This window comes from Musca vetustissima, unplaced genomic scaffold, assembly GCF_032173495.1.
Source record: "Musca vetustissima isolate MV318-11 ecotype Yass unplaced genomic scaffold, APGP_CSIRO_Mvet_v1 utg10180, whole genome shotgun sequence".
In the NCBI taxonomy this organism is placed as follows: domain Eukaryota; kingdom Metazoa; phylum Arthropoda; class Insecta; order Diptera; family Muscidae; genus Musca; species Musca vetustissima.
Window position 1 is genome coordinate 917 of NW_026889504.1, and position 130737 is coordinate 131653.

A 130737-nucleotide genomic window follows, 5' to 3' on the forward strand; every position below is an offset into this window, starting at 1 on the left:
TATATTTTTATAGATTTTATAACGTTTTTTTCTTCTCCTTTAAAATTAGTAAAAGTGTAGTTACGTCCGTCTATATTTATATTGACGATATGCTCAATAAAGCTTATAATAGTTATGTGTGTGTAAAAAATCAGTAAGTGTGGCAAGGTGGAAATAGAAAATCGTATTCGTATAAGCATTTCTGTGATCGTATTCAATTTTTTTTTTGCTTTAAATTAAATGGTAAACTCCAAATAATCATCGGGATCTCTAAGAAAGGTGCAACGTCGAATGGGCCATCTATGTGATATCCAACACGATTTTGCGTATACACAAAATGTGCATGCATTCAATCGAGTGTTTTGTACATCATTTTTATGAAGTGGAAGAAGTCATACCAGTCATATCAATTCGGTGTTCGCAATTTCATCTTAATCGTACAAACTTTATGTGTCTTATGGCCCAATTACCTCAAATCAGTCGATAATACATATATATGGAAGCAATATCCAAATCTTAACCGATTCCCAAACCAGTGAACGGAGCAGTATAGTCGGACGGGGCCGACCATACGATACCCTACACAACTACCACTGAACTCAAATTTTCTACGGATGTGTATTCCGAGCCTGGGCAATATTTCGTGATATTTGCACACTCTTGCCCGATCAGAGGTAAACACCTCTTCCTCACACTGACATATTTTCCGAATATTACGAGTATTCAGTACAGTTATTGTCCAGATTCCCTTCACCGTGGGTTGTGTTGTTGTAGATCGACTCGAAAATAACACAAAAAAATTAAGTTTTCGGTCCACTTCATTCCAAAATTATTATCTGATCATCACCGAAAATTAAAGGCGTTGTCCTTGACCATAACTGGAACCTCATGAAACATTTCAAAGCGATCAGCGCTATGTTCGGCTCTCTAGAGTGATAATGGGTTACTAAATAACATACAAATACGGAGATACCTGTAAATATTTAGGTGTAACTCCCACATCAGAGCACATGCGACAATATAATTGGTCTTAATTTAAAGGCCAACCACTCCTCTTGGATATAATATCAATTTTTCGGGTCTATGTCCTTCAGGGGTAAATATATACGCTATAGAATACAAATTTTGTCATTTTTCACACAAAAGTCAGGGTCCATTTGACCCGCTAAATATTGACCGATCTTTATCAAAACAGGCATGCTTATTCTTTGGCCCGACCCCCTTCTCCATGCAAAATTTCACGATGTTCGGGTCATTATTGCGGCCTGTGGAGCGACCAGAAAAACCGACAAAAATTTAGTATTTGGTCCATTTCATACCCTAAATATTAACCGATCTTTCCCAAAAACAATAGGGGTCTTCATTGACCAGAACCCATCCTACATGCAAAATTTCGTGAAGATTGGTCCATAACTGTGGCCTGTATCGTGTTTACAAATTATAATGGACAGACGGACGGACGGACGGAGATATGACGATCGGTATACTTAAAGGTGGGTCTAGGACCAATATTTCGCGGCGTTACAAACTTTTGGGGCTGCACAAAGCTATAATACCCTGACAACATAGTTGTGTAGGGTATAAAAATTCCGTAGACCATTGATTCAATTTCGGGTTCTGAGACATTTTTTATGGGCCTAGGTGCAATACCCTGATTATACATATGATCACTTCAAAATCAATATTCGTCAGGTTATGACTGACGAAAAGTGGTCGAAAATTACCTCGTATAAAGATCATTTAAACCAGTGAGCGGAGCAGTATAGTCGGACGGGGCCGACCATGCGATACCCTACACAACTACCACGAACTCTAACTTTCTGAGGATGTTTATTCCGAGTCTGAGTAATATTTCGTGATATTTGCCCCCTCTTGTCCGATTAGAGGTTAACAACACCTCTTCCTTACTTTTTTCGAATATTCAGTACATTCCTTCTAATTACTTGTCCAGATTACCTTCACGGTGGGTTGTGTTGTGATTTTCGGATTATACTCTACTCGAAAACACACAAAAAATTATGTTTTTGGTCCATTTCATCCCAAAATTTTAATCTGATCATCACCGAAAATTTTACGCTTTGTTCTTGACCATAACTGGAACTTCATTAAAAATTTCAAAGCCATCAGCGCGATATTTCTCCCTCTAATGTGGTAATGGGTTACTAAATAATATCTGAATACGTAAGCACCTGTAAATATTTGACTGTAACTCCCACATCTGAGTAGATACATCACTATATTTGGTATCAATTTAAAGGCCAACCACTCCTCTTGGATATGCTATCAACTCCTGGGGTCTACATCCTCCAGGAGTAAACATGTATGACATAGAATACAAATTTTGTCATTTTTCACACAAAAGTCAGGGTCCATTTGACCCGCTAAATATTGACCGATCTTTATCAAAACATGCATGCTTATTCTCTGACCCGATCCCCTTCTCCATGCAAAAATTCGCGGTGTTTGGGCCATATTTGCGGCCTCTGGAGCGACCAGAAAAACCGACAAAAATTTAGTATTTGGTCCATTTCATCCCCTAAATATTAACCGATCTTTTCCAAAAACAATAGGGGTCTTCATTGGCCAGAACCCATCCTACATGCAAAATTTCGTGAAGATTGGTCCATAACTGCGGCATGTATCGTGTTTACAAATTATAATGGACACACATGTCTAGATCGACTCAGCTAGTCGAGATATGACGATCGGTATACTTAAAGGTGGGTCTAGGACCAATATTTCGCGGCGTTACAAACATTTGGGGCTGCACAAAGCTATAATACCCTGACAACATAGTTGTGTAGGGTATAATTATGTAATCCTTATTTTTACGATTTCCTTTTTAACTGTAATGTATATATTTATTTGATATATTCACTCTATTCTCCACTAAACAAACACTTTGGTAACTTACTTCAGACGATAGATTTTGTTATTATTTATTTTACTTCACAGCTAAATTCATGCAATATTTACTGGGCAGTGACGGAGGCTGTGGCCAAATAAAGACTAATGGCCCCGAAATGGGGGAGTACGCAACATACACGTACACAAGGCATTCAGTTTCCTAGCCAGCCCAGTTCATCCTTCCATCTCCGGCCCTCAATATAAATGTCATTTGATGGCTTTTTAATTCTGTCCTGGTGTTTGTTATCGTTGCCTGCTGCTGTCTATCAACTGCAAAGGGAACAAGGACTTATTTTAGCTTTTACCGGCATTTTCCGAGCAACATTCTCCTTGAATTGTTGTTATTTTCCTTCCTTTGCTTTTCATCATTGTTGGCCACGTCGCTGTGGTTTGGGAAAAAAACGTTTTTCTTTCTAGTCCAGTGACTATACAAAAAATATGCTATATGAAAGGACGACCCATATAGAAAAAACTAAACAAAACACTATATTCTCAATGGATGGCCTTTATTTATTAAAATTGAATTTTAAGGACATAATATTGAGAATTTTAAAATGTTTCATTTAATACAATTTTATGAAATTTGTTGCAATAATAGTGAATGAGTTTTTTTACAACTATTGATTTGTGGGAAAATCTATTAAAGTTGATTTTTAATTTAATTTCTGAGTGCTGTGAAAATAATGCTATGCAACAATTTGCATTTTCTTGATTGCCTTTGGTTGGCATAAACAATGTGTGTGCGTGTTTCGGAAAAGTGCAATTCATTTCATTGAATTAAAGTACAAGTCAAAACAATGGTATAAATTGTTTTGAGATTTCGCTCTGAATGCATTGTTATTTCCTTGGACCATGTTGGAGATTGAATAAAGCAGGAATGTGAACACATTTTTGTTCACACAAAAGACCATTTGATCCGCTATATATTGACTAATATTCATGTCATGCCAATCCTTTTTATCCGTTGGTCTAATTTCCTTCTCCGTTTAAAAATTTCGTTATGTTCGGGTCATAGTTGAAAACTCTGGAGCGACTATGAAATGGGAAAAATAATATGTTTGTACCATTTCATCCCGTAAATACTAACCGGTCATTAACAAACTCTGTAGGTGTCGTATTTGACCAGAACCAATTGGTCCTCAACTGTGGCCTGTGCTTTGTATACCAATTGTAATGATGAGAATGATGCTTACACATCTCTAGAACAGTCTTGGGCTGACGTCGGAGTGCAAGCGAGAAGCGATGCGATACTAAATGCTATAATAGTTCTTGCTATTTCAGTGCTATAATATGTCAGAGTGAGTGCGATAGAGAGCAAAGCGTGTTGTTTGTTTACATCGCCTGTTTTAGTTGAAACGTTGCGTTTTCTGACTAAAAATGAATTTGGACGAAGAATTTTTCAAGTCGCAAAATGCGTTCAAAATAATTTTTAAAAGAAAACCAGTAAGGAAAGTAGTAAAGTCGGACTGAGCCGACTATATGATACCCTTCACCACTTTGGGTATGTTGTACATAGGAATCCTCACAATTGCAAATCGAAGGATATATAGGGACTTTGATGCACCATTTACATAAAATCTGACGAAAATATATTTGGGTGCTTTTCCCGAAACTTAACAAAAATCACTCTAGACTTTATTCAGTACGCTATGCCAAATTTCGTGCAAATCCAAGGATATACAGGGACTTTGGACCACTTACACAAAATCGAACGAAAATATATATGGGAGCTACATTTAAAGTTGAACCGATTTTACTGAAACTTACCACTCATCATTTCAGACTTAATTCAGTACGCTATGCCAAATTTCATGCAAATCGAATGATATATAGGGGCATTGGTGCAACATTTACATAAATGGGACGAATATATATACGGTAGCTATATCTGAATCTGGACCGATTTTCGCGAAACTTTGCACACATCATTCTAGACTCAATTCAGTACGCTATGCCAAATTTCGGACATTGGTGCACCATTTACATAAAATCGGACGAAAATATATATGGGAGCTATACCTAAATCTGAACCGATTTTCTTGAAACTTAGCACACATCGTTCTATATATAAGGACATTGGTGCACCATTTACTGAAAATACGACGAAACTATATATGGGAGCTATATCTAAATCTGAACCGATTTTCACGAAATTTTACACACATCTCTCTAGACTTAATTTGGTACAAATCGAAAGATATATAGGTACTTTGGTGCACCATTTACCTTAAATCGGACGAAAATATATAGGGGAGCTATATCTAAATATGAACCGATTTTTTCCAATTTCAATAGGGTTTGTCCTTGGGCCAAATAGATCAGCTGTGCCAAATTTCATCCAATTCGGATAATAACTGCGACCTGTACTTTGTTCACAATTTAACATGGACAGACGGACGGACATCCATACATCGACTTAGAAAGTGATTCTATGCATATTCTCAAAAGGAACCATGTGTCTATCTCGTTTCCTTTTGCCTGTTACAAACATATGCACAAAGACATAATACCCTGTACCACAGTGTGGTGAAAGGTATAAAATGGAATTCGTGAAATTAATAAAAGTCGAAGAGAGAATGGAGAATTCCACAATTTGTACTCCGTACTTCGATATCACATAGAAAAAATTTTTAATTATACTAGAATGTCAGTAAATACCTTTGACTATATTTTGGCGAAAATTTAACACAAACTAAACAAGAATTGGTCAAATTTCATAAAGAACCCGCCGAAAATTAATAATAACTTTGAGGTTAAATTTGATTTGATGGAATGTGTTAATTTATTATGAAAATTTAATTAGTATAAAATTTAATGAAATTCATTTTGTGTGTGAGAGATCGAAGAAACTGGAGAAGTGCGAGGGAAATATGTCATTTGACAATCGTGCGTAATTTGATAATTTTCATATTGCACACGACTGGTTTTTGAATGTCAATTCGGCATAGCATTTTTCTGCCGCTATCCATGTCTCTCATATACGGCAACAAACTATCGAAAAAGGCCTCGTCGTCGCGTTCCTTTTGGGTGTTTATCTTTTTTTCTAGCAACTGCAATTTTTTTTCAATGACCAACATTTCTGACGTACCATCGACATAAGTCGCCTTCCTCTTTTTATTTAGTTCTACAGCGTTTGACTTTTCTGAACTTTCATCGCACAATTCTAGAAATGAATTTTCTTTTTCTACATCATCAGCTAAAAAGTCCTCCGTTGACGTTTGTTCCGATTCTTCAGATGGCATCAAATTTCCTGATGATTTTCTTGTCTTTATTTGGTTTTTCAGAAATAACAAGGATTTGAAGTGCGGCCAAATAATATATTTATTGTATTCCTCCTCTGAAATACCAGGATCTCCCGATATTGCAACAGGAATTTTTTATATTCAGTTCTGAATTGGTCTCTCAAGCCTTTCCATTTTTCTTCAATTGTTCTCCTGAAAAAAAAATATATATGTGAATGATATAATTTACAATTTCAGATATATGACAACCGGAGTATCCTTTACGACTTTGGCATATTCGTTCAGAACTGGTAGGACCACTATTTCGTCCATTGTTAAGGAAACAGTTATTGCTCTTTTGGAAATATTGAAACCGATGACACAGCCCACGAAAAATCCCACTAAGAAAGTTGCAGACCAATTTTGGAACTTGTGGAACTTACCAAATTGTGCCGGAGCAATTGATGGCAAGCATATTCGCATCAAGTGCCCATCACATTCAGGGTCTATGGTTTATAATTACAAACAATTATTTTCCATCGTTCGTGCAATAGATGTAGGATGTTATGGCAAACAAAGTGATGGTGGTACATTAAATTCATCTCAATTATTTGACCATTTGAAAAAAAAAACAATTTACCGCACCCGATAGACCTCTTCCCAGCCCGAGTATTGTAATGGAGATGAGGCATATCCGTTAATGGACGTTCTTTTAAGACCACAGATAATGAATATTCCAATATCCGACTTTCCCGTGCTCGGAAGTGTATAGAATGTGCCTTTGGAATTATAAATGCAAAGTGGCGTTTACTTTGTAAAGCTATAAAAACGGGCCCATCCTTTGCAGATAATATCGTTAGATCCATCTGTGTTCTCCACAATACAATTATTGATCTCGAAGGGAAAACAAATGTTATGCAAGACATGGAAAACTATAGCAAACATAATACAGCTGGAGATCAAGAACCGTATAACCCCGTAACCTTATCAAGTGGACGTATTATAAAAGATGCTTTCCGCGATTTTTTATGTTCACACAGAATATAAATAAATGTATTTACTTACTTGCGATTGTGGTAGCTTTTGTTGCTCTTATCCCAAAGCACAGGTCTCGTGAAAACTTCTGATAATAAGGTTTCTGCGTCGATTTCCATTTTGTATTGTTTTTTATTATTTGATTAAAATTTGTACTTTACGTCACAAAATTTACCCACAAAATGACCAATGTCATCAAAATGCGAGAAAAAATGCAAAAGAATGATTCCAATAACTTATCAATAGCGGTAAATTAAAAAATAAACAAAGAAAAACCAAAAGAGACAAAGCGAGTTCTTGCTATAAACCATTGCACAACACGTTTTATCGCTCGCACTCGCTTGTAGCATAGCATGACAGCTTTTGCGCCATGCCATAAGAAAACACACGCAGAGGTTTATAGCTCCGTCTAGCGGCATATTATAGCATCGCTTCTCGCTTGCACTCCGACGTCAGCCTTGGTCTAATATTTCGTGGTTTTACAAAATCTTGGATCTACACAAACTTGTTATACTCATACAACATAGTAGTGTAGGATACAAATGTAGGCATCCTCCTATAATTTAATTTAAACATTTACCAAAATATGTTCGATATTTATAAAGGTAATTTGAAATATAACGGATGAATTTTAGTAGTATCGCTTTGAACCAAAATTAGATTATGGTCTATTAACACGATACCAGAAATACATTTTGGGGATATAAACAACGTTTTTCGCTCTGCAGTATTTTTGCTTTTAGCATAGAGAAGTAAATTTTTAATGGTTCATATAAAATTAGTAAATTAACTACAGCATCCTCTTAACATAGCCATCTGTTTTATCTCGGCTGTAAAATGTTTGTGGTAATCTGTTTGTGGCTTTTTGGCACTCCTCGAAAAGTAATTATAAATAGATTTCGCTGCGAACTCAGTGCCAGGTGGTTTTTAGATACACTCCAAGGAATGCTTATAAGAACAATTTAAGGATACTATCATTTTAGTTTGTTAACAATGTTAAGTTCGGCCCGATCTTTTTGTACCCTCCACCAAGAGGATAACAATCAAAATATCAAAAATTTATTGAGGCTCGTAGGAGATAACTCATGTTATGATAAGATCTTGAACGTACGAAAAAATACGTGAGAAAAAGACGATTGAAATTCTCAAAATATCTAAAAGTGGGGCTACCCTTAAAAGGGGCTATAATAAAACGGAGGTCAATTACAGCCAATTCGGTTAAAAAAATGCCCAAAATCCCTAGAAATACTGGAACTTTTTTCAATATTAATAACTTTTGGTACGGGTATGTGTTATTTTAATGAAAACCCAAAATACCAAATTAAAGCCAATTCGACTGAAAACTCGGTCCAGAATTCCCCAAATTCCGAGTGTTGGGAAGTACCGTTATGTGGGGGCTTCCCTGGAACTGGTATATGTTATCGAATGCGAACCCAGAATACCAAATGACCGAAATATCCAATTTGCTAGACCAAACATCATATTGAGAAAAGCTCTCACATTTTTTCCAATATTAAGGATGTATTTATCTGGCACATAAGGGAAAATAATTCTCACACATTGTGCAGAAATACATAAAGAATTGCACAGTGGATCGATACCACATGCAATATACCGCACAAAAATGTTATACTGGCTAAAATTCGATCCTCAATCAGTTCTTTTGGGTCAGGTCGAATACCTGCAACTAGAGTAGTCACATCACATGAAACTCTCGTACATCTGGTAACAGAGGTATGATGGATGGTCAAACAGATTGCGGTGTATCGCATAGAATCGACATCCTACATTGCTGCATAGGAAGAATGGCTACATGCATATTCGAGCATATTTTTTTTCATTCCAAATAAAATTACCTTTTGTCAAAATGAAAAACAAAATTAAGCAGGGCTTTTATATGGGAGCGGTGCAAAAACCTAAATTGGAAATGTTCCGAAAAAATTGTTGTTAATTCACCGGAAATCCGGAATACCAAATTATAGCCACTTCAAATTATAGACCTTCATCGACAAATCTCGGCACACCTATATGATATGTCTAAAATGTTCTACCCTAGAAGAACTCAGAAAAAGCTTAGCCTTTTTCGGTATTATTAAGGTTTAGCCACCTTAATAATACCGAAAAAGGACGGAACATTTATATGAGGCCTATTTGATAACCTTGACCTAGAGTTACCAAAAAAACCAAATAATGGAGGTAACACTCTATGGGTGCTGCTCAGAAGCATGGTCCCATATTGAGAACTTTTGGTAGGATTACTCAATGAGAACTCAAATGTTCTAATTAAAGCGCAATCGGCTGTAAAACGTTTGCTATTCTAAAAAGTTGATCAATATTGACAATATTTAGTTGGAAGGAAGTTAGGTTTAAAAACTTGTCGTTATATGAGGCTAAAAAGGACCGTTATATCCCATTTCCAAAATTTCAAAGCGACCTGTATCGTTATTTATTCAGACAGACGGACATGGCTAAGTCAACATAGAATTATATTCTGAATAAGAATCAGTTGGGTATCAGGTGAACATATGAATAATGCATTTTTAACTTTTTTTATTAACTATAGGAAAATGATTTCTATATATTTTAGTAGTTTTATTTGGCACTCTTTAGCATTTTTAGCACTTTTTACATTTTTTTAACAAAATCTAACAATTTTATCAACAAAGTTTTGGCAACCGTAGCTATGACCAATATTTCGTAGAGTTGGTAAACTTTTACTACTACTACCTCCACAACAGAATTCAGTAGGGTAATGTTACCATCCCCCAATAAGATATATAAATGCCTAGAAGGCTTGAAAGCCTCGCGGGTAATGCAATGTCAGCATTGCCCAACCTCCACTACCCCTTGGCATACATGCAATTTTGCATAGTGCAACTCCAATCCTTCACTCGGCAAATGTTATTCAGCACTAACGCCCGTTTACCTATCGACACTTGAAAAGATTTATGCTTCAAATGATTTGTTTATTAGCCAATTGCTATTTAGGGCAACGTTTCATGTTTAACTTGTTCGCGAATTTGTTTGAGTATTCAACTGTTAAAAGGCTATAATCAATTTGCCGTACTTAAAAACAAATGAAGTGGATTCGTCGAAGCCGAGTGCTTATCATATCGTAGCTGGCGGAAAATGCATTCAGTCGTTATCCTTTAGCTATTTCAGCATTTGAGGTTGCCATAAGAGTGAAAAAAACAAGGGAAAGAAGGTTGCAACGTCGCATTCGAAATCACTATTATATGGATATGCACGGTTGGTCAGAACCTAAATAACGAACCGAGCAAACGAACGACTGAACTAAAAATGTAGCAACGCCTGCAATAATCTTTTCACTCTATTTATCTTCTTTAATTTGCATAATTTGTATAAATTATTAAAACAACGCAGTGGAATGAGATATAAAAAGTAATAGAATGCTGTTATTTTCATTTCATTTATCGTTTGCAATCCTTCAGTACTCTGTCTCGAGAAGGGTTATAATCGTAATAATTACAGCAAATAGTGCAACAAATTAGTTAACTTAAAATAAAAGTAGTATTTTTGGGGGAAGGTGTACACTTCTCACAGGGATATTTAACAAAAGAAGCCATATAATAATATTAATGAAACGTTTATGAATTTTTTTTTTTGTTGTTGGTAAAAGATTAATATCATTTGAATACATAATTATACCCTACACAACTATGTTGTCAGGGTATTATAGATTTGTGTGACCCAAAGAGTTTGTAAAGCCGCGAATTAATGGTCGTAGACCAAACATTTTGTATACCGATCGCCATATCTCGACGAAATTTTGCATGTCAATGACCAAAGAAGACCACTATTGTTGGTAATGATAGATTAATATTTAGTAGTGAAAAATCCTTAAGTTTGGCCGCCATTTCTATAAACCGATTATGGTTCTAAACATGTACCCCATGTTTCTTTGGACAAATTTGTTTCAAAAAATGTTGTTTTCATCCAAACTTTGTCCATCTTATTATTTCTTCCAAACTTAGTTCAAATTCGAAGATGGGGAATATCGGTCCACTCCTTCTGGAAGCTCCACACAGGGGCTAGGTCTAAATGCAGCTATACTTCATTATCGAACCATACGTTCTAATTTTATCTCGCTATCCTCCGCATGTGAAATGATTACAACAGAGTCTTAGAACCAAACTCAAAACGCGGAACAAATCAGATAACTATTTTAATATAAAAAAGGGGTTATATGGGTAATACCCCAAAAAGTGGGCGAATATTAATAAATTTTGGTAGGGAGATTTGTTACCCTATACGACTACAAAATACCAAATTGCAGCAAATTCGGTTGAAAAACGCGCTCATTTAGTACATACTAAGAACTCAAAATACTAAATTACAGTCAATTCGGCGGAAAAATATGATCAAAACCCCCAAAATTCTGAAAATTAGGAGGTACCGTTATATGGGGGCTACCGGAAAAAGTAGACCTATATTTATAATTTTTTGTGGAGACATTTAGTACCCAATACGAACCCAATGTACCAAATTTCAGCGTATTGAAAAACGCGCTCAAGAACCCCAAAATACCGAAAATAAGGAGGTACTGTTATATGGGAGCTATGCCTAAACGTGGACCGATATATCCAATCTTCGAACAGAACTATGCAAAATTTCAGCACCCTATCTCAATTCCTTTAGAAAATAGCGTGATTGCAACAGACGGACGGACATGGCTTGTCTTAGAATTTTATCCTGATCAAGAATATATATATACTTTATAGGGTCGGAAATGAATATTTCGACGAGTTGCAAACGGAATGACAAAATTAATATACCCTCCATACTATGGTGGAGGGTATAATATTTTTTGTCTGTTTTTCTAGCCGTTCAACGAAATTTTACACATCACAAAATTTTGCACAGAGAAAGGGGTCTAAGCATAGAATCGGCATGACTGCCAAATAGACCCATATTTTTTTTTGTGAAAATGTTATCCGAGAAGACCATGGTATATCCAAGAGGAGTGATTGACCTTTAAATTGATACCGATTATATTGTTGTATTTACTCGGATGTGGGAGTTATACTACAATAAACACTGGTGTCTACATATTTTTGGTATGAATAATATTAATATTACCAGATTATAAAGTGATCGCAACATTTTTAAGTGTTAAATTTTAAAGGAAGTTCGCGTTGTGGTCGAGGACGACCCTTACAAATTTATATATATATATATAGTTGTGTAGGGTATAATATGGTCGGTCTGTCCGACTATACTGATCCGCTCACTGGTTTTTGGTATAGGCTATTCTATAGTTTGTTACTGATCGTAATCTGGTTTCTCTATACCTTCAAATTGCAGTCATCTTCGTTAGAAAATACTTCGAAAGTATCAGATTTAGTGTGGGTTTATTTCCAATTTCCCTGCTGATGTTTTGTTTGCCCAACAATGAGCCGAAATGCCAAGTTACTACCACTTCTGTTAGAAAATGCTTCTAGCTCTGCCGAACTACCTAAAATGGGGCGAGAACGGCATATTTCAAGACATGGACCTATATTGAAAAATGTTCTACAGCGATATTTGTCACTCTCTCAATTAAAGCCGGTTAGAAAATGAACCAAGAGCCATCAATATATATGGAGCGGAAACGCTAAATGTGTGGTATACTAAACCATAGACCTATATTGACAATTTCCTGCAAAGAAGTGTCACGAAGGAGAAACATCAAATAACCACAATTTGAAAGATGTATCTTCAATAATTATATTCAACAGACAGGGTGATATTGATAAATCGTAATATCATTCTGATCATTAATATAATACACTTCATTGTGTGATGTATATACGTAGGTTATATTTCTGGCCTAACAAATTCCTGGCAATGTCAAATTTGCACTCTATTTTATGCTGGGTGTATAAAAGTATTCTATCAAAAGTGGCTGAAATTTGGTATATCTGGTGTCTATAATATTTCCTTGAAAAAAATTGCGGGTATATTCCCATTTTTTTGGTAAACCGAATTTCAGTTAGACTAAGTTTTTCCAGGCGTCATCCGACATTACAATTGAAAAGTTCGACATTTTTGCAGAAACGTATTCAATCCGAACTTAACCATACAAAAACGTGTGTGCGTGAAGTAATAATGCAAGATTGTCTTGATATACCGTATTATTAAATTATCCATATTGAATTGATTTGATAACAGAAAACCGGATGTTGTATTAGCGATTCAATATAGAAAATACCAAAATATCCGCAAATGGGAATTACCCGGTAGATGTCATTTAAATACATTGTGAAAATAAGTGATTATTTTCATAGGTCATAATTTCTTTAAATATTTACATCACATCAAGGCCATGTATAATACACATTTCACGCCACTGTAATGTGGAACAAACAAAATTGCATTTCGGAACATCCTTCCCATGCAACATTTCACCAATACAAGTGTTGCAAATTGCTCAATTCATATTCTTGGGAGTATCCATTTGACGCTCTTTTGTCATGCTGGAAAATCTTGAGTCTAACTAACCACTTTGTGTCTGAAAGAGGCAACTTCCTTGGCTCATTACTTACCAAACAGGCCGTGTAAATGAAATCGCGCACACAGACCCACACTCACACCAATGTCATTGTGTGTGCACGTGGTCATGTAAGGATATGGGGGCTGTCAGGTAGGTATGTTGGCACATCGTACATGTGTACGTAATACTCGAACTTGTAGTTTCGTGAGAAAAGTCGTGGGCGTATTGGAAAACTACTGTGTGCATGACACACACGAACGGAGGAAGGAACACATTATTTAAAATTTTACGTACGTAAGTGTTTCCAAGGCACATAATAATAGAGCATGGAATCAGCACTTGCTGCTGCCACCGACATCGTCCCTAAAGTACAAGTGGGAGGTTTTGCTCTTTAAAATTTACTTAGTTCCTATATTATTTTGTGGAACTAAAGAATTCTTATTTTGGCTTTGCATGCTTAAGTTGTAAGTGTGATATACAAGTATAAAACCCTGGGAAAACAATATGTGTACCTGGTACTCGCTTGTTTGTTGGTTTGTTTGGAATATTAAGGTGGGATGTAGATACTTACAAGTTATGGAATTTCGAATATGGCATACATTCGCAGAAATTTCTGCGCGAAAAATTGTAAATTTTGGTAAATGAAACAAAATGTGGAATGAACATATAATAAATTAACAAGTATGAATTTTGTTCGCAGAAAGTTCATGTAACATTTCGAATTTTTGGACAGAAATTACATAAAATATACACTGGTGGCCAAAACTAAAACAACTGAAATTCCAAGGCTAATAAATGTCACATATTTTTTTTAATTAAAGATATAATGTTGGCTTTTTCAGTTTTAAATTAGTATGTTTTGTTTTCTACATCTATATCGATTCTTATAGATAATTTTTAAAATGATTTTATTGCAATGAGATGTGTCTGATTTTCATTGTCAAATCATTAAAAAATACCCATTTAAGAGTTCAACGAAATTTGTGAGACTGTTATCGTTAGACATAACCTCAAGAACAGAGCGTGGACAAGCTATGGTAGCAGGCATGCATGCCCGGAAACTATCAAGAATATTATTTTGGTTCTGAAAAGAATCGGAAAGCCTTTCACAAAAGCTCATGCTAATTGAAATAGAGAAATATTATGTTCTCAGATGAATTAAAGTCAGACAAGAAAAAATTACCGTAAGAAAGTCCATAAATAAGCTTGGAGAAGGGTCAATAATGGTATCAATAAAATCCACAAATAGGATAATTAGGCTATGCCTAATTAGGGGTCCAAAATTGAATCCATAGCTAGAAATTAGCGAAAATTTGGGGTTATCATTATATGATAACCCATAGAACTCAATTTCGAACCCAATCTTTTAGTTTTGTATTTCAATACTATCCTTCAGAAGATATCATTACATGGGGGAGTTGCCTAAATGTTGGCCGATATATTTCATTATCGTTAGGTTCGAGTTTTTTTATCACGATATCCTTAAAATACGGAATGATTACAACAGGTGGCTAAGTCGTCTTAGAATTCATACTTTGTAGGTTAAAAACTGACTATTTCGAGTAACGACAAGACATGGAAAAAATCAGATAACTATTTTAATATATAACATAATTAATATACCCTTCACAGGCGCTAAGAAACCCCAAAGTACCGAAAATTGAAGGGTAACCTTATATGAGAGCTCCCCGGAATAATGGATCTATATTTATAATTTTTTGAAAAGAGATCTACTACCCAATAATAACTCAAAGTACAAAAAACCCCCAAACATTGAAAATTGGGGGTACCTTTGGACCTATATTTGTAATTTTTAGTGGACAAATTTGGTACCCAATAAGATTACAATGTACAACATTTTAGTGGATTCAGTTGCAAAACGCGTTCAAGAACCCCAAAGTACTAATAATGGGGGGTTACCCTTATATGGGACCTATGCCTAAACATGAACCGGACTTGACCTGCCTGCTGACAAAAACGCTTCTATGCAAAAATTTCGATGATTACAACAGACAGACGGTCGGACATCGCTAAATCGTTATATAATTTTACACTTATCAAGAATATATACTACTAGCGGGCCCGGCAAACGTTGTCTTGCATAGCAATATTGTTGATGTATTATTCACATAATGATAGGCCAATAATAAGTTAGCTTTTTCTACCCTCCACGATTTGAGATAGTGCTCTGAAATTTGCTACTACTCCTAGGTTCACTATTTAGGGTAGCCATATAACCGTACCTCGTAATATGAGAAGTTTTGACGATTTTTCAACAGAATGGGTTGTAATTGAACAGAAAATATTCGTACCAAATATTATCAATATTGGCACATATTTCAGAGTACTGCCCATATAACGGTAGCAATAAACATTCCATATTTTGAAGATCTTGGGCACGGTTTACAACAGAATATCTGTACTTAAAATTATCAATATTGGCAAGTATCCAGGTAATCCCTTCATTTAATTTTATATATTGGATGATCATTGAGTAGAAAATGTTCCTTAAAAAAATGTGCAAGCTTCGGAAAAACCTCCATATAATGGCACTCCACATTTTTGGAGTTTTGGGCACGTTTTTCAACCTAATCAGCTGTAATTGGTTGTTTTATTTGGTAGCATGAACCCTACTTAAAATTGTCAATATTGGTCCACTCCTCTGTATTTTGTTTGGACACGTGTTTCAACCAAATTAGCTGTAATTTTATATTTTAAATGATCAGTGAGTACAAAATCTCCTTACAAAGAATTATCAATATTGATCCAAGTTTCCGGGGAGCACCCATATAATGGTAACCCCAATAATTTCTCATATGCTGTCAAATATTCCTACCAAAAATGTATATATCTCCATTCCCATTGTAGTAGCTAAAATATGTCATTCCGGGATATTGGAGGTGAGACACATTTCTGCGAAAAATTACCTATTTAGGGGCAAGTTTTGATATAGCAATACATACAGGTCTCGCCCCATTTTCAATACATTGACCTAATCTTCTCATAGAGTTGGCTATAATTTGGCATAACATCATCCCAGAAGTTATGCACTATATCTAAAGGTTCTTACTCCCGTTTTACAATCTGAGTGTGATCGGTAGTTGGCATGTTCAATACGAATAGGTAACATCGGATGTAGGTTTTGGTACAACCATCAAATTAGATATTATGCTATTTTTCTAATTTTGCTGGTTTTTTGTCGGTTGTTCTCTTTACAGCTGAACTTAATGATAGATTTTTGCAAAGAAAATATGTGGTATATTAGTTTTCTCTGTGATACACATTTTTGGTATGGGATATATGCGACGTGGTCTGTTTATAAGTTCAAAGATATTGAAAAACGATTAGGCATTTAACCACCTGATTTCATATTTCCCGTTGCATATCAACATTTCATTTACTTTAAGGAACAACATGTTCATATTATTATTTTCAAACATATTAATCTAGGGCATGGATCTTAGAATCCGAATATCCTGAATGGCCACGAACTCGATTCAGAATGTCTTCTGATTTTCCATCCTTGCATTGGTCCCAATATGTACCTGTATTCTATGGAAAACGTGTAAATACAATGATCGCGTGTGCATTCAATAATATACTTCTCAATTATTTTTTGTATTCTCCCAAAAAAATGTTTCAATACAATGTCAATCCAATTTAAAAAAAATTAAATATTTTGAAAAATTTTAATAAATGACAAATGTATGCTTAAAGGAATGATACGCTACCAATTTTCGCTCAAAATACCTCAAAATAAGAACTACGACGTGGTGCTTTCCATATAGCTCGATACTAAATTCGCGGAAATGCAAATATGCTTCAAAATATTTTTTGCAAATTTTTCGCGATTTTCAAATTTTTCTCACCTTTTAAACCTTCCCTGAACATCCACGAACACTTCAACATTCAACATTGCCGGCCCGGCAAACGTTGTCTTGCATAGCAATATTGTTGATGTATAATTCACATAACGATAGCCCAATATTAAATAATCTTTAAGATAGTGCTCTGAAATTGCGGTATTGGTATTGGTGAGGCACCCAACCATTGAGCTTATTTTTGAATCCAGCTTTGTGTGAATGGTTTAATTTTTAGCTCCTGGACGATGTTACGACATGCCTGTAAAATTCGATCGTTCCACCGGTCTAATGGATTTCTTTTTCCCAAACCTAATATTAGTGATACTTATTGGGCAGAAATTCTCCCTAATCAGAATTTTCCATATTGACTCAAGTATTCGGATATCCCCATCTAACGGCATCCCTTAATATTCGGTATTTGGCTGCCATGTTATGTTCGCCCAAGGTTTCAAATATCCCCCATATAATAGTAATCCACCTTTTTCGATACTGTGTTCCTATTATTATTATTTTCAAGAAGAATAATCTAGGGCACGTGTCTTAGAATCAAAACTCTTTCTGAATCTTCAGATTTTCATCCTTGCATTTGTTCCAAAATGTACGTGAATTTTATGGAAAACGTGTACATACAATGATCGCGAATTCATCTCAATTATTGTTTTGCATTCTCAGAAAAAAGTTTCGTTACAATGCCAATTGAATAAAATAAAATATTTTGAAAATTTTCAATATTTGACAAATGAATATTTATTTTTTCATAACATTGTTTTTCATAATATTTTTTTTCATAATATTTTTTCTTTTTTGCAATTTTTTCGCGATTTTTAAATTTTTCTCACCTTTTAAACCTTCCCTGAAGCTCTACGAATATTTTAAGACTAAGATAAGAAAAATCCGTTCAGCCGTTCTCGAGTTTTAGCGAGACTAACGAACAGCAATTCATTTTTATATATATAGATAAGATATAGGGTCGGAAATGATTATTTCGATGAGCTACAAACGGAAAACCAAATTAATGTACCCTTCATACTATGGTGGAGGGTATAAAAACTAAACGATTGATGAAAGAAAGAGATTCAAAAGGAACTATATAGGAGTTGGAACTATCTTAAGGAAGTAGTTCCTTAAAAAACGAGGAAGATCGATCCGCTTCGTAAACTAGATTATCTAACTCTATAATGCTACTAACATTGCCATTGGGGAATTTAACAATAATTAGCTTTAACGTACTCAAATACATACGATCATGTGTTGTTTGAAGTGGCATGAAAAAGTTAATTTACCCAATTTGGCGACAGTGCCGCGTGAGCAACGCAAAATGCTGCATTCTGTGCTTACTGCAGATTTAAACTAAACTTAAATAAAAGTGGTAGTGTGACCTGCCCAGCAACATGGACCAAATTAAGATCAAACTCAACTGAAAATGTTACCAAATGTTATCCTAAAAATACTGCACATTAGGAAATTAGTCCTAAAATTGGGGTCCATATAACTAATCTTTGAAACTTACCTGTCTCCAAATGTGTGATTTTTCTGTTAGCTTTGTATCTCGGTTCCTTCGGAATTCAGCGGAAATAAATCGTCTTTGAATTTCTCTTAAGCGTTTCAAATTACTTATTGTCAGATCAAGATTATTCTACTGTGGCAGATCTATAAAGTACAAATACAAATCACAGTAAATTTCCCTAACATTCATTTCAATTATAAGTTAACAGCACAACCATCTTAGTGTTTAGTTTTTTTTTCTTCTCCTTCTTCTCTAAATAACATCATGGCAAAGTAAATAGTAAACGTATTTTTAAGTTTATAATAATTTATAACAAGCCTATTCGTGTGTTGCGACCATAAGGGCATAGCTTTCAAGTTGACACCAAATATGTAAGTACTTTAAATATATATATATATATATGTGTGTATATATAAGTATATATATATATGTGTATTGTGTCGATCTAACATAAAGTCTTATATTTATTTTCAAGTTGGGGGAGGTCTGTCCACAAGCATTCTCAGTGCAAGAGTCTAAATTTAGTGCAGACACGTTTGAGTTTGGCATGCAACTTGATTTAGAAACGAGTAAAAAGTTTGTTCAGCAAATAGTTTAGACATTTCTTAGCGGTGCTGCCACTGCTGCTGCTACTCGATATGCATTCTAACGTAAATCACAAATAATGGTTCTCGTTGTACGATACGACTATGAACGAAAGGAAACTTAAATTATATCAAGTAAAAAATTTTATTGTATGTGTGTGTGTGTGCAATGAAATATGTTTTCAATCGTATTATCGAATTCACATAAGCCAATCATGTTTCAAAGACGTAGTAGATTCACAAAAATTGAATAGCATACAAATAGTTTCTTTGTAAAAATACACAATTTTAGTGGAAGCTTATTACAAAAATGCAAAATATTTAAATCTCTATCCTCTTAAAGTTAAGAGCATTTTTAATAATAACCAACTTTTTATTTCATTTATTCGGTTTTTTTATGATCGTAGAACAAATGAATAATCTTATATCTTATCTATATATATAAAAATGAATTGCTGTTCGTTAGTCTCGCTAAAACTCGAGAACGGCTGAACGGATTTTTCTTATCTTAGTCTTAAAATATTCGTAGAGCTTCAGGGAAGGTTTAAAAGGTGAGAAAAATTTAAAAATCGCGAAAAAATTGCAAAAAAGAAAAAATATTATGAAAAAAAATATTATGAAAAACAATGTTATGAAAAAATAAATATTCATTTGTCAAATATTGAAAATTTTCAAAATATTTTATTTTATTCAATTGGCATTGTAACGAAACCTTTTTTCTGAGAATGCAAAACAATAATTGAGATGAATTCGCGATCATTGTATGTACACGTTTTCCATAAAATTCACGTACATTTTGGAACAAATGCAAGGATGAAAATCTGAAGATTCAGAAAGAGTTTTGATTCTAAGACACGTGCCCTAGATTATTCTTCTTGAAAATAATAATAATAGGAACACAGTATCGAAAAAGGTGGATTACTATTATATGGGGGATATTTGAAACCTTGGGCGAACATAACATGGCAGCCAAATACCGAATATTAAGGGATGCCGTTAGATGGGGATATCCGAATACTTGAGTCAATATGGAAAATTCTGATTAGGGAGAATTTCTGCCCAATAAGTATCACTAATATTAGGTTTGGGAAAAAGAAATCCATTAGACCGGTGGAACGATCGAATTTTACAGGCATGTCGTAACATCGTCCAGGAGCTAAAAATTAAACCATTCACACAAAGCTGGATTCAAAAATAAGCTCAATGGTTGGGTGCCTCACCAATACCAATACCGCAATTTCAGAGCACTATCTTAAAGATAATTTAATATTGGGCTATCGTTATGTGAATTATACATCAACAATATTGCTATGCAAGACAACGTTTGCCGGGCCGGCAATGTTGAATGTTGAAGTGTTCGTGAATCTTCAGGGAAGGTTTAAAAGGTGAGAAAAATTTGAAAATCGCGAAAAATTTGCAAAAATATTTTGAAGCATATTTGCATTTCTGTGAATTTAGTATCGAGCTATATGGAAAGCACCACGTCGTAGTTGTTATTTTGAGGTATTTTGAGCGAAAATTGGTAGAGTATAATACCTTTAAGCCTAATGAAATGTTGATATGCACCGGGAAATATGAAATCAGGTTGTTAAATGCCTAATCGTTTTTCAATATCTTTGAACTTATAAACAGACCACGTCGCATATATCCCATACCAAAAATGTGTATCACAGAGAAAACTAATATACCAGATATTTTCTTTGCAAAAATCTATCATTAAGTTCAGCTGTAAAGAGAACAACCGATAAAAAACCAGCAAAATTAGAAAAATAGCATAATATCTAATTTGATGGTTGTACCAAAACCTCCATCCGATGTTACCTATTCGTATTGAACATGCCAACTACCGATCACACTCAGATTGTAAAACGGGAGTAAGAACCTTTAGATATAGTGCATAACTTCTGGGATGATGTTATGCCAAATTATAGCCAACTCTATGAGAAGATTACGTCAATGTATTGAAAATGGGGCGAGACCTGTATGTATTGCTATATCAAAACTTGGACCTAAATAGGTAATTTTTCGCAGAAATGTGTCTCACCTCCAATATCCCGGAATGACATATTTTAGCTACTACAATGGGAATGGAGATATATACATTTTTGGTAGGAATATTTGACAGCATATGAGAAATTATTGGGGTTACCATTATATGGGTGCTCCCCGGAAACTTGGATCAATATTGATAATTCTTTGTAAGGAGATTTTGTACTCACTGATCATTTAAAACATAAATTACAGCTAATTTGGTTGAAACACGTGTCCAAACAAAATACAGAGGAGTGGACCAATATTGACAATTTTAAGTAGGGTTCATGCTACCAAATAAAACAACCAATTACAGCTGATTAGGTTGAAAAACGTGCCCAAAACTCCAAAAATGGAGTGCCATTATATGGAGGCTTTTCCGAAGCTTGCACAATTTTTTAAGGAACATTTTCTACTCAATGATCATCCAATATATAAAATTAAATGAAGGGATTACCTGGATACTTGCCAATATTGATAATTTTAAGTACAGATATTCTGTTGTAAACCGTGCCCAAGATCTTCAAAATATGGAATGTTTATTGCTACCGTTATATGGGCAGTACTCTGAAATATGTGCCAATATTGATAATATTTGGTACGGATATTTTCTGTTCAATTACAACCCATTCTGTTGAAAAATCGTCAAAACTTCTCATATTGCGAGGTACGGTTATATGGCTACCCTAAATAGTGAACCTAGGAGTAGTAGCAATGTATGTGCAAATTTCAGAGCACTATCTCAAATCGTGGAGGGTAGAAAAAGCTAACTTATTATTGGCCTATCGTTATGTGAATAATACATCAACAATATTGCTATGCAAGACAACGTTTGCCGGGCCCGCTAGTGCATATATAATAACGTAAATATGTATATTCTTTTTAATTTTCATGTTCTTTTAAAATTCACATGTTGGCCTTCGTATTATCGATCTTTGAACGAAACCAATGGCATTTAACGGATGCCAAGGAGGTTAAAAATCGAAAAAGTTAAAAAATCAATTTTTGTTTAGCAAACTAATTTTTATTATGCTTGAATCAAATTACATTATGCGACAAAATGGAGCTGATAGATGGTTGTTGCTGATTGCCCTAAAGAGTATAAAGGAAAAGCTTTCTGTTTGCAAGTTATTTTTTGGGATGACATATCTTCAGTCAACTCGAATAAAGTATTTTTGGTAGAACATTTCGTGCTTTACATTCGACTCGTTTTTCGAAACAATTACCCCCCAGATGAGACATAAGACATTTGGGAATGTTTTTTTATGGTTCACACATGCACTTCCCCACAGAAGTTACCTTCCATTCTACTTCTGCACAACAACAACAACAACAAAACATTTATTTAAAAAATAATATTCCTTTATATCAGTATCGGGCGAACCACCGCACGCGTGCACTTTCGCGAGAGCAAATATCACTATCACATTCAACTGAACCAACTGAAAAACCATTGATTCACACATAGGCAAATGCGTGAGAACCAAATTTTTTACGATCTGCCCGTGCCTGCTCTCACTATGAAAATTTAAGTGTAAAGGATTCACTTCAAATAGGTGTAAAGTATGTTACCGTTGAAGTGAATACCAGAACGATCATTATAAAAATAAACATTGATAATTCATTTGTAAACACAACATGAGAAACCACCTTTTTGAAATTTAAGATCGTAATAGTAATTTCGACTGATATTAGGCTGTCATGCAGAAAAATAGCTAAATATTTCAAAAAATAGTACATAATATTGTCCAAATTGTTAGTAAAAGACGAAAAAAATCATCGAAATGTATCTAACTTGGTCGCTAAAGCTAGTTAACTGACGCAGAGGTTCGACAAATTGAAAGTTTTATAACCAATAGAGGCAGGTACTAGAACACCAAAATTATAATCGGAGGATTGAAACTAGTGATTTGATCTGAAGAAAAAAACCATTTCATATCGGAATGCATGCAATATTACTGACTGAAACAAACTATAAAACTTGACGGGGTTGAAGTTGTTTTACTTGGTGGAACGTGAAGTTTAGAAGATTCTCTAAAGACTTTTCTAACCATTTTGATAGAATATGGAGAAAAGTGCATTCCCCGAGGTTGACTTACGATTTCAACAGGATTGAGGTCTCAAGTTCATTTCGATAATTATTAGGAATTTTTTGTCGAAACAAAAACTTTAATTGCTCAAATTACCAGCTTAATCCTATCGAAATTTTGCGGGTACCTTTAAGAAGACTATCAGTGTATTAAAGGGCACCATGGATGGACTCTGGCATAGTGTACAAGAGGAATGTAACAAAAACCCAGAAGAAATCATAAACCACTGGTGGAGAATATGACAAATCACATTAAAAATTATAAGAAATATTATAGATTGAGGACGGAATATTAAAAATCAAGTAATGGTTTTCCAAAGTGTACGAATTATTTTTTTATACCCTTCACCACACTGTGGTACAGGGTATTATGTCTTTGTGCATATGTTTGTAACAGGCAAAAATAATCGAGATAGACCCATGGTTCCTTTTGAGAATATGCATAGAATCACTTTCTGAGTCGATTTATGCATGTCCGTCCGTCCGTCCGTCCGTCCGTCTGTCCGTCTGTCCGTCTGTCCATGTTAAATTGTAAACAAAGTACAGGTCGCATTTATGATCCGATTTGGATGAAATTTGGCACAGCTCATTTGTTTGGCCCAAGGACGAACCCTATTGAAATTGGGAAAAATCGGTTCAGATTTAGATATAGCTCCCATATATATTTTTGCCCGATTTACGGGCTTTAGACCCTCAAAATCTTTCGATTTGCACGAAATTTGGCATAGCGTACAGAATTGAGCCACGAAAGATGTGTGCCAAGTTTCGTGAAAATCGGTTCAGATTTAGATATAGCTCCCATATATAGTTTCGCCCGATTTTTGGTAAATGGCGTACCAAAGTCCATATATATCTTTCGATTTGTACGAAATTTGGCATAGCGCACTGAATTAAGTCTAGAATGATGTGTGCAAAGTTTCGTGAAAATCGGTTCAGATTTAGATATAGCTCCCATATATAGTTTTGCCCGGTTTTAGGTAAATAGTCCACTAAAGTCCCTATATATCTTTTGATTTGCACGAAATTTGGCATAGCGTACTGAATTAAGTCTAGAATGATGTGTGCAAAGTTTCGTGAAAATCGGTTCAGATTTAGATATAGCTCCCGTATATATCTTCCTCCGATTTAAGGTAAATGGTGTACCAAAGTCCTTATATATCTTTCGATTTGCACGAAATTTGGCATAGCGTACTGAATTAAGTCTAGAATGATGTGTGGAAAGTTTCGTGAAAATCGGTTCAGATTTAGATATAGCTCCCGTATATATCTTCCTCCGATTTAAGGTAAATGTTGTACCAAAGTCCCTATATATCTTTCGATTTGCACGAAATTTGGCATAGCGTACTGAATTAAGTTTTGAATGATGTGCAGAGTTTTCTGAAAACCTGTTCATATTTAGATATAGCTCCTATATATATATATATTATTTAAGGTAATTGGTGCATCAAAGACCCTATATATCTTAGCATAGCATACTGAATTACGTCTACAATAATAACAAGCTATGTCTGTTGGATACATATGTAGAATATACCCAAAGTGGTGAAGGGTATCATATAGTCGGCCCCGTCCGACTTTACTACTTTCCTTACTGGTTTTATTTTAATTATATTATTAAAATATTGTATATATTTGTATACCAGCGGTCGGCACATATACATATGCATTTGTTTGGTCACACAGACACAAAGTGTGCGAGAGTAACTTTCGCTCTCTCGACAAACTTCGTCTGCAATAATACATTGCTACGATCAAAACCATAAAAACAAGCGACAAAACAATCACCTTCATCAACAGCCAGTGCTGCCAGTTAAATTTCATGGAAAATCGTCAAATTTTCAGAAAAAAATTGGCATAATCGGCATTTGTATTTTTAAAAATCGGCAAAAAATCGGAAGCATATAATTTATAAGTAAATTCATATTTTTTGGTTTATAACAAATCAATATTGTTTATTACATTAAAAAAAAAGATAACAAATTAAATTCTGTTAAAAAAAAAACATAAAAGATTCATTTTTCTACAAAAAATGTAGATTTTTCTAAAATTTAGTAATTATTATGTACACTAGTGAGATCTTTCAGATCATAAAAATAACTTACAAACTAGTACATATTTTTATTACACAATTTTAGTAATTCATTATCAATTTTGACATTAAAACAGTTTGAATTATTTGGTTTGAGGTAATATTTAGAATAAAGAATCCCTACCAATGAATCATTCTCAAGTGAGCTTCTAAGTTTAGTTTTGTTAAGGTTTACCTGACTAAAAATTCGTTCCACATTTTCTGTGGAGTGTGGAAGAACCATAATTCTTTGTACAAATTTAGACAAAACTGGAAAAGCTAATTTGGAGTCCCCACGTTTAACTTCGGAAATTTTTTTCCAAAAACTTTTTAAATTATATTCTGCATTTTCAAAAATTTCTTCAAAATTCAGAAAGTTTAACTCCCTAAACTCGGAGTCTAAAGATTTGCCTTATTCGATGTAAAATGTAAACTAGACAGAGTACAATGCTGACAAAAAATGCAGATATCTAAGCCATTGAAAACGGCTGCGGCGAGTCCCGATAGTTATAATGATTTAAAGCTGCCAATTTTATAAAAAGTTAGACAATTTGTGTCGATTGTTGAAATATCGGCAATTCTGAGGCAAAAATCGGAAAATCGGCATTTTCCATTTTTAGAGTGAAAATCGTCAAAATGCCGATAAATCGGCAAATATGGCAGCCCTGTCAACAGCTCAAACGAGACTGATTGGTGGTTGTTTACGCTCGCGCTTTCTGTGAGTGCACATGTGAGGTCCAATGCCGAGACATGTTGTATAGTATACAATGTATACCCTTTACCACACTGTGGTACAGGGTATTATGTCTTTGTGCATATGTTTGTAACAGACAAAAGGAAACGAGATAGACACATGGTTCCTTTTGAGAATATGCATAGAATCACTTTCTGGATCGATTTATGCGTCCGTCCGTCTGTAGATGTTAAATTGTAAACAAAGTACAGGTCGCATTTATGATCCGATTTGGATAAAATTTGGCACAAGTCACTTATTTGGCCTAAGGACGAACCCTATTGAAATTGGTGAATATCGGTTCAGATTTAGATATAGCTCCCATATATATATATATATATATATATTCATCCAATATAGGCACCAAAGTCCCTATATATCTTTCGAATTACACGAAATATGGCATGTCGTACTGAATTAAGCCTAGAATGATGTGTGTTAAGTTTCGAGAAAATCGGGTCAGATTTAGATATAGCTCCCATATATATTTTCGTCCGACTTAAGGTAAATGGGCCACCAAAGTCCTCATATATATTTCGATTTGCACGAAATTGGGCATAAGGTACTAAATTAGGTCCGGAATGACGTGTGTAAAGTTTCGTGAAAATCGATTCGGATTTAGATATAGATATATATTTTCGTCCGATTTTATGTAAATGGTGCACCAAAGTCCCCATATATCTTTAGATTTGCAAGCAATTTTGTATAGTGCATTGAATTGAGTCTAGAATTACATATGTTAACCTTCGTAAAAATTGGTTCAGATTTAGATATAGCTGCAATATATATTTTCGTCCGATTTTATGTTAATAGTGTACCCCAAAGCTCCTATATATCTTTCGATTTTCAGGAAATTTGCTACTTTCCTTACTGGTTTTTAATTTGTTTTTTTTTATATAAAAATGTAATAAAATAAATAAGAAACCAATCCAGAAACATTTACATTGCGATCTCATTGATGAAGTATTTTGTAGGAGGTATACTGGACATTTTCTGGGCTGTAGTTTTTTACTCACCAACATTCGAATTCCAAATAATAGCCACTTAAAGTAACAACTATTGGGTGGAGCCTTTGTATGGGGACTATACCACAAAAAAAGTTTTTTATTTGGAATTTTGATTTTTTTGGGGGACTTGGATACATCTGCGCCGAAAATTATTATTATTCATCAGGGAATTTTGGGATTTTGAAAACTGGAATACTTAATCTTTTAATGTTCATGTTTTGGCATAGGTCTCGCCCAACTTTCGGTATTTTGAGGGCCTTAGTCGCAATTTCAAAATGAAATGGACCTAATTTGCCATTTCGGGGTTTTGGTAAAGTAATCAATAGAATCACTACTTGTGTCGATTTATACATGTGCGTGTGATAAATAACAAGTGAAAACAACGTCAAGTTCGGCCGGGATACCCTTCTCTGTAGGTACACCGACTGTTACTTGATATGAAAATATAGGGAACCTAGCAAAAAGTGTAACTATATAAACAATTGTACCATGCGATTGTTGTAAACCCTAAAGTACACCAAATACACCAATAACATCAAAAGGGGGCTATATGGGGGTATCGAATATTAATAATTTTTAGAAGGGTACCCCGAATATTCGGGGTTAAAATTAGGGGGGTATCGTTATATGGGGGCTACCAGTAAAAGTGGATATTTATTAATAATTTTTTGTGGATATATTTAGTGCCCTTATATGAGAGCTATACCTAAACGTGGGCCGATATATCCCATCCTAGAACTTGGAAATTTTGGAAGATTTGTCTAATTTATTTGTATTTGTAGGCTAGAATGACGTATATGAAGTTTGTCGAAATCGGTTCCGATTTATATATCTATCTATCTATATATATAAAAATGAATTGCTGTTCGTTAGTCTCGCTAAAACTAGAGAACGGCTGAAAGGATTTTTCATATCTTAGTCTTGAAATGTTCATGGAGCTTCAGGGAAGGTTTAAAAGGTGAGAAAAAATCGGAAACCGCGAAAATTTTGCGAAAAAATATTATGAAGCATTTCCACGAATTTAGTATCGGGTTATTATGATTGCATCACGTCGTAGTTGTTCTTTTGATCAGTCGTTTAAGCCGTCATTTGGCAATTATTGAAAATTTTCAAAATATTTTATTTATTTTTTTTTTCAATTGGATTGACATTGAATTGAAAATATTTCAGAATACAAAAAATAATTGTGAAGTATATCATTGAATGTATACGCGAGTATTGTATGTATACGTTTTCTATAGAAGTTTTGGGACAAATGCAAGGATGGAATATCAGAAGGCTTTCTGAATCGAGCTCGCGTCCATTCACGGAATTCTGTGATGCCCTAGATTATTTTAGTTGAAAACAATAATAATAATAGTTCTATGTTGTTCCTTAAAGTACCTAAAGTGTTGCTATGCCATTGGTAATATGAATCACAGAGAAAACTAATATAAGAAGACACTTCGAATTATAATTATTATCTGCCTTATCCTTTCATTGCAAAATTCGGCTATTAAACTTGAATGAGAACACAAACTATAAACCATGAATATAAAAATGCATAATAGGCATAATTTACCGGTGCCATTAACGATCCTCCAAATGATTTTTTCCGTTTTAAAATGAAATACATGAAAAGCACACATATGTTCAAAAGCTCAAATTATTGAATATTACATTATTAATCAAATTTTTACATTACATTAATCAAATTTTTTATCAACTATATTTATAAGACTTTCTGATAACGGTAGCCTAATACTAAGTAAGGTTTTTATAGGATGTCCTCAGTATATCGGTAGTTGACATGTTTGTAATTTTATTGTCATACCTTTAAAACGAAAGAGCTCGAAATATATAAATCTTTGAAATTTAGCATGTACATTGCTATTACTCCTAGGATGTTTGGTATAGAAAATAGCAATATAAAAAATGCATAATAGGCATAATACCTAAAGTGAAGGATATACTAAAACCTCCATCAAATACATAACATAGAGTCTCATGATGTTGCCAATTTGTTTTAAAAATACATGTTTTACATGTCATTCACCGATTTATAAAATGAGGACATCTAATAACAAGTAAATACGTCTCTAAATTCGACCGAACCCAACTTTTATACAAGTAGTCTTCGGGACTGGGGTACCACTATATGAAGGATATCTTAAAAAAGTAGACCGATATTCATAACTTTTGGTAAGGGGGTTTGTTACCAATTGGGAACTCAAAGTATATAATTACAGCCAATTGGGTTAAAAAAATGCCTAAATATTGGGGCACCTTTATATGTGCGATTACCCCTAAACTTGGGTCAATATTAATATTTTTAGTAAGAAGGTTCGCTATATATCGAAAACCAAAACGCCAAATTACAGACAACTCGGTTGAAAAAACTTGCCCAACATCCCCGATATATCCCATGTTCAAGGTCTCAAGGTTTCAAAGGGAATGGCAAATTTAATATACACTTCACCATATGGTGAAAGGTATAAAAAGCTTACTTAACATTGTGCTACCGTCATGTCGAAGTCGTATAAAAAATTGGGAAAAATTAATTAAATACGACAATTACAGCTCTTGATATATAAGTTCGATTCCTTTTCTCAAATTTATTTTCCATGAATTCAATTATTACAAAATAATATCCTCATAAATTTTAGGAGGGAAAACAACGTTTGCCTATTCGACAATTGCACCGCTTATAACTCATGAACAAAAAATGTAAAATATCCGCGCACATTTTTAATTGTAAATTAATTTATTTTCTATAGCAACAACACTCGGTCATAAACATCAAATAGTAGATACTCAGTACTGTAATGTTACTTTATGTGAATAAAATGGTATTATAAACGATGTCTATAGCTTTCGATGTAACGATCAAGATCGGTATATGGGAAGAAATATAAAAAACGTTTATGTATACCAAAATTTTCATAGATATTTCTTACCCAGAAAGTTTGTTTATAGATGTATGAATAGAAATTCAAAAACAAGTCTGGAATACTGAAAATTATTCCTTAACAATATTGTTATGGCAAGACAACAGAACCCCTTGGTAAGTGCAGTTAAATACTGTATGAAAATATGTAACGCGTGCGTGACAAAATTAACATATGTTTCTATACAGACTCTAATATGAGTATTTTTTTATACCCTTCACCACACTGTGGTACAGGGTATTATGTCTTTGTGCATATGTTTGTAACAGGCAAAAATAATCAGTTAAATGGTGAATATGCATAGAATCACTTTCTAATGATTTATGCACGCGTCCGTCTGTCTGCCAATGTTAAATTGTAAACAAAGTACAGGTCGCATTTATGATCCGGTCCAGATGTAGATATAGCTCCCTTTTAATATAGATTGATTTTAAGTAATTGGCGCACCAAGGAATCAATAGGAACAAACGTTCTGAAATTGGTATAACCACAAGTTTGTTTGAAATCGCTTAATATTTGGATAGAGCTTCCATATATATTTTCGCTCGATTTCAAGTAAATTGGGCATCAAACTCCTCATGTTAGTCAGTTTGACATCAAATTTTGCACAACGTACAAAATTGAGCATGGAATTATGTAGTTGCGTTTTCTAGAAGTACAGACATAGCCCAACGGATGACCTATTTATATTTGTTTGAAGCCGATTTACATACTTTATGGATAGATCTACGTAGATTCACATTCAGATAAATATCACATATTTTATTTCAACAGGCAAAAAATAATCGAGATAGACCCATGGTTCCTTTTGAGAATATGCATAGAATCACTTTCTAAGTCGATTTATGCATGTCCGTCTGTCTGTCCATGTTAAATTGTAAACAAAGTACAGGTCGCATTTATGATCCGGTCCAGATGTAGATATAGCTCCCTTTTAATATAGATTGATTTTAAGTAATTGGCGCACCAAGGAATCAATAGGAACAAACGTTCTGAAATTGGTATAACCTGTGACAAGTTTGTTTGAAATCGCTTAATATTTGGATAGAGCTTCCATATATATTTTCGCTCGATTTCAAGTAAATTGGGCATCAAACTCCTCATGTTAGTCAGTTTGACATCAAATTTTGCACAACGTACAAAATTGAGCATGGAATTATGTAGTTGCGTTTTCTAGAAATACAGACATAGCCCAACGGATGACCTATTTATATTTGTTTGAAGTCGATTTACATACTTTATGGATAGATCTACGTAGATTCACATTCAGATAAATATCACATATTTTATTTCATCCAATTTCATGCTAATAGTCCTGTTTAATATACCCATAGTGGTGAAGGGTATCATATAGTCGGCCCGTCCGACTTTACTACTTTCCTTACTGGTTTGATAATGCTGTTGTATCTCCATCGAAAAATTTTGTATCCGTCACGCACATGTTACATTTTTCTTCAATAAGTTGGTTTAGAACCCGACTTACAGGCAAAAATTACCAAAAGTGTTGAAGGGTTTTTTATGTAGTCGGCCCGTTGAACTTTTCTTAATGATGTTAACAAGATAACGCTTAAAACTCTTCCATTTCCTAAACATAAAGAAGACTAAAGTTATTCATGGCAAGCGATTTTTACGCATGCCAATTGAATATATTTTATGAAATATGGATTAAGTCACAGCAACATGAATATATTTGCGGAAAATTAAGATAATGCGGTAATTGCATTTATGTTATAATATAGTAAACCTCTCAAGTAAACGATAAGAGCACAGCATTTGTATATCCTTGCAAATGTTATGCCACTTGTAAATTCAAAATGCATAAATTTATTTTACACAATTGTATTTGTCATGACAACGAAACTATTGAATTAAAACCAATTCCTGAACTAAATTCCATTCAGCACAGAATCGAATACTTCTCTGCGGCATATATCATATAAGAATGCAGAAAGGACGATAATGGATAATGGTCACAAATGCATAATGTGATATAACGCACAATCGAGATGAGAGGATATCATTGCCCCCCTTGTTCTTGCACAGCGTCCATTGCCTAGCTAGTTAGCCGCACATCGGAAATGCTACGAAATTCTCATAAAATTTGCTGAATCCGGTGCTTACGTTGTTCGAATACAACATCCATTCACTTTGACACTTTGACCATTTCAGGACAAATTTGTTGTGCAACAATTGATTTATGGCTTTCTCATTTGCCTTTTCGTATTCAAAAATTTCATAGATATTATGAAAGGGCCTTGGATGATTGCAATGCATTGCTGCATCCAAACATAGAAGAGCTAACAAAAGTTGAGTGCCATTTGGAATAAATTTGCAGAAACAAAAATTACAGAGAGAGAGGAAGTCAGGGAAGAAACGCACACACACAAAAAAGAAGCACACTCAATCTTGATTATTTTGACATACCCAGCATACATAAATGTTGAGTGCCACCCAACACACAATTGTCCTTTTTTGAAAAATTAAAATGCCAAATTACAATAATTTGTACATATTGGCCAGACACATAACAACAATATTTAAGTCCATGCGTACCGCTTAATATTAACAACTCTGCGGAAAATTTCAATTCGGCTATCTATATGCTGAGGTTCCAATAATTGACCATGCATTCTTCTAGCCAGATTGTACTAATCAGCCGGTGCATGCTCCTGTCCAGCATCTGAGCATCAATCTTGAATAGTTCGACTGGTAACCCATCGGCACCTGCTGTTTTATTATTCTTCAGCCGATTGACTGATATTCTGAGCTCATCTTGGTTACACTCTATACGGTCATCTCTCATAGGTTCTGGGGTATATCTTCTTCACCGCTACTAATGGATACCAGAAGCTTTTCAAAATGCTCCTTCCAGATCCTCAACACGCTGTCAGTATCTGTCACCAGGTTTCTTTCTTTATCCCTACAGGAGGATGTGATTGCACCAAAGCATTCGGTTTTGTGTTTTACTCGTCAATAAAATTTCCGGACTTCGTTCTGACTCCTATTCATCTCGATTTACTCCCGCTCACGTTTTTCTTGTTCTTTCTTCTTTTTTCTGAAAATAATTTTCTCGTCTCTCCTTTTTTGCCAATAATTCTCCATCATATTACGTGTTGCTCCTGTCTGCAAGGTTGCCCTCTACGCTGCGTTTTTCACATCAGTAGCATCTTGATGCAGTTTGTAGGGAGTGGACAATTCTTTGCCATTGTGCTTTTATATTATTATCGGGACAAAGAGTGCTTTCGTTAAGCTGGTGGGTAAGTTGAGCGAAGTAGGATTCTGCTATCTGTTGTGTTTGTAGTTTTTCGACGTCGAGTTCCCGTGTTGTGTTAGATCGCACCTTTGCTGCTGCATTAAGACGAGTGCAAACCTTGGCTGCTACAAGGTAGTGATCCAAATCGATATTCGCTCCTCGGATCGGTCGTATGTCTAAAACACTAGATGAATGCCTTTTCTCGTTGTTCGATCGGGAGAAATCCAGGTGGCCTTGTGTATATCGAGATGCTCGAATCTGGTGCTGCTAACTACCATGTTTTTCGCAGCAACAAAGTCAAACAACCTCATGCCGTTGTCCGATGTTTCTTCATGGAGGTTGAATTTTCTGACGGTGTGGCCAAAAGCATTTTCCCTTCCGATTTTTGCATTAAAATCTCCTAGCTGAATTTTAAGGTCATGGTCAAGTCAGCTGTTTCATATGCTGTTTCTAGGCGCTCATAAAATATGTCTTTTGTCTGGTCATCTTTGTCTTCGGTCGGAGCATGGGAGCAAATGTGACTGATGTAGAAGAACTTCGATTTTATATGGATTATAGCAATTCGCTCATCTACTGGAGTGAATCTGGAGACGAAATCTTTTATTTTCCTGTTAATAAAAGACCTGTTAACCAAAAATCCGCAGCCAAATTCATGTCTCGTTTCATGGCAGCTATAATATAGTGCGTAATCGTCTGATATACATACGCCAGTCCCTTTCCCTCGCATTTCCTGTAAGGCAATAATATCGGCTTTGTACTTCTTGAGTACACCCGTCAAAGCGAAAACTGCGCTTGTTCTGTACAATGTGTCCTGTTTTAGGAATAAAATGTAGTTCTCATTTTTCAAATTCCTTACACTTCCTGAAGCGTATCAGAGTTTGTACAAAATTGTACAGTCAAAAAAAAAAAATTATAATTTGGTTTGTTGGGTAAATAAAACCACACACAGTGTAAGTATTGTCGGACTTTATCCACCAATGTTTATGCCATTGATTTCCAGTAGCCCACATCGCATGCCAGATACATAAAACTGCTAATTGGGTTGTACATTAGGACGGGTGGTACAAATCCCTATTATGCCGTAGTACAAGTTGTCTCCATATTGTCAGCAGTGGACAGTATACAATGGTATTATTGCAGCTCCCACTACTACCGCAACGACATGTTGTATTACACAACGTTGGAACATATTAACAGTTCGAAGTGAACATATTGTAAAGCTTAGTTAGAAGGGACAATGTTGTTCTACGCAATGGCCAATGGCTAGAATTTTGGGGGTTTTCTTTCAAATTCGAACAGTATCATTTTAAGTAAATGAAATGTACTATTTTGGTTACAAACTGAGAAAGGTAATATGATTTGTTGATAATATGATGGTTGTAATATATCCTTGACAAAAATTGTGTAAATCCTTTTCGTTGCAACGATACTGAAAGGATCATAAATGCGACCTGTACTTTGTTTACAATTTAACATGGACAGACGGACGGACGGACATGCATAAATCGACGTAGAAAGTGATTCTATGCATATTCTCAAAAGGAACCATGGGTCTATCTCGATTATTTTTGCCTGTTACAAACATATGCACAAAGACATAATACCCTGGACCACAGTGTGGTGAAGGGTATAAAAATCAGAATATATAGTAACTACAAATATTTTTATGCGTTAGAATAAAGTTCTTATTGCACATATTGTATCAATTTCAATATTAAATTTTAATATCATATTTACAGGTCTATCGATGTGCTACCAAAGACTGTCCGGTAATCCGAATCACAATAATGTGGATCAGAAGCCAACTCATTTACCACCGGGACACTATTCACACGGTCACCGGTGGAATGATCCCTATTTTGATGTGACGATGCCAAAGAACATCACATCACTCGTAGGAAAATCTGCCTACTTGGGATGCAGAGTTAAACATTTAGGCAACAAAACGGTAAGTTAAGTTATATAAATATATACTAACATGTAACCCCTACTTTGTTGAAGAAAAAATTGTGTAATAACATAAGAGGGGGAAATAAATTGGGTAAAGGGTAAACAAAGCTGTTATATCTTGTGCATTTGTTTGAATTATCAAACGGAAACAAGATAGAATGAAAATTACTTTTCATAATAAATATAACTATAACATAAGGGGAAACTATTTTTACTTGGCCTAGGATGTGGTTTGTGAATTTAAACGGTTTACAAAGAAGACATGGAAATAAAAATAATCGTGTAAGTTTTTATACCACCTACCATGAGTTGGAGTGTATATTAAATTTGTACATTCCATTTGCAACACCTCGAAATATTCACCGGAGACTCCACAAAATATATATTCTTGATGCGAATAAAATTCTATGTCGATATACGGAAGTCCGTCTATTGAAATAACGATAGATAACACTATATAATATAGAAATTTTGCAGACATTGCTAGCAAGGACGTAGCCAGAGGGAGGTCCTGGAGCCCTCATCTAATTTGAAAGACCATGTTCTGAGATCTTGTCTTCTACTTGATCATTACATCTAATTCGTGGTCTTCCCCTTCTGCTTGAACCATCATTTGGCTCGCTTTTATATGCCTTTTGTGTGGGGGAATCCTCGTCCATTCTCACAACATGTCCTAGCCAACCTAGTCGCTGCAGCTTAATCCGTCTGACTATGTCAATGTCCGGGAATAGATGGATCGAATTGTTCATTCGATGACGATATTCTCCGTCGATGTAGATCGGCCCATAGATATTCCGAAGAATGTTTCTTTCAAACAATCGAAAAGCGGTGTCATCCGATGGCCAACACTATTCTCCTCCAGATTTCAAGGCTGTTATTATGACGGTACCGAGTTATATAAAATCGTTCACTACCTCGAAGCTATAGTTTTCAAATTCCACAATTGGTCCGAGTCGACTGGGCGTCTTGCGCGTTGTTACCATCAACTTGGTCTTCTAGCCATTTACTGTCAATCCCACTTAAGCAGACACATTCTCAATTCTTTCAAATGTAGCTATTACTGCTCGCAATGTTCGACCCATTATGTCGATGTTGTAGACGTAAGCGAGTAACATGTGCTGTTTGGTGTACAAAGTGTCATTTCGGTTGACATTTGCATCTCGTATGACCTTTTCCAGCAGGATGTTAAACAGGTCACACGACAAACAGTCACCTTGTCTGAATCCTTGTTAGGTATTGAAGGGCTCCGAGAGGCACTTTAACTACTGACTTTGCAGGACCGCCGAACACAGGCATGGTTTTACACACCTCTGAACGGATAGAACTGTCGAATGCGGCTTTATATTCGACGTATAGGTGGTATATGTCGATGTGTTTTTCGTGGGTCTTTTCCAGGATTTAGCGCAGAGTGAAAATCTGATCAATGATCGATTTGCCAGGTTTGAAGCGGCATTGGTATGGTCCAATAATGTCACTGACCATTGGCTTCAGTCGTTCACACAACACGCTGGATAAAACCCCATATGCGATGGGAAGGAGACTTACTCCCCTATAGATGGCACATATCGTCTTGTCTTCTTTGTGCACGGGACACAGGATTCTAATCATTGGGCATGCTCCTGACCAACATCTGACCACCAGGCTTGAATATTTCTTTTGGCAATCAATCCATGGTAATCAATCCTGTTGTTTTATTGTTCTTTAGCCGATGAATTGCTACTGAGACCTCATCTTGGTTAGGTGGTATAGAATCTCTACTGTCTCATCTTATTGGTTCTGGGGTATCTTCCTCACCGCCCCTATTTGATACCAGAAGCTTTCCAAAAATCTCCTTCCAAAAGTCAATCAACCTCATGCCTTTGTCGAATGTTTATTTATGGAGGCTGAATTTTCCGACGGTAGGGCCAAAATTATGTTCCCTTCCGATTTTTGCATTCAAATCTCTTAGCAGAATTTTAGTATCTTGGCCAGGGCAGTGGTCTTATGCTGTTTCTAGATGCTCGCAAAAAATGTCTTTGTTCTGTTCATTTCTGTCTTACGTCGGAGCATGGGCGCAAATAAGACTGATGTAGAAGAACTTCGGTTTTATACGGATTATAGAAATTCGCTCATCTACTGCACTGAATCTGGTGACGAGATCTTCTATTCTCCTATTAACCATAAATCCGTAGCCATAGTCAAATCTCGTTTCATCTGATTTACTTGCGACAGTTCCTCTCCACCGCATTTCCTGTAAGGCAATAATATCGGATTTGTATTTCTTGCGTACATCCGCCAAAGCGATGACTGCGTCTGTTCTGTACAACGTGCGCACATTGCAGAATCGCAGATCGTGGTTCTTTATACCTTTGAGGAGATCGTCAACTTTGGGAGGATTTGGTATTCTTTTTCGTTGTTTTTTCATGGTAGGAGGGGTTTTACGAGTGTGGAAAAACCGAGGGCGTTTCCAAGTTCTTATGGGTGAATTCGCGTCACATATCAGCGCACTATTTCAACGGATGATGAAGTAGGTACCCCAGGTGACCGCGGGAGGTCAGTGTCCACCATTGAGATGAAAGTGGGCTTTGTCATGTTAAAGTCAAGCAGAGCTGTTGCTTGGCCTCTATCATCGACACCCTGAATGACACATATTCGTACCAAAAATCATTAATATGGACCTAAGTTTCAGGGTAGCCCCAACTGAGTTGGCTATAAAAAGTGTTTAAACCTTTGAGACCCATTTGTATTGCCAGAGAACTTGTTTTATGTACAGATTTTGTACAACTATCAACAAAAAATTACTTTTTGTTGATATAATTTGAATCTACACTGATTAAAGAATGTCTCTACAAAATTTATTGTGTCAGCATCAAGTGACGGCTGATGGGCTTCTCAAACTTTAAACTTTTTTCTTTAAACATTTTTTTGCGAATGGCGGGCACGATAACTCAAAAACTAATAATCCAATCGGTTCCAAATTTTGCAACGTTTCTCTGGGAGTGTATAGCTCTCGTATGAACTAGGATAAAGCCAATGGGTGAAGATCTTCCTTATTTTTTAACTTGGTTTTTGGTAAAAAAATCGGCGATTTTCCAAAAATATTTTTTCAAAGGCCCACCATTTTGTTAATTTTAGAGCGAAGTCAATAATCCTAGTTCATACGAGAGCCAGACATGTACTCTTTCTAACACCGTTGGAATTTTCGGATTCCGATGTTCCAGTGAGGAGTTATCATGCCCGCCATAAAAAAATAAGGACTTTTCTTTAATTACAAAAAACAACAACAAAATAATAACAAAAATTGTTTGTAAATTATTTTTCTTCTCTTTTAAATCTTCAATTATATATGTGCAAAGTTACAAACCTTAACAATCATTTGTATTCATTTACCAGCCCACTGAAAATCTTGAAAAATTAAAATCGTGAATGTTGGGAAGGGTCCCTTAAATTAATTTTTTTTACAGGAATTAATAATAATTTCGAGGTTGCAATTCGAATATGAAACGGTTTTAATAATTTGGACTGAATACACAAATTGGTACATATATTTAAAATAAATATACTAGTTGCGTACTATATGTATGTTCTAAAACATTGTGTGGCCAGTGTTCAACATTGAACCACAAAGGGATAAGGAAGACCGAGAAAATGTTAATTACGAGGCTCGTCCTGGCCGCCCGCACGTCAACGTCAACAACCGATGAAAACATTAAAGCTGTGAAGAAAATGAATAGCTCCCATATATAGTTTCGCCCGATTTTAGGTAAATGTTCCATCAAAGTCCCTGCAAATCTTTTGATTTGCACGAATTTTGATATAGTGACTGAATAAAGTCTAGAATTATATGTATTAAGTTTCGTGAAAATCGGATAGATTTGCCCGATTTTAGGTAAATAGTGCACCAAAGTCCCTGAAAATCATTTGATGTGCAAGAATTTCGGCCTAACGTACTCAATTAAGTCTAGAATGACGTGTGCTAAGTTTCGTTAAAATCGGTTCAGATTTAGATATAGCTCTCATATATATTTCCGTCCCATTTTATGTAAAAGCTGCACCAAAGCCCCCTATATCTTTCGATTTTGGTATAGCGTACTGAATTACGTCTAGAGTGATGTGTGCAAAGTTTTGTGAAAATCGGATCAGATTTACAAAAATCTTCTATATATATTTTCGTCCGCTTTTAAGTAAATGGTGCACTAAAGACCCCTAGGTAGGACGATTGACACAACGTAATAAAGTTAATATAAATTAATCTCTGGTAAGTTTCCTTGAAATCTGTTCAGATATAGATATTGCATAGCTTTCATGTATAATTTCGACTTACTCATGTTTATTTTACACCAAATAATCAATGGGTGTTTGATTGAGATTAAATTATAAACAGTGCAGCAGATATAGATATAGATCACATATTTAAGTTCGTTAAATTTCGCGTCAAAGTTCCTTCGAAAAGGCGACGTCTTTTAGGATACATATGTAGAATATACCAGTCCGACTTTACTACTTTCCTTACTGTTTGTTAATTGAAAAATGGTATCTAAAATTGCATTTCATACAGGTACATAAAAACACTCATATAACTCTCTTGCATTTTTTTGTTATAAGAAATGCAATCAATTCTTCTACAAAAATATTTGTTGTGAAATGAATTTTAATTAAAAATATTAAATTAGATAACAATCATAACTAGTGTAAGGAAAATTCCAAAGAAAAATAAATCTACGAAATAATTGTATGTACGAACAAAATAAATCAATACAAAATACAATTGATTGTTTCATGATTGTTAAAATAAATATGTGGCTATATGTGCACCAAATAGTGCATCAACAAATTTAACAATCCTTATCTTATTGAGTGTAGATTGTTGTGTAATCGAGATACAATGCTTAAATTTGGCACAAACACGTATTTTGTTTGCAGCTTAACTTCGATGTTGGACTATATAAGTGGGTCCTCGTTTTGGTGTCTTGCCTTAACAATATTGTTAAGAAATAATTTTCAGTATATCAGATTTGTTTTTCTTTTTTATTCATGCTGGCATAAAAAATGTTTCTGGGTAAGAAATATATTTCGTCATATACCGATTTTGATCGTTACATTGGAAGCTTTAGCACGCACGCAATAAATTTAAATAATGTCATAGCGTAGTGAATTGAGTCTAGAATAATGATGCACTAAGTTTCGTGAAAATCGGTTCAAATTTAGATATACCTGCAATATATAGTTTCGTCTGATTTTATGTAAATGATGCACCAAAACTCCTATATATTTTTCGATTTGCATGAAATTTGTCATAGCGTACTGAACTTAGTCTAGAATTATATGTGCTAAGTTTCGTGGAAATCGGTTCAGATTTATATATAGCTGTTATATACATTTTCTTCCGGTTTGAGGTCAATTGTGCACTAAAGACCCAAAGTTTGTACGATTGACACACAATTTTGATATAGCTCGACACGAAATTTTGCAAAAAGTATCAAATTGACTGAATGATGTTATTACGTGTTGGTGAAATTAACGCAGATGCAGACACAGCTTGCATATATATTTCAAGCGGGTGTCTGATTGAGATTAAATTTTGAAGTTTCCTCTACATCGATTTACTTAAATTAGTCCCATTGTACTCAAACGACTCTAAACTTTGCCGAATTAAATGAAATTTAGCATAGGTCTCAGAAAGGCATAAATACCACATATTCAAGTTCGTTCTATTTCATGAAAATGTTCTTTCGAACATTCAATTTCATGAATATACCCAAAGTGGTGAAGGGTATCATAGCCCCGTCTGACTTTACTTCCTTCCTTACCGGTTTTACCTTCTAATTGAATTCGTATTTCGCAGTAATTTCATATTTTGGATGATAATTGTGTTGAAAATGTACCTAACAATATTCACGAAAGCTTCCGAATAGACCCCATACAATGATACTCCACGGTACCCGCAATATTCGGTATTTTGGGGAGCTTCTCTTAGCAAAAATTATCAATATTGGTCCAAGTTTCCAGATAGCCCCCATATATGGTATTCCCCTTTGTTCGGCATTTTCTCATGTGGTGTCAAATCTTCTTACCAAAATTTCACATTATAGTAGCTGCAATATGTCATTACGGGATATTAGGTTCATGCTTTGATATAGTTCCAAGTAGATTTTCGGTATTATGAAGACGTTGACTGGATGGATGTTAGAATTACAATTCTCCGAATGGACACAACCTCAATTCCGAATGTCTTCTGATTTTCAATTCTTGCATTTGCCCCAAAAATTCGTGAATTCTTTGGAAAATGTGTGCATACAATGATCGCGTGTACATTCAATGATATACTTCTGAATTATTTTTTGTATTCTCACCTCAAATATTTTCAATACAATGACAATCCAATTGAAATTTTGAAAATTTTGTCAAATTTTTATTGAGGCAAAATACTTATTACACTCACTGTATGTATGTATGTACATATTTTGAAAATTTCCAAAAATTGACAAATCATGGCTTAAAGGCTTGATACGCTACCAATTTCGCCCAAACTATCTTCAAATAACAAATACGAAGGGGTCCAATCAAAATAGCTCGATACTAAATTCGTTGAAATGCAAATAGGCTTCATAATATTTTTTTTTTGCAAATTTTTCGCGGTTTTCGATTTTTTCTCACTTTTTTCCGTACCGAAAATTAAGCGGAAAATATGTATGGCATACTCTATGAGAAAATTCGGTCAAAGTCTTCACAATTCCGAAAATGGAGTGGGTCCTGTATGTAGGAGCTTGGGCCTAAATAGAAATGTTTCCTCATACTACAATGGGAATGGGTATATATTAATTTTTGGAAGAAAGATTTAACACCAGATGAGAAAATACCAAACAATGGGGTATTGATCATGAGTACCGTTATACCCCAAAGAGTGGGCCAATATAGATAATTTTAGTGCGATTCATTCTACCAAATAAAAACCAAATGCCAAATTACAGCCGAATAGATATAAAAACGTGGGGTACTATTAGATGGGGGATATTGGGAGGCTTGGGCTAATATAAAATTACACCCAAATACCGAATATTAAGGGATACCGTTATATGGGAGCCATCCGAATACTTGAGTCAATATTGATATTATTAATTAATGAATAAGTATTCCTAATATTAAATTAGAAGCAATTCTGCTGAAATTTTTCAATATCAAATATATTATAAGAAGTAGAAATGTATGTTGGAGGGTATAAAAACAAACCTAAAATTCCGAAAATTAGACATACACAATATTGCTAGGGAAGACAACGTTTACCGGGCCCGCTAGTATATATATATATATATATATATATGTTACAAACCTTAACAAGCATTGGTATTCATTTAAAAGCCTATTAAAAATCATGAAAATTTTAAATCGAAAATGGGGGTCCCCTTAAGCTTGATTCTAATTGATATTCATGAAGACCATCCGTTTTCATACATTATTCAATTGTATTATTTGATTTATTATATTTTCAAAAATTACTACTTAAAATAATGTTCAGTATTTTTATATTTTGAAATATACAAATACGTACATGTGTTATTTTAATTGGATTTTCATATTTTCCCCTTATCTACTCCCTCCACATGATACATACTGTCAATATTGTATACATGCATTCAAGTCTTATAATTGAAGCATTAAAAACACGTTTACGGCATATCAGCTTATAAGATTAAATGCAAATTATTTCGTTTATATTACATCAATATATTGTTGTAAGGATTTTTTTGTGTGGTAAGTTAAGTCCATACATGAAAGAGATCATAAAGTAAAACAAAAGGAATTAGTATGAAAATTTTCTAGGTAACTGCAGACCGACTGTGTGATACACTACACAGCTGATAGTATATCCAATATGTGTTGCTGGAATTTATATTCCGAAAAAATTAACGAGAAATAAAATGATCATCGAAAGGTGCGGTGTGTCATGTGGCAGCGTCTTGTTAAAACCACATTTCATGCAACTCAAGCTCTTGCACTATGGGTAAAAATATGTGGTAGCGCTTGCCATACACAGTTTTGCCGCGATTCACAGCATCTTTGCTCCCACATATATTTTCGACCGATTTTAGGTATGGTGCACCAAATTTCTAATGTTTATCCGATTGACACCAAAACTTGCATATCCTATCAAATTGAGACTACAACTTTTTCAGATGTTATTGAAAACGTTTCAATTGCAATTCGAGAATTTTATTTATAATTCGAAAACTCAATTTCCAATTTAAATATTCCATTTGTAATTCGAGAATGTAATTGGTAATTCAGAAAATTTCATTTTTATACCATTCAACACACTGTGGTACAGGTATTATGTCTTTGTGCATATGTTTGTAACAGGCAAAAGGAAAAGAGATAGACACATGGTTCCTTTTGAGAATATGCATAGAATCACTTTCTAAGTCGATTTATGCATGTCCGTCCGTACGTCTGTCTGTCCATGTAAAATTGTAAACAAACTACAGGTCGCAATTATTATTCGAATTGGATGAAATTTGGCATAGGTCACTTATTCGGCCCAAGCACGAACCCTATTGAAATTGGGAAAAATCGTCAGATTTAATGTAAATGGTACACCAAAGTCGTGTGTATCTTTCGATTTGCAAGAAATTTGGTACAGCGTAATGAATTAGATTTGGATTGATGTGTGTCAAGTTTCTTGAAAATCGGTTCAGATTTGGATATAGCTCCCATATATATATTCGTCCGATTTTATGTAAATGGTGCACCAAAGTCCAATATATTATTTCGATTAGCCAGAAATTTGATACAGCGTAACGAATTAGGTTTGGAGTGATGTGTGTCAAGTTTCTTGAAAATCGGTTCAGATTTGGATATAGCTCCCTTATATATTTTCGTCCGGTTTAATGTAAATGGTGCACCAAAGTCCCTATATATCTTTCGATTTGCACGATTTTTGGCACAGCGTTATGAATTAGGTCTAGAATGATGCGTGTCAAGTTTCTTGAAAATCGGTTCAGATTTGGATATAGCTCCCATAAATTTTCGTCCGATTTAAGGTAAATGGTGCACCAAAGTCCATATATACCTTTCGATTTACACGAAACTTGGCATAGCGTACTGAATAAAGCCTAGAATGATGTGTGTTAAGTTTCGTGGAAATCGGTTCAGATATAGATATAGCTCCCATATATATCTTCGTCCGATTGAATGTAAATGGTATACCAAAGTACCTATATATCTTTCGATTTGCACGCAATTTTGAATGGGGTACTGAATAATGTCTAGAATGATGTGTGTCAAGTTTTGCGAAAATCGATTCAGATTTGGATATAGCTCCCATATATATTTTCATCCGATTTAAGGTAAATGCAATATTACGTGGAAATCGAAAATTGATAGGGACTTTGGTGCACAGTCCCTATATATTTTCGATTTCCACGAAATTTGGCACAGCGGACTGAATAAAGTCTAGAATGATGTGAGTTAAGTTTCGTGAAAATCGGTTCAGATTTAGATAAAGCTCTCATAAATATTTTCTGCGGATTTAATGTTGCTCCTATATATATTTTCTTCTTATTTTATGCAAATTGTGTACAAAAGACCCAAAGTTTGTCAGATTGTACATTTGTAATTTTGTACAATGAACTGTAGTAAATATAAATTAATCTCTGGCAAGTCACGTGAAATCGGTTCAGATTTAGTTATAGCTTTACCTATATATTTTCGTTCGATTTTACACAAAATTTTGCACTACATTCTGAAGTTTGTATAACCTAGAAGATATATATAAATTATACACCAAACTCCCCAGGTGGGTCCGATTGGCACAAAATTTTGCACAACGTACTGAAGATACTATAACAAAACGTGTAACAGGTTTTGTTGAACTCGGTTCAGATTAAGATATAGCTCCTAGATATAGTTTCATCTGATTTTAAATAAAAGTTGCACAAAAGTCCCAAAGTTAGGCCGTTTGCTACAAAATTTTGCAAATAGTAATGAAATTTATATTGCCAAACGTTTGCAAAATTTTGTAGGAATCGTTTCCGATTTAGATAAAGCTCCCATATATAGTTTCGCCCGATTTTAGTTAAATGGTATTTCGATTTAGCTTTTATATATATTTTCGTCCGATTTTAAGTAAATGGTGCACCAAACTTCTCATATTTATCAGATATTTATTAAAAAAATCAACGGGTGTCCGATTGATATTTGCTTTAATTTGATTTACAATGTTAGGATTCATCTGTTGAATGTACCCAAAGTGGTGAAGGGATCATATAGTCGACCCCGCCCGACTTTACTACTTTCCTTACTGGTTAATTTTAAACTACTCATATGTTTTTAAAAAAAGTCCATTTTAAATTTGAAGTATTTTATATGTAATTTAATTCATAAACTCAAAACATTTCACTTGTAATTCATAAAATTTCAGTTTTAATTCGTAACAAATCATTTCAAATACATACATATTCTTTGTGTGTTACCAATAAAAGTTTTCGAATTTCAAATTTAATGTTATGAATAGCAAATGAAATGTTATGTATTTCAAATAAAATCCTATGAATTTCAAATGGTATTCTATGATTTTAGAAAGATATTCTATGAATTTAAAACGAAATTCATGAATTACAACTGATATGTTATGAATTGCAAATGGACTTTTCGAATTACAAATTATATGTTTTGAACTATGGATTTTTATTTTATTTTATTTTTTTTTGTTTTTTTTTTTTTTTTTTTGAAATGGATGCAGATAGACATGCCATTTTTGCCATTTTTAATTCGAACGGTTGTCTGATTGAGAATAAATTTTGATCCGTGCGGTCGAATAGCATGTATCAAGTGCGCTATAAATCGATGTACATAAATTTGGTCCATTATACCCTTAACGAATTTAAATCTCCAGAAAAGCATGTGCATGGATTGATGTTAGTCGGCTCACTTATAGATTAAGATCACATATTAAATTTATTCAAAATTGTTAGGATCATATCAAGAATATACCAGAACTGAGTGCCCAGTCAGGGCTCTACGACGAGTGACACAGAAATTCCACACTTTTGCGTGATGCGAACCGTTGTATGCGAGCTTACATTGTCATGGTGTACAATAATGATTCGTATTCTCTTGATCGATTTTCTCAAAAGATTTCTGGCAAGCACATTGTGGTATGCCACCCCAAATTAACCGTTCTAGGTTGCTCAAGCCGATCAGTAGTCACAATACCAATTTTGCAATGTTTTGTAATTTTTTAGAAAAGATTTGTGTCAAAACATATGGACTTAAAGCACTTTCAAAATAAACGACTCAAATTTGTACCGATATGAACAGGTTTCATATGCAATGGGATAAGGAAAGCTACCTACACATTAAAAAAAAACAGTAAGCAAAGTAGTAAAGTCGGACGGGGCCGACTATATGATACCCTTCACCACTTTGGGTATATTCAACAGATGGGATCCTAACAGACGTCGCATTTTTGAAGGAACTTAAACATGCCATTCTGCAACCTATATTAAATTTTGGTCAGATATAGAGTTGCTTCTTACAATGGGACAAAATTATGTAAATAAATTTAAAGCAAAATATCGAAATCTAAACCGATTTCATCGAAACTTGTCACATGTTCGGCCACATTTTGAGTTCTTCATTTACTTATAAATCCACATTTGCATAGCGTATTGAATTTCGTGCAATGGAAGGATATATAGGGACTTTGGTGCACCATTTACCAAAAATCGGGTGAAACTATATATGGGAGCTATAATTAAATCTGAACCGATTTTTACGAAACTTGGCACACATCATTCTAGACTTAATTCAGTACGCTATGCAAAAATTCGTGCAAATCGAAAGATTTTTAGGGACTTTAGTGCATCATTTACCTAAAATCGGGCGAAACTATATATGGGAGCTATATCTAAATCTGAACCGATTTTCACGAAACTTGGCACACACCATTCTAGACTTAATTCCGTACGCTATGTAAAAATTCGTGTAAATCGAAAGATTTTTAGGGACTTTAGTGCATCATTTACCTAAAATCGGTCGAAACTATATATGGGAGCTATATCTAAATCTGAACCGATTTTCACGAAACTTGGCACACACCATTCTAGACTTAATTCCGTACGCTATACCAAAATTCGTGCAAATCCAAAGATTTTCTGGGACTTCGGTGCACCATTTACCAAAAATCGGGCGAAACTATATATGGGAGCTATATCTAAATCTGAACCGATTTTCACGAAACTTGGCGCACATCATTATAGACTTAATTCAGTACGCTATGCTAAAATTCGTGCAAATCGAATGATTTGCAGGGTCTAAAGTCCGTATATAGGACAAAAATACATATGGGAGCTATGTCTAAATCTGAACCGATTTTTCCCAATTTCAATAGAGTTCGTCCTTGGGCCAAATAAATGAGCTGTACCAAATTTCAGCCAAATCGGATTATAAATGCGACCTGTACTTTGTTTACAATTTAACATCAACAGACGGACGGACGGACAGACGGACGGTCGGACATGCATAAATCGACTCAGAAAGTGATTCTATGCATATTCTCAAAAGGAACCATGGGTGTATCTCGATTCCTTTTGCCTGTTACAAACATATGCACAAAGACATAATACCCTGTACCACAGTGTGGTGAAGGGTATAAAAACTGCATGGGCAGACGGAAGGAAATACAACCAGTGAGCGGAGCAGTATACTCGGACGGGGCCGACCATACGATACCCTACACAACTTCCATGAAAATCTAACTTTCTGTGGTTATATATTCTGAGAATGGGTATTATTTCGTGATATTTTCGCGATAAACAGTAAAGCCCCTCTAATTACTAGTCCAGATTCTCTTCACCGTGGGTTGTGCGACCAGAAAAACCGACAAAAATAACAAGTAACAAAGTTTTTGGTCCATTTTTACCTTTTTATTGGCCAGAACCCATCCTACATGCAAAATTTCGTGAAGATTGGTCCATAACTGTGGCCTGTATCGTGTTTATAAATTATAATGGACGGACAGGTGGACGATCGGTATACTTAAAGGTGGGTCTAGGACCTATATTTCGCGGCGTTACAAACTTTGGGCACAAAGCTATAATACCCTGACAACATAGTTGTGTAAGATATAAAAATTGACTAAGTATGTCATTCTAGGTGCATTCACCAAATAGAAAATATGTCTGTCACTACGTAACCTCTAAAATGTTACAGACAAACGAACAAAACCATAATACCCTGTACGAAAATGTGAAGTAGAAAATACAAAAACAAAAAACACTTAAACTTTATTTGTTTTAACATTATTTTGTTCCTAAAAGCAGACCTATATTCCACACAAAAAGAAAAAAATTGCCATAAATCAAACTCTTATGCAAATGTCGATAATAAAACAAGTATTATTGCGTTTCCTTAACAATAATCCAATGCTGCTGTAAAACATTAAATGTTTGTACGAAACGAAATGGCAGTCTTCGAAATATAAAAAGAAATTGTTTGAAGTGGGCTGGCTCCATATTACAACCCCCCTGCAAACCCTGCAACTTTACATACTTGTTGGCATTTCAAAATAAAGCTAAACCAAATTTTGAAATTTAACAAAAGTTTTGGTTTCGTGGCGTAGACGACAACATTGTTGTGGTCAAAGTTTCGGAAGTAACTACGTTAAGATGCAAAATAAGAAAAGTTAAGAAAATTATTATAAATTGTATTCTAAATGTGAAGCTGCAACGTGAAACTAAGTTGCTTCTTACCACGTCGTTTAACGTAATTGTGGGGGTTAGAGAGTTAGATGGAACTTATTGGTATTAAGTTATAAATATATATATATATATATATATTTTAATATATTTAACTTATAGCAGGATGTGCAAAGAACATAAACTTGGTAGTATAATAAAGCTTGACAAGTAAGGAATTTTCATTGGTCTTTGGGTGATTTATCTAATCGAAAATAGGTTGTAGTTAGAAAAACGATTGTAAAAGAAATATGTTGCTAAAACATATCAAATGCCTAAAATCGTGAGCTACCCTAAACCATATACACAGTTAAATACAAAATAACTTCCAATTCAACTAAAATCGTGACCAAAATGGAAAAACTACACTCTAATGGAAGGTACCGTACCGCAACTTTGATAATATTGATACTTTTAGTTAGGGAGATTCGATATACAATGAGCACCCAAAATCTATATATAAAATAAAAAAAATTTGTTTGTTTGTTTGTATGTTACCGATAGACGCCAAAACCGCTGAACAGATCTTAATGAGATTTACACTGTATATCGGGGCATGCCCTGAAAGTAACATATGCTATATAAACTTTTAAAATTCCGCGTGGATGCGGAGTTATAGCATCAATAGTAAACATACCTCAAAATTTCTGAATATGTAATATACGTTTATCTTAAGAATGGTTACAGATATCGTTTTCAAAATTTGCCTGAATAACGAAGGTGTGAATACACACCATCCATACAAAAATGAGCATGGTACGATCAACGGAAAATGCACTTTTTACTGCATTTTAAAAATCTGCATATTGAAAATTGAAAATATTTTTTTTGTAGACTCTGAAAATGCTGAAAAGATTTTACTGAGATTTTCATAGAAAGTCATAAGATTTCCCGAAGATGCGGTGTAATAGCATCGAACGTAATCATACTTCAAAAATTATGAACATGTAATTTGAGTATATCTTAAGTACGGTTATAGATACCGACTTCAAACTATTGCTGAGTAAAGTGAGTGTAAATACGCATCATCCACACAACATGACCGCGGACAAGTGAAAATGAACAACTCATTGCATTTAAATCTATACGTAGGAAATAGAAAACTTATTGTTTTTGGACTGAAAAACCACTAAACAGATTTTACTAATATGTTCTCGCTTGACTTATCCCATGGAAGTAACATAGGTTAGATAAAACTGAGGAGTAATAGCATCAAAAGCTTTCATACATCTTAAAGAATGTACATACATACATATGTCGAACATTTTCTATGGATATATCTTAGGGTAGCGGATTGAAAATATGGTTGAGTAACATGGATACAAATACTCATCATCCGATGAAGATATATTTTCGAACGATAAGGATATGTATGTATGTATATTGAAATAAAAATTGTGTAAAATTGAAAAAAAGGTTGACATTATAATTTTCCATTTTTGTCAGTTTGTGAAAACAAGTTTATTTTGAACAAAATCAAACAAAATAGCTCCGTTCCAGAACCTAAAAGAATCTTCTAATTTTACAAGTTTTGCAACTTTTAACTTGAAAACCGTCCCAGAACCGACAAAACTGGGAAAACATTGAATAAAATTTAAGAGAGCACAAAACAAAATGGCGTTCTCTTTGTAAACTTTTTACTCAAGAAATTTTGCAATTTGATTTTGAAGTATTGCCATCCCGAACTTTTCAAATTATTTTGTACTCTGAGAGCGATTTTGAAATATTTTCCTTTTTCTACCTTTACTAATAAGAAAGTACTGGAACAGAACAAATGTTATATGGATTTCAAAAAAAAAAAAAAAACATTGAAGTGAGTAGTGTGCATTTTAATTATAAATCTTTTATTATCTGGAAAAAGTCAGAGACTGGGATAGTATAAATTCAGATACATCACTAATTTTTAAAAAAATAACATTGTGGAGGATGTAGCAGATGTAGGCGATCGATTGTGTAAAATTGATAAAAAGTATTGACATTATAATTGCTGTTACTTTTCGAAAAAATTGTGTTTCAAGAAAACAAAAATTACCAACATTACTGAAAACAGCATGGACATTTCACACTTTTTTGTAGTGTTAATGCGAGCATATTAAAAAGGGTTTACCTAATTTTAAATTAAATTTAATAAATATTGCAGCTGTATATAGGACGCTTACTAATTGATCATATCTAAATTTTAATTTGATAACTTCAGTAGGGGCAGCGAAGCGCCACGGGTCCCGCTAGTACCAAATAAAAGCTAATTCGGTTGAAAAACCTCTTTACACCATTTATAAATTTATAAATTTATAAATCGACTTCGAATTTCATTCTTAACAAGAATATTTATTCTTTGTGATTTTGCAACCTGAGTGACCAATTGAATATGCACTCCATCATTTAGTAAAGGGTACATAAATGAGTTCGGAAAGTTGTATGTAAAATTACAGTTACTTAACTTGGAAGATGCGATTAGAACCCCCATAGAAATTCTTAAAATTGAGAGAGCCCTGTATCAGGGATGCAAAAGTTGGTACAATTGTACTAATTTTAGCATTATTTGAAAGTCAAAAATACAATAGCACACCAATGAAATATTTAGCACTATTTCTAAATTGTATCAAACTATTCTCACTTAAAAGTATTATAAGTGCTTAAACATACAATATGAAATGGAACGCCATGCCTCGCTGTCGTTACGAATCGATGAATTTGCCATAGTCTAAACGTAGTGTCCTATGCCACATCAGAATTCAGTATTCCCGATCAGATTGATAAATTCAGTAAAGATATTAATTATTATTTCTACAACAGTTCTATGAGAGAGATGATTTTCAAGGATTCAGGAATATTTCGGTACAGATATTTATGTTGTTTTTAAATACAAGGATGCCAAGAATGATTAAAATACGCTCAAATGTTTTCAATTTATCACGAATGATAAAGTTACAATGAATGAACAGACATTTGCAATCTCTCGCGAATTTTCGCATTGTACGAGAAATTCACGAACGATAAAATTTCTGTTAAAACAACAACAAACAAAAATATCGTAAAGAAGTAAACACACACAACGAATGAATGTGTGTGTAGCCGAAAGTGTGTGGAATAACAAAACACATGTCCAACAACTACTGAGTTCACGAACGTTTGTGGTTATTGTTGTTCTGTTTTGACCATTCGCGATAATTCGGGAATGTTTGTTTTCATTCGTGGGAGAATGTCAACCACCAACCGAAACGAACGATCGTTGTTGTGTGCTCTCACTCGTTTGTTATGTGTGTGCGAACATTCTTTGGCGAATGCTCGTTTGGTAAAGAATTTGCGAATGAATGAATGAGCACAAAACAAAAATAATGTATTTTAATTCATTCGCGAGCGAATTTTTGCGCACCCTGTTAAATACTCAACAACTCGATGGCTTTCACGTCAAGAAGTTATTGAAACCAAATTATCAATAATCTCAAATTAGAAATCAGAATTTTCAAACCCTTTTTACTGCTATTTTTGTTCTTGCAATATGTACAAAAATTATCAATAATCTCAAATTAGAAATGCAGTCTGAGGATGCTGTAATGCATGTAGATATTATTAAGTCTGCCTGTATATAGAGACCACGTTAAAATATGGACCTATATTGACATATGTTTCTTACATTTCAATATGTCCCGAATGCCAAATTACAGCCACCTACCCTTCAATTCATTTCAAATTAAATTGTGGGAGAGGACCGACTTGTTCCACATTCGAATTTGATCTATGTAAGGTAAACAATTTATGATGCCTAAAGTTTCGATAAGATTTAGTTTCCACAATGTTGGACCTTTGAGGAAGAGGTACTAGAAATGAATGGGCTTTGGAGCTCAATTAACATAAATTTAGACGAAAATATATATGGGAGCCATAGCTAAATCTAAGCCGATTTTCACTAAATTTAATACACATCATTCTAGACTTAATTCAGTACACTATGCTAAATTTCGTGCAAATCGAATGAAATATAGGGTCTTGAAAACTATTTACTAAAATCGGACTAAAATATATATGGGAGTTATATCTAAATCCGAACAGATTTCAACAAAACTTGATTGGTACACTCATTGGTACAGCGGAACAATATTTAACAATGCCTATAAGCATATATTTCAAAGTTCAATATTACATATGGGAGATTAATCGTGAATTAAACAAATATACGAAAGATTATTTTGTTAAGGGCTCTCCGGTGAATATTTCAAGGTGTTGCAAACGAAATAACAAATTTAGTTTATAGTTATCCTTATGGTGTAGGTAATACCTATTTCGAATATTTCATTTCGTATTTCTTCCCCAACACACACGACGATTCTGAAACAAAGGACAAGCATTTTGATTGCTAATTGTAGTTACAAATTAGAATGGATGTTTATGTACGTGTAGGTGTATTTTACATTTTAATGAGTAGTAAATATTTGCCTTTTCTTATTCCACATCCTTTACAAAATATGTTTAGATAACAGCAAGATAACATTTTCCAACATACATATTTCCAAAAAAATCTACAAAAGATTAATGAGTTCACAACAGTTGCAAAATGTGTACGAATTTCTTTTTCTTTATTTTTAGGGCGAATGTCGTGTAAAAAATAACGTCAGTGAAGGTGTAAACAGAAGCATGTCATAAATAAATAAAATCTTTTAGCTGATGAAATATTTATGTAAACGTTTTGTTTTATCTCTTTTGTTTCATGACTTTGGACAAAAAAGAGAATTAAATATATTCAGACGGTCTTATACTTTTGTTGTCACCTTATCTCTCTAACACAAGAAAGGACAACCGAAAAAGGATTCAGTGTTAATGACATACGACGTTTGTTGCGTTGTTGTTGACTTTTTTATTTAATCGTAATTCTGTGTCAGAAAGTTCTGAAATTTCTAAGAATTCAAACGAACGGTACAAGTAAATCGGTAAGGATAGAAGCAACGGCGAGCAGGGGTGTCTGCAGGATTCGTATGATGTGCAATAGGTGTTTTAGAAATTGAAGCGGATCAACTCTAGTCTTATTCATATGTTAATTAATATAGTATAAACACATACGTTTTATTGATCATTTAAATACTAAAATGCAACTCTGTTTTAAACATTTGAAATTAACGGTTAACTATGTAAATATTTTGTAAATGGTACCAAAAACTACATCACTGATATTAATACCTTATCATACAACCAATACTAGACGAGGATCTTGCTTTTCATAAGTAGTACTTAAGCTCAATTTAATTTCAATAAAATCAGCTACACTTCTAGTCCTGGACCACCCGGCTCTAATTCGTTTAGTGAACACTGAAGACTTAAGATCATTACCCACGCTTGCCCAAGTTGATGGACTAGATCATAAGCTGGAAGTAGTTCCTAAAGAAGGAGGAGTAGCCAATATTTTTGTAAATCTTGTTGTTTCGAGTTTCTTCACTTGCGCCCAACGGCGGACAAGCCTCTTTAAAACCCAAGAAGGAGCTTTCTTTAAAATTATATTATCGGGCAGACGTAAGATTTAGAGTACATGATTTACATGAAATCCACATTTGTATCGATTTTGAGGCAAAATCAATAGGGGAGAGAGGAGCACCTTTGAACACTTTTTTTTCAAGCCTCACAATTTTTTTTATTTTACAATTTTTGGTTTGTTATAAATTTTAACTAATAGGTACATATGTTACCTTTACACTGAATATACATATGACACAATTTAAGCTTGATATAAATATTTTATTACTGTTTTTATGGACAAAGTCAAAGTGTCCAAAACTGCCACCCCAGGGGGGCACCTAGAACAAGGCTATTTTTGAACGGCATGGTTTTTTACAGTGTTAATGTTCAAATATATATGTATTTATTCATACATACCAGAAATGCATTTATTTATTAAAAAATATATACAAAAATATTTGAAAATTAAAAAATGCAGATCAAATTTTTGAGAAATCGAAGCCAAAAGTTAAAAACTCCGTTTTTTACTTAAGTTTTCTGGGAATGTTCAAAGGTGCCCCACATGTGGTATTTTACAGAAATTTATAATAACTTTTTTTGTAGGAAATATATGTGAATGAAAATACAATCACAGAATTCTTCCTACGTCCTTACAACCAAACGAATAAAAGTTTACAATGACACTGTGAAAACATGGTCACCCTTGCACAATTTGTCGACAACTGAAAAAGCTAACCAAAGTGGTTTACGCAGATAGAGAACAAGATTGCCATATACGAAAATGTGGTTGCGGGTCGGAAAAATTTTAAACCAATATTTTATGAGCACTGTTCAAAGATACCCCACATTGAAAGGAGCCCCCCTACACTTTTATCTAGACAGAACTTGGTGATATTTTTATACCTTCCACCATAGTATGAAGGCTATATTAATTTTGTCATTTCGTTTGAAAATCATCGAAATATTCATTTCCGACCCTATAAAGTGTATATATTCTTGATCAGCGTAAAATACTAAGACGATCTAGCCGGGTCTGCCCAATGATGTAATCTCGCTATCTTCTGAAAGAATAGAGATACGGTGCTGAAATTTTGCATAGGGGTTTTTTGTCTACTGGCAGATCAAGTTCGAAGATGTATTTAAGCGTAGCCTCCATATAAATATACCCCCCAATTTTCTGTTCAACCGATTTCGTTAAAATTCGACGCATAGGGTTCTTATTAGGTTCATTAAAAAATATAAATATAGGTCCACTTTTTCTGGTATGGGGGCTACCAGAAAAAGTGGACCTATATTTATAACGGTACCCCCAATTTACCATATTCATAAGCGCGTGTTTTAAAGTAATTTACTGAAATTTTGTACATTAAGTTTTTATTGGGTACCAAATGTATTCACTAAAAATTAAAAATATTGGTCCACTTCTTCTGGTAGACCCTATATAACGGTACCCCCAATTTTCGGTCTTTTGGGGTTCTTAAACGCGTTTTCCACGCAAATCGCTGAAACGTAATACAATTCGTATTGGGTACCAAATTTTTCAAAAAAAAAAAAAAAAAAAAAAAAAAAATTATAAATATTGGTGCACTTTTGCGGTAACCCCTATTTAACGGTAACCCCATTTTTCGTTATTTTGTGGGTTTTGAGCGTGGTCTTCAACCGAATTCGCTGTAATATAACCCATATAACCCCCTTTGTGGTACAAGGTATTATGTCTTTATGCATATTTTTATAACAGGCAAAAGGAAACGAGATAGACACATGGTTCCTTTTGAGAATATGCATAGAATCACTTTTTAAGTCGATTTATGCATGTCCGTCCGTCCGTCTGTCCTTGTTAAATTGTAAACAAACTACATGTCGCATTTTTGATTCGAATTGGATGAAATATGGCACAGCTCATTTATTTGGCCCAAGGACGAACCCTATTGAAATTTGAAAAAATCGATTCAGATTTAGATATAGTTTCCATATATATATATATTCTTCCGATTCAAGGTAATTACAAAAGTACCTATATGTCATTCGATTTGCACGAAATGTGACATAGCGTACTGACATATAGTCTAGAGTGATGTGTGTAAAGTTTCGTGAAAATCGGTTCAGATTTAGATATAGCTCCCGTATATATTTTCGTTCGATTTAAGGTAAATAGTGCACCAAAGTCTCTATATATCCTTAGATTTGCACGAAATTTGGCATGGCATACTAAATTAAGTCTAGTACTATGTACGTCAAGTTTCGCGGAAATCGATTCAGATTGGGATATAGCTCCCATATATATTTTCGTTTGATTTTACATAAATGGTGCACAGAACTCCTAATGTTTGTCCAATTAACACGAAATTTCGCACAACGTATCAAATTGACGCCATTGCATTTTGTTGAAATTGGTACGGATGCAGCCATAGATTCTATATGTATTTCGATTGAAATTAAATTTGTAACAGTGCGGCGTAACGAATGGCGTGTATTAATTTCGTTATAAATCGTTTTTCCATAAATGTGTTCCATGGTACGCAGACAACTCTAAATCTACCCAAATGAAAGTAAATTTATCGTAGATTGAAAGTAAATTTATCATAGGTTCCTTCGAGGGAACATTGACATGCAATTGTAAGGATACTTATGTACAATGGACCAAAGTGCACAGAAAAAAAAGCCACCCCGAAATTTTTGATTAAAAGCTTCATCAGCGTTCGACAAAAAGATGTCGATAACATATTTCAAACGTAGTCGGAAATGTTTATCAAACACCAACAATTCACAAAAAAACCATCAACAAACGAGTTTGACCAAAAAAATTATTAAATTTGTTGGACAATTTTTAATAATTTTTTTTGTAATATGCCATATTATTTTTTATTACGTTATTACAAAGTACTTTGTTGAATAGATTGTAAAAGATGGATAACAAATATAAGTTTTTATTCGGTATAGAGCTACACATTTAGTTTAAAGCCGTTAAAATACTGAAAATTTTGAGGTATTTTTGTGGGAGAGCTGTAATAATAAGGGTAAAAATCGGCAATTGCTGTTTGAAAGGTTTTGTATCGTACTACAAGAAATTTAATTTGAAATAATAATAATAATTTGATAAACAAGATTGTCAATATGAAAAATATTTTATCGATTAACAAAATAAAATTCAACAAAATTTTTAGTATATATGAGAATTGTTTTATCAAAATATTTTCGAATGGGATTACAATTTTTTTTATCGGCGATTGTAAATATGAACATTATTTTTATCGGCGAAAAATCAATCAAATTTTAATTGGATTTTTGAATTTTTTTATCAAATGTTTACAATTTTTTTTCTGTGTGGTGAATGGTATCATAGAGTCGGCCCAGTCCGACATTAGTACATTCCTTACTGGTTAATATTAATATAGATAACTGATTTTTTCCGCGTTTATGGAGAACAAACAACAGTGAAGGAAGGTTTTATAATACAAAAAGAACATTTTAGTTTCGAGATTGAGCTATATCGGTCCTTAATTAGACATAGCTGCAAATAATATAATCAATATTAATCACCCTAAGGCATAGCCCTACATATAATTTTATCATGTAAATTGCAGTATGCCTTATCAATGTCGGACCACGATTTGTATTTCAAGTTAAATTGGTCTACAAAATAGTATATGGTACAACTATCGGTGTGGGAAGTTTTATCACCCTAAGGCATAGCCCTACATATATCGGTGTGGGAAGTTTTAACCACACTTCCCAACGTCATTCGCAATAGAATTCCTGCACCATTAAATTTTAGGTTAATCGCCCACAATTTATTCCGCATAAGTGAAACTTCGCATAACTGAAAATATCTGATAACTGTAACAGGTTTTGGAGTCAAATATTCCAATTCCCTTTCAAATCACTCCGTATTACTGAAAATTGTGAGAATGAAGGATAATGACAGAATATTTTGCATTGAGGAATACACGTCTTCAAAGCCCATCCTAACAGATATTTTTCTGCAATTATTAATTTTTCGACGTATGGAATGTCTATATAAATTTGACGTCGAAGAACGTTAAGTTCGTTCGGCCAAACTTTTAAAACCATTTGGAAAATTCAAAAAAAACTCCGTTCCGCATTTCTATATTTTATATACAAGTAACAAAGATGTACGAAAATATGTTACATAATGTACTGTTCATAGGGGAAATGCCAAAACGGCAAAATTAACAATATTTTGAGGAGGTCGTCTACTTTTAACTACTCTTTATTATTATTAGGGCCTTCAAGATGATAACCAAATTTCAAATAGGAATAATGTAAAAATAATGAACAAATTTTGCAAGGATTTAGTGAAGGGTGGATGTAACTCATTTACAACCCCATATTACAGGCAAGTCAGCTATTAAAAAGACTTAAATGAAACTTTACGCATAAAAAATACTGTTCATAATAAAAATCCTTTGAGCAGTGAACATGTCACCCAGTTTAAATTTCTGTCGTATATTTTCACAAAATTAGAGACCTACGAATTCGATATAAAATATGAATTTTTGAAATTCCTAAAACTTGAAAATGTTTCCCTTATGAGAAGTTCGGATAACTGAAATTATTTTCAGTTAACCGAACTCCGCTTAAGTGAGAACACCGGATAACTGAAACAAACATCCAGATTTTTTCCGTTTCAGTAAAGCGGAGTCGACTGTACCTATGTTCGGCCCGACCGAACTTCACGCTTTTTCACTTGTTCTATATTCATTCGGTAGTTATGTAAAATTTCCTGTCAGTTGGACAGACGTAGAGACTTTAATACTCAATTTACATGTAGTCGAACTAAATTATAAATTGGAGCTATATCTAAATATAAATCATTTTGATTCTAGCATGATCCTCAACATTCTAGTCGCGTTTTGGTAACCTATTATTAACTATTTGTTCGAACCAGTCATGCCATTTGAAGTCAAGGATGTTTTAATTGCCTGACCATATCTGCAGGCTGTTTCTCTAATTTCACGTTTAAAAAATTCAAAAAAAAAAAAAAATCCAAAAAATAATTTGATTTTATTTTGGTATATTCATATTTGAAAAGAGATGCAGGGTATCATTTAGTCTCTGACATCCCACATTCCCTACTGTTTTAAAATGTCACTTTAGCATTTTACATTGTTTATTTATTTATTTTCTTTTTAATATATAAATATATCCCACTCAACAACAATGATAAATATTGACACAGTTCCATTTTTTTAAAGGATAATTCAGCCATTTTTTGTTAGAAAAAAAAATTAAAAACTCTTGGGTCGAAAGGTCCAAATGACATTATCATATTCAAACATTTCATTTGTTTGCCAATTCGTATGTTGGGAACGGATGTTCCATGAACTAAATGTAGACACTTACTTTACATCCTCACCCTTTTTTAGTTGGGGTGGTCGGATGAAAACAAAAACAACCAGAGAGGATGATTGAAAAAAATGTAAAAATACACATAGATTTGGGTTTACAACACTTTGCTGTAGCTAATGTAAGGGAAGTAATGTAGAAAACGGAAAATGGCTCTTGAGAAGAAAACACAAATACACTTCATCCTTTTTCGTGCTAATCTTTATTGCAGTTGTTATATCGTTGTTGTTGTTGTTTTTGTGAATTAATTTAACTTCTAACATCAACTAACTTTCAACAGCTTTGTTGTCTGTTTTATTTTTCCTTTTTTTAACATTTGGAATTATTTATTTTCTGACCCTTTTTACTTTCTTCTGACAAAAAGAAAACATTGTGATGAAATAAAAACAAACCTTTATGTTTTAGATATTTTCGTTACGTATTCAAAAAATAACTTTAAAACTCTAATAAACTGCAGAAGTGACGAAGAATGGAACGTAGGTTATATTTCATAGCGAAAAATAGATACCGCCAGAGACACATATACCATTTTTATACCCTCCACAATAAGGTGTAGTGTATATTACATTTGTCATTCAGTTTGAAAAACGCCGAAATATTCACCGGGGACACCTCGAATTATATATATTCTGGATCAGAATAAAATTATAATCTAAATTCCGTCTGTTAATATCACGATAGAGATCGCAATATTTATGACAGAGCCCTGAAATTTTGACAGACATTGCTAGTACTCCTAAGATGTTTGGTATTGCAAATTGGATATATCGGTCCACGTTGTGGTGTAGCCCCATATAACGGTATCACCCAATATTCTTTATTTTGGATATATTTTCCAACCTAATTGACCGTAATTTAGTATTTTTTGGTTCATTTTGAATAACACATTTCCGTAACAAAAATGTTTTGTATTGACCCATGTTTCAGGGTAGCCCTGAAATTTTGACAGACATTGCTAGTAATCCTAAGATGTTTGGTATTGCAAATTGGATATATCGGTCCACGTTGTGGTGTAGCCCCATATAACGGTATCACCCAATATTCTTTATTTTGGATATATTTTCCAACCTAATTGACCGTAATTTAGTATTTTTTTGGTTCATTTTGAATAACACATTTCCGTAACAAAAATGTTTTGTATTGACCCATGTTTCAGGGTAGCCCAAATATAATGGTACTCCCCAATAATCGAATTGGCCGGTTGGAAAACATATTCGAAATCCTGTGGTACTGTGGTATTTTAGGTTATGATTGAACAACACATATCCGTACCAAAAAATATTAATATTGATACAAGCTAGCTCCAATATAACGGTTCCACCCAATATACGGTAGTTTGGGGATTTTGGACACGTTTTTCCACCGAATTAGCTGTAATTTGGTATTTTGCGTCCTCATTGAATAATACAAATGCGTACCAAAAGTTATAAATATTAACCTAAGTTTCAGGGTAACCTCATATAACGGTACCCCAATATTCGGTATTTTAGGGATTATGGACAGTTTTTCCATCGAATTTGTTGTAGTTTGGTTTTTCCGTACCAGAAAATACATATATCATGGTAGACGGTTATTGGAGGGTAAACCCCATTTTTATATTTTGTTCTTCGACAGTGAATAAAAAAAGTTTTAGACAATTTTTGATAGTCGACATAACTCCAATAGAAAAGTTCCGCACATTTTAGGTATTTACTAATCGAAGTAGTTATTTCAAAAAGGAAACGAGGTGATACATGGTTCCTTTTGCGAATATGCATAGAATCAATTTCTGAGTCGATTTATGCATGTCTGTGTGCCCCTCTGTATTTCTGTCCATGTTATAATCCGAATTGAATGAAATTGGGCACAGCTCATTTATTTGGCGCAAGTACGAACCCTGTTGAAATTGGAAAAAATCGGTTCAGATTTAATTAATGGTGCACCAAAGTCCCGGTTTAATTTCGCAGAGCGTACTGAATTGAATCTAGAATGAAGTGCGCTAAGTTTTATGAAAATCGCTTCAGATTTAGATATAGCTTCCATATTTATTTTCGTCCAATTTAATGTAAATGGTGGACCAAAGGACCTTTATATCTTTCGATTTGCACGAAATTTAGTACATCATACACAATTGTGCCTAGAATGATGTGTGTCAAATTTCGTAAATCAGTTAGGATTTAGATGTAGCTCCCATACATATTTTCGTCCGATTTTATGTAAATTGTGCACTAAAGACCCAAAGTTTGTCCTATAGGAACACAACTTTACACAATGTAGTAAGGATACGAAAGCCTAAGGTCTGCCAAATTTTATTGATATCGTTTCAAGTTTAGATAAAACTCCTATATATATTTTCGTCCGATTTATAGTAAATGGTGCACCAAAGAGTAAATGTATGCCGATTGGCACACAATTTTCCACAACGTACGGATATTAGGATATCCTAACGTGTGCCAAGTTTTATTAATATCGGTTCCGTTTTAGATAAAGGTCCCATATATATTTTCTTCCGATTTACGCAACAAATATTCGTTTTTGGAAACCAATTGCAAAGAAGCTACGGTGAGCACATTCATGAGATATACTCTAAACGAAGCAAAATCACGAGTTCTACAATCCTATAATCAGTTTAGTCCATTATCTGGATGCGCATCCTAATTATAAGAAAAATTCAAAAAACACCGAAAATTCGGCTTCAAAATGTCAGCATCCGTTTTGGGTGGATGCAGTGATTATATCGAAAAATCATACATTAGAATCATATTGTCCATGGGGTATTCTTCAACTTAGTCACTGATCACATGTGCGTGCGTTGTGTAGTTTAGCTACAAATCAGGAAAGAACACAAAAAAACTCTTCGGCTTCAACCCATTTTCACCCATTTTTTTTTTTTACATTACCACCATCACAGCTTCCACGCAACTTATTATTTATTACCAATATTTTAAGATTTTGACAAGAACACTTCATTAATTTGTAGAAATTAATTTAAATTATATGCAATATGTTCATATTTCGCGAGTTATAACCTTGCAAACCTCAGCTTCAAGGAATTTAAAAGATTTTTGTAATTTCCCAAATAATAGTTTGACCTGGAATATATTTAGAAAACAAATCTACTATGTTGTGAAAACAATTTGTTTTTATTGACTACCGTTGTTCCGCCCACAATATCAAAATAAGGAAATGGTGAATATATATATATATATATATATTCGTCCGATTTAAGGTAAATGGGGCACCAAAGTTCCTACATATCTTTCGATTTACATGAAATTTGGCATAGAGTACTGGTACACAATTTTCAAGAAAATCGGTTCATATTTAAATATGGCTCCCATACATTTTTTCCTCCGATTTTATGTAAATGGTACACCATAGTCCCTATGTATCTTTCGATTTGCACGTAATTTGGTATAGCGCATTGACTTAAGTCTAGAATTACATATGCTAACTTTCGTGAAAATCGGTTCAGATTAAGATTTAGCTCCCATATATATTTTTGTCCGATTTTATATAAATAATTTTCCAAATTCCCTATATATTCATCGATTTTCACGAAATTTGGCATGACCTACTATATTAAGTCTTGAATGATTTTATGTAAATTGTCCGATTTTATGTAAATTGTGCACTAATGACCCAAAGTTTGTCCGATAGGCACACAACTTTACACAATTTAGTAAGGTTAGGAAAGCTTAAGGTCCGCCAAGTTTTATTGATATCGTTTCATGTTTAGATGAAACTTCTATATATTTTCGTCCGATTTATAGTAAATGGTGCACCAAAGAGTAAATTTATGTCGATTGGCACACAAGTTTCCACAACGTACTGATATAGGATATCCTAACGTGTGCCATGTTTTATTAATATCGGTTCCATTTTAGATAAAGGTCCCATATATATTTTCTTGCGATTTTAGGTAAATGGGTCACCAAACTCCTAACGTTTGTCCGATTGACACGAAATTTTGTACAACGTAACAAATTGTGACTAGATTGGCATTATTGCGGTTTGTTGAAATTGGTGCAGATGCAGACATAGCTTACATATATTTTTCGAACGAGTGTCTGATTGAGCTTACATTTTGAACAATGTGGCATACCGAATAGCATGTATCAGGATTACTTTAATTCGATTTAAGGGGACCCCCCTTCAAAGGAGACCCCCCTACAAAATGTCAAGTAAAAATCTCAAGAACTCTTAAAGATATAGTCGATTTATTGTGTCAGCATCAAGTGACGGCAAGAGTGATTCTCAAACTTTTAACGCATTTTCCTCGAACCATTATTTTACGAATAGCGGGCACGATAACTCTAAAACTAATAACACAATCGATTTCAAATTTTGGAACGTTTCTCTGTGAGTGTATAGCTATCGTATGAACTAGTATAAAGCCAATCGGTGAAGATCCTCCTTATTTTTTAACTTACCTAGCGGTCAAAAATAGGCGATTTTCCAAAAAAAAAGTTCAAAGTTCCGTCATTTTGTTAATTTTTGCGCGAAGTCACTATCTAACACCATTGGAATTTTCGGATTCCGATGTTCCAATGAGGAGTTATCATGCCCGCCATCAAAAATAAGAAATTTTCTTTTATCACTAAACACAACAACAAAACCACAAGAAAAATTTTTTTTTTTAGAATGGCATATGTACAGATTGATTTTAGTCGGATTGTTCACATAAATATACATATTACATATCGTTAGCTAAAATGCAAAAAGGCGTAAAGGCGAAATTGACTTTGTCAACACATGTAGTTTATTGACATTCACAATATTCATTCAAAAAGTCAATTTTCAATTTTTTGTTAGTTACGCCTTTTTGCATTTTAGCTAACGATATTTAGTTCGTTAAATTTCATGTCAATGTTCTTTCAAAAAGGCGACGTCTGTTTGGATATATATGTAGAATATACCCAAAGTGGTGATTCAGATTTGAGATGTTATGGCTTCTAATTGAAATCCGGGGTGTTTGAATCATTTTGGACTATTATAAAGCATCCATTCTCGAACGATATGGGACTTGTGTTGGGGGTCATTATCGTGATAAAATTGAAATGTTGTCCCCAATCCCAATTTTTTAGCACTTAATATTGTCTTTTGGGATGTTTATAAACAAATCTTACTCATAGTTCATTCAATAAATACGATATTTCATACTAGGGCAACGCTCATACAGCGTGCCGTAGTCTCAAATTCTCAGATTGGCTATCTATATAAGCACCACAATATGCAAATCCAGTTATCTTTTAGACAAGAGCCTTGATCCGCTTTACTGGATAAATGCTGTCGGATCAGCATTGTTTGCTCCTCTTTATTTCCTAAATACTAACTAATATGGTTCTGTTAGCATGCTAGTGATTATCATTTGTTTGGTGGTTTTGGTGGTAATATCTAATACTACACTTTTTCTTTAATTTCCAAAGCAAATAATGCTATTATTATAGGTGCGTGTCGCATTACACCACATGGTTAAGGAAATATTTGGCATTTACCAAAACAGCCTCAAATATGTTAATTGTTAACGGCAAATGGAACAATTTCAAAAACCCGCTATATTAAAGACTGCAAATGTGTTACGTAATTTATTTAATTATATGCCTGCTCCAACCACCAGCTCCAATTTATTTAAATTGTTAATTTCAAGGTTATGCCACAATTGACATTACCAATTCGAATTCTGTTACATTTGAGCACACTTTTACAGTCGCTATTAAAAAGTCAATCAAATAAGCAACGGATGATGCTGTGATTCAAAATCTCTCTTGGAATATTTCCAAAACCACCCACATGGCATGACCGTTTACAAATAGGGCAGGTTTATACAACTACAACACACATACACACAAAGCTATGTCGGTTTGTACATCTGTGTAAATCACTTAAATAAATATTTCTCCAACTTGGGAAACTGTAAAACAAACTGAACATCGCTGGGTGTGTTCGTTAGTTTGCGTGTGTTTGTGTTATACTTTTCCAATGAAAACTTTGCCCAGAAATCGAATATTATTCGCTGTTACACTGTATCGACATGTGACAAAGGTATACCTTCTTAAATAAATGTTCATTGTATTCGAACATATTCGATATGTGAAGGTTCCATGAACAAATTGGTCCCGTGCCATGGCATGACTGTGGGTCTCATTGCCAATTTCATCAAATTCAAATCCATTAAAAATTGATGGTTTGGCATGAAAAGTAGATGTGGGAATCAAAATCGAACAAAAGGAATAGCAATCAGAAAGGTCAAGATTTTGTTAGGAATTTTTTCAATCCCCTTAGTCCATTCCAAAAAAAAAAAACTCACCTACCATTTGAAATTGTTAGAAATTCAAATGAATTCCATGAATTGAGAGGGATTCCAAGAAATGTCTTACCCGTTCCCATTGATATTGCAACACATTGCCAAAAGTATCACAAACACATACATACATACAACACACAACCATCAACACACACTTTTGTTCTTGACAACATGTTTAAAGCTTGCTTGGCTGGATTATTTTACTCTGTGAATTTTCTTTGGCGAAAGCCGCAAAAGTAAAACAGGAATATTTTCTTCCTCTTTGCATTGAGGTTTGATGAAAGTTTGCTCACTTTTGAAATGTGTGCGTGTATGTGAGTGTGTTTCTGAAATTAAATTTGAAAAGAAACTTTGTCAATTGTCTGTATTTTGACAAGGACATTTTTAGTTAGCGAACTACACACCAAACATCTACGGTTGATTGGGATGGAGTAAGAAAAGATAGGTTGGTGGTTCGACTGGGAATAATTTTCATCTATTATCCATTATGCAGAAAATGAGAAAGGTTGAATGAGATCTAAACGAGGTAAGGGTTATAGGCGTGAGATATGGCTAGGTTTTTGGAAATTCGAACTAAAAAGGTACGAAAAGTATTAAAATGTACCAAATACGGTACTCTTTGTATTACTGGTGCAGTGCAGGATTGAAAATGAGGAAGTAGTTTTAAAACTTCGTAATTATATGTTGGTACTGGCACTAAATTTGGTAGAATTTAGATTTATGTCAAAGGATAAAGGTTGAAAACTTAAATTTGGAATTGAAATGGTACGAAAATCACTAAATGGTACAATTTGTTTTATGAGAACGGGGAGAGCGGTCATCCTAAAATTACTGTTGAAGTGTAGGATTGAGACATGGAGGTAGGAAAATTCGTTATTAGGTGTACTAAATATGGTGCAATTTAGATTTGAGTGAACGAATAGAGATTGAAAACATATATTTGGAACTAGCATATGCCCGCAACTTCGTTAGCGAATGTAGGAAATATTTAAACGTGTATAAACATCGAACATAAATTAAATTTGAGTACCATTTAGTACCAAATTTCATGATTCGAGCTCAAAAGGTTCGCCCAAATTCAAATTTTCCATTTAGCACATATTATTTCCACAAGTACCCTGTTCAACAATTCAACAAAACTTCATGCATACCCCGATCCCACACCCCCACAATGATTCCAGATTCAAATTTCAGGATTCCAATTCTATTGGTTCACCCACAATTTAAATTGTACCAAATTTAGTACACTGTAGTACGAATTTCTAAAACTTGCTAAATACCTCAATCCTACACCCCCACAGTGATCCTAAATCCAAGTTTCAGGATTCTATCTGTTTACCCACAATTTAAATTGTACCAAATTTGGTACACAGTAGTACTTATTTCTAAAACCTCCTTCCCACCCATTTAGTACAAAGTAGTACGAATTTCCAGAACTTCCTTCTTACCCCAAACCAACACACCCACAGTGATCCTTAATCAAAATTTCAGGATTCCTACTGTATCGGTTCACCCACTATTCAAATTGTACCAAATTTAGTACATAGTTGTAAGTATTTCCAAAACCTCCTTCCCACCCCAAACCTACACTCCCACTGTGATCCTAAATCCTGGTTTCAGGATTCCATGTTTATCGGTTGACCCACAATTCAAATTGTACAAAATTTCCAAAACTTCCTACTTAACCCAAACGAACACCCCCACAGTGATCCTAAATCTAACTATCAGGACTCCAACTTTATCGGTTCACCCACGACTCAAATTGTACCAAATTTAGTACACTTAGTACAAATTTCTAAAACTTCCTACATACCCCAACCCTACACCCCACAGTGATCCCAAATCCAAGTTTCAGGATTACAAATATATCGGTTCACTCACAATTCAAATTGTACCAAATTTAGTACACATTTCTTTCTTACACCTTCTATTACAATCTTACACCTCAACAGTGATCTTGACTCCAAATTTCATGATTCTAGCTCTATTGGTTGTACAAAATTTAGTACCATTTAGTACCCATAAGTATTATTTTCTTAAACTGAATCTTGACCCTAATCCTACAATGATCCTGACTCCAAATTTCATTGTTCCCGCTCTATAGGATAACCCAAATCCAAACTGTACCGATTATAGTACGATTTAGTACTTTTCTTACACATAAGTAACAAATTTCCAAAACTACGTTCATATCCCTACACAACACATAACACTCAAATTCCAGCTCGATTTGTATCTCCAAATTAAACGGTAATTTTCGTACCGTTCTAGTACGAATTTTTAAAAACCCAGCCTTATCTGTCACATTTGGACCAAGAGTGACCCTCACCCAAAATTTCAAGATTCTAGCTTCAGCCGTTTCGTCTGGGCGTTGATGAATCTTTAAATCAGTCAGTCAGTCAATCACTTTACTCTTTTATTAGTATAGATTAAAATACTGTTAGAGTACAAGATGGAGGCAGTGTTGGAAATTCGAACTTTTAAGTACGAAAAGTATTAAATGGTACTAAATTTATAGGGCTGAAATTTATGAATAGAATTACTGTTGGAGTGTAGAATTGAAGATGTTTACGAAAATCGTACCTCAGTCTACAAAAAGTAATAAATGGTACTAAATTTGGTACAATTTGGATGGTTGCAAACGGATAGTGCTGGAATCCTTAAATGTGGATTTAAGATTATTATTGAAGGGCTTGACTGAGGTAGTTTTGGAAAATTCGTACTTATGGGTACGAACAGTTCTAAATTTGGAACAATTTGGACGTTGCCGAAAGGGAAGAAAGTTGCAACTACGATTACTGTCGGAGTGTAGGATTGAGATAGTTTTGGAATATGGGCACGAAAAATGCGGAATGTTACCTAATCTGGTACAATTTGGATTTTGGATTTTAGTGAACATATAGAGCTGGAATTCTTAAATTTGGACTTACGATTAATGTTAGAAAGCAGGATTGAGGTAGTTTTGGAAATTCGTACTCATGAGTACGAAAAGTACTAAATGGTAATAAACGTGATATTAGATGTAGGAATGGAGGTGGAATTCGAAATTATAGTTTAACAAATTGTACTGTATTCATGATTTCCATACAAAATATTATTTATTTGTTTTGTATTTCCTTTCTACAAACGGAGTAGTGAGCAATTCGCTAGGTTACGTATATAAAATGTTAGTAGCCCTCACGTATTCTACGAATAATTATGAAAAGTCCGCTTGAATATTTGGCCCAAAAACCAAATCCGTTATCCTGTCTCAATCATCATATTCGCCTGTCATGGTCCCGCTGACTTGTTCCTCTTCACAAAACAGAAAACATCGATGCTACAACTGAGAATGTAAAAAATTCGATTCGATGATTTCAAATGACCCTGGCATAAGTGTATTATATCAGAGTTATGCCCATGAATTTCAATAACTTAATACCAATGTTTTCAGAGAATATAAAATATTAATTGAAATAAAAACCAGTAAGGAAAATAAAGTGAAATATGATACCCTTCACCACTATGGGTATATTAAACAGGACTATTAACATGTAATTGGATGAAAAAAAGTAATATTTATCTAAATGTGAATCTACCTAGATCTATCCATAAAGTATGTTAATCGACTTCAAACAAATATAAATAAGTCCGTTGGGCTATGTCTGTACTTCTAGAAAACGCAACTACGTAATTGTATGCTCAATTTTGTGCGTTGTGCACAATTTGATGTCAATCTGACTAACATGAGGAGTCTGATGCCCAATTTACTTGAAATCGGTCGAAAATATATATGGAAGCTCTATCCAAATATTAAGCGATTTCAAACAAACTTGTCACAGGTTAGGTTATACTAATTTCAGAACGTTTTGTTTCTATTGGTTCCTTAGTACGTCAATTACTTAAAATCAATCTATAATAAAAGGGAGCTATATCTAAATCTGGACCGATTTTCACGAAACTTGGCAGACATCATTCTAGGCTCAATTCAGTACGTTATGACAAATTTCGTGCAAATCGAAAGTTATGTAGGGACTTTGGGGCACCATTTACATGAAATCGTACGAAACTATATGTGGGAGCTATATCTAAATCTGGGCCGATTTTCTCGAAACTTGGTAGACATCATTCTAGGCTCAATTCAGTGCGTTATGCCAAATTTCGTGCAAATCGAAAGTTATATAGGGACTTTGAAGCACCATTTACATGAAATCGGACGAAACTATATATGGGAGCTATATCTAAATCTGGACCGATTTTCTCCAAACTTGGCAGACATCACTCTAGGCTTAATTCAGTACGTTATGCCAAATTTCGTGCAAATCAAAAGATATATAGGGACTTTGGGGCACCATTTACATGAAATCGTACGAAACTATATATGGGAGCTATATCTAAATCTGGACCGATTTTCTCGAAACTTGGTAGACATCATTCCAGGCTCAATTCAGTACGTTATGCCAAATTTCGTGCAAATCGAAAGTTATATAGGGACTTTGAGGCACCATTTACATGAAATCGGACGAAACTATATATGGGAGCTATATCTAAATTTGGACCGATTTTCTCCAAACTTGGCAGACATCACTCTAGGCTTAATTCAGTACGTTATGCCAAATTTCGTGCAAATCGAAAGTTATATAGGGACTTTGAGGCACCATTTACATGAAATCGGACGAAACTATATATGGGAGCTATATCTAAATCTGGACCGATTTTCTCCAAACTTGGCAGACATCACTCTAGGCTTGATTCAGTACGTTATGCCAAATTTCGTGCAAATCAAAAGATATATACGGACTTTGGGGCACCATTTACATGAAATCGTACGAAACTATATATGGGAGCTAAATCTAAATCTGGACCGATTTTCTCCAAACTTGTTAGACATCATTCTAAGCTCAATTCAGTACGTTATGCCAAATTTCGCGCAAATCGAAAGATATATAGGGACTTTGGGGCACCTTTTACATGAAATCGGACGAAACTATATATGGGAGCTATATCTAAATCTGGACCGATTTTCTCCAAACTTGGCAGACATCACTCTAGGCTTAATTCAGTACGTTATACCAAATTTCGTGCAAATCAAAAGATATATAGGAACTTTGGGGCACCATATACATGAAATCGGACGAAACTATATATGGGAGCTATATCTAAATCTGGACCGATTTTCACGAAACTTGGCAGACATCATTCTAGACCTAAATGATTAAGCTGTACCAAATTTCGTGCAAATCGAAAGATATATAGGGGCCGTTTACATTAAATCGGTTAAATATATATATGGGAGCTATATCTAAATCTGAACCGATTTTTCCCAATTTCAATAGGGTTCGTCCTTGGGCCGAATAAGTGACCTATGCCAAATTTCATTCAATTCGGATCATAAATGCGACCTGTACTTTGTTTACAATTTAACATGGACAGACAGACAGACAGACGGACAGACGGACGGACGGACATGCATAAATCGACTTAGAAAGTGATTCTATGCATATTCTCAAAAGGAACCATGTGTCTATCTCGTTTCCTTTTGCCTGTTACAAACATATGCACAAAGACATAATACCCTGTACCACAGTGTGGTGAAGGGTATAAATATTAACCAAATAAAAGCTTCGTTAATTTCGGTACCACCGGAACGAATTTTGTATGGTGTGCGTTAAAAAATTCCTTAAGGGAACCCCACCCATTCTCGATTTTAATTTTTCAAGAATTTCAATGTGCTGGTAAATCAATACCAATGCTTGTTAAGATTTGTAACTTTGCACATATATATTTGAAGATTTAAAAGAGAAGGAAAATAATTTACAAAAAAAATTTTGTTATTGTTGTTGTTTTTTGTAATTAAAGAAAAGTCCTTATTTTTGATGGCGGGCATGATAACTCCTCACTGGAACATCGGAATCCGAAAATTCCAACGGTGTTAGAAAGAGTAACTGTCTGGCTCTCGCATGAACTAGGATTATTGACTTCGCTATAAAATTAACAAAATTGTGGACCTTTGAAAAAATATTTTTGGAAAATCGCCGATTTTTTACCAAAGACCAAGTTAAAAAATAAGGAAGATCTTCACCGATTGGCTTTATCCTAGTTCATACGAGAGCTATAGACTCCCAGAGAAACGTTGCAAAATTTGGAACCGATTGGATTATTAGTTTCTGAGTTATCGTGCCCGCCAGCCGTCACTTGATGCTGACACAATAAATCGGCGATATCTTCAAGAGTTCTTGAGATTTTCACTTGAAATTATGTAGAGACATTCTTTAATAAGTGTAGATTCGAATTATATCAACAAAAATTTCGACCCCGAGAATGGGGGGGTCCCCTTAAATCGGTCTTTAGCTTTATATGGGGACTATGCTATTACATTATGTGGAGAAGACTATTTTAAAGCATCAGACAGTGTTGAATAATTTCTAGAATAACGTTGCTTTATCTTCAATAATCGTAAATCCATAATTATAACCAATACGATGAGAATATTTAGTAACACCTTAATAAATGCGAAATGAGGCGGTCGATTTAAGAACGTGGACCTATATAGACCATTTCTCAAAAACTTCGTTTACACTCCAATGTCGCCGTATGCCAAATTACAGCCACTACAATGGGAAAATGAGGCCAAAACATTGAACTTACTGACAATGGGAAACTACCCTAATATATTGGAGAGTTATGTCTAAACATAGACCTATATTGATTATTATACCCTCCATCATAAGGTGGAGATCCCACAAAGTATATATATATTTTTTTTTTGATCAGAATAAAATTATATGTCTGTCTGCCTGTCTGTCTGATGAAATCTGGATAGAGATCGCAATATTTAAGATGAGTTCTGAAATTTACACAAGCACTGTTAGTATTCCTAGTCCACGTTTTAGTGTAGCCCCCATGTAATGGTACCCCCAATATTCGGTATTTTGGCGATTTTGGACACATTTTCCGACCAAATTGCTGTTATTTGGTATTTTAGGTTCTCATAAGGTTACCACCACATCGCTGCACTAAAAATTTTTAATATTGACGCAAGTCTGTATATTGAGAATTTTGAACACTTTTTTCAACCGAATTGGCTGTAATTTTTATCCCCCTCCTAATAGCCCCATAAAACTGTAGTCTTACTATATGATGTTTTGATAATTTCAATCATATTTTTCGGTTCTTTCAATGTCATAAAATACAATTAAAGACAATTTTGTTGAAAAATATAACCAAACCCATCAAAATACTGAATAATGAGGGTACCCTTACAGGCGGACTATATATTCTTTATGGGGTCTACGCTGAATAATTTTCCCTAAAATACCGAAATTGTTATAAACACCCCGTTACATGGGGTCAACCCTAAAAAGTGGATAAATACTACCAAAAATACTATATTACATTCTACAGACCTACTGAACGATCACCATTATGTGTCTTCCCCTGTGAGCCTTCATGATGTTCGCATCATCAGAGCTATATACATATGTTTAAATTTTCTCCAATATAGTCCGCCGTTGGGGCTTTTCAAATTTTGTTTCACAAAGTGTTTCTATGTTTATCCCACTCTTATTGTCTCATAAAATAGAGAATTTTCATAAAAAAAATAATTTTCTTCTCTCCAGCCTATTACACATGCATGCCATTTAACTAAATGAAATTGAATTGTTTTCATACTCACATGAGTTCATGTTGAAGTTTGGCGTCATAATGACTAAAGTTTTATACCACGACAAACAGAATCATAAGAAATAATTACATTTGTTAATAATTTAACGAATAAAGTTGGTTAGTCTCTCTCGTTTTCCTGCGCCGTAAAATATGTTCGTTCCTTTTCCTCCTGAGTGAATTTCAATTGGAAAAACTTTATGAAATAACTCAGAAACTATGTACACATACACATAAACTGTGTATGTCGTAACTGTTTTGCTTTTTTTAACAATTTTGTAAACAAAAATTATATTCAACAACGAAAAGCAATTATTACGCAGAATTTGAAATGACAATGTCAACAAATACTAATTATTCAATTAAGTGGGGCTAATACCGAAATACAGCTATTTCGGCGGAAGATTCGGTATGGGGGCCATAACGACTATTTTATCTACCATATATTTATACCCTTTACCACACTGTGGTACATGGTATTATGTCTTTGTGCATATGTTTGTAACAGGCAAAAGGAAACGAGATAGACACATGGTTCCCTTTCAGAATATGCATAGAATCACTTCTGAGTCGATTTATGCATGTCCGTCCGTCTGTCTGTCCATGTTAAATTGTAAACAAAATACAGGTCGCATTTATTATACGAATTGAATGGAATTTGGCACAGCTCATTTATTTGGCCCAAGGACAAACCCTACTGAAATTGGGAAAAATTGGTTCAAATTTAGATATAGCTCCAATATATATTTTCGTCCGATTTAATGTAAATGGTGCACCATAGCCCCTAAATATCTTTCGATATGGGTACTGAATTCCCATATATATATTCGTCTCATTTAATGTAAATGGTGCACCAAAGTCCCTATATATATTTCGATTTGCACGAAATTTGTCATAGTGTACTGAATTGATCATATAATGATGTGGATTTAGTTTCCTGAAATCGGCTCAGATTTAAATATAGCTCCTATATATGTATATATATATATATATTTGGCCGATTTAATGTAAATGGCGCACTAGCCAAAGTTTGTCCGATTGGCACATAATTTTGTACACATGTACTGAACTTAATCTCTGGCAAGTTTCGTTTAATTCGGTTAAGATTTAGGTATAGCTCCCACATATATATTTTCTTCCAATTTTAGGTCTCCTAATGTTTGTCCACTTGACAAGAAATTTTTGCGCAACCTATCAAATTGAGACTAGAAGGACGTTATTGCGTGTGTTTTAATTGGTGCAGATGCAGACATAGCTTCCATATATAATTCGAAGGTTGTCTGGCTGAGATTAAAATTTGAACAGTAAATCGATTTACATAAATTTGTCTCATTGTACGCATATGACTCTAAATCTGCCTGAATGAAATGAAATTTAGCATAGGTTGCAGGAAGGCATGTTTATGGATTGATCTTAGTCGGTTCCGATATATATACAGATTTAATATCAAAAATGCAACATCTGTTAGGATGCATCTTCTAAATATAATCAAAGTGGTGAAGGGTATCATATAATCGGCCCCGTCCGAATTTACAACTTTCCTTACTGGTTTTTATGTATTTACACACAGTAATCGAATGCCATTATTTTTTTATCTCTTTAGGTTGCCTGGATTCGTCACCGAGATTTACATATATTGACGGTTGGCACATATACCTACACCACCGATCAGAGATTTCAAACATCGTATCACCGTGACATTGATGAATGGACATTACAAATTAAATGGGCCCAACAACGTGATGCCGGTGTTTATGAATGTCAAATATCAACGCAGCCAGTGCGAAGTTTTTCCGTTCACCTAAATATAGTTGGTAAGTTTAATTAATATATGTATGTAATATATATGTATATGTATGTATAAATTTTAAATTTTCCTACAAACACACATACGTAAAAAATCGCAATATAAGATTGTTAATATTGTTAATGCCCGGGATTTAGAATTAATTTTTGTAGATGAAACTGCAATCTATACAGATTACAGGAATCAATTAAATGTAGTTTAATACAAGTGTTCATGTTGATTGATTATTAAGTCAAATAACAAAATATGAGAATCTTCCTGAAAATCGTAGCTGGTCATTTAATTGACGTTATGATATTGATTCATGGAAAAAAGACTTGCAATTTCATATATATATATATATATATACAGCAGCTTTTTTCTAAAAAAAACTAATGTTATGTTAGGAGCTTGAACATAGCGAAAAAAATGATTGAAATATTGATATTTTTGGTAGTGAATTTTGACAGCCAATAAGAATACAAAATACCAAATTACATCAAATTCGGTTGAAAAACGTATCCAAAACTCTCAAAATACCGATTTGGGTCAATATTAATAATTTTTAGTGCGGAGATCTGGTGCTATCGTTATGAGAACTCGAAATATCAAATTGCAGCCAATTCGGTTGAAAAACGTGTCCTAAATCAGCATATTGGGTGGTACAATATTATGGGGGCTACCCTTGTGAATCAATATTAAAAATTTTTAGTTCGGAAATGTGCTGTACAATGAGAACCCAATTATCAAAATTAAAGCCAAGTTGGAAAACGTGTCCAAAATCCCAAATTACTGACCATCGCTATATGGGTACTAATCTGAAACTTGTGCCAATATTAAATTTTGTTGGTATGGATATGTGCTATTCAACGAGAACCCGAAATACCACAGAGCTACATTCGGACAGCGTGTGGCCGTTTGAAGGCCATAATTCGTGCCAAAGGTGACCAATTCGAACAAATCTAAACTTCAAGATTTCCTTAGTGCTAGTGGACATATTTGGCATATTTCCAAAGTCTAAAAATATTCCCTGGTACTGGTTATGATCTTGTTTAGGTAATATTGTGTAATTTTTTCAAAAAAAAAGCGTTAAGTTCGGCCGGGCCGAACTTTGGATACCGTCCACCATATATATAAACGGATTATATAAACCATAATGTAAACCATAATACAAATTTCAGAAATTTTTAATTTCAGAAAAATTTAATTTTTAATTGAAACCTCCCCACAGGGGCTAGCTCTAAATGCGGCTATAGTTCATTATCGAACCTTACGTTCTAATTTTTTATCTCGTAATCCACCGCAGGTGAAATCATTACAATAGAGTCTTAGAATTAAACTCAAAACGCGGAACAAATCAGATAACTATTTTAATATAAACCAGTAAGGAAAGTAGTAAAGTCGGACGGGGCCGACTATATGTTACCCTTCACCACTATGGGGGTATATAGTCGGCTAACATATAGGACTATTATCATGAAATTGTATGAAATAAAATATGTGATATTTATCTACATGTGAAACGACCTAGATCTATCCATAAACATGTCATTCGTTTGAACAATGGAACAAAAGTATGTAAATCGACTTCAAACAAATATCAAAAGGTCATCCGTTGGGCTAGGTCTGTACTTCTAGAAAACCCAACTACGTTATTCTATACTCAATTTTGTACGTTGTGCAAAATTTGATATTAATCTCACAAATATGAGGAGTTTGATGCACAATTTACTTATATATGGATGCTATATCCAAATATGAACCGATTTCAACGAAATTTGCCACAGGATAGGCTATACGGATTTCAGTACGTTTTGTTCTTATCAGCCATGTATTGGTTCCTTGGTGCGTCAATTACTTAAAATCAATCTATAATAAGGGAGCTACATCTAAATCTCAACCGATTTTCACTAAACTTGGCACACATTATTCTGGATTAAATTCAAAACGCTATGCAACATAAGAACATGGTACATTATTTAGATTAAATCGGACGAAAATATATATATCATAATCTGAATCGATTTTCACGAAACTCAGCACACATCATTCCAGCATCAATTCAGTATGTTATGCCAAATTTCGTGCAAATCGAAAGATATATGGGACTTTGGTGCACAATTTACATGAAATCGGACGAAACTATATATAAGAGCTATATCTAAATCTGGATCGATTTTCACGAAACTTGGCAGACATCACTCTAGGCTCAACTCAGTACGTTATGCCAAATTTCAGCAAATCGAAAGATATATTGGGATATTGGGGCACCATTTACATGAAATCGGACGGAACTATATATGGGAGTTATATCTAAATCTGGACCGATTTTCACGAAATTTGGCAGACATCACTCTAGGCCCAAATTCAGTACGTTATACCAAATTTCGTCCAAATAAAAAGATATATAGGGACTTTGGTACACTATTTACCTTAAATCGGAAGAAAATGGGAGCTATATCTAAATCTGAACCGATTTTTTCCAATTTCAATAGGGTTCGTCCTTGGGCCGAATAAGTGACCTGTGCCAAATTTCATCCAATTCGGATCATAAATGCGACCTGTACTTTGCTCACAAAAATACATGGACAGACAGACAGACGGACGGACATATTTAAATCGACTTAAAAAGTGATTCTATGCATATTCTCAAAAGGAACCATGGGTCTATCTCGTTTCCTTTTGCCTGTTACAAACATATGCACAAAGACATAATACCCTGTACCACAGTGTGGTGAAGGGTATAAAAAGGGGGTTATATGGGGGCTACCCCAAAAAGGGGGCGAATATTAATCATTTTTGGTAGAGAAATTTGTTACTATATACAACTACAAAATACCAAATTGCAGCAAATTCGGCTGAAAAACGCGCTCAAGAACCCCAAAATACCAAAAATTGGGGGTACCCTTATGTGGGGGCTATCCGAAAAAATGGACCTATATTTATAATTTTTTGTGGAGAGATTTGGTACCTATTAAGAACTCAAAGTACTAAATTACAGCCAATTCGGTGGAAAAATATGATCAAAACCCCCAAAATACTGAAAATTAGGAGGTACCGTTATATGGGGGCTACCAGAAAAAATGGTTTTGTGGAAACCTTTAGTTCCCAATAAGAATCCAATGTACCAAATTTTAGCGTATTCGGTTGAAAAACGCGCTCAAGGACCCCAAAATACTGAAATTTGGCGGATACCCTTATATGGGAGCTATGCCTAAACGATATATCCCATCTTCGAACTTGACCTGCCTGCAGACAAAAGACAACCCTATGCAAAATTTTAGCACCCTATCTCAATTCCTTTAGAAGATAGCGTGATTACAACAGACATGGCTAGATCGTCTTAGAATTTTACCCTGATCAAGAATATATATACTTTATACGGAAATGAATATTTCGATGAGTTACAAACCAAAATTAATATATACAATGGTGGAGGGTATAAGAAAAACAACATTTTCATTCACATGTTACCCACCATGCATTGGGGTACTTTTTATGTTTGTCTAACGGAAATGTAATAAGAATAAATGTTTCAACATTATATTTCGGCCAGGATGAAAATTTGTTTATAAGTAGGTTACAACATGCCACATAGAAGTACACACCATGAAACCTCACCATGTTCGAAGCAAAAAATGTTAATTTAAGTTACTGAGGCGTATGAATAACTTTTTTTCTCCTACATTTTAACTATATGTAGTTGTGTATGAGAGTGTGTTTGTCAAAAGAGGGCTCATGCTGGCATGTTTCATTTTAAGGTTAATGACGTTTCCGCCATAAAAATTATGTAAATTTAATGAATGCACTTTTTTAGTGAGCTAGCTGGTGCACAAAAGTGGCTACCAACTCGGTGTCGGGTGGATGGATGGTGGTTGTTGGATGTCATCATCATCGTCATCATCACCATCTTCACTTTCCTCAGTCATCGGTTAAGGCGGCATTAACATTGTGGCGAACATCTCAAAAACGCGATAGTGACTGCCAGCGGCAACTGTAGCGTTAATTGAAACAGTGGCAGCAACATGAACATTTTTCAGCGATAATAAGAGCGGCAACAACAACATCCAGCTTTGGCTCAACATCAGTGGAATGCCGCACTTTTGTTTACTAAAGCACTTTGTTTGTAGCTTTTCTTATGCTGATAAATATTTTCTTAATATACTCTAGAAAATTACAAACTAATGCCGAGATGCACAAAGTTTGCCTTGTGGGAAGAGCAGATGTGTCCCACGGTAAAGGAAAATGATTTGCGCAACATAATTTCTGTTTCCTTATTAACTTGGCAAAATAGCAATTATATTGTATGCCAAAAATAAAATAGATTTAATAATAACAATAATAAATGCTAACGAACAAACCCGGACATACCACATTACGCAAAAGAATATTCAGAGAAAAGAAATTTTCGAGAATATTGTGGGAAAGTATAATAATGAATACCTTAGAACAATCGCATGACAATTCTCGGTACGAGTATTAGATATGTCTGGAAGAACTTTTGACAAAATCTGAATATTTGTATACCATAGGGTGGAAAGTAATTTATGAAAAATATATATGGACAATCTTGTCTGAAATTTAAAATACCATATTTAATGGTAACATACGTAACTATTTTAATTTCTAATATATAACACCATTTGTCAATTTGAGCATATGGAAGAGGTTAACTTCCGATTCTAATATCTATCAATCCAATATCTACCTGTATATAAACAGATGCACCATATGTGTTCTAGAGCAAAAACTGATGAACGGATTTTGTTAACATTAGAGAAATTTGTTGCGAGTATATCGCACATTTGCTGCAAGGGATACTTTAAATCATAGGGTGCGAAGAATGATTAAAATATGTCCTTTCTCACGAATGCTCACGGCGAGAATTCGAATGTTTTCAATTTATCGTGAATGATAAAGTTACAATGAATGCACAATCATTTGCATTCTCTCGCGAATGTTCGCATTAAACGAAAAATTCACGAACGATAAAATTTCTCTTCATGCGTCGTCGATTCGTTCGTTCGCGAGCATTTGTTGCTGAAGAACATTTTTTTAAAAAACTCAAAAAACAAATGTTCGCGAATGCTCGCGAGCACTGATAAAAACAACAACCAACAAAAATATCATAAAAATGTAAACACACACAACGAATGTGTGTGTGTAGCAGAAAGTGTGTGGAATAACAAAACACATGTCCAACAACAATTGAGTTCCCAACCGTTTGTTGTTATTGTTGTTGCTGTTTTGAGCATTCGCTAGAATTCGGGAATGTTTATTTTCATTCGTGAAAACAAACAAAACGAATTTCAACCACCAAACGAAACGAACGATCTTTGTTATGTGCTTGTTAATGTTTGTAACTTTGCATATATGGGAAATTACAAAATTCTTTTAAAATACCATAAAAAAATTTAAAATTTTTTTTGCGAGCACATTCATGATTTTTGGTACATAAGTTAAGAAAAATATGCTGATTCGAAATCTGTTCGCGTTCACAAATTCGGATGCTGCGCACAAAAGTTATAACGGTTTTAAATCTTGTATTTCAAATATAAATTAAATTAATTCCTATTTGTTGTAATTCGCGAATTTCTTCACAAATGGTTAAACACATTTGTTTAAACACATTTGTTTTAAAGTTTGAGAAGCCCTTCAGCCGTCACTTGATGCTGACACAATAAATCGGCTATATCTTCAAGAGTTCTTCAGATTTTTACTTGAAATTTTGTAGACATTCTTTAATTAGTGTAGATTCGAATTATACCAAGAAAAAATTTCACCCCGAGAATGGGGGAATCCCTTTAAATCAGTTTGAGTACATATAAGAGATGCCCATATGTACAGTAATATATCGATAGAAAAGAATGTAATCGGATATAATTAAATATGTGATCTACATAGATATTTGAACCACACACCGTTCTGAAATCTATGGAAAAATAGCATGTCGATCGGGCAGACTTGGGAGTACCATTTTCGAGAAAAATTATGTATGGAAGCTACATGAAAATCTGGACCGATTTGTGCAAAACGTGTCATACACCACTTGTTATGCTGCAGCACAGTGCTCTGACCAAAATTTCGTCTGGTGCACCAAATCGGACGAAAAGGTCTTTGGCAGTATTATATCCTTTATATTGTGAAGCGATTTCAACGACACCTAGAACACATATTACTAGACTAATTTTTATACGCTACGCACAATTTCGTGTAAATCGAGATAAATATGTGGGCTTTGGATCACCATAAAATCGGTTGAGAATATAAGTGGGAGTTATAGCTAAATCTGAACCGATTTTAACGAAACTTAACATTTCGTCCATTAAGACTTAATACTTACAGTATTCCAACTTAGTGACTTGGGTGAACTATTGTGGAATAGGACAAACGTACATATGAAAGCTATATCTAAATCTGAACCAATTTCAGCAGGTTTCGTCTTTGCGCCAAATTTCAACTCATTCGGATCATAAATTACAATTGAACATGGTTCTATGCATATCCTCAAAGGAACCTATAACGAGTGGTTTTAACTAAGGCTAAAGTAAGCCCAGTATCTGCCAGGGTCATCCTAAGGACCCACAGACCTTAAGTAAAAACACGAGTGGTTACAATTTCAATCTTTATTAAAATACTCGTGTGTTTACAATATGAATAATAGTTTGTTTATGAGATAAGCTTTTATGCGTTGGAACCTTTTAATAGTGTTATTGACTGCTAGATATAGAGACCTTTAATAGCCGGCTGGTTACATGATGTCGGCTCAATACTAATCCGCCGGTTGTTATTTGGCTTTGTTGTGGTCGCTTCGTAGGTATTTGTTTGATTGTAGTCGGCTTAAAGATACTCTGCTGGCTGATATGGGCTCCTTGATGAACGACTGGCTACAGTCGACTTGATGCTACTCGGATAGCTGATATCAGCTTGTTGATGATCGGATGGTTCGGGTTCATCAGAGTTCGGTTAGTAGTTAGGGGTTATTAGTATGGAGCAGGCCTTGAGAGGGGAGCTGGCTATGAGAGAGGCTGACACGTTGTTAACATTTACCAGTATGCGAGGATGCGGACGAGCCACACATATTCGTCACTCGTAGTTCGTTAACGTCCGAGATCGACCCTTTCCGCATGGAAAAGTGAAAAATATATCCGTATGGTACTACGAAGTGAATGAGAATTATTGTGTACTTCAGGAAATGTATTAGTCGATAATTACATTGAAGTTGAAGAACACAGGTAATGATGCCGGCTTAGGCTTACTTTGCGACGTTACTTACTACTAAATATTTAGGTGGGTTAACGTTTGGGTAGTGCATAATGTATGAAACGATCACGTTACAAACCATAATTCTATCTCGTTTCCTTTTGCCTGTTCATTTTTACAAAGGACAAAAAATGCTGTGGTGTACTGAAATTATTAGTCCACAATTTCTCGTCTCTTGATTCCCACTAACCTAACAACATCTCACCACATACACATGCGTCGTATCATACATACATCTTTTTTCGTAATATTATTTATTTCTCCTCGACCCTAAAAGTTCTTACACAATGCCTGTCATATAGCCAGCTTTTTTCTATGGCCTTACAAAATTTTTTACATTTATTTCACTTAACTTTTTTCAAATAAGCTTTAGAACATTAACAATTCAAATCTTGTTTTCGCCAAAAATTAGTCCATGTCCCTAAATGAATTACAAAGCAAATTACCCACCACCACAAGTGTTCCCCTTGCGTCGGCAAATTGTAGTGCGAACTGAATTAGATCCAATTAAAAGTAAACCAGCCATTTGTTCTGCGCTGCTCTCACAACTTGTACAAACATAAAAAATTAAAGCGTACACTTTGTTCGTATCCACCGGGGGCCTATTATTGTACATTACAATTCATAAATGAGCTGGGCTATTGTGTTGTTACTCGTATATGTTTGGGGGATGACATTTTGTGTTTTTTTTTACCTTCTCGTAGTGTTTATGCTTCAGAGGAGTTGGTAATTTATGCTGAATATGTAAATTGCTGTTGACTTTTTGCTATCATTATCTGAAGATCGCGTGGCATCCTTCATGGCCATGGCATCTAACCCTTGAGTGGTTACACACAAGGTTGAATGCATTGTGTGTGTGTGTGTGCGCTCACATATGCTGTGAGCGAATACAAACACATATGCATTTTGGAAATGTAATTAACAATGCATTTGTTTTGCTGCCGAATTTGTGTATTTGAAATTATATAAACACGAAATTTATTATTTTTCAAGTGCCCGTCAGAACATGATCTTAAGGTGGCCTCCATATTTTGGTATCCCCGAATATTCGGTATTATGGACATTTTGGTATTTTGGGATCTCATCTATTAAAAATTATAAATTTTGGTCTACTTTTTTAGATCCAAAAATATTGAATATTGACGATTTTGGCTATAGGAATGGTATTTAAGGTTCCAATGCGGTGTCAAATATTCTTATTTTGGTTTAGCTTCCATATAATGAATTCGCTAAATATTCGGGATGTTGAATGCTATATTTGTTTTTACTCACCAAGGGGGCTGTAATTTGACATTGTGGGTTCGTAGAGCGTGGAGTATACTGTTGACTCATATTTTGATTACATTTAAGCGTTTTTGATTTTATTTCATTCTTTTATTATTTCCTGTTATTTTTTTAACAAAAATTTAATTTGCTTATTTTATGTTTTTATTTTTTATTTTATTTAGACACTTTAGATTCGGAACAAAATGACATGATGCAACAATTCTACAACGACGATTCATTCTTTATTACAAACGATCGTGTCTATCAGTCGGGTGATGATGAATTTGCTGGAATGTTTGGACCACTACAAACTGTTGCCGGTTTGTTTTTAATTGTTTTTTAGTTAACTGCATTCACTAACTTAATAACTTCTATGAGATATAAATTTAAATATAAGCTAATAATTCACGTATTAATACACACACAACACTTCAAGTTTTGGACTTTATAATTGGAAATCAATAGGATTTATGTTTACATATCTTTGATTGAGCTCAGATGTTATTGCCCTTGTAATGTTTTGTATGGTTTATGAATGTACATGCACATATGTATACAGGTGTATGTACATATAAACTTACACAAAATTAATATGTTTGTAAAACATATTCTCGTAATTAATAGTTAACTAATTCTCGGAATTAATCATTAATTTTAGAATATAAGAAAAGTATTTTAGATATTATCGGTTATTTAATTCATAAGATTTACAAGATTCTACAAATTTTGATTCAAATCGGATAGTCCGTTCGCATGATATTATAAAATTATTTCTTTGCACAATTTTGACCATTTTGTGGGGGATGTGACCGATATTCCCCATCTTCGAACATAAAATAAATTTGGTAGAAATATTGTGCACCAGCCGACCAAACAGACAGACGGACATTTGGAAACCGACTTCAAATTGTCACCGTATTAAAGTGTATATACCCTCATTAGCCATAAGGTTCAGTGCATAAATATCACAATAATGCCTTTTCATGCCCATAGATTGTGTATCCTTTGAAGGGAAAACTTAAATATTCGTGAATAATAAAAATAATATATGGGCAATATTGCCAATTTTTTAATATTCCATTTTCAAAAAATCAGCTTTTTTGTTTTTGTGGCACATCAATGATTTTTGGTACACATATAGGGAAAAATGTTCTGACTCCGAAACCGTTCGCGATCAAATTTTTGGTTGATGCGCGCAAAAGTTATCGAGGTTTTAATTTTGGGCATAAGAAAAAAATCTTAAAATTACGCCGTTTATTATATAGACCAAAAACTTTGATATATATCTTCCTCCGTAAAATAAGAATATGAATATATTATAAAAATCGCAAAAAAGTTGCACATCTTCGCGAAATATGAGAAAAATAATGAAAATATAGGAGATTACGTAAATATTTTCATTATATTAATGACATACACACACTTAAAAATTAATTTAAAAATATCTACATAATCTAAACACCATGGTGAATCAAATGATATCAAAATCACACAAGTCCGTGTAGCTGTTTGTAAATCACAGCGACAACAAAACAAGATATTGAGGAAAAATATTTGTTTTTGGTTCGAAAAAATAATGTCATCACATTTATTTTTTTAATTGTATACAAGAAATTTCAGAAAAAAATGTTGGGGTTATTCTGATATTTTTCCCGAATTTCGCTGAAAAATTGACATATAAAAATAATCACTTTTTGTGTATAAGTATACGCCTTGCGGATTATATCAAGACCCTTCCGATAAATCTTAGGGTTCTATAAATAGGAATAAATCTTAAAATAAAATAATATTATGAAATATACATTTTAAATTGCGTCTAAGTCGCGTAATTCTCAAAATCATTTGATGCGCATGCGGTTTCCAGGAAGTACTGAAGTTTATCTTCCAATCCATATATATTTTGCGAAATTTCATTTGACGGCTAAGATGTGCCGCACGTTACATTGAAGTACCCAAAAAACCGTAAAACGCGAATAATTTCCGAAAACTCCATATGTCATTAACGCGCATCCGATTTCAGTGTGCACCCTATAAAAATACATCGATCTATACCGATTTCAATGTGGTCCATTAAGAACCATGGATGTGCCATCACAATCTATTTTTGAGATAAATTGCGTACATCTCTCTTTCGGCTGAAGTTTTTAAAGTTCTCTTTTCGAAAAAGATCAAAATCCGTATGAGGTCATTTATTGAAGCGGAAATGATACACAGAAAACGCAAATAAATCCGCGATATTTTCAAAAACATTTTTTGCCAAATTTCGTGTTTTTGGAAGGCCAGTTCCCGCCGTTCTAGTAGATGGATTTTCACGAAGAAGATTTTATATCATCCGAAACGGAAAAAAACTTATTGATCGCGGGTACCCATATCATTCAGTTGACAGATCTAAAAATTTGGCCCGAAAAATAGGTTTTTTAGAAATTTGATCGCACAAAATTCGCACCTTCGGATGAGTATTACTCTGAAGCTGTGCATGCTACATACACAAAATACATATCAAATTACGCAGATTCGCGACTACAATAATCGTATAATCGATTTTTAGAAATTCCTGTTCGCGTATTAATGCTAGAACTAAAATTCAAAAAACACTCAAAATCTAGCTTCAAAATGTCAGCATCATTTAAAGGTAGATGCAGTTAAAATTTTGAAAAATGATACATAAGGGGCGTAGTCCCCATTTTGTTGGCTTCTAGTTTTATTTTGACACGAAGGCCGTGCAATGAGTGGCTTAGTCACAAATCCATAGAGAATATAAAAAAACTGGTTCGCCTCAACCTGTTTTTACACATTTTTTTACATTAAAGTAGACACAGCTTCCACTAAAATAAAGTTTGGAGGTCAATATCATGAGCAGTTTGCAACGACAGATCAATTAACCCAAAACTATTCACTTTTTTTCATATACTTAAGTAGTTCCCGAGTTATAAAGGTGTGAACCTCCGCTTCAGCTATGTTAAAAAATTGGCAATATTGCCCATATACACTTTATAATGTGTATAGAAAACAATATGGTTCTCACTCGGTAGAAAATGATCTAAAAATTATCATTAATGGTCCACTTTTTATGACAGACATGGGTGCTGTAACAGTTCATCCCAAATTTCAGTATTTTGGGGGTATTTGCCACGTCAACTTAGTTGTCTGTAATCTTATATTTTGGATTTTCATTGAATTAAAAATCTCCCTAACCAGAATATACAAAGTTTACCCTCCGATTATTCGTATTTTTTATATACCCTACACAACTATGTTGTCAGGGTATTATAGCATTGTGCAGCCCCAAAAGTATATAACGCCACCTTTAAGTATACCCATCGTCATATCTCGACTAGCTGAGTCGCTCAAGACATGTGTGTCCGCCCGTCCGTCTGTCCATTATAATTTGTAAACACGATACAGGCCACAGTTATGGACCAATTTTCACGAAATTTTGCATGTAGGATGGTTTCTGGCCAATGAAGACCCCTATTGTTTTTGGAAAAGATCGGTTAATATTTAGGATATGAAATGGAATGGAATGGAATGGATCGTCAATTAAGAAATACGTCATTTTTATTATTTCATGTAAATTGTGTTCCTGGGTTGTTTCTGATAATTCTAAGTGTGATGTTTGCCATATATTTAAGTGAGAAGATTTCAGTGGACGGTGAAACATTTCTTCCAAATTCTGAACCTTTTTTCCAAAAATTCTTTGTCGTTCTGTGCAATCTATTGATTCGACTTTAAAAACTTCTTGTCCAACACTATAAAAATTTTTAGGAGCATCAATTGACAAATATAAATATTTATTTTGAACAAAGGTATTAGTACTTTTTTCTAAACTTTCATACCCCTCTGAATTTAAGTAATTTAGGCTTTGTTCAACGAATCTATTGTATAGCTGGGCGGAAATGTTATTCTTTTTTTTTACAAGACGCTTTAATTTTCCTAACTTGTTTTCAAATTTAAAAGCATTATGTTTTCTAATGAACCATATAGTAAAGCATCACTTGCTAGGTGAGTTAGGCAGTGGAAGTTGTAAGTCAAGGTGGTTTCATTATAATTATCTGGAACGTTTCTCACAAATTGTTTTAGCATATCTTCAGCACACTCGTTATGTGTTTTGCATTTGTTTTGATCTAATAGAATTCGTAAAGCCAAACTTAATAGCAAAAAATGCGAATAAAGACTTTCATTTAAAATATTTTTTAATACAAAAGGACCAGTGTAAAGAAGAAACTGCCGAAATTCTGTGGCCTTGTATCGCTCAAATTCCTTCAAGCCTCGTGGCCTTCTACAAAATTCCCGAGGTGTATGGGGTATAAGTTGTTGGAGTTTATAATCTAACAATTTCATTTGTTCTGGTCGCAGCGAAAAAGAGCAATTTCTTTTTTTAATCCACGCCGTCATTAAGGACTTAACAACTCCAAGGCATACAACGTGCATGTAGTCAAATGGAAATGATTGCACTATGTCTATTGGTAACTTTTCTATCACTATTTGGGAGTTTGTTGTGTGATGATTTTTATATTGACGAGCTCTAAAACTTTCATCAGTTCGTAAACCACAATTTTCAAGTTTGAAAATCATTCGATTTTGAACATATTCTCCTCTTTGCGTACACTTATGACAGCAATTGTAGCCTGTATGGCTTTTGATACCCATAACAAGTGACCTTGCCGGGGCATCACATATAAATGATCGGCAGCTTACATTAAAAGTTTTATTGTTGTAAGAAAAATTAGTGGCAATAATTTCGTTGAGTTCCTCAATGAATGGTGCTAAAAATGTATTTATGTCTTTGGGTTTACTGTTGCCTGTGTAAACTCCTACAGTATGTACCTGTTTTGTGCCATTCACATTTACTAATATTGGCCAAGCTTGAGCCAGCGAACTTTTTGCTAACGGTAGCCCGTCAACATTTATATTTAATGCAATATTGTCACTTTCATATGAAGAATTAGTCAGGAAATCGGTCAAGCAGTCTTTTAGGCCATAGTGCACATATTCTCCACCTTCAAGCTGAATAATTGGCGCATCTCTAGGAGTTTTTTTAATGTTCTAGAGTCGTTTGGTAGATTTGGTTCTATTTTTTTTATAATTACCAACAGATCATTCAATGCTTTGTTAGAAATTAAATATTTTACACTCCACTGAGCCAGTTCATTGCGTATATTGAAGTTTTCAAAAATATTAGTAATTGACGATTCATCACTCTCGGTACAGCTTAAATATTCGCAATTATTTTCTTTAATTTGATCGCAATTGGAAACACCAGCACTGGAATCTTCACATTCACTTATTTTTTGTTTTTTATTGTTTAAAAGAAGTTCTATTACTTCATTCGTTTCTCTTCTCACGCTTTTTTATATTTATTTGGCATTTTATTACCTTTTATTATATTTTTTACACAATGAAAATGCACGTCCGTCCGCTCGCTTAACAAACTTTGCAATGAATTTACAGGCAAAACAAAACAACACAAATTCCATGAAAATAACTAACGGTACCAGTTTATAGCTGACGCGTGGGCAAACGACGACAGCGTCGATTAAAAAACTATTGAGAATAAGAAGGTTTTCTCAATCGTCAGATTGAATTATACTTGAGAAACAATTGTGTACAACAATAGTTTCTCAAGCATAGTTGAGAATTGCTTGTGAATTCACATTTAAAAAACTATTGAGAATAATAAGTTTTTCTCAATAGTCAGATTTCTTTAACAACACTTGAGAAACATTTGTGTACAACAATAGTTTCTCAAGCATAGTTGAAAACTGTTTGTGAATTCACATTTTAACAACATTTTTTTAATATTACTAAAAAAAAGCTTAAGAACAACTATTATTATAAGCTTGTTCTCAAGTGGTATTGAGATTTGATTACTGAATGGTATGTTGGGTATTTAGTAACCCACTACCACACTAGAAGGCGGAAATATAGCTCTGATCGCTTTGAAATTTCCCATGAGGATCCAACGCCTACAATTGTCGGTGATGATCAGATAATAATATTTTGATGAAGTAGACCGAAAACTTTTTTTTGGTTTTTTATACCCTTCACCACACTGTGATACAGGGTATTATGTCTTTGTGCGTATGTTTGTAACAGGCAAAAGGAAGGAGATAGACACATGGTTCCTTTTGAGAATATACATAGAATCACTTTTTAAGTCGATTTATGCATGTCCGTCCGTCTGTCTGTCCATGTTAAATTGTGAACAAAGTACAGGTCGCATTTATTATCCGAATTGGATGAAATTTGGTATACGTCACTTATTTGGTCCAAGGATGAACCCTATTGAAATTGGTTCAAAAATCGGTTCAGATTTAGATATAGCTCCCATATATATTTTCGTCCGATTTAAGGTAAGTGGTGCACCAAAGTCCATAAACATCTTTCGATTTGCACGAAATTCGGCACAACGTATTGAATTAAGCCTAGAATGATGTGTGCTAAGTTTCGTGAAAATCGGTTCCGATTTAGCTCCCATATATATTTTCCGAATGCTCAAACGGCAGTAAAAATAACAACAAAGTTCGAGAACTCAATAGTTGTTGGACACATTCTTTCGTTGTTTGTGTGTTTACTTTTTTATGATATTTTTGTTTGTCTCGCGAGCATTCGAGAACATTTGCTTTTTGAGTTTTTCAAATGAATATTCTTCAACAACAAATGCTCGCGAATGAATGAATCGACGACGCTTGTAGCGAAGTTTTATCATTCGTGAATTTTTCGTGTAATGCGAACATTTGCGAGAGATTGCATTTGTTCATTCATTATAACTTTATCATTCGCGATAAATTGCAAAACATTCGAATTCTCACCGTGAGCATTCGTGAGAAAAAGTGTATTTTTATCATTCTCCGCACCCTGTTCTTAAGTTAGTACCATAGTTTTCAATATTGATGCTAGTTAATTAGGAACATTATTTTTTTCTCAAAACATCAAAGACCTACATCAGGCAATGCAAAATCATAGTCTCCATTTAAAGGTCCACACCGAGTAGATTATAAAAAGTTTGACCCGGCCGAACAATAGTTCATTCATGTAAAATTATTATTGAGAAACAAAATATGAAGGACATAAACGTAATGTTATTACAAGACCATTTTCCGTGCAGTCCTTTGTTTTACATAAAATGTATGTTGGTATCTATCTTAAGAATCAATGCTACGTCCATATAAAACATATATATGTGTGTATATATATATAACTCTTATTTACTGTTCGCTGTGGCTTTAACATATAATTTGTAATTCCCTTGTCGACTCTTTGAGTGCTGGCGCAAATCTCACTATGAGGTCGGAATAGTATTTAAATATGGTCGATAATGTGTTTTTAATGACTTACTTTTTTGCATTCGCTGTGGTTTGCTGATGCCACAAATATTGTTTTGTAGCTGTTCCACAAGTAAATTTTTTTTTTCAAAAATCTTCTCTACTTTGGAATATATAATTTATGTTTAATATGTTAAATTAAATATGGGCAACAGTAATTATGATACATTCAAAATTTTGGTGGTCTGTCTCAATTCGCTTAAATGGTAGAGTAATTACAAAAGTCATTCGGAAAGAACTGAACGATAAATTGACAGAGAATTTTAGAATATAAAAATATACCATCCACACATTATAATATAATATTTGGAATAACAAAATAATATGTGTTCATGAACAAACCACTAAACAAAGTCAACTGTAAAGTTTTGTAAATATGTTGTCCACTCCAAATGAATTGTTTTAAAAGCAAAACCACTAACAACAAATCAATATAGACATTCCTACAAGCATACAAAGTTAGGCAATAAACTCCATAATGAAAGCTATTTCCATTGTTGATGATAAATATATTTTTATTGAAAAAACCAATATTGGGTCTTTTTTGTTTTTGAATATTAAATGTTGTGTTTATTTTCCATAGTTGTAATAATGTTGTTGCAAATACAAACAAAATATTTGTTTTTATAACACGTCAATAGCTATTGAATTTTATTTCATTAAACTCATATTTGTTGAATTTCGTTAACATTATGTAAATTAAACCAAAACAGAATGCTGCGGTATATGACACCATACACCAATTTGAGCATGCAAAATGGGGTGAATGTGGGATTCATTTTGTGGTTTCGTCCAAACTTTGCACATCTTCAAAAAAACTTAGCACACATCATTTTCGTCTCAATTCAGTGCGATATGCCAAATGTTGTGTAAATTGAATGTTTTATGAGGACTTTGGTAAACCATTTACATAAAATCGGATGAAAATACATATGGGAGCTACATCTAAATATGAACCGATTTTACACTCATTATTCTATACTTAATTCAGCAAGCTATGCCAAATTTCGTGCAGATCGAAAGATATATAGAGGCTTTGGTGCACAATTTACATTAAATCGTACGAATATATATGTGGGAGGTATATCTACATCTGAGCCGATCATTACGAAACTTGGCAGACATCATTCTAGACTTAATACAATACGCTATGCCAATTTTCGTGCAAATCGAAAGATATATAGAGGCATTGGTGCACAATTTACATTAAATCGGACGAAAATGTATATGGGAGCTAAATCTAAATCTGAACCAATTTTTTCAAATTTCAATAGTGTTTTTTCCTTGCGCCAAATAAATGCACTGTGCCAAATTTCAGCTAATTTGGGTAATAAATGCGACGTGTACTTTGTTTACAATTTAACACCAACAGACGGACATCCATAAATCAACTCAGAAAGCGATTCTATGTATATTTTCAAAAGGAACCCTGTACCACAGTGAAGGGTATAAAAAATTGAATGATCGCAAATAGTGATAAAGACTCAAAGACAATAAATCGAATTTCGTACGTTTTCATCGCCTTTTTCCTTTTTTGCCCGATACATTGTCAGAAGAAACCCCAACACCTATATCTATCTATATACATATATATAAAATAGAAAAAAAAAATTGTTTGTTTGTTTGTGTGTATGTTCCCGATAGACGCTAAAACCGCTGAACAGATGTTAATGATATTTACACTGTATGTCATGACATGACCTGAAAGTAACATAGGCTAGCTAATCTTCTAAAATTCCGCGTGGATGCAGAGTTATAGCGTCAATAGTAAAAAACCTCAAAATTTCGGAACATGTAATATGCGTATATCTTAAGAACGGTTACAGATACCGTCTTCAAAATTTGTGTGAATAACGTAGGTGTAAATACACACCATCCATTCAAAAACGAGCTTGGTATGATCAACGGAAAATACAATTTCTGCTGCATTTTCAAAATCTGCATATTGAAAACAGAAAACATTTCGTTTGTAGACTCAAAAATCGCTGGACAGACTTTACTGAGACTTTCACAGAATGCCATGACATGTCCTGGGAATAACATAGGTCATATAAACCTCTAAGATGCGGAGTTATAGCATCGAACGTACTCATGCCTCAGAAATTATGAACATGTAATTTGTGTATATCTTAAGAAAGGTTACAGATACCGACTTCAAAATATGTCTGAGTTACGTGGGCGTAAGTACGCATAATCCATTTAAAAGATCGCCGGCTACCAAGGGAAAATGCAATCCTCATTGCATTTCTATCTAAATCGAAAGCATATTGTTTGTGGACTTAAGAACCACTGAACAAGTTTTACCAAGAGTACGTCAAGCGATGGAAGTAACATAGGTTAGATAAACTCCTAAAAATTCGCGTGGATGCGGTGTAATATTATCAAAAATAAGCATACTTCTGAAAGAATATACATATGTATGTATGTTTGTATGTATGTTAGTAGCATGTAGCTACTTTCAAATTTGTTTCAGAAAGATGGCTGCAATTGCGCATCATCCGAAGATTTTGGAACGTTGAGGATATATTTTGAAATACATAAAATACAAAATATGTACCTACATATGCATCTGTATTGAAATACAAATAGAAGAAATAATTGACATTACAATTTTTTCATTTTTGTCAGTTTGTGAAATATTTTATTTGAATAAAAAAATGCCAAAACAATATTATTCCTATAGAAAAAATGTCAATGCCTGATATCGAATATTAGGGTTGGTCACTGGAGAATAAGTTCACTGAAAATAGTATTTGAAGTGAAGACCCTAACATACTCTAACAATTTATTAAAAAAAAAATAAATAAATAAAAAATTGATTGAATATCACTTACACCCTTTATAACTCTTGATTATAATTATAAAACGATTTATTTTCATCTGGAAAACACGTTATAAGTCGGATAGTGGGATATTAAGATGTGCAAAATAGTTATTTACCATATTAAGTGTACTTATCTGTACTGACAATAACGACCAGTTCATTAGTTATAATAACCGTCTTCTCTTCATTTTCATGCACATACATACGTACATACTTATAACGAAATAAAATTTGTGTAAAATTTATAAATGATATCAATTCAGTATATGAAAAACATTTTTTTCTTAGTTTCAAAGGAACCAAGAATTACCAACATTACAGAAAACAGCGAAAAATTCAACAACTTCTATACAAATATCAGTTACCAATAGGAAGACAAGAGAACGCATAGATATTTCACACATTTCTGTATTGTTAATACGAGCATATAAAAATTCAAGATTCAGGGGCAGCGAAGCGTCACGGGTCCTGCTATTTGGTATAAATTATTGATTATTTTAGATTCGCCTGAATTATTTATTTAATATTTTAATTGTCAGATATTGGTCCCCATTTATTTATTTCTATTTTATATTAAAGAATGTGTAGTTTTCCCGCATTGGTTATAATACCGCTAAAATTAAATTTAATTACTATTTTCCGTATGAATTTTAGTGTTATGTAATAACGATTGTAAATGGTAATATCGTACAACTATATTATGCAGGAAACAACAACAATAATAATAATGTAATGTTACATTGCTGGGCTAATTACCAACATTATTGTAGTATTTGTTGTTAAGGAAATAAGTTTTTTCTCTCTCCTGATTAGCATGTGATAATTTGCTAATAATGTTGTTGGTCGCGATACAGTTTTTTATGATTGTAACAGAGGATAATTAACATAAACTAGAATATGGAAAATAAGGAAAACATGTGTTACTGCATTGGCGCTTAAAGAAATAAATTTGTGGATATGAAGGTAGGTCAGTAATTGCGTGACGTTGTAGGAATATTGAATTTTACTGTAGTTTTCGCTACCCTGTTTGGGATAGAAAGTACTGAAAATTTAAGAGTACCGTTATATAGGGAACCATAACAAAAGATGGACCAACATCGTAAAGTTACTAAAGCCATTAGAATAAGGTATTTTCATTTAGCCATCAACATACGTTATTCTAATGGCGCAATATATAGTTTATGGGGTATTTGGTGAATAATTCGAGTTGTGTGGTTAAAAGTCTCTTTAAGCCAGCAAATGTCTATTGTAATCTGGCATACCGGATTTTTTTAGGCTGACATACATATATTCCGAAAATTACCATGTTTTAATATAGCTTAAATTTTTAGATTTCTGGATAGCCCCCATTTGATGGTACCGAATTGGCAGTAATATTGTATTTTGGGTTTTTATTGTATAGCACACCGCCGCACAAAACATAAATTACATTGAGCTATGTTTCAGGTTAGCTCCCATATATTTTGGGGATTTGGGACATGTTTTAGCAATCGTGTTGGCTGTAATTATAACCTTCACCACATGGTTCCTTTTGAAAATATGCATAGAATCACTTTCTGAGTCGATTTGTGGATGTCGGCCAGTCCAAGTTAAACTGTAAACAAAGTATAGGTTGCAATTATCATCCGATTGAGATGAAATTTGCCATAGCTCACTTTTTAAAATATATTCAGATGTAAATGTAGTTCATTCAATTGTGGACATCACAGTCTGCTGCAACATACCAAATGGTTTATACCACGGTTTCTGAAATAGGTCCAGATTTACATATAGCTCGATTTCATACAAATGGTTCACCAAAGAATCCAAGTCTGTCCGATCGACATGCAACGTTTCATCAATTTCTGAATGGTATGTGTATGGGTTCTTTTAAATTAGTTCAAATATCTATGTAGTTCGCACATTTAATTTCGTTCGATTCCGTTTCGTCCAAGATGCTAGGTCGTCCAAGATGCTAGGTCTTTTATATCTACAGAATATTGTGCAAACGAGCATCTCTGTATGTATCCAAAGTGGTCCGACTTTTCTTAACTTGTTAAAATACTAAAAATCTTTTCTTTAGTAACAAGCGGTATCTTCAAAACTTCATAACTTAACACACCAATGGTTTATTTTCTTACTTCTGGGTCCGGAAATCATGTCATTGTTTTTTTTTATACCCTCTACCATAGTATGGAGGGTATATAATATTAATGTTGTCTCATCGAAATATTAATTTCGGACCATATAAAGCATATATATCCTTGGTCAGGACAAAATTCTAAGACGATGTAGTCAAATCCGTCCGTTTGTTGTAATCACGCTATCTTCTGCAGGAATTGTAATAGGGTGCTGAAATTTTGCATAGGGTTGTGTTTTCGGTTCAAGTTTAGGTATATCCCCCCTCCAAATTTTCTGTATTTTTTAGGTTCTTTTCAACCGAATACCATGAAATTTGTTACATTGGGTTCTTATTAGATACTAAATCTTTCCATCAAAAATTATAAATATAACGGTACCCCAATTTTTGATATTTTATGGACTTTGAGTGTGTTTTTCAACCGAATTCGCTGTAATTTCATATTTCGTATTTGGTAACAAATCTCTCCTTCAAATATTATTTATATTCGCCTCCTTATGGGGTAGTCCCCATATAACCTCCCTTTATATTAAAATAGTTAGCAGATCTGTTCCATGTGTTGGGGTTGTCCCCATATTGGGGTATTCTATCACAGTATTTACCTATATGTTGTAATAATTCCGCCCTCTAAGGATATCGTGATTAAAAACTCGAACCTGACGATAATGAAATATATTGGTCACCATTTTGGCATCTACCCCATATAATGATAACTACTTAAAAAAAAGCATTGAGATACAAAACTAAAATATTGGGTTCGAAATTGATATATATCGATCATTAATTAGGCATAGCCCCTCATATAATTATAACCCCAAATATTCGCTAATTCCTACACTATTTTATCAATATAACTTTGCAATTTAATATAAGGTTGCAATTTCAATTGCAGTAGTTTTATGATTTTTTACTCTAGCATGCATTGTCAGTATCAGACCACGTTTTGGGTTTTTTCAGATTTTAGGAAAAATTCCCATTAAAAACTGCTGAAATTTGTATTTGCTGTACATAATGGTTTACATAAATCGGTTTGTAGAATTATCGGCATAGGTCCAATTTTTGTTATGTGAAATAATGCCAAGTTTTTTGTTTATTTGAATTTTCTCTTTAGAAAAAAACACGCAAATTGTATTTATACGACTTTTTGTTTTTCGTAATAATAAATCGTTTCACTCTAAACAATGATAATTCAACAGTTGTAAAAATCTAGTAGCGCCATATATGTGTCAGTCGGATGACTTTCAATTGGCCTAATATATCTTCAATAAGTGAAAAAGCGTTAAGTTCGGCCGGGCCGAACTATGGATACCCTCCACCATAGATATACTAAGAAGTACTTGAAATAAAAATTTGGGGAACATACCAATATGTGTAACTATACCGATATTTCTACAAAGGGATTATGGTTCTCAATATCGGTCCTAGACCCCATGTTTCTTTGGACTAAATTTGTTTCAAACAATTTTGATTTCATCGAAATAGAAGGTACCGTTATATGGCGGCTACCAGAAAAAGTGGACCTATATTTATAATTTTTTGTGGAGACATTTAGTTCCCAAGAGCGCCAAAATACCAAAAATTGGGGGGTACTGTTATATGGGAGCTATGCCTAAACGTGGACCGATATATCCCATATTCGAACTTGACCTGCCTGCAGACAAAAGACAAACCTATGCAAAATTTCAGCATCTTATCTCAATTCCTTCAGAAGATAACGTGATTACAACAGACGGACAGACAGGCAGACGGACGGACATGGCAAGATCGTCTTAGATTAATAACAAAATTAATATGGTATATTAATTATACCCTACACAACTATGTTGTCAGGGTATTATAGCTTTGTGCAGCCTCAAGAGTTTGTAACGCCGCGAAATATACCCCCCTTTAAGTGTACCGATCGTCATATCTCGACTAGCTGAGTCGATCTAGACATGTGTGTCCGTCCGTCTGTCCATTATAATTTGTAAACACGATACAGGCCACATTTATGGACCAATCTTCACGAAAGTTTGCATGTAGGATGGGTTCTGGCCAATGAAGACCCCTATTGTTTTTGGAAAAGATCGGTTAATATTTAGGGGATGAAATGGACCAAAAACTTTATTTTTGTCGGTTTTTCTGGTCGCTCCAGAGGCCGCAATTATGGCCCAATCACCGCGAATTTTTGCATGGAGAAGGGGATCGGGCCAGAGAATAAGCATGCATGTTTTGATAAAGATCGGTCAATATTTAGCGTGTCAAATGGACCCTGAATTTTGTGTGAAAAATGACAAAATTTGGATTCTACAGCGTATATATTTACTCCTGAATGACATAGAGCCGAGAAGTTGATAGTATGTTCAAGAGGAGTGGTTGACCTTTTAATTGATACCATTTATATGGTCGTATGAACTCAGATGTGGGAGTTACACTTAAATATTTACAGGTGTTTAGGTATTCAGATATTATTTAGTAAACCATTAACACACTGGAAGGCGGAAATATAGCGCAGATGACTTTTAAATGTTCCATGAGGTTTTAAAAAAATTATAGGCGTTGTCATGATCAAGGATGATCAGATAATAATTTTGGGATGAAGTGGACTGAAAACTTATTTTTTTATTTTTTTCGAGTCGATTTATAGGCCGCAATTGAAAGCCGAACATCACAACACAATCCAAGGTGAAGGGAATCTGGACAAATAATTATAGGAGAGCGCAAATATCGCAAAATATTGCCCAAGCTCAGAATATAGTACCACCGAAAGTTAGATTTTCGTGGAAGTTGTGTAGGGTATCATATGGTCGGCCCCGTGTGACTATACTGCTCCGCTCACTGGTTTTGTTGATATATTTCCAAAATAACATTTAATTCACTTGTCACAATATCCATTAACATCACTTAAATATTCTTGGGTATAATTGAAAACGAAAAACATGTAATATGAATTCATATTAAAGACATTGTTGCCTCTATGGAAAATACCCCACCCTAATGAAAAACTAATTTATATACTACGTATATACGTATGTATTTTATTGTCATTACACACTGTTGTTAATAAACATTCTATTGTGTTTTTATTATTTCTATTACAGTGCCAACAGCGACCATATTGGGCGGACCCGATTTGTATGTTGATAAAGGAAGCACAATTAATCTAACATGCGTAATAAAATTTAGTACCGAGCCACCAACTCACATTTTCTGGTACCATCAAGATAAGGTAAGTCCATTGTAAGGAAAAGCAAAAAAAAACACACACACACATAATTATTTGTACATATAGGTGAGATAGAACAAAAATGAGAAGCAGAGAATGACAATAAAATGGGATAAAATGAGAAGGGCCATATATGTCGCAACAAATACAAGTAAAATGGCAAGTAGTATACTATACACCATTCTGCATATATACACTGTGTATATAATGTAGATGTATTTGACAAAAAACGTTCGAAGTCAATTTGTTTATGTCGATCCGTCTGTAACTGTAATAAACAATACAATATTTATTATAGCATCCGTCTCATGGACAAATTCAATGGAAATGTATTTTACAAAATTAACCAGTAAGGAAAGTAGTAAAGTCGGACGGAGCCGACTATATGATACCCTTCACCACTATGGGTATATTAAACAAGACTATTATCACGATTTTCACGAAACTTGGCACACATCATTCTGGATTAAATTCAAAACGCTATGCAACATAAGAACTTGGTACATTATTTAGATTAAATCGGACGAAAATATGTATATCTAGATCTGAATCGATTTTCTCGAAACTTGGCACACATCATTCTAGACTCAATTCAGTACTTTATACCAAATTTCGTGCAAATCGAAAGATATATAGGGACTTTGGTGCACAATTTAAATGAAATCGGACGAAACTATATATGGGAGCTATATCTAAATCTGGACCGATTTGCACGAAACATACCAGACATCATTCTAGGCTCAATTCAGTACGTTATGCCATATTTCGTGCAAATCGAAAGATATATAGGGACTTTGGTGCACCCTTTACATGAAATCGGACGAAACTATATATGGGAGCTATATCTAAATCTATACCGATTTACTCGAAACTAAGCACACATCAGTCTAGGCTAAATTCAGTACGCTGTGCCAAATTTCGTGCAAATCGAAAGATATATAGGGATTTTGGTGCACCATTTACATGAAATCGGACGAAACTATATATGGGAGCTATATCTAAATCTGGATCGATTTTCACGAAATTTGGCAGACATCACTCTAGGCTCAATTCAATACGTTATGCCAAATTTCGTGCAAATCGAAGGATATATAGGGACTTTGGTGCACCATTTACATGAAATCGGACGAAACTATATATGGGAGCTATATCTAAATCTGGACCGATTTTCTCAAAACTGAGCAGACATCATTCTAGGCTCAATTCAGTACGTTATGCCAAATTTAGTGCAAATCGAAAGATATATAGGGACTTTGGAGTACTATTTACATGAAATCGGACGAAGCTATATATGGGAGCTATATCTAAATCTGGACCGATTTTCTCGAAACTTGGCAGACATCACTCTAGGCTTATTTCAGTACGTTATGCCAAATTTCGTGCAAATCAAAATATATATAGGGACTTTGGGGCACCATTTACTTGAAATCGGACGAAACTATATATGGGAGCTATATCTAAATCTGGACCGATTTTCACGAAACTTGGCAGACATCATTCTAGACCTAAATGATTAGGCTGTACCAAATTTCGTGCAAATCGAAAGATATATATGGACCGTTTACATGAAATCGGACGAAATTATATATGGGAGCTATATCTAAATCTGAACCGATTTTTCCCAATTTCAATAGGGTTCGTCCTTGGGCCGAATAAGTGACCTATGCCAAATTTCATCCAATTCGGATCATAAATGCGACCTGTACTTTGCTCACAAAAATACATGGACAGGCAGACGGACGGACGGACATGCATAAATCAACTTAAAAAGTGATTCTATGCATATTCTCAAAAGGAACCATGGGTCTATCTCGTTTCCTTTTGCCTGTTACAAACATATGCACAAAGCCATAATACCCTGTACCACAGTGTGGTGAAGGGTATAAAAACTTCATTAAGTTCACATAAGTCGAGGACATCATAGAGTCGGCCCAGTTCCAAAAATGTTAACATTTGATAAGATAGTCAAGTATCTTTGCCAATACCTTTGCATATATCGCCCAAAGTTATTTCTGTAGAATATTGTCATTCACAAAAACATACAATTTCATTTGCCCTAAATAATATGGAATTTACTTTCATTACTCACACTCCTCAATGTGGTGTCGTTTATTGTGTCGGCGGGTGAGAAGGTTGTATCCAGTAAATACATTGCAACCTTGAAGATAATTCGTAATTTGTGTTTTGATTGTTACGCTCCTATCCCCCAATTTATTTCATACTGCTTTGGTCTTCAACACACTGTGTTGAACAAAAAAAAACGAAAATATTTTCAGTAAACTAGACTCCAGGGAGTTGTATGCTTTAATATACATTTCTTTTCCTCTTTTTCTTTTCTTTCAAATAGATAAAACAAAAATTTATTATTATTTTACATTTTGTGAAAATGGTCTCGTTGTTCCTTTTTTAAGTGAAAAGGTCAATTCACTGACACCAGTTTTTTCAGAATAAGTTTTAAGATTTGAAAATGTTTGTATTTTCTGTTTTCTTTCTTAACGAAAGTGTTCCTATATGTATACATATATATATATATATATATATATATAATAAATTCATATCATCGTTTTAACACATGAAGTAGTTAAACTGAATGTTTTCAGGGAGGTTTTATATCTACAGTCGACTCCGCTTTACTGTAAGTCGCTTAACTGAAAAATATCGGATAAGTGAAACTGATTTCCTGCACCATTACATTTTAGGGTAATCGCTCACAATTTACATCGCATAAGTGAAACTTCGCATAACTGAAAATATCGGATAACTGAAATAGCTTTTGGAGTCACATATTGCAATTTCCTTTCAAATCACTCCGTATTACTGAAAATTCGGACAATGAATGACAGAATGTTTTGCATTGATGAATACACAACTTCCAAGTCCACCCTAACAGATATTTTTCTGCAATTAATGATTTTTTCGTATGGAAAGTGTGTGTCAAGTATATATAAATTTGGCATTGTTAAGTTCGTTCGGCCAAACTTTTAAAGCCAGTTGGAAAATTCGAAAAAAAACCGTTCCACGTTTTTTTCTATATATAAGTAACAAGATGTACGAAAATATGTTACAGAATGTACCGTTCATGGGGCAAATGTCAAAACAAGGTCCCATATAATTAACCCTTTGTGGCCCAATGTTGCCCACAGACAACAAAATGTTTTAGATCTAATATTTAATATACTGCTAGTAGATATATATTCTTTAGATTGCATACGTCAAGGCCTGATTATGGACGACACATATCACAAGAAAAATCTAAAAAACTCAATTGTTTGGTAAAGTTATGAGCTTTATTTTTCAGAAAGAATGTACTGTATCTCCCGAATGCAAGGATGTAGCGATGTTAAAATTTGTCCATATCCTATCTAGGATAGTTGCATTCAATCTGTCAACAGAAAATTGTTCTATGATTACGGAAAAAAATTCGGGGCTCAAAGGGTTAACAAAATTTTGAGGAGGTCGTCCACTTTAACTACTCTAAGATATTATTTAAAGCCTTCAAGATGATAGTCAAATTTTAAATAGGAACAATGTAAAAATGTGAATCTATAATGAAAAATTTTGGAAGGAAGTATATTACTCATTTACAATCCCATATTGCAGGCAAGTCAGTTATTAAAAGAGACCTAAATCTAGTATAAAACCTTTTCAAAGACATGAACCGATATTTTTTCCCGTTTCAGTAAAGCGGAGTCGACTGTAAAACAAGGTATATTTGTAAGGTTAACTGATGAGGCCAGACGAAGTTCCCAATGACTTTCCGACTTTGTCGAAAATCCTTAGAATGACGAATACTGGGCTGTACCGTCATATGGGAGCTACCCTGAAATTTCGTTCAATATTAACTCTTTATGGCCCAATGTTGCCCACAGCAACATAATGTTTTAGAGCTTATATTTAAAATGCAGCTAGTGGATATATATTCTTAGGATTACATATGTCAAAACTTGAATATGGACGACACATATCAAAAATCTAAAAAATTCAATTTTATGGTAAAGTTATGAGCTTTTCGATATATATAATATGTGTACAGTACTAATTTGTGTATACAGTCAAAATTATTTAACTAGCTTTGTATTCGAATTGTACGAATTCTGCCATCAGAACTATTTTTAATTCTTGTAAAAAAGAATATAGAGAATAATTTAAAATGATTTTTCCGATCATGAATATATATACCTTGTAGGGTCTCCGATGAATATGTTGAGGTGTTTCAAACGGAATGGCAAATGTGAAATATACACCTCCTAATGGTGGAGAGTATAGAGTGAAAGGCCGTTGACCCATCCGCTCACAAAATCGAGACAAACATTTTTACATTCAGGTTTTTGCTATACCCTCGATCCACTTTTGTAACACCTGGAAAAATTTGTCAGAGACCCCATAAGTTGTATATATATATATGTATATATATATTCGTGATCAGAATAAAATTCTGAAATCATGATCGATATCAAAAAAATAGTCCTTTAAAATTGTTCACTGACATTGCAACTACTCATAGGGTATTATATACTGTATTCCAACCAAAAGGGTTTTAGAGGCTGAGGATATAATTTGACATTTCGGGGGTTTAGAGGATAACAAGCATTTGCGAAGAAATCATTATAGGCAACTGTTTTACATAGGCTCCATATTTTGAATATTTTAGCCGCATTTTCCAACCGAAACAAACTCCATTTCGGCGGAATTAGAAATTACTTTCTCCCCAAGAAATTTTTCAATATAGCTCAATGTTTGTAAATATGTGCTCTGTATGTAGCACAGTGGGAAAAAATGCAGATCTAGCGCGCAGAAAATAAAAGTAGATGTTTTACTGTTTGTTTATCAATATTTTGGATAAGAATAGATTAAAATGGACAATTTTAATTATTTTATGGACAATTTTAATTATTTTTTTAAAAAAAAAAATTTATTAACCCACTAAGCTCCGTTTTTTTTTTTTTTTTTTTTTTTTTTTGTAGAAAAAACTTAAATTTTTCTGTGAAAATTACTATTTGGAAGCTTTTTAAACATTTTTTAATAAGCAACATTTTTCGTTATAACTAATAGTACGCTTAAAATGGGAGCTTCTTTTAAAAATTACAAAACATTTGGAGGGTAAAAAGTGCGTTAAGGGCAAACACTATTGTTATTATATGTATCTTTATTATTGGTAATATTATATATCTAAAACATTAAACTATATATATTTTATAAAATTTAGGCATTATTTTAAAAACTAATCACATTCATTATCCGAGTTTTGATCTGAATTAGTTGGTAGCATTGGATCCTCCAGTAGTTTAAGGACTTCTTCAGATAGTGGCTCACTATATCGATGGTTAAGAGATGTACAACGAGACAAACTTGATATTTTTGGATCAGAAGAAAATAGCGACCTATTGAAAAGATCCCTCATTGTTTCCTCACGACTCATTTTTCTGGTGTACAGTTCCGAAAGTCCTTATTTCTGGTTTCCATGGCTTCTTCATACACATCGCGTACATTGCGTGGTAACTGTTCGACAAATCCCTTTAGCGTTTGCATAATCGGTAGCATTGACTCCAAGTCTATCTTATATATATTCTTTTACATCAGAACATTTTTTAGATTTTAGCCAAACTTCAAAGAGCTTTCGGTACAAAATTGGCATTTTTCCACTTCACTTGTTTAAGATCTAAAATAAATCGCTATTAATTTTTTTATAATTTTTATAATCCCGTTCTTTGACACTTATTGAATGAGAAAAATCTATGAATAAATATTCGTTAAATGCGGATTTTTCATTCATATGTAGAAAACATCCCCTCATTTTCATACTCACACCCATTTCTCTGGAACCTTAGGACGGACATTTTGAACTTGTTTTTTCTTATCTGCTATGCTGTGATCTATTCCAAGTCATATTTGATCAATTATATCAACAAAATTCACAATTTTTTAATTTTATTTGAACAAAACCTTAAAAACGCTTCCTATACCATAAATCCGAGAGTCGCAGGAAAAAATTTAGTATGATGTTCTAGACAGACACACAAAAAAATAAAAAAAAAATCAACGCTGAACTCGACTGCACTCCATACGACACCCTTATTATATTGAATATTATATTGAAGGAATTTAAAAAAACGGACCTTACATATATTTAGCCCGAAACACCTAAATTAAAATAAGTTATGGGTTATATAACTATTCCATTTAATTAAATACAAATACTATATGTCAAAAATGGACAAAATTCTATAATAATATATTCATAGAATACACACGACCATCGCAATTTTATAGCTAAAAACCAGTAAGGAAAGAAGTAAAGTCGGACGGGGCCGACTATATGATACCCTTCACCACTATGGGTATATTAAAAAGGACTATTAACATAAAATTGGATGAAATAAAATAAGTGATATTTATCTAAATGTGAATCTACCTAGATCTATCCATAAAGTATGTAAATCGACTTCAAACAAATATAAATAGGTCAACCGTTGGGCTATGTCTGTACTTCTACAAAACGCAACTACGTAATTCTATGCTCTATTTTGTAAGTTGTGCAAAATTTGATGTCAATCTGACTAACTGAGGAGTTTGATGCCCAATTTACTTGAAATCGGGCGAAAATATATATGGAAGCTCTATGCAAATATTAAGCGATTTCAAACAAACTTGTCACAGGTTAGGATATTCAGAATTTCAAAACGTTTTGTTCCTATCAGCCTATTGGTTCCGATTTTCTCGAAACTTGACAGACATCACTCTATGCTCAATTCAGTACGTTATGCCAAATTTCGTGCAAATCGAAGGATATATAGGGACTTTGGTGCACCATTTATATGAAATCGGACGAAACTATATACGGAAGCTATATCTAAATCTGGACCGATTTTCTCGAAACTTGGCAGACATCACTCTAGGCTTAATTCAGTGCGATATGCCAAATTTCGTTCAAATCGAAAGATATATAGGGAGTTTGCGGCACCATTTACATGAAATCGGACGAAACTATATATGGGAGGTATATAGAAATCCGGACCGATTTTCTCGAAACTTGGCAGACATCACTCTAGGCTCAATTCAGTACGTTATGCCAAATTTCGTCCAAATCGAAGGATATATAGGGACTTTGGTGCCCCATTTATATGAAATCCGACGAAACTATATATGGGAGCTATATCTAAATCTGGACCGATTTTCCCGAAACTTTGCAGACATTATTTTAGACCTAAATGATTAAGCTGTACCAAATTTCGTGCAAATCGAAAGATACATAGGGACCGTTTACATGAAATCGGTTAAATATATATGGGAGCTATATCTAAATCTGAACCGATTTTTCCCAATTTCAATAGGGTTCGTCCTTGGACCGAATAAGTGACCTATGCCAAATTTCATCCAATTCGGATCATAAATGCGACCTGTACTCTGTTTACAATTTAACATGGACAGACAGACAGACGGACGGACGGACATGCATAAATCGACTTAGAAAGTGATTCTATGCATATTCTCAAAAGGAACCATGTGTCTATCTCGTTTCCTTTTGCCTGTTACAAACATATGCACAAAGACATAATACCCTGTACCACAGTGTGGTGAAGGGTATAAATACCATTTTTAACACTGGAAAAATATCTATTTTAAATGTACCGTTATTCCGTTCTAACTTATTAATTCGGATTATTTTATACGGACTTAAGTACAATCTACTTTAAAACTGCATTAATGTTTCAAAGTTTCCTTCAAGTTCATTTTTTTATTTCCTGCGTGCTAGATCGGTATTTTTCCCACTGTGCAGAGGTCCGATTTAATATTTGCTATGCAGCAATTTCTAGCCTAATTTTCCAAACTTAGTACAATTTGGTATTAAATTTTCTCAGCGTATTATCATCCTACAAGCAGACAATTTTAATGGTGGAGGGAATAAAAAGATCTCCCGGGCCGCAATTAAGTGTTTGTTATAAGGCAATCTGAGTTTTTGGAGGGCTCATGATTTTTTATAGTATATGGAGTTCCAAGGACACTTTCAGTAATAACCAGTAAAGAGGAGAATAATCGGGCGGGGCCGACTATATATGATACCATTCGCCCGTTTGGGTGCATACAAGGGATGCTACTACGGTTTGTATTGTAAATGAAGTAGTATTTTTAAAGGACCTTAACATGGGATGAAATAAAAAATGTGATTTGTCTCAATCGATCCTTGGAGATGGGAGATATATATAAAAAAATATAGAAATCTGTACCAATTGCAACAAAACTTCACATACGTCAATCTCTACTTAATTACGTTCGATGTGCAAAATGTTTTTCCCAATCGGCCAAATCTAGACATATTGCTATAAAATAGCATAAAATCGGACGAAAATATATATGGTAGCTATATCTCAATCTGAAGCGATTTCAACACAACTTCAGATACATCAATATCTACTGAATTCAGTTCGCTGTGTCTCTATCGGCCAGATATTGTGGTTTGGGTAAACTTTATGGAATCGGAGAAACTTATATATGGGAGCTATATCTAAATTTGAACTTATTGAAATTCAATAGAATTCGTTCATGGACCACATAAGTAGGCTATGTCAAATTTTATCTCATTCGGATCATAAATGCGACCTTTACTTTACAATTTAACATGAACAGACAGACCGACGGATAAACATGCATAAACAGACTCAGAAAGTTATTCTATGCATATTCTCAAGAGAAGCAATGGATCCTTCTCGTTTCCTGTTGCTTGTTACAAACATGTGCACAAATGCATAATACCCTGTACTACAATGTGGCGAAGGGTATAAAAAGGCTAAAGCTTCATTATTTCAACCTAGCACCCATAAAAAGTCATGGATCGTTATATTTTCAAGGTTTTAGTGGTATATTTCACTGTTTTGGCTGCAATTTGGCATTGCGCGTTCTTGTAGTAAATTTTCAATATAGGTCTATGTATTGTCATAGCATTCATACCCAGATTCTGTTTTATTTGAATATTGACACATTTTCCCTATCAATAATGCATTTTTTCAATTCTTCGATCATGATGAATTAAAAACATCTTTGCAGAAAATTTTCGATTCGGGGTTCAGATTTCGACAACTCCCCCACATAAAAGTCCCGCCCCATTTTCGGCATTCTGAAGCTTTTCGTCGGATGACATACTCTGCATTACAGTGCAACACCGTCTGAATTTAAAAAAAAAAAATTAAATATACCTTTGTTTAAATTATAATTTCCATAAGATATTGCGGCATATTTCTCTGTTTAAAATTTACACACCACAAAAAATTAGCTTCGAAAACGGTAATTATGTACCTGCTTATACCCACATATATGTATGTAAGAATACAAAGCTGTCTTGTTTGTACATATGATTCATAATTTAATATAATATTAGATAGCGGAACAACTACTGTGCACTTTGAACGCATTCGCCTGACAAGAGCACACATACATCCTCCATACATCGCAGAAATAGTTCAGAACATTTGTGTCTAAGAAATAGTTATTCATCCCTGACATGCAATCATACCCAGAAGGAAGAGGGTAATTTCTTTTTCATATTCTAGTGTGTGTGTGTTGGTGCGCGCGTTTGTGTTTTTTTGGGCGTGAAGTGAGGAGAACTGCTGTAAATTTAAACAGCATTTAGTTAGTGACTGTGAAAATTGATATACCGCACCTTAAGTAAATGTGCTGCGATCCACTGAATACTTGCCAATGTTAAATTATCCACGAACATGCAAGCTCCGGTCCTAAGAACATAAAACATCAAACACAATAGTTTGAAAGGAAGTGCCCAATTTCATAGTTAGGAGAAGAAAAAAAAAACGACGAAAAATAAAAAAACTCAAACATGAAACGTAACCATTTAGTGTTTACAAAAATGCTTGGAATTTTCCACTTAAATTTCCACCAAGAAAAGCTTGTAGCATTTAAATTTGATTTATTTTCACTCACCGCCAATCTCACTTTTTTTTTATACTTTGCAGGTATTGAGCGAAGAGAACTCAGGTGGCCGTCTTAAATTTAAGACCATCAAATCCGAAGAAACCAAATCAATTTTACTTATTGATGATGCCAATATATCTGACTCGGGCAAATATTCCTGTTATCCATCAAACACAGAAATTGCCAGTATACGCGTACATGTGCTCCAAGGTAAGTATTAACTAGAATAGAGAATACTCGCTTTCGTTGCCTTGGTTGTTAATAGTGTGTAAGGACAGAGACAAAACTAGTGATGAAGAGAAAATCATTGATATGACGATAGACGACAAAAACAAATGATGTGATATAATACGCATTATTTCTTGGCGATAAAATATTATATACTTTCGCAATAAATGTAATATTTTGCAGAGGTAAATAACGTACAAGAAGAAAACACACAAGTGAATTAAACGAGAGTGACATAGATATGAAATGAAGATGACAAATGTCACTGGTTTCAGTTTGACTCTATGACAATTCAATCTGCGGACTTGAAACCATGTGTGTGGAAAATTTTAAAGCTTTCTACATATATATATATATATATATACTATAAAAAGTTGATTTGCACGAAATTTGACATACCGTACAGAATGGAGTCTAGACTGATGTGATAAGTTTCGTTAAAATCAGTTCAGATTTAGATATAGCACTCATATATGGGAAATTACAAAAATCTTTTAAATTCCTTGAAGCTGAGGTTTGCAAGGTTCCAACTCGCGAAATATGAACATATTGCATAAATTTTAAATTCATTTCTATAAAATGAAGTGTTCTTGTCAAAATCTTAAAATATTGGTAATAAATAATAAGTTTGGTGGAAGCTGTGATGGTGGTAATGTAAAAAAATGGGTGAAAATGTGTTGAAGCCAACGAGTTTTTTGTGCTCGTTCCTGATTTGTGGCTAAATTACACAACGCACGCACATGTGATCAGTGACTAAGTTGCAGAATACCCCTTGGACAATATGATTCTAATGTATGATTTTTCGATATAATCACTGCATCCACCCAAAAAGGATGCTGACATTTTGAAGCCGGATTTTCGGTATTTTTTGAATTTTGCTTATAAATAGGATGCGTATCCAGATAATGGACTAAACTAATTATAGGATTGTAGAACTCGTGGTTTTGCTTGGTTTAGTGTATATCTCATGAATGAGACGAAAGACGAAAATTTGGTGCGTAAATTTTTACAAAAAACATATTTTTTGAGTCTAAAATTAAGAAAGTCCATTCAAATTCCGTGGAACCCCGCGTGATTTTAGTTTTTTTACGTGCCGGATCTAATGAGCCCATCATGTTCAATTTCGCCCAATAAAACGGCGGATATAGATACATTGAATGTGGGAAAAACCGCAAAAACTTATTTTGACAAATTCGCGTATATAATCGCGTTTGTCTTCGAATTGATTTCACATACATTCATTATTGTGTTATCATATTCGCGAATCTGTGTTAAAATAGGTCAAAAATATATCGATACACGAATAATATGAGTATTTTATACAAAATCGATTGTTGAGGCACATCCGCGGTTCTTAACCGATCCTTTTAAAATAGGTGCCCTTTTGTGTATTTTCATAGGATATTACTGAAATCGGATGCGCATAAAAATCGTATGCACCTTGCGTGATTTATAGCCATTTTTAGGGTTTTTGCATAGTAAAGTGCATCCAGCGGCATACGTTGACCGCTAAATTAAACATCGAAAAATTCATAATTATTGAAAAACATTGATTCGGTTTATTCGAAACCCGTATGCGCATCAACTGATTTCAACTAATACGCGAATTGCATGCTTTTAAATGTTGGTAATTTGTATGTATTGTAACTTGTAACAATATGTAGTTATTTTTACAGTAGAAACTGTTATCAGATGAATATACCGATATTTAACAATCATCTAAAAGAATTTGAAGAAAAAAGTGTCGCATATTTTAAAAGATTAAAGCAAAACCGTATTCCCTATACCATACTAAAAAAATCGAAAATTAAAAAAACATTTCGATTTAATTAAAAAAATAATTTATTTTATTTTCAGATATCTTCATGCTTCTATTTGTTTTTCGCGACAATTTAACCATAATTCAATGTGATTTGACAAGTATGCAAAGAAAACAAATGTGTTTAACCATTTGTGAAGAAATTCGCGAATTACAACAAATAGGAATTCATTTAATTTATATTTGAAATACAAGATTTAAAATCGCTATAACTTTTGTGCGCAGCATCCGAATTTGTTAACGCGTACATATTCCGAATCAGCATATTTTTCTTAACCTATGTACCAAAAATCATGAATGTGCTCGCAAAAAAATTTCAATTTTTTTAATGGAATTTTAAAAGAATTTTGTAATTTCCCATACATTTTCGTCCGATTTATGGTAAATGTTGCACCAAAGTCCCTATATATCTTTCGATTTGCTCGAAACTTGACACAACGTATTCTAGACTTAAGAATGATGTGTGTTAATAGAAATCAGTTCAGATTTAGATATAGTTTCATATATATTTTCGTCCGATTTTATGTAAATTGTGCACAAAGGCCCCAAAGTTTGCCCGACTACCACAAAATTTTGTACAATGTACTGAAGTTAAATCTGAAATCGGTTCAGATTTAGATATATCTCTCACATATTAGTTTAGGGGAAAAGAAATCTCTTAATTTGGCGGCCGATGGTTGTACTGATAGATTTCTCGTAAAGTATCGATCAGACTATTTTAGATTTATGCTTGTTTCGCAGTAAAAAATTATTTTGCTAATGTTTGGTGCATTCAGTTGTGGGCTACAGGATGTTAAAAATGGAAGTGAACAAAGAGAAAATTCGGTACATTTTACAGTTTTTATTTGACAAAGGCGAAAATGCAAGCAAAGTGGCTAAAATTGTGTATAGTGTTTATGGATCCGATAAAGTAACAGCCAATTATGTGAAATTTTGGTTTTGTAGATTCCGTACAGGTATTCTTGATGTTAAAGATGCACCTCGCCCAGTTGACAGGCATGTTAGCAGTCGTAACATCGCTCAGAAACTAAAAATGTACGATTTCTGTTTTAAATGGATTTCTTTTTCCCCATCCTAATATTAATTTTCCTCCGATTTTAGGTTAATGGTGCACTAAACTCCTAATATCTGTACGATTGACACACAATTTCTCACAACGTATCAAATTGAGACTAGAATGATCTTATTGGGTTTTGTTGAAAGTGCTGCATTTGCAGACATAGCTTCCATATATTGAATTAAATTTTGAACAGTGCGGCATACAGTATAGCGTGTATCAAGTTTGTTTTAACCCGATTAGTCACATTGTACGCAAACGACTCTAAATCTGCCCGAATGAAGTTAAATTTAGTATAGGTTTCAGAAAGGCATGTGTATGGAATGATGTTAGTCGGTTCACATATAGGTAAAGATCACATATATAATTTCGTTAGGATACATATGTAGAGTATATCCAAAGTGGTGAAGGGTATCGGCCCAGTCCGACTATACTGCTTTCCTTCCTGCTTTCTCTTATACTTTCTATGTCACAGAGAAATATGTCTGTTAAAAAACAGTCCTTTGTTATAGCTGTTGTTCCTGTTGTTATGTCGCCATCAAATTTGTTTGTTTTTAGAGAAATTTAATTCATTTAATTTAATTAATTTAATAAATAACTCTCAAAAATGTGTACTCTGGTTAAGAGTCTCGTAAACCACAAAGTGGATTTACATGTTGTCCAACTACATCCTCAAAACCACACTACATGCATATGTATCCCTGGAACAATTTCAGTTTAGAATAACTGACGATGCATTGAAAAGTGAAAATTGATGAATGCGCTATTTTCAATTTTATTAAGTTTAATGGGAAAGCGGAAAGAATATGCAGATACATATATATTCACTCAACATTGTTACGCCAAACGTTATACCGCTGAGCGGATGACAGATGAGTGAGTATTATACGGGAAGATATATCCATATATTACACTATGGTACAAAAAAACAAATACCGTAAGGAAAGTTCAAAAGTCGGACGGGGCCGACTATATGATACCCTTCACCACTATGGGTACATGTAAGACATGTTTATATCTACAATATCCTGTAGATATAGAAATTTCGCATACATCAGTCGGGACCTAATTCAGAACTCTGTGCAAAATTTTGTCTCAATCGAATAAATATTGGCAGTATGGAGCTTCATTTACATAAAATGGGACGACACTATATATAGCAGCTATATCTAAATCTGAACCGATTCCAACAAAATTTCACATACATCAGTCGGGACCTAATTCAGTACTCTGTGCAAAATTTGGCATTAGTCGGACCACTATTGGGAGTTTGGTGCACTATTAACATTAAATCGGACGAAACTAAAAATCGGAGCTATATATAAATCTGAACCGATTTCAACAAAACTTGGCATATAATCAATACTCTGTGCAAAATTTTGTCTGAATCGGATCACTATTGGGAGTTTGGTACATCAATAAGTTAAAATCGGGCGAAAATATATGTGGGTGTTATATCTAAATCTGAACCGATTTTTTCCAATTTGCCAAAATTCATCCAAATCGGATCATAAATGGGACCTGTACTTTGTTAAAAAATACATGGATGGACAGACGGACGGACATTCATAAATCGACTCAGAAAGTGATTCTATGCATATTCTCAAAAGAAACCATGGGTCTATTTCGATTTTTTCCCTGCTACAAACATATGCACAAAGACACAATATCCTGTACCATAGTGAGGTGAAGTGTATAAAAAGGGGGTTACATGTGGACTACCCCTAAAAGGGCGAATATTTATAATTTACCATATACGACTACAAAAAACCAAATTACAAAGAATTTGGTTGAAAAACGCGCTCAAGGACCCCAAAATACCGAAAATTGAGGGTACCCTTATATGAGGGTACACTTATATATATTTATAATATATAGTGGAGAGATTTGATACCTAATAAGAACTCGACGTACTAAATTACAGTCAATTCGGTCGAAAAATACGATCAGAACCCCCAAAATACCAAAAATATGGGGTACCCTTATATGGGGACTATCAGAAAAACTGAAACTATATTTATAATTTTTTGTGGAGTAATTTGATACCCAATAAGAACCCAACGTACAAAATTTCAGAGAATTCAGTTATAAAACGAGCTCAAGAACCTCAAAATCCCGAAAATCGGGGGTAACCTTATATGGGGACTAGCCGAAAAAATGAACCTATATTTATAATTTTTAGTAGGGAGATTTGCTACCCAATAAGAACTCAAAGTACCAAATTTCAGCGAATTCGGTCGAAAAATGCGATCAAAACCCCCAAAATACCGAAAATTGGGGGTACCCTTATATGGGGACTATCCGAAAAAATTGACCTATATTTATAATTTTTTGTGGGAAGATTTGCTACCCAAAAAACAAAGAGCAATATCTCCGCTAAAAAATCGATTTGCATATTTTTTCCATATATAATTATGTATGGGAAAACTGTAGGGAAAGAATAAAAGTTACACGGCGGCGATTAGATGATACCCTTCCACAGTTTGGGTACCTACAAGAGATTACACTATATTGAAAAATTTTTCGGTAAAAGTATTTTTCTTATCAAGAAGCTGGAATGCTTCCCCATTCAAATACCAAAAATTTGGTGTGGCCTTTTTATGGGGCTATCTCAATATATAAGCCTATAATGATCATTTTCTGTCAGAATGTGATAAGATACCCTATACTATTTGATAACACTATACAACACAAAAAAATAATAACGGGAAATTCCAAAAAAAAAATGTATATATGATAGAGAAGCTTGAAATAGAAGACACGTGTATGGGCGTTTTGAAAGTTTACGTAGGGACATAACAAAAAAAGGTGTGGCAATATTTCAGATTTTTAAACCTTTGGAAATTTTCGATTACGATTTCTCGAAATCCTTGCATTTTAGGTATTTATTTATTTATTTATGTTTTTTTTTTTGTAATTTTTTTGCAATATTACTGATACAATGTGAGGAATATTTTTCTCTAATACACTCACTCGACTCTCTGAAGGGGTCTCTTCGCTCCCGTTTTTCAGAAATAATTAAAAACTCGTTTAAAACGGCGTTACAGCAGTGCAGAATATTCTACAATACATATTCTACTATAAATCTCAGAATATACCAAAAATCGAAATATATAATTTATAATTTTGTGATGTCACCGATAATCTTTCGAGGTAGTGCAAAGGGAATGACAAATTTATTATACACTTCACCTTATAGCAGAGGATAGAACACCATTAAAGCTGGATGACCTAATTCAAGTTTATAAATTTATTTGACTTATTAAACACGTTATTAGTATCTTTATTTTAATATCGATAAAATTCCTTTTTAATACCATCCTGATATGGGATATGCATATACATATTATGTATGTACGTAATTGCCGCATACATATTTCTGTATACATGTCGTAATAACTAATGATTATACCCAAAGCGATTTAAAGATTAAACACGCTTTCACATGAACAACACAAATCACAATCATTACTTGAAGGTGTTAGTGTTTGCACAAACACAACAATACATTCCCGCATGCTAACCAACAATAAGTTCATCAGATAGAAGACGTTGTGCACACACACACACATAGTCATTAAACTAAGCCTCCCATGCCAGTCAGCATATGATAAGGATAGGATAGGATAAGTAACAGTTGATACATTTTCGCAGCTTTGGCAAAATTAATTTTCGTCTCCGCAGTAAAGTCATCACTTGGGAGTCAAAAGTTCAATGTGCCACCTTACCGCAGAAGTGTGGTATAAACACACTGTCACATACACGCACAAACACACACATTCAGTAAGAAGGTACTTTTCTTAGTTTATCCGACTAATAGCTTTAGTGAATGGTAAACCACAAGTAATTTCATGCGTGAGAATTGAAATTTCTGTGGCACCAACATTAGCGAAATACACATACACACGGAATACACATATGTAATATTAAAACAAAACAACAAAAAAAAAAAACTAATTTAATTTCCACGTAAATGTATCTAATTATAAACAATGTATGTGTGTAGTGAACAATAAAAATTTTGAAATATATAACAAATGGGAATAATTATGGAGGAAAGACATTCAAAAGTCTTTAGACAAAAAAAATGTTTTGGCATGATTTTCGTATGAAAAAGAAAAACAGTGAGGAAAGTAGCAAAGTCGGACGGGGTCGACTATGGGTACATATATGTATCCTAATAAACGTCGCCACTGACATGAAATTCAACGAACCTAAATATGTGATCGTTATCTATAAGTGAACCGACTAACTAATTCATACACATGCTTTCTGCAACCTATGCTAAATTTCATTTCATTCGGGCAGATTTAAAGTACTTTTAAGTAGTACAATAGGACAAATTTATGAAAATTGATTTAAAGCACTGTTCGCAATTTAATCTCAATCAGACACCCGTTCGGAATATATATGGAAGCTATGTCTGCATCTGCACCAATTTCAACAATAACGTCATTCTAGTCTCAATTTGATACGCTGTACAATATTTCGCGTCAATCGGACAAACATTAGTATTTTGATGCACAATTTACATAAAATCTGAGAAAAATATATATGGGAGCTATATTTAAGTCTCAACCGATTTTCACGAAACTTAATGGAAGATATATCTAAAACTGAACCGATTTCAATAAAAATTGGCGTTAGGCTAACCTAACCTAACCTTGGGTCTTTGATGCATTATTTACTAAAAATTGGACGAAACTATATAAGGGAGCTATATCTAAATCTGAACCGATTTTTCCCAATTTCAATAGGGCTCGTCCTTGAGCCAAATAGATGAGCTATGCCAAATTTCATCCAATTCGGATCATAAATGCGACCTGTACTCTGTTTACAATTTAACATCTACAGACGGACGGGCGGACATGCATAAATCGACCCAGAAAGTGATCCAATGCATATTCTCAAAAGGAACCATGTGTCTATCTCGATTCCTTTAGCTTGTTACACAAAGAAGACATAATACCCTGTACCACAGTGTGGTGAAGGGTAAAATAATAGAGTCAGTGTTTTATTTGTCTCTAAGGGTTTATTGTGACTCAAAAAAGCAAGTTTCATAATTAAAAAAAAACAGTAAGGAAAGTAGTAAAGTCGGACGGGGCCGACTATATGATACCCTTCACCACTGTGGGTATATTCAACAGATGAATCCTAACAGACGTCGAATTTTTGAAGAACCAGTAAAATGAAATTGGGGACTACCCCAAAAAGGGGGCGAATATTAAAATTTTTTGATAGGGAGATTTGTTACCATATACGACTACAAAATACCAAATTGCAGCAAATTCGATTGAAAAACGCGCTCAAGAACCCCAAAATACCGAAAATTGGTGGTACCTTTATATGGGGGCTATCCGAAAAAATGGACCTATACTCATAATTTTTTGTGGAGAGATTTGCTCCGCAATAAGAACTCGAAGTACCAAATTTCAGCGAATTCGGTTGAAAAACGCGCTCAAGAACCCCAAAATACCGAAAATTGGTGGTACCCTTATATGAGGGCTACCCGAAAAAATGGACCTATATTTATAATTTTTTGTGGAGAGATTTAATACCCAATAAGAACTCAAAGTACTAAATTACAGCCAATTCGGTGAAAAAATGCGGTCAAAACCCCTCCAAAACTGAAAATTGGGAGGTACCGTTATATGGGGGCTACCAGAAAAAGTGGACCTAAAGTTATAATTTTTAGTTGAGAAATTTGGTATCCAAAAAGAGCCCATTTTACCAAATTTCAGCGAATTTGGTTAAAAAACGCGCTCAAGAGCCCCAAAATACTGAAAATTTGGGGGTACCCTTATATGGGAGGTATGCCTAAACGTGGACCAATATAGCCCATCTTCGAACTTGACCTGCCTGCAGACAAAATTTTGGCGTTCTGTCTCAATTCATTTGGACGCTAGAGTGATTACAACAGACAGACGGAAATGCTTAGATCGTCATAGAATTTTACGCTGATCAAGAATATATATACTTTATAGGGTCGGAAATGATTATTTCGATGCGTTACAAACGGAAAAACAAAACTAATATACCCTCCATACTATGGTGGAGGATATAAAAATATTAAGTTAATTTTTTTGAAACCCAGAATGGCGGAATGGGGAACCCCCCTTATTGAAATCACTATTTTTTAGTATGTTTTGATCAGTTTTATTCCTTGTGAGATTGTTAAGCGATCAATTTTCAATGTCAGACTTTTAACTGAAAAGGTTGTTTGCAAACATAGGTTGACAGATGTCGAATTTCAGTCCCATACTTTTGAAACATTCATGGAATGGATAATATCCTCTCGATCAATCATTTTATCTCAATCGGGCAGACAAATGGTCTTAGGTGAAACATTTGTTCTTTATATACCCGCCAAGGACTTTTATCGCCTCAAGAAATTTTTAATTGTTTAAAAATGTTTGGTCAAATTCTTTAAATTGCCGGTAATCTCCTTGAAATAGATTATGTAACGTTATCAAATTTACCTTACATACCATCATCACGTGTCTTATTATACTCACATAGATCTTTGATTCGCAAGAATTTTTTGTCTCCAGACCGATTAGCTCAATGTTGTAGTATCACATGCAAAATTATTCTTAAACTTGCGTTTAAAGATTATGTTCACGCCTGTTTATCCTCTTATATAAGCACTGTAAGTGTGTTATTCTGATTTTGAAACTCATCTGCCATTGCAATACAATAATAAGGATTATTAATTGAAGGATACGTTACTTAAGGGTATTGAGGGTTGGTGTTAATTGAATGAAAGATGTTATTACATGCCAACAGCGATTATTTAGCGATATAGAGCAATTGTATGTAATGAGTTGGTTTCAGTTTTAGTGTGAGAAGGACTTTATGTGGATGTATGTGCATATTTAAATGCAAAATACGTCATAATGTGCCGTAAGACAGTCCCAATTCTTGAGAACGGCGAGGAATCGACACATTCGTGTTGTCGGTAATACTTTCATTATACCCTCCACCATAATGAAATGTACATTTTGTTTGCAACACCTCGAAATATTCGCGGGAGACCCTATAGCGTATATATTCTTCAGAATAAAACTCTATGTCGATTTACGCATATCCGTCTGTCTATTTGTTGAAATCACGATAGAGATCGCACGATAGAGATGCCAAAAATTGTTAATACTGCCCGCAGTTTCAGGGTAACCCCCAATATTCGGTATTTTGGGGATTGTGGACACGTTTTCCAACCGAGCTTGTTGTTATTTGGAATTTAGGGTTCTCATTGTATAACCCACAACCATACCAAAAATATATAATATTGACCCAAGTTTAAGTGTAGACCCTTTTTAACGGTACCACCAAGTATTAGGCAGTCTTGGGATTTTGGATAGGTCTCCCAACCAAATTGGCTATAATTTGGTATGCTGGTTTCTCATTGAAAAAAAATATCCATGCCAAAAATTATTAACATTGACCCTAGTTTCAGGGTAGCCTCCATATAACGGCTCGGTATTTTGGAGATTTAGGACACGTTCTCCAACCGAACTTGCTGTTATTTGGTATTTTCGGTTTTCATTGAATAACACATATCCCTACCAAGAATTATTAATATTTATTAAACCATGCTTCAGGGTAGCCCTCATATAACGGTACCCTTCGGTATTACGCATTCTAGGGATTTTTGACACGTTTTTCCACCGAATTGGCTGCAATTTGGTATTTTGAGTTCTCATTGTATAGCACATTTCCGTACAAAAAATAATAATATTGGCCCAAGTTAAAGGATAGCACCCATAATATGGTACTCCCAAATATGAGGATTTTTTATAAGTTTTTCAAACAAATTGGCAGTAATTTCGGCCCCGAAGAACGCAACATCGTTTTTACTTGTATATTTCCAGCAGAACGAGGAGTATTTGTAACCGCTTCAGTCTCTTCAAATTGCTTCACAATATTCTAGGAATTCTGTGTTCTTAGAGAAGCCCTTTGGACTTTTTCAGTCACCTCCACTTAGGTTGTTTAGTTCGTCGATAATGTAAATTCCCAAGTTTTGTGAGATACGATAATTAAGCAATCCACTTTCGTCAATGGCAGACTATAAAAAACAATTTAGCACAGTCCCCTGCTTTTGAAACCACGTATCCATTCCGTGGTTATTTCAATATTTAGTCAAGTGCATTCATACTTCAGATAAACTATTGCTTAATAAAACACTTACATCTATCCCATTATAATAATATTATTTCAATTTTTCCATTTTTCTTTTTTCTGCTTTTTAGGAGAAAGGCCCGAGGCAATGCAAACAAATGCAGCAGCATCTACAAAATTGCGAGCCTCAAACCATTTTGCTGCAATTCTAACCACATTTCTGGCTACATTTGCATTATACCGCACTCTTGCAATGATAATTCAAATTTTTATTGCCAACTGTCACAGTGCAAGGAGCCGTGGCAGCACAAATTGTAGTAACATCCCCACCACACTCCAATCCCCAAGCAGTTGCAACAGCAGTAGCAGCAACGGTGGTAACAACTTCTACGCCAGCCATGATAATTGTGCTGCCGTCCATGACGACAGCTCTCGTGAAGGATCCGGTGATGAAACCACCACATCCAGCAATGACATTATAAATGAATTTGAAATATGGAATGCAGTTGATTGCCATGACAAGCGACAGAGCGATGCACGACGGGCTAGCGTTGCTAATAGCCGATTACCACAAAAGAGGGAAATGCCGTCTGCCACATTCACTTATATCCCTCCCAGAAGCTGGAATCGGAGACATGTTTTACGGTGATTAAATACATGCAGAGAATACCCACATGAATTAATATTTGAGTTAAGTAAATTAAAATAAAGTATGTAATCACATTGTAAATACTGTAAAACATTAACTGAAGTCTTGTTGCCCTGCCCTGAGGCGGCTTTTAGGTGTACGTAGGTATATAAATATATATATATATACACTTGTTTTATACTTTAATGTAACGACTTCCATTTAGTCATTATCATGTAAATGACATGGCAGACGCAGAGTAAAGAAATTCGCATAAGAAACGCATACAAATACAACGGAAATTTTATGGGGTAATGATAATATCTATGTATAATAATGGTGGGTCATCATGCTACTATGGTGTACAGATATGTTCGCACACCCGTTTGTCATATCTTTGTGGATGAGATAATGGTATTTAATATGAAAAAACCACTAACTAATTAGATCAGTATGGATGGAAAGGAAGTTTGGAATCGGATGGGTTCAACTAAGGACTATGGGCGAAATGTGCTTCTAAAATTCACATTTTGGCTCATAATAAATTCGACGAAAGTAGTAACATGTACTGGTGGCCAAAACTAAAGCAACTGAAATTTTGCAAACTGTAATGAGTGTTTTTTTTCAGAAGTATATATGTAATTTATTCATAAAAAAAAGAAACCAAAAATTACAAAGGTATTTTTTTTTGAAATAACAAATATTCTATGGGAAACTAAATTGACCAATTTTTTGCTTGGCAACTTTTTGAATTTTTCTTTTAAATAAGCAAATTTTTTCTAGTAATCGACAGCAAAAGCAACTTTTTGAATTTCAATAAAACGTTATAAATATTCCTTGCATCATGAACCTTTCTGAAGAGGTTATTTTTCCTTTTAGACTTTAATCGACAGCAAGACTGATAATTTATTTTCGATTACCACAGCATACCTACGAGACATTGACTCAATAAAACGTTCAATATGATCCTTGGATGTACTTTTCCTTGCATCATGAACATTTCTGAAGAGGTTATGTGTGTTTGTTAGTGAATCCTTTTTGACTTTGCTATCTATGATACCCCATAGGGTGAAGATCTGATAATTGCGTTGTCCATTATACAACCCCAGGGTGCTAAGAATGATTAAAATACGCTCTTTCTCAGGAATTCTCACGGCGAGAATTCGAATGTCTTCAATTTATCACGAATGATAAAGTTACAATGAATGGACAAGCATTTGCAATCTCTCGCGAATGTTCGCATTGTACGAAAAATTTCCAGCAAGCGTCGTCGATTCGTTCGTTCGCGAGCATTTGTTGCTGAAGGACATTCTTTTAAAAAACTAAAAAAAACAAATGTTAGCGAATGCTCGCGAGCACATTTAAATACAACAACAAACTGAAATATCATAAAAAAGTAAACACACACACAGCGAAAGTGTGTGGAAAAACTAAACACGTGTCTTACAACTATTGAGTTCACGAACGTTTGTTGTTATTGTTGTTGCTGTTTTGACCATTCGCGAGAATTCGGGAATGAATGACGAATGAAAACGTGAGAGAATGTCAGAACGAATTTCAACCACCAAACGAAACGAACGATCGTTGGTGTGTGCTCTCGCCCGTTTGTTATGTGTGTGCGAACATTCTTTGGCGAATGTTGGTTTGGTAAAGAATTTATCGCCATGAATTCATTCGTAAAATGAGCACACAACAAAAGAATGTATTTTAATACATTCGCGAGCGAATTTTTGCGCACCCTGTAAAACGCATATTTTGACTCCTGCAACCAATATTTGACATGTTTTGTTGTATGTTTGGAGGTTATTGTCCAGTAGAAACAACCAAACAAGCGGTACATTTTCTTCAGCGAAGGGATACATTGGGTTTTCGAACACATTTGTGTAAACAATCCGATCCATTACTTAATAAATCTCGTAAATCTATGGAATTTCATAAAAAGAAACCAGTAAGAAAAGTTCAAAAGTCGGACGGGGCCGACTATATGATACCCTTCACCACTCATATGTACAATATTCTGTAGATAGAATTGACATCTTTCGAGGTCCATTAAAATGGAATCGGGCGAAATTAACTGTGTGATGTACATAGATATTTGAACTAAATTATAACAACCCCTACACATACCATTCTGAAATTTATGAAAAATTTAATGACAATTATTTGTATGAAAGCGAGCAAAAAAATGTAAAGTGTATAAATGGACGTATTTAAGCAACCGTATATAGGAGCTATATGTAAACCTGAACCGATTTCAACAAAACTTCGCATACATCAATCAGAACCTAATATAGTACACTGTGCAAAATTTTGTCTCAACCGAACCAAAATTGGTAGTTTGATGAACTTATTACACAAAATCGGACGAGCTATATCGAAATCTGAATCGATTTTCCCAATTTCAGTAGGGTTCGACCAAGTGACCGGTGCTAAATTTCATCCAAATCGGATCATAAATACGACCTGTACTTTGTTCACAAAAATACATGGACGGACGGACATGCATAAATCGACTCAGAAAGTGATTCCATGCATATTCTCAAATGAAGCCATGAGTCTATCTCGATTCCTTTTGCATGTTACAAACATATGCACAAAGACATTATACCCTCTACCACAGTGTGGTGAAGGGTATACAAAATACCAATTACCATTATTGATCCACCCCCAGCTTCCCAGTACACTAGCAATACTTTTTTTGACCTTCTCACCGTAATTTTTTTCATGTCTGAGTCTTTCATATTTAACTTTAATTCATCCGAGAGCATAATGTTTCTTCACTGAGTCGAATTGCAACTAATATGAGTTTTTGCGAAAGGCAATCTGGCTTACCGTCTTTTTTTTCAGAAATAAAAAATCTAATATTATTCGGGATTGTAGACGTGCTGTTCTTGAAATTATATACAAAGATAACCGTCTCACAAATTCCGTTAAACTCTTAAATGGGATTTTTTTTACTGCTCTGACAATTCGTTGATCAATAGGAACTAATGTTCTTTTGCCGTGCTAAACTGTCACTACTGATGTTCGAGAAACTATTTTCTGTGATAATCTCTGGAACTTAGCTGTTTTATCGGAGTACTATATTTGTTCCTAGTCTTGTCAAAATTGAAAACCATACAAATGTTAATGTAAATTCATTAAACATTGGTATAAAATGATATCAGGTGTAGAAACGAAAGTATAGTAATTATACTTTTTTAAAGCACCCGATTTAAAACAGAAAAACAACCATATCTTTATTTTTGAAAATTTAAATTAAATTTTAGTTTCTTTATTTTAGGCCACCAGTGTATATCAAAATCGTATATGAACTAATCTTGAGACTTTTGATTTAATCGGGGAGACATACAGTGGCGTGCAAAAGCATACGAATGTTTGTACATTTTCTACTAAAACGCCAATAAAAAATTGTTCTAAAAATTGTTTTCTAATGGTGTAAAAAAAAAATAAAAATACAAATGTTTACATACCCCACAATGAGTATGACAATCAAATTATCTACAATTAATGGGGTTACAAGGAGAAAACCCATATTATGATGGCACCCCGAACATACCGAAAAACGTCAGAAAAGGATAATTGAAATTCTCAAAATAGTTAATAGTGGATTTGCCGTTATATGAGGCTATAATGAAACAGAGATCATTGCTATTTTTTTTTTTTTTTTTGGTAGTAAGATTTGACAGCCAATGGGAATACAAAAAACCATATTTAAGCTAATTCCGTTGAACAAAATCTCCAAAATTCTCAATATACCGACTTGGGTCAATAATAATAAACCAATGCCATGTAATAGCCAATTCAATTGAAAAACCGACAAAAAATCCCCATATTTTTATTTTTAATAAAAATAATAGCATGTACATTTTACTTTTTTGCATGTAAATTGAGTTAAAAATTCGTTAATTAAGACCGAGCTAAATTTTTGGTCCTCTGCGAATAATCATGGGATCTTTATATAAGGAACATAGCAAATAACCTATGTCGACTATGTTTTCCAAGGACATTTTGTAATCCATAGGCCACAAGGAATAGTAAATTACATTACATAATTAATTACAGCCAATTTGGTTGCAAAACGTACTCAGGTATTCTAAAAATACCAAACTTTAATAATTACGGAAATTTACCAATTAGAACTCAAAATATAAAATAACGGATAATTCGGTTGGAAAATATGTTTAAAAATCCAGAATATATTTAAAATACCTTTTCTAAATATTTCTCTAAAACTTCACAAAATGTATTAATTTATTTTAATTTACAAAAATAAATACTGATCAAGGTTTTAAAAATATAGATGACAAAGATGAGAGATTATAGAGATAGATGACGGATAGAGGACATAAATATTATAGTTGACAACCAGTTAAAATAGATGCTTACCCTCTAAAAAAGAGGACGTACGGTTACTTTAATAATTTACGCATGTCCGTCTGTCTGTTGAAATCAAGATAGAGATCGCAATATTTAAGACAGAATTCTGACCCTCAATATACGGCGGTTTGGGGATTATTGACATGCTGTAATTTGTTATTTTAGGTTCTCATTAAATAGCACATATCCGTACCAAAAATTATTATACCCTACACAACTATGTTGTCAGGGTATTATAGCTTTGTGCAGCCCCAAAAGTTTGTAACGCCACGAAATATTGGTCGTAGACCCACCTTTAAGTACACCGATCGTTATATCTCGACTAGCTGAGTCGATCTAGACATGTGTGTCCGTCCGTCTGTCCATTATAATTTGTAAACACGATACAGGCCACAGTTATGGACCAATCTTCACGAAATTTTGCATGTAGGATGGGTTCTGGCCAATGAAGACCCCTATTGTTTTTGAGAAAGATCGGTTAATATTTAGGGGATGAAATGGACCAAATACTAAATTTTTGTCGTTTTTCTGGTCGCTCCACAGGCCGCAATAATGGCCCGAACATCGTGAAATTTTGCATGGAGAAGGGGATCGGCCCAAAGAATAAGCATGTCTGTTTTGATAAAGATCGGTCAATATTTAGCGGGTCAAATAGACCCTGACTTTTATGTGAAAAATTACCAAATTTGTATTCAATAGCGTATGTATTTACTCCTGAAGGATATCGACCCGGGAAGTTGATAGTATACCCAAGAGGAGTGGTTGACCTTTAAATTGATACCAATTTTATTGTCGGATGTTCTCGGATGTGGGAGTTACACTTAAATGTTTACAGATGCTTACGTACTCAGATATTATTTAGTAACCCATTACCACAATAGAGGGCGGAAATATAGCGCTCATCGCTTTGAAATTTTTCACTAGTATCCAGGTATGGTCAAGGACAACGCCTATAATGTTTGGTGATGATCAGATGATAATATTGGGATGAAGTGGACCGAAAACTTATTTTTTTCGAGTCGATCTACAGTCCACAATTGAAAGCCGAACATCACAAAAGAACCCACTGAATAGTAGTAATATTTGTTGACCTCTAATGGGTCAAGAGGGTGCAAACATCGCAAAATGTGGTGCCACAGAAAGTTAGATGTTCATGGAAGTTGTGTAGGGTATCATATGGTCGGCCCCGTCCGACTATACTGCTCCGCTCACTGGTTATTATTGACCCAATATTTGAAGTAGATTCCAACTGTAATTCTGTATTTTGGATTCTCATTGTATAGTACATTTCCTTTCTAAAAAGTTGTAATATTAACCCACGTCAAGGGGAGCCCCCATAATATGGAACCCCAAATATGGGTATTTTTGTTTCTCATGGCCGTATTGACCCAAGACGGTGTTTTGAGATTTTTTGACACGTTTTTTCAACCAAAATAGCTGTACTTTGTTATTTTGTATTCTCATTGGCTGTCAAATCTCACTACCAAACAATATCAATATTGATCTCCGATTTAACGCATTAGAAATTTTGAGAATTTGAATCCTATTTTCTCACATTTTTTGGTATGTTCAGGGTGCCATCATAACATGAGTTTTCCCCAATATTTCAGATATTTCAATTGTCTTTCCTCATAAAAGTTGGAACGGGCCGAAATTAGCATCGTTTTTGCTTGTTTTTTTTTCAAACAAAATTTTGTATAGCAACCATATAAAGGTACCCCACATATTTGATACTTTCAATAGAGTAATGAATAGAGTTGAGAATGACAATATTTAATTCTTTTACATGAAAAAGCGTTGATTTTCAGTAAATTTTTTCTCTGAATTTTTTAGTTCTTATTAAAATTTCCGAAATAATTTCGTTATATTTTACTCGAAAATCTGCAACAACCCATATATATACATATTTGTATTATATTACATTGTGTACTCAATTATTACTGATTTTTTTGTGTTCATAACGAAACATTTGTATTTCCAATTAAATATGTATATATTGTCTATTCTGTGTATCTATTTTATAATAAATGATACGATAAAATGATGAACGATAAAATTCTGTTCATAGTCGCTGTTAAACGTCATTTCGGAAAAATTATATGTATTAGCTTTTGCTGTTCATAGCGAAACAATGGTAATTCTTCTTAATTGCCTTTGTTTCCTACATATTTCCATTTACTTGTATGTGTTTCTAATGGTGAGCGTTTTTAACGTTGAATCACAACTATTTATTAAACAACAACAACAACAATAATATGTTTACCAATTGAAATTGTAATTAGTGTGCAAATAACATAAAATAATATTATTGATCATATTCATACTACATATATACAAAAAAGGATAGAAATAAAATGATGTGAAAAAACTATTATTCGTTTATATTGGAAATTAAATAAACAAATATTTACAAATACAGTAATTTATTTAAGTGTAGTTGTTACAACAGCAAACACAAAATCCAATATTCTTATAACAAAAATATGACATGTCTACATTTAAGAATAAAATGGCAAGAAAACCAAACTCCCAGGTATCGAATACCTTTAAAGTTCTTAAAAAAACTAATGTTAGTGATAATTAAGTTAGTCATACCTTCTCTAGACTAATAATAAATGAATGAATTATGACAGAAAAAGAAGAAGACAAGTAAAACAATATAGTATGTCAAGAAATCAGCATCCTGAACAATGTAACACACAATATACTCCTGTAGAAATATTAAAGAAAGAATACACCAACAAGAACAACAATTGAATCATTTATTTTATTGTTTTACTTGAGAAAAGAACAAAGACGAAAAAACAATTCCTCGCATGCAGCATTCATGCGTCAAACAACTCCATTTGTAAGAGGCATCTTTTCATTTGTTTCCTTGTGTATGCCTGAATGATGCTGCATTCAACAATTATTACACGATTTGTGTTACTAAAGGAGTGCGAATAAAAGGCAATTCCTGCTAAAAAGAAATTGAGAAAATTCCCAGCATTTACAGTCATCTCAAGTTGTATGACCCAGATAACTATAAGGATCTGTTTTCGTACGAGGGTACAGTGAAGTTACATCGGTAAAAATCCAAATGCTTTGGTTTGAGTCATATCAAATTTTATTAAGGGACAGCAATTTATTGAACAGCTAAAAAGAAATTTGTCTTGATACAGGATTTTTTTTTATTAATAGGTCACGCCTTGAGTTACTGGCGGATTTTTTTTATTGAATAATATTGCAAAGTTTTCTGACAAATGTCTAACACTGTTTACTGTAATTTCGGGAAAAGTCGCATTTGAAGAGCATCTCTACACACATGAATACAACGATTTCTTACTGTTGCAACATATTCTATTCAATATAATACACATATACGAGGGTTTTATAATGTGGAGTGTAAACTTAGTTTGTCCTTCCGTTTGCAACACTTCGAAATATTCAACGGAGACCCCTGGGAATATGTCGATTTAAGGGAACCAACCCCCCACCCCTTCACGATTTGTATACCCTACACAACTATGCTGTCAGGGTATTATAGCTTTGTGCAGCCCCAAGTGTTTGTAACGCCGTGAAATATTGGTCCTAGACCCACCTTTAAGTATACCGATCGTCATATCTCGACTAGCTGAGTCGATCTAGACATGTGTGTCCGTCCGTCTGTCCATTATAATTTGTAAACACGATACAGATGGACCAATCTTCACGAAATGCATATAGGATGGGTTCTGGCCAATGAAGACCCCTATTGTTTTTGGTAAAAATCGGTTAATATTTAGGGGATGAAATGGACCAAATACTTAGTTTTTGTCGGTTTTTCTGGTCGCTCCAGAGGCCGCAATTATTGTCCGAACATTGCGAAATTTTACATGGAGAAGGGGATCGGGCCAAAGAATAAACATGTCTGCTTTGACAAAGATCGGCCATTAGTTACCGTGTCAAATTGACTCTGACTTTGAATTTGAATTCTATGGCTTATATATTTACTCCTGAAGCATGTAGATCCGATAAGTTGATAGTATATCCAAGAGGAGTGGTTGACCTTTAAATTGAGAGTCAAATAAATTGATGTATCTATTCGGATGTGGGAGTTACACTTAAATATTTGCAGGTGCTTACGTATTCAGATATTATTTAGTAACCCATTACCAAATTAGAGGGCGGAAATATAGCGCTGATCGCTTTAAAATTTTCCATGAAGTTCCAATTATGGTTAAGGACAACGCATATAATTTTCGGTGACGATCAGAATAAAATTTTGGGATGAAGTGGACCGAAAACTTAATTTCTTTTTGTGTTTTCTAGTCGAATATAAGCCGAACATCACAACTCAACCCACCGTGAAGGGAATATGGACAAGTACGTAGAAGGGCTGTTCTGAATATTTGTAATATTCGGAACATGTAAGGAAGATGTGCTGTTGATCTCTAATTGGGCAAGTCGGGGCAAATATCACGAAATATTGCCCAGGCTCGGAATAAATATCCGAGTTCCGTGGTAGTTGTGTAGGGTATCATATGGTCGGCCCCGTCCGACTATACTGATCCGCTCACTGCTTTATTTTTAAGTTTTTAAATGGGCTGGTAAATGAATACCAATGCTTGTTAAGATTTGTAACTTTGCACATATATATTTGAAAATTTAAAATGGAAGAACAATAATTTACAAAAAACATTTTTGTTGTTTTTTATAATTAAAGTCCTTATTTT

At 34.1% G+C, this 130737-nt stretch overlaps 1 protein-coding gene across 1 annotated transcript; it reads left to right on the forward strand.

Moving 5' to 3' along the window:
• The first annotated feature begins 35438 nt into the window (after positions 1-35438).
• On the forward strand, positions 35439-121684 carry LOC133337196 (uncharacterized). The gene is made up of 6 exons (XM_061545452.1): positions 35439-35645; positions 75705-75915; positions 84599-84736; positions 99765-99892; positions 109855-110023; positions 121167-121684. The coding sequence occupies exons 1-6, from the start codon at positions 35445-35447 to the stop codon at positions 121682-121684; spliced, it is 1365 nt and encodes a 454-aa protein (XP_061401436.1). The 5' UTR covers positions 35439-35444.
• Positions 121685-130737: the final 9053 nt, after the last annotated feature.

What these genes read in the sequence shown, in the direction of transcription:
- LOC133337196 (XM_061545452.1), top strand. Translation starts at nt 35,445, where the DNA reads ATGTGCTACCAAAGACTGTCCGGTAATCCGAATCACAATAATGTGGAT. An exon ending in TCTGGTACCATCAAGATAAG is followed by an intron (nt 99,893 to 109,854) that starts GTAAGTCCATTG and finishes TATACTTTGCAG; the next exon opens with GTATTGAGCGAAGAGAACTC. An exon ending in ACGCGTACATGTGCTCCAAG is followed by an intron (nt 110,024 to 121,166) that starts GTAAGTATTAAC and finishes TCTGCTTTTTAG; the next exon opens with GAGAAAGGCCCGAGGCAATG.